This window comes from Apodemus sylvaticus, chromosome 13, assembly GCF_947179515.1.
Source record: "Apodemus sylvaticus chromosome 13, mApoSyl1.1, whole genome shotgun sequence".
Taxonomy (NCBI): Eukaryota; Metazoa; Chordata; class Mammalia; order Rodentia; family Muridae; genus Apodemus; species Apodemus sylvaticus.
In genome coordinates this window covers 19,351,837-19,496,015 of record NC_067484.1, presented here as the reverse complement: position 1 = coordinate 19,496,015, position 144,179 = coordinate 19,351,837, and the positions used below count along the sequence as shown (strand labels likewise).

At 48.0% G+C, this 144,179-nt stretch overlaps 2 protein-coding genes across 4 annotated transcripts in view; one reads left to right on the top strand and one right to left on the bottom strand.

The window, feature by feature from the left end:
* The window catches only part of Loxhd1 (lipoxygenase homology PLAT domains 1), a 168,216-nt gene extending 152,928 nt beyond the window's left edge, over positions 1 to 15,288 (top strand). For all 3 annotated transcript variants that reach the window (XM_052155668.1, XM_052155666.1, XM_052155665.1), the window contains 3 exons: positions 1,634 to 1,766; positions 2,801 to 2,959; positions 14,808 to 15,288. In XM_052155668.1, the coding sequence (XP_052011628.1) occupies positions 1,634 to 1,766; positions 2,801 to 2,959; positions 14,808 to 15,288 (773 nt within the window). The remainder of the gene's footprint in view (positions 1 to 1,633; positions 1,767 to 2,800; positions 2,960 to 14,807) is intronic.
* A 19,959-nt stretch (positions 15,289 to 35,247) lies between these two features.
* On the bottom strand, positions 35,248 to 140,132 carry Ark2c (arkadia (RNF111) C-terminal like ring finger ubiquitin ligase 2C). The gene is made up of 8 exons (XM_052155824.1): positions 140,024 to 140,132; positions 57,958 to 58,273; positions 48,722 to 48,832; positions 42,762 to 42,891; positions 40,505 to 40,609; positions 40,141 to 40,236; positions 35,958 to 36,064; positions 35,248 to 35,515 (listed from the first exon to the last, which is right to left on the bottom strand). The coding sequence occupies exons 1-8, from the start codon at positions 140,082 to 140,084 to the stop codon at positions 35,398 to 35,400; spliced, it is 1,044 nt and encodes a 347-aa protein (XP_052011784.1). The 5' UTR covers positions 140,085 to 140,132; the 3' UTR covers positions 35,248 to 35,397.
* Between the last annotated feature and the right edge of the window lie 4,047 nt (positions 140,133 to 144,179).

The window sequence follows — 144,179 nt, the reverse complement described above, 5'->3', positions numbered from 1 at the left end:
AACCAGAAGCACACTGTCCTCACCTGCTGTTCTCCCATGGCTGCCACATGCTTCTGTCGTTCTTGTCTGATATTCATAAGGACCAACACAGACATTTAATGTGCATGCCTGTGTGCTGACTCCATCCCTGAGCTCGATGACATATGCCTCCTCTGTGTCCTGCCCGCATCCTTCCCTCTGCCTGAGAACTGCCCTCTGTTGCTGCCAGCAGCTACTGCAAACTGGGTCCCTGGAAGAGAAGTTGGGGATAGATGGGGTGGGGAGTGGCGAGAAAGAAATGACATCAGGACAACATTGCTGTTCCAGATGTAATGTTTTATCGGGGGTTGGGGAGTTCACCATATATATGGCTTTTAAGGGCGAGTCCCTTCCCCAAAACTCCATGGGTGTTGGCTTCAATGTTTCACACTGGTCATGAGTAGCTTGCTTAATTTAGGAAACTGTAGGTCTGGCAGATCTACATGGTTCAATGGCTAAGAGCACACGCCGCTCTTGTAGAAGGCCAGCGTTCACATGGTGGATCACACCTGTCTGTGACTACAGGATCTACCACCTCTTCTAGCATCCTCAGACACTGCACATACATGGTACATATAGACATGTGTAAACATAAAACAAAAAATAAGTTAATTAAAAATATTATTTTTTTTTTTACTGAGGGCTCACCATGGCACTGTCCTTTGGCAGTTTGGGGTTTAGTAATGAACACACCCACCTCTGTGGAGCCTACACTCACTTGGGAAGGGGGAGGAGGTGCAATGGACAATAATGAGTAAATGGGATTACAGAGAATGTTTGAAGATGGTGAGAACAAGGGGAAATGGCCAAAGCAAGGCAGATGGGAAGTGTGGCAAGGGACCAGGTCACCTCTGTAATTAGGACACTGGCATAGCATCTGTAAGATACTATAGATATAAGCAAATGGAGGTGTGGAGGGAGAGGACATCTTCAGGTGGAGAGAGGGGACATGGCAGCACTCTAAGCAGGCGCTAGGATAGCAGGCTGGGGAGAGAAAGAGAGCAAGTGCTGGGAGCTGAGACAGGCAGGGCATAGCGCAGCCTGGCCCTTACGGATGGTCAGTGCTGGCCTAGATGTCTGGGGGTAGAAATGGAATGCTAGTCACCAGCCTGGTACTCCTGCTACTTGGCATCCCTTAGATGAAGGTTGCTGGAGAGGTGCCAGTGCAGTCACACTGGGGAGAGCGAGGCAGGGACTACTGTGAGGCTGATGATTGTGAAGTGGGCTGTGTGCCAGAGCAAGTTCAAGGCTCCCTGCGGCCCTCAGCCTGCTGGGTCTTTGCATTGTGCTGTCTGTAGCCAGGCCTGCCTCTCTTCCCTCGTCGTCGTCGTCTGGGCATGTGGTTTCAGTTTAGTGGCTCACACAGCTGTGAGAGCCAGACCCTAGCATCTTTTGAAAACTCACCCCTACCTCCTGCTTCCTTCCGTATGGCTGCTACATTCCTGTATCTGCCAGCCAGGAGGTTGCTGTCCCCGAGTCACCAGCTCCGCTTACAGTGCCTAGGTCTTAGCAAGGCTAACCTGCCTCCTAACTGTGGCCTAAGACCAGAGGGAGGGCTGGTGGGTGGCAGGTGTCTGCTTCCTGCTGCTGAACCACTCCCACCTCCTCCCTGCAGCCTACGAGATTGTCATAGAAACAGGCAACGGAGGCGAGACCAGAGAGAACGTCTGGCTCATCCTGGAAGGCAGGAAGAACAGATCCAAGGAATTCCTGGTGGAAAATTCTTCCAGACAGCGGGCCTTCCGGAAGTAAGAAGGGGACTCAATGGAATGGAGGTGGGGAGGGCAAGCCAGAGGTGTGTAAATGGGCCAGCTGAGTACCTACTGGGTGCCAGCTGAGTACCTACTGGGTACCAGAGGACCTGTGATTCCCTTGAAAGTATTATCCCACTTCCCAACCCACAACTTTCTACCTGTTTGTTCTGGGAGGCCTCTGGCTGTGTCCGCATTGTTTCTGTTCCTGCCAGGACTACAAGATCTCCACATTCCCTACTCAACCTCCTTTACCTTCGCCCATTCAAGTTGCCAAATGAAACAGTAGCTTAGGGACAAGCGAAATCTCTTTCCCACGTTCTCAAGGTTGCTGGCAGATTTAGTGTCTGGTGACACTCCCGGTTCTCGGATGGGGTATTCTCACTGTGAGAGTGCAGGAGCTCCCTGGAGCTTGTTTTATAAGATTCCATTCACAAAGGCTCTACCCTTGTTGCCTAACTACCATCCAAAGACCCAGCTCCAAACTCCACGCATGGGATTAGGTTTCAACACGCAGACTTGGTGGGATTCCCCCAACTCTGTTTGCCACAACCTTTTATTCCAATTCCTTCCATGAAGACAGAGTCTGAGTTTCATAGACTAGTGCTGACAGACCACCAGAGACGGCCTGTGCCCTGCCTTCCCATTGCAATGCCCTCATGGATTCAAATTCCATCCAAGTAGAAATCCCCAATACCTGACTTGTAAGATTTTCCAAAACTGGGTCTTTATTAGAAGGTTCTTCCTTCTCCTCCTCCCTCTGCATCTCCAAACCCAGCTCTTTAGCTTCTTCCCAATTCCAGCCTGCTTAGTGACAGGGAGTGCTGTTCACATGCTGGGAGCAGGTGACTGGCAGGGCTTTTCACTGCCATCATCTTATTTAAAACTAGCCTGAATCCCTCAAGGGAAGCTAGGCTGACACCAAATTCTGCCTTCCATATCACTCTGGAATACTGTAGGCTTTGACTAAATACGTACTGAATCAACAGACATGGGCAGTTCATTGATCACACCTTTGTTTCCTCCCATAGGGGGACCACAGACACGTTTGAGTTTGACAGCATCTTCTTGGGAGACATCGCCTCACTCTGTGTGGGCCACCTGGCCAGGGAGGACCGGTTCATCCCCAAGAGAGAGCTAGTCTGGCATGTCAAGACAATCACCATCACCGAGATGGAGTATGGCAATGTGTATGTATGTATAGAGCCCAGTCCTGGGTGCAGTGGGAACTTAAACCACATATGTGTAAGAAGACAACATGTGTCCTTTGAGGCCAAGGTTACCTCAGACATGAGTGTAAGGACAGGAAGAATCAGCTGTCATGTGCCAGAGCAGTGGTTCTCCACCTTAATGCTGTGACCCTTTTATAGATTCCTTATGTTGTGGTGACCTCCCCAACCATAAAATTATTTTTGTTTCCACTTCAAGACTAATTTCACTACTGTTATGAATTGTAGTGTAAATGCCTGTGTTTTCCAATGGTCTGAGGTGGCCCCTGTGAAAGGGCCATTCAATAGCCCCAAAAGGGTCACAGCCCGCAGGTCTAGAAGCACTGTGCTAGAGCTGTCTGAACTGCCTGTCTACAGCAGAGATGGGATTTGATTGGGTGACCTTGTGTGTGTGTGGGGGGGGGGGGCGGGTCTCCTACTTTTCAATTCAAGGAGATTTCCTTATGAGAACAGCAAGAAAGGTGCAAAGTGGCGATGTTGGAGCCTTTCCTTACCTGCCTGCCTCCTTCCTTCCTTCCTTCCTTCCTCCCTTCCTTCCTTCCTTCTCTTTCTCCCTCCTTCCTTCCCTCACTCCTTCCTTCTCTCTCTTCCTCCCTCTCTCCCTCCCTCCTTCCCTTCCTTCCTTCTTCCACTGAATAAAGAAGAACAATATCAACATATATCATTTGGGAGTTCATGGGTCCTTACTGACCAACACGTGAAGGAAGTATCCCACACCTGACACTAGGCTTTTTATTATAACCTTATGACATCTCAGAAATGTATTATCCCTCTGTATATGTATATGCATATGTGTTGTATATGTGTATGTATGTTGTGTATGTGTATGTATGATGTGTATGTGTATGTCATGTATGTATATGTGTATGTGTCTAGTATGCTCTTTATATGGGGGTAGAACCTAGGACCACGCGTGTCCTATATAAGCATTCTGTTACCAAGCTGCACCCCAGCTTTCTGGACACTCTTGGTCATCAGTACCCTCAAGATTCCAGTGGAAGAGCACAGAGAAGCTTTCATCTATTTAAAAAAAAGAAAGAAAGAAAAGAAAACATGTACTGTTTTATCAAAATAGTGTATCCAATAGAGAATCACTACAAAATTCAAATATAAGACCCAAAAGTGGATAAAAGACAGCAGAATTTCCCTAAGGTCTTACCCATCAGAGAGGCACCATGAACATTCTGAGACCGTCATTCTCCTCTACACTTTCCCGATCCCTTCTGGTCCCAGCGTTCGTCTGCAGAATGGTGATTATGCCATGCCTGGGTTTCCAGCCAGCTCATTTGTTTTTGGTTCACCATTTTCACCTTTAGTCTTATAGGCCCCTCCCCCACATCCAGCCACAGCCGTGACTCCACCGGCTTTGAGTCCCAGGTCCTGGGCTGTGACTCTAACTCTATTAGTAAACTTGTTCTTGTATCTGTGCCGAGGAATTCTTTTTTAGTCATTTAAAATGATGATCTAAATGTGCACCAGATGACTTGGAGAAACTCCCAGGAAGTATTATGAAGTGAGGAAACCAAGATGCAGGAAAACACATTCCGTACTATGGTGCTGCGCAGAAAAGAGAACACTGACATCCCCATATGTCTGTGTGTACGTGGGTCTGTCAGGAGGGTGGAGGGAGGAAGTCTGTCAGGCCGCACCCTCGCTGTTATGTGGGTTATCTGAGGTAAGGTGGGGAGCTGCAGTAGGAGCCAGAGAGAAGGCGTCACAGCCAAACAGAAAAGAAGACAGAGAGCACACTTGGAAAATCATGTATGTGAACATATAATTTGTGCATTTGTATCCAACTATGAATATTACCGAATCTATGCAAAAACACATTTTAAAATATTTTTAAGCTGAACAATGAATATACATCTCCTTTGAAGATATTCTGGTGTGTTTAAAAAAAAAAAAAAACCCAAGTACACCAAGGAATAAATCTGAGGAGAAGAGAGCACAAAACAAAACAAAAATTTCCTGTGAGGCACCTTCATGATTTCCCCTTCAAAATTTCTCTCTTCTTTTCTTCCTAATTAAAATTTCTTTATTGGCATCAGGAGCCAGAGAGTTGACTCAGCAGGTAAGAAGCGCTGGCCACCAGGCTGGCTAACCTTAGTTTGATGCCCGAGTCACACATGGTAGAGAGAGCTGGCTCTCACAGTTGTCCTTTGAGCCCCACATCTATGCTATGGCAACTGCTTGCCCAGTCAGTGCACACACACACACACACACACACACAGCGCGCGCGCGCGCGCGCGCGCGAAGTAAAGGAACAGGTGTAAAGACACCTTTAATTCTTTATTTGACTCTATTCACAGCTCGTATATTAGGCTTTGTAAAGTCTCTCAAGTATACTATGAAACTTTAACATCTCTGCTCTCTTCCCCTCTCCCAGGGTCCGTTGTTAGTTCTGCCTTTCCATCTTCCTCTGTTCTCACATCATATATGCACATAACTGATCTTATGAGCCTATTTTAAAAAACCGAGGAATAAAACATCACTGTGTGTGCAGACATTCTTTTATCCATTTCTGTGGACAGGTCCCTGGGCTGATTTCATGTACAGCGGTGATGTGAACAGGGAGGGCTGTGGTGCACTGACTTAGTCCGTGAGGGTTATATACCCAGAAAGAGCAATACCTGTTTTTAGTTTCTCCAGGAGCCCTCTACTGACTTCCGTGGTAGATGGACAGCTTCCATCCACCAGCAGTGTAGGGAGGTTTCTCTTGCCTGACATTCTCACAAGCTTGACTTGCTGTTTGTTGTCTTCCTAATAATCATTCTGATCAGAGTGACGTGGACTCTCAGTGTAAGCTTTGATTGCATTTCTCTGAAGGTTGAACATTTTTCTGTATTTCCAGGCCATTTTAACCTTGTCTTCGTTGTTGTTGTTTGTTTGTTCATTTTTGTTTTTTTTTTCTTCAAGACAGGGTTTCTCTGTGTAGCCCCGTCTGTCCTGGAACTCACTCTAGACCAGGTTGGCCTCGAACTCAGAAATCCGCCTGCCTCTGCCTCCCAATTGCTGGGATTAAAGGCCTGCGTCACCACTGCCCAGCTAACCTTGTCTTTTAAGACCTTCTGTATTGGCTAGGTTGTTTTGTTTGAAATTTAGCTTTTCTGAAGTTCCTTTTATAATCTGGATCCTAATCCTCTGTAGATGTGTAAGTAACAAGGAATTTCTCCTTTTCCGTGTTCTATCCCTTCTCTCTGCTGAGCCGTCCTTTCCTGTGCTTTTAATTGCTTTTAGACTTATTTGAATTTCCTCAGTTTCTGTTGTTATATCTCCCTTTCCATTTCTAATTTTGTTAATCTGGATATTGTCTCTGTGCCCTTTGGTTAGTCTGGCTAAGAGTTTATCTATCTTGTTGATTTTCTCAAAGAACCAGCTCCTGGTTTTGTTGATTCTTTGTATGGTTCTCTTTGTTTCTACTTGATTGATTTCAGCCCTGAGTTTGATGATTTCCTGCCTTCTACTCCCCCTGGGTGAATTAGCTTCTTTTTGTTCCAGGGCTTTCAGGTGTGTCTTTAAGCTACTAGTGTATACTCTCTCCATTTTCTTTTTGGAGGCACTCAGGGCTATGAGTTTTCCTCTTAGCACTGCTTTCATTGTGTCCCATAGATTTGGATATGTTGGGCCTTCATTTTCATTAAATTCTAAAAAGTCTTTGATTTCTTTCTGTATTTCTTCCTTAACCAAGGTGTCATTGAGTAGAGTATTGTTCAGTTTCCATGTGTATGTGGGCTTTCTGTTGTTTTGTTGCTATTGAAGACCACTTTTACTCTATAGTGATCTGATAGGAGGCATGGGATTATTTCGATCTTCTTATATTTGTTGAGGTCTGTCTTGTGACCAATTATATGATTGATTTTGGAGAAGGTACCATGAGGTGCTGAGAAAAAGGTATATTCTTTTGCTTTAGGATGAAATGTTCTCTCTTTATATATATATATATATATATATATATATATATATATATAAATGTTCTCTCTTTATATTTTTATATATATATATATATATATGTTGGTCCAAAGCTTCAATTAGTTTCATGTGTACCTGTTTAGTTTCTGTTTTCCTGATCAGTCCATTGAGGAGAGTGGAGTGTTGAAGTCACCCACAATTATTGTGTTAGATGTAATGTGTGCTTTGAGCTTTGGTAAAGTTTCTTTTATGAATGAGGTTGCCCTTGCATTTGGAGCATAGATGTTCAGGATTGAGAGTTCTTCTTGGTGTGTTTTTCCTTTGACCAGCAAGAAGTGTTCCTCAGTGTCTTTTGTGATGACTTTAGGTTGAAAGTCAATTTTATCTGATATTAGAATGGCTACTCCAGCTTGTTTCCTGAAACTATTTGCTTTGAAAATTGTCTTCCAGCCTTTTATTCTAAGGTAGTGTTTGTCTTTGACACTGAGGTGTGTTTCCTGTATGCAGCAAAATGTAGGGTCTTGTTTACATATCCAGTCTGTTAGTCTATGTCTTTTTATTGGGGGAATTGAGTCCATTGATGTTAAGAGATATTAGGGAATAGTGATTATTACTTCCTGTCATTTTTGATGTTATTTTTTATATTTGATTGGTTATCTTCTTTTGGGTTTGATGAAAGAAGGTTACTATCTTGCTTTTTCCAGGATGAAGTTTCCCTCCTTGTATTGGTGTTTTCCTCCTATTATCCTTTGTAGGGCTGGGTTTGTGGAAAGATATTGGGTAAACTTGGTTTTGTCATGGAATATCTTGGTTTCTCCATCTATGGTGATTGAGAGTTTTCCTGGGTATAGTAGTTTGGGCTGGCATTTGTGTTCTCTTAGAGTCTACATGAGATCTGCCCAGGATCTTCTAGCTTTCATAGTCTCTGGTGAGAAGTCTGGGTTGATTCTGATAGGTCTTCCTTTTTATGTTACTTGGCCTTTTTCTCTTACTGCCTTTAATATTCTTTCTTTGTTTAGTACATTCGGGGTTTTGATTTTATACACATAAATGTTTTGGCTGCATGTGTGTATGTGCATGCACAAATGTGTGTATAGTATCCACAGAAGTCAGTAGAAAGTATCAGACCACCTGGGGCTGGAACACCAGACAGGTGTGTGCCACCATGTGGGTGCCGGAATCGAACCCTGGGAATGGGCATGCTTTACCCTTCTGAGGCCATATGATCTCATTCGCTAATTCTTGGTACTTGTTCTGGAGTTTCTCCTTTTGAGAAATCCCCTGCCTTGGCTTGTCTCTTGAAAGCCTCCCCCTACTGTCCCTAAGTATCAGAGTTTTAGGTCCCATATTAAGGTTTCATCCATTTGAGATGATTACATATAGGATTAGATGAGAGAATCTAACGTCATTGTTCTACATATTAATAATATGCAGTTTCCCTAGCATAATCTTCTGGAAAAGCTGCCTGTTCTTCAATGTATATTATTTGGTATCTTGGTAAAAAAAATAAATAAAATTAGGTCTACAGATGTGGCTTTAAATCTGAGTCCTTTCCAGACAGTGGTGGCACACGCCTTTAATCCCAGCACTTGGGAGGCAAAGGCAGGTGGATTCCTGAGTTCAAGGCCAGCCTGGTCTACAGAATGAGTTTCAGGACAGCCAGGGCTACACAGAAAACCTGTCTAAAGAAAATCAAAGGAAAAAAATCTGAGTCCTTAAATCTTTCCCACTACTCTGTTTTTCTGTGCTACTTTTGTTACTATTACTCTGAACTATAGCTTGAAAGTGGTTCTAAGCATACCTCCTGCATCGTGTGTTTAGCTCCAGGTGGCTTTGTGCAAACCAGGGCCTTCTGTATGCTTCTATATTAGTTTTAAGATTTTACCCCCTATTTTTGTGAAGAATGTCATTGGGATTTGATGGAGACTCTATCTATTTTCACTACATTAATTCTGCTGCTCCTTGAGCATGGGAGGTCTTTCTGTCTTCCCCTGCCTTCAACTCCTTGTGAAGGTCTTCAGCTGATTCTCTCGTGCTCCTTTGCTGACAGTGTTGATCAAGTCTGAAAGGTCCACCAGGGGCTTCAGTGTTGTCAATGTGCACTGTCATATCTGCAGATCTGAGCAGTTTAATTTCTTGCTTTCATGTATGTCTGTGTTCCTTTTGTTCTTTATCCTGTCTTTGCGCTCTAGCATGAGACCTGATGGACTACACGGAGTAAGCACGGGGAAAGGGAACTGTCATGTCATTCCTGACTTTAGTGCGAATGCCTTGAATTTCCCCTATTTAATGCAATGTTAAATATACGTTTTGCCATAGATGATTCCTGTTATATTATTCTAGTCTTAGTTTCTTCTGGGATTGTATTATGAAGGAATTCTGGATTTTGTCAGAAAATCTTTTCTGCAATCATAGAGATGATGGTGTGACTTCTTGAATCTATAAGGTGATGTATTACATTTATTGATTTCTGATGTTGAACTACGCGTACCTCCCTAGAATCAAGCCCAGCCTGGCATGATGCTTTTTTTTTTATGTACAATTGAATACAGTTTACAAATAGTTTGCCTATGTGCATCAGGGAGATTGGTGTGTGTGTGTGTGTGTGTGTGTGTGTGTGTGTGTGTGTGTGTGTGTCCGTCCACCTTACAATCAGTTTGGTAGTATCCCTTTCCTTTCTGGCTTATGAACTACAGGGAGGAGCATCCATCTTCGTTATTCTTGATGTGTCTGTTGGGATCTACTGCTGAGTCCATCTGGGTCTGGGTTTGTGAACCTTCACATTTGTGCTTCAATCTCAGCATCTGGGATACATCTATTTAAGTTGTTTATATGATCCAGGTCTAATATTTGTAAGTTAATGTGTCTAGAAATGTGTCTGTTCTGTGTTTTCATTCTCTCTGCCTCTCTCTGTCTATCTCTGTCTCTCTCTGTCTGTGTATGTCTCTGTCTGTCTCTGTGTCTCTCTGTCTCTCCCTCTCTCTCTCCCTCTCTCTCTCCCTCCTCCTCCTCCTTCTTCTTCTTCTTCTCTCTCTCTCTCTCTCTCTCTCTCTCTCTCTCTCTCTCTCTCTGTGCCCCCCCATCTTGTAGTTTGAAGGACAACTGTTGGCCCTCCCTTTCCACCATGTGAGTTCCAGATACCGAGCTTGGGTTGTCAGGTTTGTGAGCACCCTTACCACCCAGCTATCCTACAACAGATTTTTCAAAGTCTGCCTTCATGATCTGAATTTCATTGGTATTGTGGTAATGTCTCCCTCTTGATTTCTAAGTTTATTAATTTGGGTCTTCTCTTTCCATTGTTTACTTTGACTACAGGTTTATTGATCTTATTTATCTTTTTGAAAAACCCGCTCCTTATTTCATTGCTTTTTTTGTGTGTTATTCTTTTGATCTTCATTCATTTCTCCCGTAATCTTATTACTTCTTTCCATTGACTGACTTGGGCTTGCTCTGGTTTCTCTCAGGCCTTAAGGTGCATCCTTGAGCTTTGCATTTGAGACCTCTCTAACGTTTGAATGTAAGCATTCATAGATATGGATATCCCACTACTGATTTCATCGCGCTCCGCAGATTCTAGTTCACATTCTGCAGGTTCTAGCTCATGATTCGTAGGTTCTAATAAGTTGTATTTTTATTTTTCATTAATTCTAGAATTTTTAAATGACCCTCGTGATCCCCTCCCTGGCTCATTTATCACTCAGTGGTGCATTGTTCAGTCCCCATGAGTGTTGCTTGATCGTTTCTCCGGGTGTTGACTTTATCAATTGCAATAACATAAGGCATGATGGAGAAGAGTGGGGGAGGGGCACGTGGTATGGTTTGGAGAGAGCAAAGGAGAGCAGGAGATGTTGTGATTAAATTATAATCTCAAAATTAAAAAAAAAAGATACGATATAAGAAACCACTTGAATTTTCTTGTATTGTTAAAGATCTTCTTTAGTGTCCTCAAATGTCATCTATTCTAGGGAAGGAAGCTACATGGGTTTCTGAGAAATGTGTATATCCTGCAATGCTTGGGTAGAGTAGTCTGAGGCCGTCTGTTAAGTCTGTTTGATCTGCGGCCGCACGTGGCTGTGATGTTCCTTTGGAGTGCTTTGTAAATTTGATTCTGTTTGTCACATGACCTGTTTATCAGTGAGAATAGGGAACTATTATTGTGTAAGGGTAAAATCTGTGCCTTGACATCTATTGGTGTTTGTTTTATAAGATTACGACCTGTCAATTCTCAGTGCATATAGTTTACAGTTACAACATCCTCTTAGTGGACTATTCCCTCCATCTATATGACGTGACCCTCTTCATCTCTTCCAATTAACTTCATTTTTGATGCCTGTTTTGTCAGATATTGGTATCACTACGCCTGCTTGCTGTCTAGCTCCATTTGTATAGAGTATCGCTTTCTATTCCCTCAAATTCCATCTTTAAAGCTGTGCTCATTTTTCCGACAGTGAAATGGGTTTCTTATGGGAGATAAATAGATGCGTCCCATTTTTAAATCCAATCTACTAGTCCATGCCTTTTAATTAGAAGATCAGGTTAATAGCATTCACAGTTATGGCTGAGAGCTTCGGGCTGCCTGTCATCTTGTTATTTTGTAGCAGTTGGTGCTTCCCTTCCTTATTTGATTATATGCTTACCATTCAAGTGCAGTTTAACCTTTCCTGTGACCTTGTGGTTATTTCTTTCACACAGTAGATAGACTCCTTCAAATATCCTCTGCAGTTCTGGTTTAATGGTCATAAATTTTTTATTCTATCATGTAAAGTTCTTCTTTCTCTTTAAACTATAAAGGGTGATTTTCCCAAGTAGAGTAATAGAGTTCCTTTCTTTCAGAGCTTGACTATATTGTCCCATGCCCTCCTGAGTCTTAGCGTTTCTGTTGAGACGTCTGCTATTACGCTGATGGCGTTGCCGGCTTGTGTGACTTGACCCTTCATCCTTGCCACTTCCAATGTCATCTCTGTAGTCTTACTGTTTGATATAGGATTTGACGTGTGGAATTTCTTTTCTGGTCCTGTGTCTCTGGGATTCTCCATGTCTCTTGTGTCTAGTCAGAAAAAAGTGTCACCATTTTTTCTAAGCCTGAGAAGCTTTCTGCTATGCTCTTATTGAACATCATTTCTATGCCTTTAGTTTGAACTTCTCCATCTTTTATGCTTATGCATTGTGTGGCATCTCACAGGCTTCTAGCTGGAGGTTTCCACTTGTCCACTCTGTCTTCCAGCCCTGGTATTCTGTCTTCCACCTGGTTCATTCTATCTGGGAGGTTCTCCATGGGGCTTTCTCCTTAACGAGCTTTTCATTCCCATTCTTTTTTTTTTTAATCTTTTATAGTATTTCCCTCCAGTGATGATACTGTGTTACCTTCTTTATTTTATTCAGTAGTTTGCTTTGTGTTCTCTCTGTGATTATTCTGAGATTTCTTCACGTCCTCTGTGATTTGGTGCAGTGTTCCTATAGTCATTTTAAATTATTATCCAGGATTACATCTCATTAGCACTGTAGTCCTTTATGGTGCAATTAGTGATTTTCAGGGATTGCTTTGTTTGATTATTTTTTTAAATATTTCTTGTGTTTCTGCATTGGGTTTTGTGCATTAGGTTGTACGTTGGGTACTTTTACTTTTAATCATGTATATTTATTCAGTCTCAGTATTGCGAACATTCTGGTAGTGGTAAGTTGTGGAAAGATCAATATGTCGTTTATCCTCAGTGACCTGGGTGTGCGGCTGAAGCCCTTGTCTGTGTGCTCTCCAGCTTTGCCCCAAGAGTGGACTCCTCTTTTCATCAATCTCTATAAGCAGTACACAGACTTATAAACCACAATTGTAATTAAATGAAAGTGACCAACCTTCAGTGCAAATAATTTGAGGGAAATAAGAAGCAGATGGGTTGTCATGTCCTAAGATATTGTTACTTCAGGGAGGGAGGGAGGTATAGAAGCAGAGTGATACCAGAAATTAGCATCAGAGCAACAGAGACAGCACATGAACCAAGGTAAACAGAGCAGAAGACAAAGGGAGAAGATACGGCAGCTTCAAGTGAACGTACACTACAAAGAGAAGGCGGTAAGGAGTGCTGCCGGGACTGGGGGATGGCTGTCAGTAAGTGCTTGCCATGCAAGCCCAAGGCCCTGAGCTCGGTTCCCAGGAAAAGCCTGACATGGTACCACATGCTTGCAAGCCCAGTGCGGGGAATGCAGACAGCCAGGTCTCTGTGGTTTGAAGACCAGCCAACCTGGTAAGACCCTAACTCAGAAAAGAGATACTACTCAAGTAGGTAGCACCTGAAAAAATGCATCTAAGGTTGGCCTATGGCCTCTACATGTGTGTGTCAATGTGTGCATGAACACACACACACACACACATATGGGGAAACTGAGGCAAGGAGACCTCTAATCCCACAACAACCGGTGCCATCAATCCCTTACAGGACCTGGGACTGACTCTGCTATGTTAAATGTTCATGGAGGAAGAGCATTGGCACTCGTCATTTCAGGCATGGGTCACAGACACAGGACCTGCCTCTGTGTGTGTTCTGGTGTGCCTAGGGCATAAGAGCCACAGGGCTCTCACTTAGACAGATGCTTGGCATAGATGCCAGGCCTGTCATGTCTGTATTCTCGAAGCCGTAGGATGCCAGCATAAATCCTTCCCTTGAGAAACTCTTCTGTAGGCACAGCGGCTGCAGGCCCTGCCGTGGGCAGGCTGTTATAGGGTACAGGACAGAAAGAACTCTTTCTCCGTGTCCAGCGGGGACTCTGGCCCAAATCACATCTCCCCTGTGCAGAGCCCGTGTGATCTTGAGTCATGGTTTCTTCCTCTATCTGATCTAGAGGTTTTCTGCCAACCCTGTTTCTGTCTAGTCCTGTGACACCTGCTGTGGGTTCTCAGGGTACAAATGGGGAACTTTTTGCTCTAGACCTGGGCAGGTGACCTGGGAGGGATCCTCTGAAGCTGGCTCCATTCATTCCCTGCTTCTGTGGAGTGCCTCTTAAGATGGCTGCTCTCCGCCCCTCCCCCTGGCATACTCACCTCTAGGCACCCTTTTCCAGCACTGCATTCCTGAAGTCATTAGCATCAGGACTGCTTATTTCAAAATCTGCTAAATTATTAGTGTTGTGGGAATTCATTCTGGGGAGGCGAGCGAAGAGCTATTCACCCCAGATAGGAAACCAACAGCAGAAGAAATAATTCCACCCTCGTCTAGACTAGTGAGCCAGTGAGTTTAATTGGGTTTACTTAGTGGAGCATAGGAAACTTATAAGTCGCTGAATAACTGGAGAAAATGTTTCTCCTCCAGGAACACATAGCCTAACTATTCTCAGAGAGGGGTGGGCCTTCCAAACCATTAACTGCCTATAAATTCTCAAGGAGGAATAGGACCTTATCAGCATTGCGCCCAACACCCACCCACCCCCAGCCCCCCACCCCCCCACCCCCAGCCCCTTCCCAACTAAGGTTAATTGCCTATAAATTCTCAGAAGGGGTGGGACCTCACACATCCCTCTGCCCCTCCAGGATGGAATGAAAATAGGTTCCATCTTGTGCTGGTCTCCTGTGGGTAGGAAATTAGCAGTTTGGATTGGGAAGAAAACATAGCAATTGTTTATGCCTAACCTAGGAAGCTAGAAACTGGAAGAGGATGGCGATTTGAACCAGAGCAGAGCACATGGGTATATGCTGGGGTGGAGGAACAGACACCGTTCTAGGTGCATTTGAAGTAGGACCAACAGGTTTAAGTTACGGATTTCAAGTGGAGTATGAAGAATTAGAAAGGAATTAGAAGGAACAAGGAGTGACTGGAAGAACTGGGCATCTGGCCTCGGTATCTTGGGCAAAATGAGACCCTCTGCTGGTATCTCCAACTCAGACTCCTGTCTGCTCTTTACCCTCTGTCAGGTACTTCTTTAACTGTGACTGCCTCATCCCCCTCAAGAGGAAGAGGAAGTACTTCAAGGTATTTGAGGTTACGAAAACGACAGAGAGCTTCGCCAGTAAGATCCAGAGCCTGGTGCCAGTCAAGTACGAGGTCATTGTGACGACAGGCTACGAACCAGGGGCGGGCACTGATGCCAACGTCTTTGTGACCATCTTTGGCGCTAATGGGGACACGGGCAAACGTGAACTGAAACAGAAGATGCGCAATCTCTTCGAGAGGGGCAGTACAGACCGCTTCTTTCTGGAGACCTTAGAGCTGGGAGAGCTGCGCAAGGTTCGGCTGGAGCACGACAGCAGTGGCTACTTCTCAGGCTGGCTGGTGGAAAAGGTAGAGGTCACCAACACTAGTACTGGAGTGGCCACCATCTTCTCCTGCGGCAGGTGGCTAGACAAGTCTCGGGGTGATGGACTCACCTGGCGAGAGCTCTTCCCGTCTGTCTGAGATGCCCTGGCCACACCTTAGACCCTCCATCTTGCATTCAACATCCATCTCCCCAGGTCTCCGGGGGTGGGGACGAGGGCAGCGGACATGGAGTCGCATATCCTTCTGAGGCTGCTCCTGGCAAGTGACTGTGGAATCCTGGTCTCTACCTTCTCCATCTCTCGGATATACAAGAATCATATTCATCACATGTCATAATCCATGACTACACGAATTGTTTTTTAATTTTCATTCCTTGTAATAACAGTGGTTGGAACTTGCTGCAGGGTATAGATGGAAAATTGGGGCTTCACTCAGGGGAGGACAAGTGGAGAAGGAGAGGTTATCAAGATAGTATATTTTAAGCAAAAACTAATTAACACTTTTCTGAGAAAAGCTGGGCTAATTAAATTATTACGAACCACACCCCTCAGAGAACTCATCCGAGCACCTATGTGCTAAGACATGTATGGTTTTTTTCCCAGTTCCAACAAATCCAGTGTCAAATGCAGAAAAACACCAGGAGGAAGTGTTGGGGGACCTCGACCCTGTGAAAAGTAGATAAGTCTTTCCACTGCATTACAGAGACCAAGAGTGGAAGCTCTCAGATCCTGACACTTTGGTCCCCCTACCCCCATCTGTCTGTCTGTTTCTCTGCCTGTCCTGCTGCTCTCTTCTCTCAGCCCCTCCTCCCCCATCACAACGTGGAGAGCATCCTCCTCAGTTCAGAGTCCACACCGCACCCCTCTCTGCCACATCCCTCTGACAAGTGCTTAGTCAGTGAAGGTGTCACTGTGGAATGTGGCATCTACTGTCTCTGGGCCAGGAGGGGCCTCATGCTTCCATTCTGGATTGATGTATTTCATAAATGTTGGTTTGCTGCTCTTGGGATAGGGCAAGCCCGGCTCCGCCATGTACCACACACAGCCAAGTTTCTTGCCGTCTTCAACCTGCCTTGCTTGCTTTGCCTTCCTTAGACGACCTGTCAGGATCTAATGAAACCATTACCAAACTCTCTCAGTTAAAGAATTGATACTTCTGTTGATTTGGGCATACTTTCATCCACAAGGCCCCTCCTACCCACCCCACCCACCCATTCCCCAGGTTCCTGAGACGTGGACTGCCTCTAGCTTGGAAAAGTCGGTTACAGCTCCAGTGTGCTGTGCTCCAGCCATGCCTCACTCACAACCTGTCATCCTGCCTGTGCCTTTCCTAGGCCTGTCTTTATGCTAGAAGTTTCTTTGCTACCCATCTACCCCTGGAAGTACATATTACGTATCAGCTGAGAGTTTCTGTGAGCTTTCCTATGGACTGTATGAAAGAAAAGATTGCTCAGGAGAGTCCTATGTTAAATGCTTTGTCTCTGGGAACTCTTGTGTATTGCTGGGGTTGAGAAAGGTGAACACCAGAAGCCCTGCTTCAGTCTAGAATTATTCATTTACTGAGCATCTACAGAGATATCTTAGTGACGTTTCTTAGTTGTGTTTCTGTCACTGTGCTAAGGCACTGTGACAAAGGCAACCTATAGAAGAAAGAATTCACTAGGCTTATAGTTTCAGCGGGCAAGTTCTTGACCATCATGGCGGGGAGCACGGCAGCAGGCAGGGAAGTGTGGCATGGGAAGGGCTTGCATGGTGAGATAACTACCATAAAATAGACAAATGGCTATTTGGGTATGGTGTGGGTTTTTGAAGCCTCAAAGGACACACACACACACACACACACACACACACACTGCCACTCCTCTATCAAGGCCACATCTCCTAATCCTTCCCAAACAGTTCCATTAACTGGGAACCAAGCACTGAACTATAAGAGCCTATGGAGGCCATGGTTGTCTAAACTACCATGCCAAGCAATTCTGGGTAAAGACTAATGAACATTAAAACCTCTTCCCTTCTGGTTTTTAAGGTCTATTAATTAAAAAATATAAATAAACTATTATATGCCAGATAAAAATTGTAGTTAAGAAAAATAAGGGGAAAGATGTAATTGAGGTGTATAGGGCCACATTAACTTAAATGGTGGGAAAATGACATGGAGTAAACCAGTCCCTGAAGTCCTGTCTGCATCAGAGGGAAAGGCCCTCTAAGCAAAGGAAACAGCAAGGATGAATTTTGACTTTGGGAAAATGTTAGGGTGGCCACATGGCGGAGGCCGCGTAAGATTGATCTGTGTTTAACAAGGTCGGTAGTGAAAAGTCCCCAGAGATTTCTTGAGCATCTGCAGCCCTCTGCCGTGTGCTTTAGCAGCAATAGGATGCTCGCGGAACTTAGGAGGAGAAGGAGCATCGTCTAACTTACATATGGGCAGCATTGTCCACAGTAAGGAAGTCTGAAGCAAGGCCATGTCCGTCAATCGAGCAAGAGAGGGGAAGGACTTTAAGAAGAAAGCAGCAGTAGAGTAGGTCAGGACAGTCAGATGGTGCAGAGCCACATGCTTCTCTCAGCAACTGGACGTGAAGTGTGAGAGCCAGAGAGAAGCTGACGAAAGCTACAGAACGAAACAAACGTTTTACCTGTGCGTCTGAAAGAATGGAGTCAATGGTGGTTTGTTTGTTGGCAGTAAAGTCACTCTGTAACCCTGGGAGGTCTGAAACTCACCAAGTAGCCCAGAATGGCTTTGAACTTGAGGTGGCCCTCTTGCCTCAACCCCTCCAGCTCTGGAATCACAGGCGTGAGCCACTGCATCCGTCTGAATCACCACGTCTTGACAGACAGACAACTAGGAGAAGCCAGGGCTCGAGGCTTGCGGATCTGCTTCATAAGTGATCAGAAAATGGGAGTTTCCATCTCTTAGGCGTCAGGGTAGAGAAGCAGGCAGTTGACACTATGAGCTACACTTAAGGCCGAAAACATCTTTAATGACACACTCAGATAAAGGACCTCTTCCTACACCTTCCACTTCCTCTGGACATCCCTGGAGAGCCCTGGAATATGATGTCCAGGCTTGAATATGGGCTATGAGTCGGGGTCAAATCTTCTGTTGTGGTTCTACAACCCTAAGCAAGTCATGGGCGTTCGCTCTGCCTCCACTTCCTTAGCAATTAGAAACAAACCAAGCACTTTAAGTAACCAGCTTAGGGGTTTACATGAGGGCTTAGGAAGCACAACCACCCCACCCTCCAGAAGCCTGTGACTGTATGCTCTGTCACTGCTTGGTCCACTGTTGCCTCTATAGGAACAAGAATGCGAGCTAAGCCTTTCTAGCCTCAGAAGGAGGCTGCAGCCTGGAAGCCACCCCACCACGGTGGAGGGAGAGGCTGCCTGGTAACTACCAGGATGACTTCAGCCTCAGGAGCAATCAGGTAACGCCAGGGTTGAATCATGGAGATGAGCATAGATTTTAGCATCTCCCATGCCCCTGCTTCTCTGATATTCCTTGTTAGCTTCCTGCCCTGTAAACACACTTTTCCCTTTGCCTCTTCCGTCTCTCCCTAAATCTCTGGGCAGGATCCTGCCCGTGCATGGCTTCATCGGCAGAAGCCATGTCCAGGAAGCTGACTCTTTGTGGCAACTGATGATGCCGAAATGTATCCTGGTTCCACCCTACCCACCATCCTTCTGGAAAATTATAGGAAAAGAGTTCCGTTGACGTCTTAACATCTGGAATGCCTTTGTTTATACTTGCATATCCATGCTATAAGCCCTGATGAAGAGACATTCCAGCCCAGCATAATTTCTGGATTTTGCTCATGAACTAGGTTTTTCTCTGGGCCTCTCACCAATTAGCAGCCAAGAGTTAAGTGCTTTGATGGTCTACCCTGACTCTTTCAGAATTGCCCCATCCTCTGTCCCCAAAGCGGTATCTTCAGTCCACTAAAGGACACCAGTACTGTGTGGCCTTGTAGGCTACATAGGTTCTCATCCTTCCCTCTGATCAGTTGTCCCTATACTCATTCAAGAGATAGGACAAGGTCCTGAGGAGTAGGAGAGTTGACGTCAGAGTCTGAGAGTATAGACTGGGGACGTGAATGCTCAGTGAAGGTGAGCAGCTGGGTGTGGCCGTCACTCAGTTACTCCCACCAGAGTGAGGGGTGAGGGCAGAGTCAGAGGAAGGTTAACCTCTTAAGTTTGGGGCCTTCCAGGCCAGCCAGATCTACACAGTCAGATCCTGTCTAAATAACACAAACTCAAAAAGCGGAGATGTGGGGCTCTGGTTTCTGCCATCCCTGAGGTCACTGTCCCTGGTCCATGGTGATCCACCAAGTTCTTCAGAAAGCAAACGAATCCTTATCAGAAGTGTGGGGTGCAGGAAACATCAGGAAGGCCCAGAAGAGAGTGCTATGGGGAAATCCAGAAGTCTAACTGCTTGTTGGACTGAATCAGCCCGCCTGCCTGTAGGTCCTCTGACCTCACCTCCCTGGGGAAACTTCTAGCGCCCTCATCCCGACGATGCTTCTTCACACTGGCTCCTTGATCCCTCCAATTGTTAGTTTCATCTCAGTCTTCCCCCTTGACCTTGAGTGCATTAGACGCCCGCCGCCGTCTCCAGTGCCAGGAGATGAAGTGTTTCTTACTCCATGATCCTTCGACCAACGTTTTCAGAGCAAGTGAGTTTTAGTCTTCAAATTTAAATGGCTTATCTCCAACTTTACTTTCCACATTTTGGTTGTAGATGCAATGAATAAATGCAGATGAAGCACCGCCCTAATTAGAACATTTGAAATCCAAAATCGTCCAAACTCGGAAACTTTCTGAATGCTGATAGGATACCACAGGTGGAAAATTCCACAGCCAACTTCATGTGAACGCTCACTGTCAAAACACAGGTGCACCAAAACTATGGCATAAGGTTACCTTTGGGCTGTGTGTGTAAGGCGCATATGAGACGTGAATGAGTGTTTAAACTTGGGTCCTACCACTGAGGTATCTCATTCTGTATATGCAGATATAACAGAAAATCTGAGGTACTTCTGGCCTCCAGCATTTCACATGAGGGATGCTGATCCATACAAGTACACGCACACACACACACACACACACACAGCACGCACATACACATACTCATACACACACACATACACACAGCACGCACATATACGTACTCATACATACACACACACACACACATACACAGCATGCACATACACATACTCATACACACATACACACACACACACACACATGCACATATACATATACACGTGCACACACACACATACACACGCACATATACATATATATATATGTGCACACACACATACACATGCACATATACATATACACGTGCACACACACACATACACAGCACGCACATACTCATACACACACACACATACACAGCACGCACATACACATACTCATACACACATACACACACACACACACAGCACACACATACACATACTCATACACACATACACACACACACACGCACATATACATCATATACACGTGCACACACACATACACACACACACTTCCTATGTGTATATAGGATTTTACTTCATGCATTATTGTCATTAGCTAACTCTAGGTCAGGACCACTAAGTATGGTAATGTTTCCAGTAATTTCAGCACTCATGAGACCAAAGCAGGAGGATTACTAGTTTGAACTCACCCTTACATGTGGTAAGACCTGTGTCAGAAATAAAACAACAAAAATAAACCAAAACTCTCATCTTAAAGCCATGGATACAGAAACATAAATAAAAACACAGTTTTAATAAAAACAGAAAATAACAGTCTCGGTACTAATGAGAAACCAGAGATACATCTACCCACCCTCCAGGCAAACTGCCTGAAGCCAGAAGGTACCCAACCCTGCTGATAGAACCAGTAGACAAACAGCCTTTTCATATCACCCAGACTGTACTGGCTGGTTTTGTGTGTCAACTTGACACAGGCTGGAGTTATCACAGAGAAAGGAGCTTCAGTTAGGGAAGTGCCTCCATGAGATCCAGCTGTGGGGCATTTTCTCAATTAGTGATCAAGTGGGGAGGGCCCCTTGTGGGTGGTGCCATCCCTGGGCTGATGGTCTTGGGTTCTCTAAGAGAGCAGGCTGAGCAAGCCAGAGGAAGCAAGCCAGTAAGAAACATCCCTCCATGGCCTCTGCATCAGCTCCTGCTTCCTGACCTGCTTGAGTTCCAGTCCTGACTTCCTTTAGTGATGAACTGCAGCATGGAAGCGTAAGCTCAATAAACCCTTTCCTCCCCGACTTGCCTCTTGGTCATGATGCTTGTGCAGGAATAGAAACCCTGACTAAGGCACAGACCATCCTGTTGCCAGGAGAAAAGAGGACCAGAGAAGGTCTCTTCCCACAGGTCATGTGGGGCTCCTCTCCCATCTCCTCTGTTGCTGCGAGTTCTGTTCCAGGCCCAGTATGGTAGAGAGCTCTATCCACAGTGTAGAGAGCATAGATGCCTGGTGCCAACCCAGCCTTGGGTACCACAGTTCTGTTTTGGATTGCACATAATCAGAGCTGAGAAAGTAGTCTGGACTAGGCTGAGTTGACTTTCATCAGCATCTTGCATGAAAAGGGAGCTCTTTAGCCCACGGACTGAGAAAATCATCTGGAAGGCTTCTGTTGAACCTGCTTAAGAGCACAAGTGTTCTGGGGCCTCTGTGCAGCCGTTTCTATGTAAAAAAGATTTTGCTAATAGCAGAGGGCTTTTATATTTTCTTTAAAGTAGACCTCTAGGGATATTTTATTTGGAAATACTTTGTTAGGAGTTACTCGAAAGCAATGCAACTATAATTCTCTGCAAATAGTCTTGAAGGCAGACTTGTCCCTAAGTCGTTGAGGAAAGATGGAACTCAACCAGCCACCCTTGTAAAAGAAGAGCTTGCTACCTGTGTGAGCTCTCATTCTCCAGAGGCTTTGGGGAGGAAATGAGCAGATGGAAGGGGGAGAGTCCATCTTTTGTTTGCTTCACTATGAGCTCTAGACAGGAGCATGGCCAGAGAAGGGATGACACGCAGGCCTGTCTGCCAGTCACAGAGCGGGACCAGCAAAGACTTGCTGGCCGCAGGGAAGGATCCGGTGAGAATGGAACTTTTTCCCAGAAGGAACTGTTTCCCTTCCGGTTGGGCTCAGGGCTAGGACTGTTGGGTATAGAGTTCTGTGAGAGGGCAGGGCTACAGGTCTCCATCAAGACCAGGACTGCCAGATGGTGGTGGCGCATGCCTTCAGTCCCATCACTTGGGAGGCAGAGGCAGGCAGATTTCTGAGTTCCAGGCCAGCCAGGGCTACACAGAGAAACCCTGTCTCAAAACAAACAAACAAACAAACAAACAAACAAAAAGGCCAGGACTATGGTGAGGTTGGCAATACTCCAAATGAGAAATGTAGGGTGGGAAGCCCGTTGTCAGGTCCAGGCTTGCATTGACCCAGCTGAGGCTGGGCACCTCTAACTGTCCTGAACCCTTTGCATGTCTGACCTTGTCCCAGGGGTCCTGCTTCCTGCCTTGCTGGGGAAGGAGTTTATTGAGAAGCAAAGCAGGCAGCGTGAGATGTGAAGCCAGGTCTTCCCTGGGGGCTTCTCAAAAGTGTCCCTCAGTTCTTTCTCAGGACAGAGGACAGCAATAGGTGATAACCTATTATGACAGAGCCTACCTTTTCCTATGCTTTCATTCCTGAGGCCTTGTTGTCCTTTTCCACCTGTGGCCTCAGCATGGAGGACTCTAGGGACTCAATCAATAAACTTGTTGAGAGTCTAGGCACTCATAGGGAAGGGTAGTGGCCAGCCAATAAAATCCAAGATAAAAAATCTGCTCTTTCCTTGAGGTCCCCAAAGAGAAAGGAGAAGCGAGAGCCGTCACAGGAATTTAAAAAGCAGGGCTGTTCACCTGATACCACAGAAAGAGGACTTGATATCAACTGCTCATCAAGGGACCACACTGTTTGGAGACAGACACAGTGTACAGCAATAATCTCTGTTCCGTGTTCTTATCACATCTCCTGTCTGTGACAGGAAGTCGGCACTGTCAGGACATGAGCTACATGACAATACTCTTCCTTGCGGACACTAATGAAAATACCTGGACCCTGTGGAGAACCTTCTCAGGCTCCAAATATGGGATGCATGGCCTTTTTGTCTTGTGGTTGATTTCAGGAACATCATGAAAAAACACTGTGCTTGAGAAATCTAAGTTTTTTTAAACAATGAGATGCTTTCAGACTTTTCCTTGATCTTCACACTAAACCTCAGAGTACAGGGCATCCATGTCTCTAAGAGAAGTGAGTTTTTACCTTTGTGTCTCATACAATGTCAAAATCACACACACACACATGTCTAGTTAGGTTGTTTTGGGAGAATTTTAGAAATTCTCATAAGACTCTAACAAAGAAATTGCTTTGTATTCTTGGAAGATGATTTTGTAACAAAGCACTATTCCATTTCTGTGGTAGAACTGAAGTGACTGAGTTAGATGTACCTGGGTCTGACAGAGGACAACTCTCCAAGGAAACCTGCAGGGCAGTGCCTATCTGACCTTCATTCTGAGGCCATGGATCAGAATGCATCACCTGAGCAACGGGCAAAGAAGTGTGGTCAGGCCTACAGAAGAGACAAGACACACACACACACACACACACACACACACACACACACAAAACCTCAAGCATTGCTTCCATCTTCAAAACACTGTGCCAGAGTCAGGCAACAGAGCAGACAGCTGACAAAGGAGGATGGGGGAGGGGAGACAGGGGCAGACCTGAACCCTGAGGCTGCTTTTCAGAGAAAGGTTTCATCAAGTCTTTGAGACAACTCCAGGTACAAGAACTGTGCAGCTGTGGTTTCCAACACAAGGACAGAACTCATGCCCAGCTAGGATACTACTTCAGTACCTCCACTGAAGGCAAAGGCCCATCAGCTCTGTTGTCACCCAAATATCAAGCGCAAAGCAAAACATGAAGGTTTTGGATGCTGACAGGAAACAAAGCTGCCACCAGTGTGATAGCATGCCTGAGAGTGGAAATGAAAGCAGAGCTCTGTGGGCTGCAAAACCAGGAAGGGCTTCCTTCTCCAAGCATCTTTATTCTAAGCATCCCAGAAAGCATTCTGAGCCAAGTTCTGGCCAATCAAGTTTCCTTACGAGTACAGTTTCCCACTATTTTAAGAAAACCATAGAAGGGGACAGTAAAGAATAACACAGTCTACTCTTCTCTAGGAAACCGGCCCTGTTTGTCATGAAGGGTCTCCAAGACATCCCTGACACAGTCCTGGGACCCCAGTTCTTAAGGCTCTCCTCTTTCAATTGATATTTCTCCAGACACACCGGCAGCTGCCCAAATCCTACCATCCAACCCACTGATGGAACAGAAGTCCCTCCTGTTGAACGTGGGGGTGTGTGTGTACTGACTGGATTTGTGTGTCAACTTGACACAAGCTGGAGTTATCACAGAGAAAGGAGCCTCCCTTGAGGAAATGCCTCCATGAGATCTAGCTGTGGGGCATTTTCTCAATTAGTGATCAAGGGTGGGAGGGCCATTGTGGGTGGTGCCATCCCTGGGCTGGTAGTCCTGTGTTCTATAAGAAAGCAATCTGAGCAAGCCAGGGGAAGCAAGCCAGTAAGCAGCATCCCTCCATGGCCTCTGCATCAGCTCATGCGTGTAGGTTCCTACCCTGTGTGAGTTCCGGTCCTGACTTCCTTCGTTGATTAATAACAATGTGGCAGTGTAAGCTGAATAACCCTTTCCTCCCTAACATGCTTCTTGGTCATGATGTTTTGTGCAGAAATACAAACCCAGACTAAGAAAGGGGGCAAGAAAACAATTCAGGGTCCTTAAAGAATGAAAGATTCACCATTTCTCCAGTGGGGTATTTACCAGATAATACAAGACAGCTGGTTAGTTACATGTACAAACTTTATATGCATGGACCATCATGGACTAGAGATGCTAATGGTAGACCCTTAAGCAGTTTACCAAAGTACTTTTCTCTCAGTCTGTGTCCTTCTAAGACTGTAACATCCCGGTAGTTTCTGTGGAGATGGTACAGTATAAAACCTCACTCCCTGTGGATGTCTTCAGTCCTTCAAGGTATCAATTTCAGGGCTCCAGAGATGGACAGGGGCTTTCTTCTCAAGAAGCAGGACAGCTGTGAAGATTTATTTCTACTCACTGAAGACAAGAGAATAGAAGCCCTATGAAACCTTCACTACTAGGTTTGTAAGCGCCAAAGCAGAATGCTACAGCATTGTAACAATTGTAACCTGTAACAAATTGTAACAATTTGTGTGCTTCTAACTTATGTGTGCAATGAACATAGTAGATACATCAACTGTGTCATATGAGCTTCCTCACTGACCCTAAAAGGCAAAAATCGCCTGGAAACAACAACGAAATTTAGGGACACGTGTGCAATAATCTTTCCTCAGTTTCCTGTGTATCTTTCTATCAAACCTGGCCATTTTGACTCTGTTGGCCCATTCTAACTTGTCTCATTACAAAGCACTGAAATACTGTACAGGAGATGTTTTTAACACTGTATGTAGCATGTCTCTTAATAGATACAGTGGATTTCTGCATACAGATTGGAACAAAAAACTGAAGAAACACTTTTTAAATTACTACTTTGAATCCAGATCTTTGGGATAACATTATTCTTTTAAAGACTTGTTTTTTAGCACGTTTCTCCCCACCTCCTCATATTTTTAACCCAGGCCCTAAACTGCAATTGCCTGGACAGTTAACCCTGGTTTTATTAGTACACATCTTACAAAATCTCATCAAATTCCTCCAGCTTTGACTATTTTGTTTCAGGAAAATTAAAGACATTGGAGAAAAGGGCTAACTATTTTGTGGTGCTTAAAGCCAGGGCAGGAGCTGAAGGGTGTGACTCAGCCGGTAGAGGGATTATCTGACTTTCACAAAAGCCCTGGGCTTGATCCCAGCAATGCATAAGAAGTAATGGTGGTGCTCACCTATAATCTCAGCATTCAGGAGATGGAGGCAGGGGAACAGAAGTTCAAAGCCACCCTTAGGTACATGCAGAGTGTGAGGCCTGTCTGGACACATGAGACCCTGTCTCAGGCATAGATATTGGGACATTTAATGTAAGTTTTATGGCCAAAGGCACAGACTCTCACCCTCTGACCCAAGTCTTGGTGCTTAGTTCCTTTGACTCTGGTGTGACTGTCACACAGCGTCTGTGCACCCCCTCTTCCCAGATGCAAGGGGGTGCTGCAGGGGTGAGGGAGGAGGTGGGGAGGCCCTGGCCCTGGCCCTAGCATGCTGCCTCAGCAGTGGCTTCTGATGTTTATCTGCAGTTGGGACTGATGTTCGATGGCTGCTCTGCTGCTCCTGGGGTCCATGTGGCTCACTCGGGAGACTCCCACCTGTAGCTGATTCCAGGTCTTTTCTAGCATTCATGTGTTTGCAGAATATGGTAGGTGAATTATCAAGCCATTACAATGTCCGTGTTAAAATTGAGAAAACTATGCACTATGCCAGAGCCGGGCAGTTGTGGCGCATGCCTGTGATCCTAGCACTTCGGAGGCAGAGGCAGGCAGATTTCTGAGTTCGAGGCCAGCCTGGTCTACAAAGTGAGTTCCAGGACAGCCAGGGCTACACAGAGAAACCCTGTCTTGAAAAAGCCAAGAGAGAGAGAGAGAGAGAGAGAAGAGAGAGAGTGATGCCAGTTACTTCTAGTCATCTAGGACTTGATCTTTAAAAAGTGTATATGCAACTTTCACAGTGTCGAATATTTTTCTTTTCCAATGAAAACAAATTCAGTAATAAATAAATTAATAATAATACTAATAAAATAAGTAAACAGAAGCCAGTGACATCTTCCAAGTATTCTATTATCCTACAGTTACTAAAACACTGGCAAGGCTTTGGGTACTTCAAGAAGATAGATGCATCTGACTGACTGGAGGGCTTGCTCTCTGGGTTAACCTTGCACTGCAACTGTATTTGGATGCTAAAAAGTAGGGAACCTAACATGAAGTTTCCTTCAGTTACAAGTTAAAGCTTTAAGATTTTGAAGCACCAATATCTGTCTTATAACGAAGACAACATGCATGCGGCTCATGGATGTAACAATCCTTCTATGTGTATACTGAAGCCACTGGCACTTCAATGACTTGCAATGACATGCTGAAGAGGGTAACACAAAAGCAGTGGATTTAAGCTCAACACCCCATGGAAACCCAGAGTCCCAATAAAATGACTCTTGATTTAGGTCACATGGAAGCCAAGAGAGAAAAATGTAGCTGAAGGTGTTAACCCTGATTTTTAAACTACAATTCCATGACCAAATGGAAAAGTTTAATTTGTGATTGTCAAAGCTATGCTGTTCCAAAAAAAAAAAAAACCCAACATCAGTAATAGCAGACACAGTAGACTCAGACACACAACACATGCATGGGCACAAACATACATGTGCACACACATATGCACAGACACAAACTCTCATACACATATATGTACACATGCACACACACATGAATACACATGCACAGTGTGTGCTTATTTGTTTTCAACGTGCTAAAAAGTTTAAAAGTATAAAATAAAGGCCAACGAAGCAGATGGTATTAATTATTCCAATTTTAATCGATGAAAGTGAAGCATGCAGAGTTTAAGTAACTTTTAAGTCATGTAGCTATCAGGTAGCATGGAAGCCCACAGCAAGGGCAGAGCTTCTCACTGAATGAAATGTAAGGAAGAACTCCATCCATAGTGAGAAAACGGGAAAAAACGGTTGCTGTGGTGGTCAGGGCATAAGAACTGGCCTGCCAAGAACGCGCTATTCAGTGCCACGCATGTGTGGGTGGAGACGTGTTTGCTGGGTCGGAGACAAGAAAGAACCTTGCAAGAGAAGGCTTGGGGCTGCAAAGGGCCTCTGGGGTAGCAGAAACTGGAGGCAGGGTATGCTGCTGCAGGTGAGTCCTGAGGAACCCAGGAGGCCCAGGAGGGAGGACAGGCTCTGCTCCTCCAGAATCCGCCCATGTGCTTCCCGTGAGACCACTTTCCTCCTGGCAGTGCCTTGGCAAAGCAGGAGGAAAGGCCAGGAAGGCTGACTGGGTGTGGAGTGGGTGCCAAATCCAGGAGGGAAGCTGCTCCCATCCCCCACCCCTCCCCACAACCACACCCTGCTTCATCTGAAGTAGAAAGAGGAGCTAGGAGGAAGTGTGTCTGTAAAGACCTGAGCTAGAGAGCTGGACCTAGCTGCTGAGCCACTGAGAGACCACAGGGAGACAGTGTCTTGCCCGTGTTCTCGGCAGCCATGGCACCTGGTTGGTGGCAAGACGGAGACTAAGAAGCCTGGCTGGTGGGTTCCAAGAAAAGCAATGTGGAAGCTGATTAAATGGCTCATTAACATAATGTGACTTAGGGACTTTATAGCAGGGCGTCAATATGGGCTCGTGTAGTGCCCTAATGAACAATGTTAACACCAGAGGAGAGTGAAGGGAGGGGGCTTCACAGACATTCTAGACAATACCTGCATCTTTTTTCTATGAACCTAAAACCACTCTTTTAAGAATGTCTCTTTCTTTCTTTCTTTCTTTCTTTCTCTCTTTCTTTCTTTCTTTCTTTCTTTCTTTCTTTCTTTCTTTCTTTCTAAGTTGATTGTTCTGGTCTTTTGTAGCTTATGAAATAAAGTGATCTTTTTTTTCATTTATCTGAGACCACACATTTTGGAGAATATCCCCTGGACCATGAGTTTGGGCTCTTACCATAGGGTAGAAACCCAACCCAGGTGTGTAAATCAAGGCATATCTTACTGCAGAACAAGGAAACAGCATCCAATTCAAACACACAAGAGGCTATGTTCTAAAGTTGATCAAAACTGGGAATGTCTCTCTTGGAAATCAATAAAGTTTGGAAAACAAGCCAGTTTGATGGTGACAGGAATGAATCTATTGGGAGGCAGAAAGGGGGGCAGGGGTGGAGTGGGAGGGCCGTGTTAGGCAGCCTTCTTTTGCTGTGCCAAATGCGTGTAGTAAGCAACATTTAAGAAGGAGAGTTTATTTGGGCTCACAGTTCCTGGATGTTTTGGTCCACACTTGTCAACCTGTTGCTTTGGGCCCAGGCAGGGGAGCAGAAGACTATGACAGGAGAGTGACTGAGGAGGTCACCACACGGTGGCTTGCAAGCAGAGAGGAGGAGGCTACGTCCCAGTACACTACTGGGGGGCCAACCACAGTAACTAGCATTCTCCCACTAGGCCCCACCTCATTAAAGTTTCCTTCCCAGGAGCACCTAGCTGGGGACCAAGCAATCCACGAGTCTGGGCAAACACACTGGCCAGCTGAAGTTCTGAAGCTTCTTCCCCTGCCTTAGACAGGCACAGAAACAAACACTCTGCACTCCTAAGGTGTAGTTAGCAACGCGGTTCATTTTTATTAGTTATAAATAAAGTACAAAAAAATCCACCCAAAGTGAATCTAAGCATTTACACAATTCCTAATGTCTCCGCCCATTCATTGATACACTATTGCTTTAGTAGTCATAATAAATATTTTTCTAGCTTTCTGCTATAAAATAGTCTATGTAGCAAAATGTTGCACAGCACACAACAGAACAGAAAGGCAGGAGGATTACAAAAAAAGGACAATCAACACTGAGGATAATCCTTTCACTTACCAGGGAGCAACAAACAGCCCCTTGGAGAGCCTGGTGTGGCCCTCACCCCAGCTGAGGGGAATAAAGCTCATCCCACAGGGTGGGGAGGCTTGGGAGTGGGGCGTTACCAGCCAGAGCGTAGGGCCTGTCCTACTCTGGCCCGAAGCAACAGCGCAGCATACCCACACGGAGCTGTGCAGGGGGCAGTGTCTGCCAGGCCTGGCAGTGTGGTAATTGTGCTCCACCGGCATGGTGGGTGACTCCACAGGCCGTCTCCAAGAAAAGCAAGGCTCCAGGGTAGAGGCGGAAGAGAAGCTGGGCAGCAGCGAGCCAGACCCCCCATCGCGGGGGTGGAGCCGAGAGCCACACGTGGTCTAGCCACACAGGTAGGTGGTGTGGCTACCCCAGCTCTTTTCCTCTCCTCTATGCCAGAACTATGCTAACCCCTGGGGCCTCCTGTGGAGGGTGGAGCTACCCACCAGGCAAAGGCAGTGATGTCAAGAGCCAAGAAGGAGGAGGAGGGCTGAGTTAGGAGAAGAAGGACAGAGGAGGGTCAGCATGCCAGGGTTCTGGGCCTAATCCAGGGCCCACTTCCTCAAGGCCTCCTCACCATTGCACACACTGCTAGTGACACTAGAGTCAGAGTCCTCTAAGTCCACGGCGGGCCGGCCCTGCCTGCAGCCCCCGTGAAACATAGGCAAAGGGGAGGGGTGCTGGGGAGAAGGCAGGATACAATTCTGCTCCCCAAGTTCTTGCCAATGACTGGTATCCCAACCACAAAGGCTCCAGACAAGATTGGGGGGGGGGGGGGGATTCCTACACCATAGTCTGGGTCCTCTACCAGCTTGATCTCAGACTAGCCACCTAACCTTGAGAAAGTCCATGTTTCAAAACCAAGGACGTATCCGTCTAACACACCTTTGCACCTAGGATGTTGTATAAAGAGGACTCTGTGGGCTGCTGCTATGACCAGGTCTCTAAGGTCATTCTTGACTGGCTCCCTCTGTTCTCCACCACTCTCCTTGTCTTCCTTCTATCCTTTCCTCTTCATCTCTCCCAAGAGAGAGAGACCCACCTGTGTGGCCTCACCTGGCATCATCCAAGACCTCACCCTTCTAGCCTCCCTCTCTCAGAGCTGAAGACTGACTCGAGGGGGGGGGGTGCAGGGACTGACTTAGCCTTGACCACAGGGAGTCTACTGAAGAGCTGGTCTGAAGACCAAAGCCTTCTGGCCCCCTCTCAGTAAAACAGGCCGTCCGTCTTTCAGATGGCCACGCTCATTGTGTCTGAAGGACCCCAGTTCTGAAACCTTACGAGTGGGGGCCCGCATGCAGCTTAGTAACCTCCAGTGCACTGAAGATGCACAGGCTTGGGAATGTAGGGAGGGGAGGGAAGACAGAAGCAGACTGGAGGTGGGGAAAGAAGCCTAGGGGAGGGGACAAGAGGGCCAAGTGAAAGGATTACCCCAGTCTGCTGACGAGTGCAAATTATATTTATATATGTGCTAAATACACTCACTATATTGGAGCTTTTCACTAGGTCACAGCATACAGAATCAAAGGTTTGCATTTCGTATGGAATGTATCCAAAGAGGCCAGCACCACAGTAGGACAGCTTGCAATCACACACCCTGATAGTTTGGACAAAATAAAGTTCGCAGACTTTTATTTAAAATGGTTTTTGTTTGTTTGTTTCGCAGTTGTCATCGTACCAATGCATGCAAGGCATTCCACTCCCAGAAACGACGCCAAAATGAGGTAATAGGAGCAATAAAAACATTAGTATCCTTCCTAAATAAATAAATTATAATTAAAAATGCAAAACAACTATAAAAATAATTAAATAAGAACCCACGATATCTACAAGTTAGTCATAAATTATGATTGTTAAATATAAGGCATTTAAACTCACAAAACCCTGTAAACTAGCAACGTGCCATGTTTTTTTATTTTTTTGTTTTTTTTTTTCTTTTTTGTTTTTCTATCAGCTGAAATCGCTCTAGCATTTGCTCTACGCGCGCGCAGGAGATGAAACACAAGGGGGACCTGACAGACGTTGCTACAGCCCCACACGGGGAATGTTTGTCCCACAGGCAGGGGTGGGGCTTGGGGGATTTCTTCAGGAAAAAAAGTCTGGTGCTTTTTCTTCACCATTGAAAAAACTGTGCTTGTTCGATAGGCGTAAAGAGTTTAAGAATGCTTGCACGGAGGCTTGGAGGACTTTGCAGGAGAGAAGCTTGAGGCCTGTCACACAGGTGGTGGCGAGAGTGACCGGAGGAGCCTGGGGTCCTTGGCAGGTGGAGGAATGTGCAGCCCCAGCTGCCCTCTACCTGTGCCCAGCTGGATTCGTGGCGTTGCGTTGATTGGTGTCCTAGGCGGACCTGCTGCGCCATGGCTGCGGTTAGGAGGCCCAACTTGTCAAAGGCACTCATGCGTCTCAGTCAGAAAAGGGTCTGAGTCCCTTGAGTTGAGCAGGAGAACTTTGTGGCATACGTGTCTCTCCTGAAGATGGTGGATATGAGATGCTGAGGCCTGGCCCTGACTCATCTCCACGCCTTCCTGGCTTCCTGACCAGTCTGAGGACTGAGCAGAGGCACTGGCTTTTTTCTCCACCCAATCAGCTGCCCAGATTAGCTGGGCGGGCTCTAAGAGCTGCTTCAGGGCACAAGGACCCCAGGTAGGTGGGAAGGGGAGGGGGTGGAGGGTCAACCCCTTCCCTGCCCAGGTCCTAATGTTAGCCTGGGGCAAAGAGCCTAAACCAATGGGAACAAGAAGAAGCCATGCTGCCCTCTCGCTCCCCACCCCCTATCCATCCCCCTCCCCTGTGTGCAAATCACCTCAGAAGCAGGTGTATGTGCGCGCACAGGAGGCCTCTAGCAGCATGGCCGGCTGAAGGCAGTTCTACAGCCTGAACGATGTGTTGATGTTAGGAGGAATCAATGGATGTGTTTTGGGAGAAATTTAGGGAGCATCCAATCAACTTCCTTGTGTCACAGCTGAGGAAACAGGCCCAACAAGCCACTGGGGTGGGGACAGGGGTTCCAGCATCTCCCAGTTTGCCAGGACTAGAATCTGGGACACTGCTTCCAGTTCCCTCCTGGGTCCCCGCCAATCCCCTTTCCTACCATCCTTTCAGGAGAATCCTGGAAGGAAAGAACAGAGAGTGGCCTCAGAGAGCAGTGTCCCACCTGGACCACCCCCAACGACCTCTGACCCCCACAGCCATCTTCTGATGACATCTTAGTTTTGGCACAGCCATCAAGAGCAGCAGGAAAGTAGTCACAAGTTCTTGTGGCTTTTGGTGAGCAGCTCTCTAACGTCCTGACTTGCTTTCCCCAGCCTTTGTGAACACTGGAGGCAGTGTTCATGACAGGAACCAGAGCGGACTGAGGCCATGCTCAGCACCCCTGCCCGCCCGTCACCATAAGCACTGTTGTGCTGTTCCTCCACGCCTCAGAGTTCCACCAGGCCAAGACATCGCCTGAGTGGTCATCTTCCTCCACACTTGCCCCGCCCCCAGGCAGTCCAGAGAAAGTGTAAGAGACACCAGAAGACGGGGCCTGGGAGTAGCCTTCGCCTGTAGAGTGGACAGGCAGCCATTCCTTCAGGACGGTTGTGCTAGAAGGATCTCTCTCAAGTCCAATCGGCGACTGTCATTTTTTGGTCACATTTCATCCTCTGCTTATTTAACTTGATGGAATTTCTCCTTTTATCTGATCAACATCCCATTTCCTGCTCTTAGAATATGAGGGCACTGAGACTGGCTAGGGGTTGAGGTCAGGGTAGATTCTGAGAGCAGTGCAAATGAGGGGGGAGGAGTGGAGGGAGGAGGGGGGGAAGGAGGGAGGAGGAGGGGGGAGGAGGGGGGGAGGAGGGGGAAGAGGGAGGTGAAGGAGGAGGGAGAAGAGGAGAAGGGTTGAGGAGAGGCAGGGGCAAAGGACAGTTAAACGGCAGGAGACCTAGTATTTTCTGCACGCAATTAAGAGCTACACTCGGGTTAGAATTTGGCAGATTTTCCCCACCTCCAGAATTCCGTCCTCCCATTTCTCAGAGTGGTACGGAAAGCACACACTAATACTGTGTCACTTGGGACTTTCCGTCTCCTTTTCACTAAACCCCCAGAGGCTTCCATGAGGGAACAGAGAGCACAGATGCATGGTGTTAACTCTCAGATCTAGTGAAGTAGGAGGAGTGGGGGAGATGGGGGGAACGTGGTTCTTTCCCCCCACTGGAAGGAGGCGGAAACTGAGGCACAGAGGAAGAAAAGGAATTTTCCAGGATTATAGACGAAGCAGAGGATCAGGAGGCTAGGGGCACAGGCCTCCCACTCCAGCCAAGAAGTCTCGCAACAATGACTGTCTCTGAGGATCTAATCAAGCAGGATCCAGGAGGAAGCTCAAGTTACTCCCAAGGTTGTGGATTTGACCTGAGCCCTAAGTGCTAATGGAGAGCACTTTGGCGAAGGCCAAGCCTACACTGCCGATGCGATGCTGTTCCGTCTGTATCTTCTGGTTAACATTTTTGCATAGGGAGGCAGTGACTACATTGCCTCTTTGTGGCAAGATGAGAGCTCAGGATAGTTAGAAACCAGAGTGAGCAGGAGCTGCGGGCTCTCAGGAACGCGGGCAGGGTTAGGCTGCAGTTGGAGCCATTGTCCTCCCTGGTTCAGTGTAGAACCTAGGAAAGCTACTGGGGCTAAGCCACTGGGGAACCCACTGTGAGGTGGGGAACCCCTTCACTCTCTAGGGTTCCACCCTCCTCCCAGCGCCTGAAAGCCTGGTCTGCTCCTTTTAAGCCCCGCCCCCTTCTCAGATGCCCCTCCCACACTCCGTGCACTGTAAACATGAGAAAAACAAAGCCCAAGGGGGAAAAAAAAGCAACAAACAAGGACCTCCCTCCCACCGCCCAACCTGGGTGAAAATTATCAACTTTTTTCACCGTAAACAGGATTTGGCTTTTTTTTTTGTTTTTCACCTTTGATTTTTCTTTTTCTTTTTTCTTTTTCTTTTCGCTCATAAAGACAGGAAGATTGGGGCTGTCGTTGGTTGGTTGGTTGGTTGGTTGGTTGGTTGGTTGGTTCGGTCAGGCACCAAAACAAGAAACTCAATGAGAAATATTTGGTGCAAGTTCAGTAATAGCGACATGTCCACCACAGATGACGAGAGCACCACACACGACATTTTTCTTAAGCTAGCATGCTCTGGCTGCCATCCACAGAATTGCTAGAGACCCCTACATGGTTTCTACGTGGTCAAGAGGTATATACACAATCCCTCAAAGGACAGGATTGAGGGGCCGATCACCAGCTAGTACCCTCGCGATCACATCTAGTCCTCAGCAACTGGGCCCCCCCTTCCCGCCCCTGCTCTGGGCACGGCCAACTCCCTCCCCGCTGCACAGCAAGGCGATGAGGCAGTCACTATTCTGGCTGGGTGGGTCTTCCCACCCTACCCCTCCTCTCCCTCAGACACCACTACCAACTCCTCTTTCCACAAAATGTGCTTGCAGACTTCTTCTCTACGTCAAATGGCTCAGAAGGCAAAGTTTGGCTGCAAGGGCTATGGCCGTGGGGGGGACCTGGTGAAGGAAATGGGGCGTCCACTGGCTAGCTCCTCCCTCAGCTGTCGGCTCCCAGCTGTGTCTCAATGTCCACTCGGCAGATGGGGCATTTTTTGCTCATGGCGAGCCACTGGTCCACACACAGTTGGTGGAAGAGATGCATACAAGGTAGGCGTCTGGAAAAAAAAGCAAGAGTCAAGTGACCAGCAGCAGGAGACTCAGGCGACCAGCAGAAGCAGGGGATGAGGACCACTGGGGACTTGATAAAGAGAGCTTTTGGAACCCAGACCCTGGAGTGAGGCTGTAGCTGAGACAGGAAACCATGACTGGAAGTGAATCTCAAGGCTCTCTTCCATAAAGGCCTTGGCTTTGTCCTAGACCCACCCAAGCCACTCTCACACTTTGTCTCCCTGACTCCACACTCATGGTCACCACATCTAGAACATGCCATACCTAACTCTCCTAGTGCAAGCATGAGACACCATAGCACACTCGGCACCCTGAGGTACACATCAAGTGTGCGCCTCCTCTTTTGAGTATGCAGGACAGTGACTAGTTCCTAATACCTCTGAGAGAAATGGGGGTTGGGGTCAGGGAGTCAGGGAACTGGCCTCTCACCTCACATCTTCCCCATCCTCCAACATAGACAGACAGATCGTGCATTTCTCATCTGTGTCTGACTCTTCTCCCTCATCTTTCTTGCCCTTGCCGTCCTGGGGTCTTCGCTGTCAACAGAGAAAGGAAAAGGTTTTAGTCACGTGGTGCAGACTCCTGCTGGCAATTGGCTTTCGCCCACAGCCTCCTCCTGCTCGGGTAGTCTCTCTGTCCCTTAGGAGCCAGTCTCTTTAAATCCTTGCCCCTAACTCTTCACTCGTGCTCCAGGAGAGAGGAGGTTAAATCAGGTGAGGAAGAGGCCAGTGGACTGCTGGTGGTTGTCAAGGCTCCCAGTATTTGCAAAAGAGTCAGGGTCTTAGTCAGTCTGCCTTTGCAAAGCTATGGCCCGTGGATTTTTGCTTCCTGTCTCCCTCACATTGCCCATCTCCTCCCATCCTCCCACTCCCACCCCCATCCCCATTCAATATGCATGTCTGCCTCTAGGTCTAGGATACTTCATTCATTCATTCATTCATTCATTCCCCTTTCCACTAATGTCTGTTCATCTATGCTCTCATTATGAACACAAAATTTCTCCACCACTGTTAACCTTGTAATTTATACCACAATTTGTACCACTGTTTGACAACAGTTAGGCACTCTACAGAAAGTTTTCATGTGGTACATGTGGCCAAGTGTAAGGCATGTCACTGCTGCTTAATAAATACTCTGGAGAAGGAGACAGCCAATCACTGAATGAGATCCGTCCACTTCCCATGTCTCCATCCCCAGTGCTGCAGGCATCGGATAAGACTGAGAGGGACCACAGTGGGGAAAACCCATCTGTTCTGTCCTCCCTCCTGAGACAATCAAACTGCAAAGTCATTTTCCAAAGAGACACGTGGAATCACAAGATGAAGACCGGAGAAGGGGCCAGACCTCAGTGTCAGGATTACCTGCTCTGGTTGGGAGTTCCAAAGCTCCTACTCTGATTTAGTCTGGGCTTCCCTCCCTGGCCAGAGCACACAAGGAGACCTGTTGTGTCTGCTCGAGGCCGGTCTCCTGTGCCCTGTGTGCCAGCTGCAAATGACGCCCAGCTTCTGCAAAGTCCATCTATCCAGAAAACTAAGCTGTGTCCATTGACCTGTGTTTGCCATGCAGGAGTTTTTAGTATTAATAGAGTCACAATGATCTGCCTGCTGAAGGGTCTGCTGTGTTTGTGGGAGGACTGGCCCCACAAGAAAAGAAATGCCCAACCAAGCAGTGACCCCCCCCCCATACGCCCGGGTTCTATTGTTCGGCACTGACTTATGATTTCCTTCTTGTGTCTTAATTCCAGTTCAACAGCATCCTGTTTAGCTATTTCGAATCTTTATCTCTCTGTTCTCACATCATATTTTTTACTATCTATAATCACCTAGGTCTTTCTTTCTCTCCATTAGCTGCAGAACTTTCATTTTAAATTTTTGGTGGCAGTTATTTAATATTTGTTCTTCTTATTCCATCAATATCTCTTTTTAACTTTGATAATCTTGGGGTTTTTTCCCCTTCTCTTTGGCTTTTTTGACACTGTGTAGTGTTGGCTGTCCAGAACTCAGAGATTCACCTGCCTCTGCCTCCTGAGCACTGGGATTCAAGGCGTGTGCCACCACACCCAGCTTGATAACCTTGATTTCTAATTTTATACTTAGATTTCATTCCTCTTCCTGCTTCTTGTTCCTTTCGTATATTTCAGTTTTAATGTCTATTTTCTAGTCTTACCAATAGTAAACACACTTTTTGTTTTATATTACTTTAGTCTTCTTGAAATTTTTAAAACTGTTTTTACATTTGATTTGGGTCCTAAAGTTTATGAACGCTATCTTACCTTCCATTCTTCCTGTTCCTTCTCTTCAGTGCGCTTCCTCTGGTGCTCTCCTGCATCCCCTGATGCTCTCTTTTGTTTTCATCCTGTGTTTATCCATGACCTTTACCCCACTGACTCAGCCCCCTAAGCCCAGATATTTACATGGTCCACACTTGTTGGAATTGTATGGGATGGATTAGGAATTGTGGCCTCCTAACTACAAAATAATTATGAAAATTATCAAGTATGAATTATATTTTAAAACCCACTACATTCAACTTAAAGTTATCATCTATTTTTATCTCAATGGGTTCATAATTTTGCACCTAAATCATCTTTTAATTTGTATACTGTCTTAAAAAACATCTTTTAAATCTAGAACACCTTCTTTAATATTAAATGATTTCAGTTTAATGGTGAGTCTATGACTAGTCTTTAGCCCCACTAGATATTTGAGGAAGGGGTAGATATTCAAGTGTGTAGGAAGTGTAGGAACGCAGCTTCCATAATTTAAATAACTGGCAGCAAGGTTTCTCTGAGCAGCCCTGGAACTCACTCTGTTGACAAGACTCATCTCCAAGTCACAGACATCTGCCTGCCTCTGCTTCCTGAGTGCTGGGAGTCACGGCATGTGCCACTGCCACCCCGCTGGATCTGAAATGTTACAAATGCTTACAAAGTAGTAGTAATGCACAGTCCTGGCTTTAGAAAGCGACTGGCCCCTCAGGGTGTTGGACTTATTGACTGATTAATCCACAGATACACTCCTAATCTGATGGCATTATTAGGTGGAAGGAACCAGAATGTGGGACCTAGTTTAAGGAAGTAGATCACTGGGGATGTCCCCGGAAGGGTATGTTCCTTTCGTAGCATCTCTGGACTCTCTGCTTCCCAACTACCAGGACATAAATAGGACACAGGCCTAAGAAACAAAGAACAGAAACAAAGAACTATGGACAAACTTCTGAAACTTTGAATCTGTACTGGCTGGTTTTATGTATCAACTTGACACAAGCTGGAGTTATCACAGAGAGGAGCCTCCCTTAAGGAAATGCCTGCATGAGATCCAGCTGCAAGACATTTTCATAATTAGTGATCAAGGGGGAGGGCCCAGTTCGTTGTGGGTGGTGCCATCCCTGGGCTGGTAGTCTTGGGCTCTATAAGAAAGCAAGCTGAGCAAGCCAGGGGGAGCAAGCCAGGAAGCAGCATCCTCCACGGCCTCTGCATCAGCTCCCGCCTCCAAGTTCCTGCCTGTGTGAGTTCCGGTCCTGACTTCCTTTGGTGATGAACAGCAGTACGGAAGTGTGAGATAAATAAACCCTTTCCTCCCCAACTTGCTTCTTAGTCATGATGTTTTTGTACAGAAATACAAACCCTGGCTAAGACAGAACCCAAATGACTTTTCCTCATTAAACTTGTTTTTCTCTGGAATTTTGTCACAGCGAAGGGCAAGCTACCAAACAGGAGATCCCTCTGCATGTTTTTGGTAAATGCCCAATATCATCTGTTTTCACCACGATGCCACACAAGATCATTTTCTGCACTGAGAACTTCCTGGCACTCTACCTCTTCCTTCTCTCCACGATCGCCATCACTGGTCTTTTGTTTTTGTTTTTCTTTTTAACCTTTTCTGTAGTTTTCCAGAACATCATATAGTTCAAAGTATGCGGTCTACAGCCTTGGGCCTGTCTTCTCTCACTGTTTAGTGCATACTTAGCTTCCTCAACATTGTTTGCAGCTTATTTCTCTTTATTGTAAAATAACAATCAACTACGAGTGTTTACCTAGTCACCCTCTAGAGAACATTTTGGTGTCTTCCAAGTTTTCACTTGTTTTAACTGAATAATGTTTTAAAAGCTTGGATTTACAGGTAATGGCTCTCCAGACAGATTCTCCCTTAAAGATCAGTAGGTATAGCCCCTAGGTCTGTAACTTTCAAATGTCCCCAGAAGAGCCCCGTCCCACACAGTTCACAGGCCTTCTTTGTCCATTTGTCCTTATGTAATCGGGCTGTGAATTATTTTCTCAGGTGGACATTAGCCTTGTGTGCAGGAGTCCCTTTGCCCGCAGGACTGATACAGTGATGTATCTCTTCACCTATACATGCACAAACACATGCGAGAGCACTCCAGCCAGCGTCGGCACATTCAACTTTGGTTCCAGTCCTGTCAAGCATCCAACGTGGGCCAATGAGAAAAATCCTGAGGCGCATGCCCAGCTGTAGAGCATCTAACCAGAACAAAGACACCTGGGCTTTGGATTGTGTCCCCTCAGACAGCCAGGCTGGTTCAAGCAGACGACCGACCCCGACCGACAACTCCCTTCTCACCCCGACTGTAGAGTTTGTCGGTGTGGCCTCACCTTCTTATACTTGTGGGGGAAGGTGAACCTCTCAATGGTGTTCTGTACAGCTCCCCGGGTCACGTTTCCCAGCCTGTCCTCGAGCTGCAGCAGCTCCTGTAAAAAGGGAAACACAAACACGTGCGCTCAGTGCTTACAAACATAAATAAACACACGTGATGAGCAAACAGGGAGATATGTGCAGGAAGCCTGCGCACTCACTGCCAGCAGGGAGACTTGTCTAGTTGGAACCGCAGCCAGTTCTCTTTGTGCCCTTTTGCTCTCTTACTTTCAACGCGAGGGCTCCCCGCAATCCACATCTACCCACCAGCAAAGACGAGCAGACAGAGTGGTCACCTAGTCAGTGCCCCACAGGGCAACATACCTCATAGCTCTCCCGAACAGCAGAGGTGTGCCGGCTGGGATTTAATCCCTGGAGGGCGAGGAAATGAAGCTGGGGATAAGGGTAGTTTCGAATTTCATGGACAACCTGAGAGGGAGAGAACAGATTCGATAGAGTGATGGCAATGGGCAACTCCTCCTGCCACAACCCAGCACGCTCGCTTGCTCGCCCGTGACCTGCCGCAATCATCAGGGCAGTCCCTCCTGCTCTCTCTCCCGTTCTACCTTATTCATGCAGAGCCAAGCTTGTGCATATGTGTGTGTTGTGCATTCCAGAAGGGTTAGCCACTGACACGGCGACACTGACCCTGCTGAACACCAACTACACAGTGGCACTGTTCTGAGCACCTCCCCCGCCTCACCTGCAGGAATATCACAACCCCCATTTTACTGATGGGGTGCATACGGCCCAAGTAGATTAAATAATCAGCTCATGGCGTGCGAGCGAGTGACAGAGCCAAGACTCAGACCCTGGCAGCTGGGTGGCAGCAGCCTCCTCCACTGTCTCTGAGAGCAACAGGATGGCTCAGGGTCACCAGTGCCAAGGACAATAAATAAATAGGCAACTTCGTAAATAGTATTGTAAAGCAGTGTCTCTAAGTAAAAAAGAATTTTTACAAGCCCACAGTGAACAAAATATTATAGTCTTTAAAAGGCAGACTGTAGTGGTTTGAGTACGAACAACTCCCATAGACTGTTTGAATGCTTGACCCATACTGAGTGGCACCATTAGGAGGTGTGGCCTCATGGGAGTAGGTGTGGCTTTGTTGGAGGAAGGGTGTCCCTGGGAGCAGGCTTTGAGGTCTCTGTGCCCAAGCTACTGCTCACAGTCTTCTGCTGATCAAGATGTAGAACTCTCGGCTCCTTCTCCAGCAGCCCCATGTCTGCCTGCATTCTGCCACATTTCCCATGGTGACAATCATGGAGTAAGCCTCTGAACCTGTAAGCCAGTCCCAATAAAATGTTTGCCTTATAAGAGTTGCCGTGAGTGGTGTCTCATCACAAATAGAACTCTACCTAATACACATATACTAGTCCCAAACTTGCCCACCCCTGCCTCATTCAGCCCTCTGTAAGCCTGGCTAGGGGTCAGACAGGCTTCCATTGAGCCACACTCTGCATCACTGGGACCAGTCACTTAACCTCTCTGGGCTTCGGTTTGCCAAGGTGCAGATAAAACGCCTGATTGTCCAGGGTTGCTGGCAGAAGGAAGTATGATTAGTTATGGACGGTGCTCATAACCGTGCCTGCTTGTAGAAACCTTCCAGTAAGAGTTCCTTCCCCAAGGCATGGCCAAATGAGAACCACGGAGTCTCAGAGCTGACAGTCAAGACTCTTATGATACAGACAGAGAGATTAAGAAACTGTGTGGCTAAATGACAGAAACAAAGGCTGAGAAGGCAGAATTCTCGGGGTGGGGGTGGGGGGAGAAAGCAACATGGAGTTGTCTGGAAATAAGATTTTCCGTGGATCTTCTGCAGCTTTTGTTATGTGTCATTTGCAAACCCAAACCCAACCTGACCTTCTAGCACATTCAGGGTGCTATAGCCCCAGAGGGCTGTGACTGGGAAGGGGGTGGCCTGCACTGAGACCTTCGCACCAGCCCAGTAAGATACACATAGACTGGTGTCTCCATTCAATCTCACAAAAAAGTCTTACTCAGGAAGACAGGAGCGCACGCGCGTGCCGTGTGTATGTGTGTGTGTGTGTGTGTGTGTGTGTGTGTGTGTAAGGTCAACTTCCAGTATTGTTTAGGAGCTGCCCTCCTTGTTCTGTGAGACTGGGACTCTCAGCAGCCCCAGGGCTCACTGATAAGGCAAGGCTGGCTAGCCAGGGAGTCCCAGGGATCTGCATGCCTCCGCTTCTCCAGCTCTGGTCTTATACGCCACCACGCCTGGCTTTGTACGTGTGCTGGGATCCGACTCATGCCTGTACAGCAATGGTTTTCTGACTGAGCTGTCTTCCCGGCCCCAGGACAGAGGCTTTCTGCACTGAGCATTTCCCTGAAGACTGAAGCCTGCTATGCTGCCTCTCCTTCCTGACCTCCTTCAGCAGTGATGGCTTTTGGGCCAGGCACTCCGTTTCACTCCCCTCGGGCTGGGGCTGAGAGTGGGCAGCAGCTCCTGGGGGCCTAGGAGCCAGGACTCAGAGGGCTCTGGAGACTGGGAGAAGCACGGCCTCAGCTCACCACTGGCATGAGGTATGCAGGAAGTTCCTGTCCCCTCAGGACTGTCACTCACCATCTGTGTGGACGACGAGTTTCTGGGGAAGTGGTGCATCCGAGGAGTTGCTAGGTAATGCTGATAGTGCTGAGGGATGGGCCGCACCTGGAACTGGGCGGGACTCAGGCTGGCGTCCACACTGAGATCCCTGTGGGGACAGAGCTTCATGAGCTACTACAAGGTGGAGGAAGCACCACCCTGTAGGGTTGACAGGAGAAAATGGCACTAATAACTCTTTTAAGCAGCTGCTTGTCTGCAACGAGCCGTCTCCATGTTCTTCCTGAATCCACGAACCCACATCTAAGACTTGTCAGTCTGAGGCACCTGGAGTCGCCCAGACCAGACAGACACAGCACAAAGGCATCCGGGCAACGGCTTCCACTGAGGACAGACAGTGGACAAGCTTTCGTCATTCAGTAAAACCACAGCAGAAGGACTCCTCTGCTGCTCATTCTAGCTCTCCTAGCCCACCCAGGCACATTCCTAAAAGCTTGGGAAAGAAAACTCACTTCATTTAAACAGGACCATCACTAAAACATTGCCAAATGTGATGGAATCTATAAGCCCACTGGCCCAAAGTGATCCAAAAGCCTCAGCAAAGCAACACAAGGGAATCTATCTCCAAGTACATAATAATCAAAATTTTACAAATTGATAAAGATAGAAGTTTAAAATAAACCCAAGATTAAAGCAAGAGGGCCCTCAGATAGGTACACATCATCATGGATTCTCATTGAAATGAAGCAGTCAAGAGAGAAGGAGCTAGCAGTAAGGAGGGGTGGACCTGCCAAGCACTAAGTCTGAACTCTGCAACAAAGGCTTTTCAAAATGAAGATGAAATAAAGTCTTTTCAGATGAGCAAAGGCTGAGCTGAGGCCAGCCATATGTGAAAAGACAAAGGCAGAGTGGCAAACGGAAGAAAAATGATGCCAGGTAAAAACTTAGATTCCGGCAAAGGAGCAGAGGGGAACTGGCGGCCAGTGAGACATGCAGATTATTACTGGTCAGTGGAGGAAAGGCACACAGAGAAACCAGAAGATTCTGTCAGAACCAGAAGCAGGAACACTACTAATGTGCATCAGCGTCATGGCAGAAGAGGCTCCCCAGCAGTGCTGGGTAATGCGCATGCCAGTAACTGTTACTACAAAAAGATATGGAAGCCCAGAAATACATTTAATTAAGTGTGGGCTGAGATGATGCTGAGTAAAATCATCCTCTGTGAGGGACGTCAGGGGACCAGCTCCTGACCCGGAAGACACATCAGGGGACCAGCTCCTGACCCGGAAAACTAGAGACAAGAAGGACAACCAAGCCAGCAGCTGAACTTCAGAACAGCCAAATAATTGATGACTTTTCCAGAGTGAAGTTTCTCAGCAAACATATGAAAACGGAATTATTAAATTACTTGCCATCATTTTACATCTTCCAAAGAAATAAAAGACCCAGACAGAGATCATCAATTGATGGCAACATAATAGAAGGACAGACAACTACACAGTGTACTTTCAGGTAGAAAGACACAGTGGTGTCTGCTAAGAAATTAGGGAGGAAGAGATATGGGGAGGGAGAAGGATAGAGGGGGGCAGAGAGGGACAAAGGGGGAAAGAGAGGGAGAGAGAACTGGGGACTTTTAGGGTTTCTTAAGACGGGGTCTTACTCTGTAGCCCAGGATGGAAGAGAACTCACAATCCTCCTGCCTCATCATCCTCCAAAATGTTAGGACTGTAGGTATGACCTGCCACAGTTCCACTTTTGAGAACTATGTCAAGTGACGTCATCAGGATGTAACAGCAAAATATAGATAAGGGGAACTCTACAGGAGGAGCAGACTAGTTTCTTAGTGAGATTATTTGTATACACATACAGAAAGACAGACAGAGAGAGACAGAGAGACAGACAGAAAGAGACACAGAGAGAGACAGAGATTAAAGCCATTTTTGCTTCCAGCCATGGTTTTAGGTAGCAGAGAGCCTTTGTCCTTTACTGTAAGCTACTGAGAATATATACAATATCTGCTCTCAGATGCTACATGAACCATACAGAGCTGCGAGCCAGGTGACCCTTCAACTCACTGCCTTGCCTGAGAAGGTGCAACTGAGCCAGAGATACACACTGGTCCTTTAGCAGAGGCAGGTGTACCTCTGAACTCGCTGGCTTACTTCAGGAGTCTCACTGCAGGGGAGCTGAGGTCTCTGACATTCCTGGTGCAGTGTTCTGAAGAGCAGAAAGCAGCATCAGATGAGAACTCTGCACACCCCCTTGAGTGTTTGCTGAATAGCAAGTTCTGTGTGTGTAGAGCAGTGGTTCTCAATTTGTGGGTCCAGACCCTTTTGGGGGTCAAATGACCCTTTCACAGGGGTCACCTGAGACCATTGGAAAACACACACATTTACATTACAGCTCATAACAGTAGCAGAATTACAATTATGAAGCAGCAACAAAATAATTTTATGGGGGTTACCACAGCATGAGGTTCCCACATTAGGAAGGCGGAGAACTGCTGGTGTATCATGACATCGCACAGGGTGAGCAAAAAGCACCTGTGGAAATAGTGAGTGGTTCCCAAAAGTCAGACTGAGAAACATTTGAATTCTGTGTTTGAGAATGAGACTTCTAGTTGACCACTGAGGGCATTCAGAAGACTCCAGAATGATCTTTTAAAGCTGGCCTGTAAGCTCTATTAAGGCAGATCTAGAGTACTTGCTGATTTGGGGATGCTTGAGATCTACTGCAAGGAGACTTAACAAACTTGCAAAGCCTCAAGTGCATCCGCGAGTGCTGTGTGCCAGAACAAGGGTTTTGTCGTATGAATTTACTAAACAGCATAACCCCTAGAAACAGTCTATAAGCATCATTCCTTCTCCCCACAGATACGTGTAGTCTTCGCCCCCATCAAGGAAACTTCTCTTTACACACATCGACAGAAAACCACAATCATTCAAATGAAATGTAGTGTTGGGGAGGCCAGTCCCCGTGGATGCATCTACAAAGCCAGAGCCTGGATAATTCTGTATCAGACTTGCTCCCGAAGACAGTTTCCTGAGGAAGCCATCACATCCCTTTCTCCCACTGTCCCGTGACAGCCAAGTTTGGGGGTTCACAGACTAAGTGAGAGATGTGTTTTAGAGATTTCCTGTGCCCCTCCTGCACACACATGACCCGTCTCCTTTGTGTACGAACATCAAGCTCAAGTTCATTTCCGATGACCTGGTCTTGTTGCTATGCAGTGTCTCGTGTTCTTCCCAGCAACCTGTCTCTCAAAGTGCCAGCGTCTTTCTTGGGTGATTCTAGACTCTGAAGCCCTTGGGACTTGATCGAAACAGGGCTGCCTCCGAGAAAGAACAGCAGGAGGCCCCCACAATCCATGACACTTTATCTGGAGGGCCCATGTGCCTGCAAAACTGTCCTTAGGGGGAGTTGGGCACAGTTCATCCTGGGAGTCAGAGTTGGCACTGAACTGAATCGTAGACCATGACAACAAGGTCTGTGGCTCAATTCAGGGCCAGGTTTTAGGCGTGGGCAGGGAAGGGGCTATCTGAGACTTACTTATCTCCCAAGCCTGATGCTCCTGTTCACCCTTAGGCCAGGACTCCTGCTTGGAGAACTGATTAGGGAAGGTATGATATCCCAAAGTAAGATCAGGATAGCTTTAAACTTAGGGTTGAGCCAGGCCTGAAGCCAAAGCCTTACAATGACCCAGAACAGAATCCAATGGCTTCTGATGGTATAAAGAAAAGAACGGGATGGGTGGTAGCTATTGCAGACAGACCCTTCCCTCCCAGGAGCTCCTGCAGAGGGTAAGAGGAGCCTCTCCTACAGCTATTGCCTAATTACCAGGCCATCTCCTTCAGGTAAGCATGCTCCATAGAGGAAGAAGGGGATCCAGTTAGCATGAGTAGACAGACAGACAGATAATAGATAGACAGATAGATAGATAGATAGATAATTGATAGATATGATAGATATGATTGATTGATAGATGATAGATACATAGATATATAGATATATACATAGATATATAGAAACATTGATAGATACATAGATAGATACATAGATATAGATGATAGGCATGATTAATAGATGATAGATACATAGATACATAGATAGATACATAGATACATAGATATAGATACATAGATAGATACATAGATACATAGATATATAGATACATAGATACATAGATATATAGATACATAGATACATAGATATATAGATACATAGATACATAGATAGATATAGATGATAGGCATGATTAATAGATGATAGATAGATGATAGGTAGGGAGGTAGATAGATGATAGATATGATATGATTGATTGATTGATTGATTGATAGATGATAGATAGATACATAGATGCATAGATAGATAGATATCCATAGATTGACAGATAGATACATAGATAGATAGATAGATAGATAGATAGATAGATAGATGATAGGTAGGTAGGTAGATAGATGATAGATAGATAGATAGATAGATAGATAGATAGATAGATAGATAGACAGACAGGCAGATAGACAGGCAGATAGAAATATAAATAAACAAACAAACAAACCACCCAAACCCTTCTTGCCCCTGGGCCCACTCTTGCTGAAGCAGAGCTCTTTACAAGAGAGAAGAACCTATTGCCCAGTGGGGCGAGACAAGCAGAATGACCCCTGGGAGGGTACGAACAGGACTGCAAAATGTGGGCCAACCTCCCAGACCCTCATTCCTCATGTTCCTCAGGGCAGCAGAGAATGGGACCCCTGGGGATGCAGAAAGTTTGGAACAAGAGAGCAGGCCAGGCCTGGATGAAAAGGAAAGCCACAGACAGGGCTGATGCACCACATGGCTCCTGACCCCTCTGTCAGCCCTCTATCCCATATATGTTGTGGGACCCTGTATTTGTGTTCCCATCACCCAGCTGTATACAAGGGCTCTGAGTGATCGGTGTGTGCCGAATTAAATCAAATTGATTTCACTTGACTGCTGAGGGACAGGATTTAATCCAGACTGCAATTAAATCTTCCTAATTTGAATCTGCTAATTAGGAAAAAGCCGGGCCAAATTTGGCAGTAGTGTGATTTATCTTTGAAGAGATTGTTCAGTTGAACAGAGAGCACCCGAGAATGCTCAGAAGACGGGAGACGGCAGAGAATGCTCACGACCACGCTCTCTCTGGCGTCCAGGAGCACAGAATGCAGTCAGCCAGCAAGAACCATGCTGTGTATGATTCTCAGCTCTCGTGGAAGGAGCCTCTAGTGCCACCCTGACCGAACCAGCTTTCCTGATCCAAGGTGTGGAAGATGATGCAGCTTTTAAAAAGTTGTCCCTCCTTTTCCCTGAGGAATATTCTCCCCCAACCCCAACTATCTGAAGTCCCTGGATGGGCTGCAGAGTCCTGAAAGTATAGGCCATGGAGAGGCTCCCTAGGGCACCTGCCTCTAAGGCACAGCATCCTCTACTTCCTCCTTTGCTTCTATCCACAGTCCTAAGCTTACCTCAGACCTCAGTCCAAGTCACGCTCTCTGTAATGCCTTTCTTACATGCTCTGTCATTTCTCTGTGGATCTTCCCTCCACCTTCTCCAGGAAGCCTTCCCTGACCACCCTAGCATCTCTGAATTCTTCTCCCAAGCTGTCCTCTAGAGTCCACTGGTTTATAGCACTACTGAACTTAGGAAACACTTCACATGCTGTCTCCCTTCCTTCTGGCAGGACCATAAACACTGAGCTCCAGTCTTGGCACAGAATAGTGCCCAGTTCCACTGAGCAAATTCCTGTATCCAGACCCTGTGGGGGGATGAAGTAGACGCCAAAGCTGAGTGCACGGAGGACGAACCTGCATCATTCCAAAGTAATGCAAACCAGAAACTACACGGATCTGGTAAGATCTGCCCCCTCTTTACCTCCCTCCTACCCTCCCCTCTCCCCCGTACCCTCCCCTTTTCCTCCCTCCCTTCCCCCCTCCCGTGCTCCCCAGCATCTGGAGACTCACCAGTCAGTGCCCTCAGCCAGATACCGGGGCTGAGGTGTCTGCAGTTGGTGGCCAAAGTCAAAGCTGGGGTGAAGGCGGTGGGGGTGGACAGACACTCGATCCTGACTCCGCCTGCACAGAAAGCAAGGACGGCCTGTGTGTCAAGAGCAGCCTGAGCCAGCTGCTCCCAGGAGCTTCCGAGTGATACCCAGTCCAGCTACCGCGGATGCCCCACTCTGCAATCCTTCATAAAATTTGGACTTCCCAAACACCAAGCAATGTCCCAGAAACTGCTTCCCTGAATTTGTTCATCCACCACCGCCAGGCTCCTCTCTCCATCACACTCTTCTTAGTTTTCAAGGCCCAGGTCAGAGTTAGCCTCCTCCAGGAAGGCCTCCCTGAACACACTACGTCATGGCAGCCTTTTTCCTTGGCTTCTCATCAGCCTGTCCCAGCCACCCCACCTGACCTCTGGTCAGGGATCCATCTATCACTGAGTCCAGCATTGCTGAGTTCTCCCAAGTACGCTTAGGAGTCCCTGAAGCTCTTTTCAGGTGCTTGAAAGGAAAAAACTATTTCCCTTTTCACCCTTTACTGTCATGAAGGCAAAGAGTAGAACTTTCCAGAAACTTTGTGACATAGGACTCTTCAAGATCTAGTACAGAAGCAGACATGAGGACATAGAGAAGGTCCGTTAAGCTATGTGCCACAGAGACTTGCAAATATATTTTGAGTGGTTCTCACTAAATTGGTACAGAATCCTTTTTCATATGACTATTTTATAGCCCTGAGAACCCACAGGCCACTGCAGCCAGGGAAACAGAGAAGCTAACTGAAGAGCTTCACCTGTCCATCCTCTCTCCATCCTCAATCCCCCAGTCTCACCCCCAGCTCTGTAGCAGTCCATCTGCTGTGGTCTCATTCCCAGGGGAATTAACCAGATCCTGGTAGAACACCCTGCTTTCCTCCCTCCTGTAGACCCCCTGAGCACCGCTCCATCCATTCCTAAGGGTCAGCTCACTATACCTAGAAACACATTTTACCCGGAACCCCCCAGTGACCATTACTATCAAGATCCAAGAAGACTCTCCTACCTGGCAACACACTCACCTAAGAACTAGAGAGGAAACAGAAACCAAGGAACAAAACACCCATTCACCAAAGACAAGACCAGGTATCAGCCCTAGAATTACAATCTTCCCAGACCCAACATAAAAACCCAATCAGTAACAACAGGACAGTGTCTCTCCACTGGAGCTCACAAGCCTGCCATAAAAGACCCTAAGAAATGTAGCACAGCCAGAGAACAAGGAAAAGACCTTTAAAATCGCCTGTATGAATATGGCAGAACTCCTCGAAGAGGAGATGAATGAATCCTTTAAGGAAATCTATGAAAACACAAACAAACAGTAGAAGGAAAGAAAAAACCATTCAAGACCTAGAAGTAGAAATAGAATCAATAAAGAAAACCCAAACTGAGGGGAATCTGAAAGTGAAAAACTTAGAAAATTAAACAGGAACCTCAGAGGCAAGTCTCAGCAACAGAATATTAAGAGACAAAGACAGAAACTCAGGCATTGAAGACACAATAGAAGAAATGGGTACCTCAGTCACAGAAAATGCTAAATAAAAAAAAAAATCCTGGCACAAAACAACCAGAAAATCTAGGACACTATGAAAAGATCAAATCTAAGAATAACAGATTTGTTGTCATTGATATCCAGATTTAATCTGTGGTGGTCAGATAAGATGTAGGGTATTATTTGAATTTTCTTGTATCTGCTGAAACTTGCTTTGTGTCCAATACGTGGTATGTCTTAGAGACAGTTCCATGAGGTGCAGAGAAGAAGGTATATTCTTTTGTGTTTGGGTGAAATGTTTTGTAAAAATTTGCTAGGTCCATTGGTTTATAATGGGTGTTGGTTCCAGCGTTTCTGCTTACTTTTTGTCTGTTTGACCTGTTTATTGGTATTAAAAATACCAATATTTTGGGGGAATAGAATGAGAAGAAATAATAGGAAAAAGAAACCCAGGTCAAAGGCACAGAAAATAATTTCAACAAAATCGTAGAAGAAAATGTCCCTAACCTAACTAAGGAGGGGCCTATCAAGGGACAAGAAGCTTACAGAATACCAAATAGACTGGACCAGATAAGAAATGTTCTTTGACACATGACAATCAAAACACTAAACATAAAGCACAAAGAAAGAACATTTAAAACTACAAAGGGAAAAAAGACCAAGTAACATATAAATGCAGACCTATTAGAATTACACCTGACTTCTCCATGGGGACTTTAAAATCTAAAAGGGCCTCTTTGGATGTCCTACAGGCTCTAAGAGACCACAGATGCCAGCCCAGATTTTTATACCCAGCAAAACTTTCATTCACCATAAATGGAGAAAATAAGACATTACTGATAAAACTAAATTTAAGCAATATCTGTCTACAAATCCAGCTCTATAGAAGGAGCTAGAAAAAAAAAAGAAGAAGAAGAAGGAGCTAGAAGGTAAACTCCAACCTAAAGAAGTTAACTACATTCAAGAAAACACAAGGAATGAATAACACCAGACCAAAAAAATCAAAGAGAGAAAATACACACACACACACACACACACACACACACACACTGCCCCCATGTATATACCACCACCACAACAAAATAGCAGGAATCATTAAGTGTTATTGATATATTTCACCATCAATGGTTTCAGTTCCAAGTAAAAACACAGACTGACAGAATAGGTGTAAACAGGATCCATCCTTCTGCTGCATCCAAGAAACACACTTAAACATCAAGAATAGACCTCACCTCGAAATGAGAAGCAAGCTAGTATACCTATTTTAATGTCTGACAAAATAGACTTCAAACCAAAACTAACCAGGAGAGATAGAAAAGGATACTACATACTTATGAAAGAAAAGCTTCACCAAAAGGACATTCCAATTCTTAACATCTGTACTCCAAACAAAGGGGCATCCAAGTTCATAACAGAAACACTATTACAGCCTAAGTCACATACTGACCCTCATGTACCAATATTGGGAGATTTTTAATACCAATAAACAGGTCAAACAGACAAAAAGTAAGCAGAAACGCTGGAACCAACAGACATTATAAACCAATGGACCTAGCAAACTATTACAAAACATTTCACCCAAACACAAAAGATATGCCTTCTCTGCACCTCATGGAACTGTCTCTAAGACATACAACATATTGGACACAAAGCAAGTTTCAGCAGATACAAGAAAATTCAAATAACACCCTAAATCTTATCTGACCACCACAGATTAAATCTGGATATCAACAACAAAAACAACAGAAAACTCAAAAGCTCATAAAAACTGAACAACTCACTCTTGAAAGGAAAAATGGGTCAAGACAGACATTAAAAAAATTAAGCTGAGCAGGGCAGGTGGTGGTGCACGCCTGTAATCCCAGCACTCTGGGAGGCAGAGGCAGGCGGATTTCTGAGTTGGAGGCCAACCTGGTCTACAGAGTGAGTTCCAGGACAGCCAGGGCTATACAGAGAAACCCTGTCTTAAAAAAACCAAATCCAAAAAACAACAACAACAACAAAAAAAAAAAAAAAGAAAGAAAGAAAGAAAAGAAAGAAAGAAAGAAAGAAAGAAAGAAAGAAAGAAAGAAAGAAAGAAAGAAAGAAAGAAAGAAAGAAAGAAAGAAAGAAAGAAAGAAAGAAAGAAAGGAAAAAAGAAAAAAATTAAGTGGACATAAGGACACAGTCCTTTAATCCCAACACTCAGGACATAGAGGCAGGTGGATCTCTGTGAGTTCAAGGCCAGCCTGGTCTACAAAGGGAATTCCACAACAGCCAAAGACAAAAGACCCTATCTCAAAAAAAGAAGGAGAAAGAGGAGGAGAAGGAAAAAAGGGAGAAAAAAATTAATGACTTACTAGAACCAGATGGAAATGAATATGCACCATACACAAATTTATGGGACATGATGGATTCAGGAGGTCCTGAGAGGCAAGTAAGGTCACAGAACTGTGTGCCTGCATCAAAGAGAAATCCCACCAATAATTTAACAGCTCACCAGAAAGCTCTAGAACAAAAAGAGGAAATCATACCCAAAACAAGTAGATGGCAAGAAATAATCAAAACTGGGGCTGAAATCAATAAAGTAGAAACAAACAAACAAACAAAAAACAGAACCTAAAGAATCAATGAAACAAAGAGTTGTTTCCTTATGAAGATCATTAAGATTGACAAACCCTTATCCAAACTAACTAAAAGGTAGAAAGAATATCCAAATTTACAAAATTAGAAAGGAAAGAAAGAAAGAAAGAAAGAGAGAGAGAGAGAGAGAGAGAGAGAGAGAGAGAGAGAGAGAGAGAGAAGAGAGGGAGGGAGGGAGAAATGGAAGGAAGGAAGAAGGAAGGAAAGGAAGGGAGGAAGGAAGGAGGAAGGAGGGAGGGAGGAAGGAAGGAAGGAAGGAAGGACATAGCAATAAACACTGAGTAAATCCAGAGAATCATAGAGATATACTTTTAAAAACCTGTACTCCACCAAATTTGAAAATCTAAAAGAAGTGGATAATTTTCTGACTAGATACCAGTTATCAAGGTTAAGTCAAGACCAAATAAGCAATTTAAACCTATAACCCCAAATGAAATAGAATAAATAGTTAAAACTCTACCAACCCAAGACAGATCAGGGCCAGATGGTTTTAACACCAGACTTCTACCAGACTTTCAAAGAAGAGTTACTACCAATACTCCTCAAATTACTGCATAAAATAGAAGCAGAAGGAACACTGCCAAATTTGTTTTACAAGACCACAATTATCCTGATACCAAACCGCATAAACACCCAACAAAGAAAGAGCATTATAGACCAATTTCTCTTATGAACATAAATGCAAAATTTTTTCAATAAAATACTTGCAAATTGAATCCAAGAATCCAGCAAAAAGATCATCCACCATAATCAAGTAGGCTTCATCCCAGAGATGCAGGGATGGTTCAACATACAAAAATAAATGTAATCCACCATATAGACAAACTGACAAGAAAAACAAAAACAAAAACACATGATCATCTCATTAGATAAACAAAGGGCCTTTGAAAAATCCAGTATGCTTCATGATAAAAGAGAGGTTAGAGATACAAAGGGCATACTTCAACATAATAAAGGCAGTGTACAGCAGTCCACAGCCAACATCAACATAATTAGAGAAAAAAAACTCAAATCAGTTCCATTAAAATTGGACACAAGACAAGATTGTCCATTCTCTCCATACCTATTCAATATAGTACTTAAAATCTTGGCTTGAACAATGAGACAACTGAAGGAGATCAAGGGGATACAAACAGGAAAAAAAGAAGTTCAAGTGTCTTTATTTTCAGATGATATGATACAAGTGACCCTAAAACTCTATCGGGAAGCCCCTACGGTTGATAAACACTTTTGGCAAAGTAGCTAGATATAAAATCAGTTCAAAGAAATCAGTAACCTTCCTCTACACAAATGTCAGACTGAGAAAGAAATCAAGGAAACAACACCTTCTACAGTAGCCTCAAATAATAGAAAGTATCTCGTGGTAACTCTAACCAAGCTTGTGTGATTAAGCAAACCAACAAAATCTCTTTAGAACATTGAAGAAAGAAACTGAAGATGATATCAGAAGATAGAATGATCTCCCATGCTCATGGATCAGTAGGACTAACATAGTAAAAATGACCCTCCTACCAAAAGCAATCTATAGATCCAAAATTCCAACACAATTCTTCACAGATCTTGAAAGAACAATTTTTAGCTTCATATGTAAATACAAAAACCCAGAACAGCAGAAACAATCCTGGATAATAAAGAACTTCAGGAGGTATAACTATCTCCGATTTCAAGTTGTACTACAGAGCTATGGTAATTTAAAACAGTATAATACTGGTACAAAAATAGGCACATTGATCAAAGGAATCAAATTGAAGACCCAGTCATAAATCCATACACCTAGGGACACCTGATTTTGTTTTGCTTTGTTTTGTTTTGTTTTGTTTTGTTTTATAAAGAAGCCAGAAATTCACACTAGAACGAAAGACAGCACTGTCAACAAATGGTGCTGGTCAAACTGGATGGCTGCATGTAGAATGCACACAGATCCATATTTATCACCCTGCCCAAACCTCAACTGCAAGTGGATTAAGGACCTCATCCTAAAACCAGATACACTGAACCTGACAGAAGAGACAATAGAGAACAGACTTGAACTTGTTGACACAAGAAAAGACTTCCTGAACACAACACCAATGGCTCAGGCACTAAGATCAACCATTAATAAGAGGAACCTCAGGAAACTGAAAAGCTTCTATGCAGCAAAGGATACCATCATTTGGACAAAACAGCAGCCTACAGAATGGAAAAAGTGTTTTGATCTTTTTAACTGTACATTCAATTGAAGGCTAATATCCAAAATAGGTAAACAGTTCAACAAACTAGGTATCAAGAAAACAAACGACCCAATTAAAAATGGGTCTAAGTAGAAGATTTTCAAAAAAGGAAACCCAATGACTGAGAAACACTTAAAAAAAAATGTCCAACATCTTTAGACATCAGGGAAATGCAAATCAAAACTACTTAGAGATTTCATCTGACACCTGTCAGAAAAGCTAAGATCAACAAGACAAGAGACAACTCATGCCAGCAAGGATGTGGAGTAAGGGGAATACTCTTCCATTGCCAGTGGGAAGGCAAATTTGTACAGCCACTGTGGAAATCAGTGTGGTGGTTCCTCAGGAAGCTGGGAATGGATCTACCTCAAGACCCATCTATATGATGTGGGCATGTTTTCAAAGGATGCTCCATCCTTCCACAAAGATACTTTTTTAATCATGTTCATAGCCAGAACTTGAAAACAATATAGATGTCCCTCAACAGAAGAATGAATAAAGAAAAAGTGGTTTGTTTACACAATGGAGTATTACTCAGCAGTTAAAAATAATGAAACCATGGAATTTGCAGATAAATGAGTAGAAGTAGAAAAATCATCCTAGGGTAGGTATCTCAGACCCAGAAAGACAGACATGGTATATATCTGCTTATACATGGGTATTAGCTATTAAGACAATGATAACTACGCTACAATCCATAGAGACATAGAGAGTAGGTATGGTGTAAGGGTCTGGGGGAGGTGGGGGCAGATAGATCTCATTAGGAAGGATGAATAGTTACTTACAGATGGCGGGCAGGGGGCTGAACTGTAGGATCAAGTGAAGAGGGAGTAAGTAACAAGGAGGGAAAATAAACACCTAACCCGCGGGTCATTTGAGGAGTAGTATGGAAACTTAATACAGTAAAAGTGTCTTAAAATACATACATATATGAAAGAAATCTAAATGAAATTGCCAAATAATGGAGGAGACAGACACACCCCCCTCCCCCAGTTGGCCATCTCTTGTCACCAAATGAAGTTTTCAATACCAGGACTGAGTTACATATAATTGAGTTGTTGGCCAAAGTGAATCCCCCAAACAACCCAGGCTGTTCTAAGACCACAGGTTGCTCTCTATAAGCTGACAGCAAGGCCCATTGCTGAAGACAGCACCCACACAACTCACTGAACACGTATGAGTTCAGCTGGTGCCTGCGTCGAGCCTTCATCCTTACATTCTAGTGTCTTTGGTACAGGGAGATACTCTGCACACTACCAAAAGAGAAATGTCAGCGCCACCCCAGCCACAAACCCTCTGATTTACAGTGCTCTCCTGCCTGTCAGATCTGTTAGTGCAATGGCGGCGCAAAGCTTGTAAGAGAAACTAACCAATCTCTGATTTAAGTTCCACTCTGCGAGATGGAGTGGAGCCGACAGCCAGCCCTGCTTGGGTGAGAACGAGGAACCTGAGACTAGATAGCCCTGGGATCCAGAGTAAACTAAAATACTACTGTTCTAAAAACAAAACAAAACAACTCAGCAATAAAATGACTCCTAATAACATTCTGCGGTATTTACAGATGGGTGCTTTGCTCGGTCAGCATCCGAGAAGTGTCCCCCCTCCCCCCCAATCCCCCCCCCCCCCCGCAGCAGATCAGGATTGATACAGAGGCATGCATGATGCCTTATGCAGGTGGGGCGGGACCAGACCTTAGAATGCGCAGCTCTGTGGAATGTGTCCATCAAACCCCTCCCCTCGAGCACAGGGGACCCCTTGGAAGAGGGAAGTGTAAGAGGCGGGGGGCCTGGGGGATACCGGGAGAACAAGGTCCTCTAAGTCAACGGAGCAAAGTTCCCATGAACTCAGAGACACTGAGGCAGCACACAGACGCCTGTGCAGATCTGCACCAGGGCCTCTGTGCATATGTTATGACTCCCAATTTAATGCTTTTATGGGATTCCTGAGTGGGAACCAGTGGGAACTCTGACTCTTGTGCCTTCTCTTGGACTCTTCTCCTGCTGTTGGTTTGTTTTGTCTAATTCCAACTGTTTTTGTTGTTTTACCATATTTTATTATATCATATTAGTATCAACCCTTAGAAGCCTGTTACAGAAAGGGGGTGGATCCCCGATAGGAGGAGAGATGAGGAGGAACTGGGAGTAGAGGGAAGGGAGACCTTAATCAGGATATATTATGTGAGAGAAAATTCTGTTTTCACTAAAGTGAAAAGAATTGATAATTAAAAAGAACACTTAAAAAATTTACCATGCCGTATCTATCGTTATTTTTAATGAATAGATACTTCAAATTTTCTAACATGGTAGACTCATATTCTTTGTAGTCATTATTTTTTCAGTGTGAAAAAGTCCCTGAAACCCAGAAGGCTGAGAAACTCCCAGGGGTGCTTGTCCATTTTTTCTTTACAGTTGAGGCTCAGAGGAAGATAGTGACTTGCTATGCCAGAAGATTTGATTGCGGCTATTTTATCAAGTTACGTGGGCAGACAGCCACAGTCTCCAACTCTAGCCTCCAGAGCTGGAACCAGTCATTTCCTTTGGTATTCTGGTATGGTATGGGGAAAACCAGAACCAGGCCACCAAGAGAGCAGGAGGGGATTTGTGAGATCTCCCACTCCACAAAAGTCCACCGTAAGCATCACTGGCCACTGCTTACCCAACCCCTGACCCTGAATCTGGGTGATGTGAGGGGCCATGCTAGGGTCTGACCTGAAACCAATGCAGATACCAGAGGCAAAAGCCATCCCCTGAAGAACCCACTTTGTGACTAAGGCCAATCTTGGTTGAAAGAAGCCCCGCCCAGTCCTGCCCCATCCTGCCCCCTTCTCTGCCCGGCTCCTGCCGACCTGGGGTGCGAGACGAGCCTGCGGTGCTGAGCTTCCAGGAGCTGCTGCTGCAGCAGGTATTGCTGGTGCAGGGCCTGAGGTAGGAAGGAGGGACCTGTGACGTCCTGGAACTGCAGGGTGGGCAGCGGGGTCAGCGACTGGTGCAGCGTGCCACTGTGCTGGTGGGCCGGGGCCATGTGGGCGCTGAGGCCCGGCTGTGACTGCACGGGGTGGGCCAGCGGGAAGTCCGGGGCTAGCTGCTGCGGCTGTGGGGGGCCCAGGTGGAAGTGGCGGCAGGAGGTAGCGTGAGGATGCTGAGACCTTTGAAAGGGGGCACCTGTAAAGACAAAAGACAGAGATCTCGGTGAGGACCTGCAAAGGGCTCTGCTAACTGAGCAGGGTCCCCACCCCTGGACAACCTGGACCTTTGTAACACAGCTAGCTGATCTACAGCTTTACCCCCCATGTGCCACCGTCGTTAATGCTCCATAAAGGTTCTCTGTGTGTTAGCAGAGGAAGTGCTTGCTTTAATGTACAGAGAAGCAAAGACCCCCTAAAGCCAGCCTGGCCTTCTTGAATTAGACTCCTCCCATTCAATTTCTAAAGTGTTGGTGCTGGGTCGGAAGGAGGGACCTTAAAGAAAATTGTGCATAAAGTTTAGGGTGACCTAGACAAGCCCTGAACTTTATGGAGGAAGCTCTATTCCAGCATCAGCAGCTAGAAATTGTGTTACCGTTTTAAGCAGGAAAGGGTCACACAGAAATGACCTTTTAAAATATCAATCAGGCCCAGCGTTGCTAGCAAAGGCCTTTAATCCCAGCACTCCGGAGGCAGGTGGATCTCTGTGAGTTCAACACCAGCCTGGTCTGTATATCAAGTCCCAAGACAGCCATGGCTATATAGGGGGATCTCATCTCAAAAGAAGGTGGGGGGGGGTGTTAAAATAAAAATTGTTAATAAAAAAATAAAATACCAATCCATTTATTGTAAGATTAGAATTTAAAGCAAACAAATCCAGGTATAAGCTGAATGCCAGCCTTCTTTAACGAAGGCTCCAGTGTTTTGTGACTAGAATTGAGCAGGATTACAAAGCTTTGCAAGAGGCCCTGATGGACAGTCCGGCCTCAGAGGAGTCCTCCTGTGAGGTAGGCAGCCGGCTTGGAGCTGCAGAAAGAAACCCACGGACATGAGAATGAAGAGATAAGACAAGGCCTGGGGGACAGGAGTGAGACAAGTTTGGAGAGCAGATGGGGGAATGCGCAAAGCTGAGAAATCAGAAACCCAGCACCTACCAAAGGGTCAGTTAACAAACAGTGGATGGGTCACGCCAGGAGTGGGGGCGGGGTGGGGGGATGGAGGACAGGAGGGTCGGGAATGGGGGCAGCAGCTACTTGGGAAGGCAGAAGACAGTATGGGATCAAGAAAACAGAGAATGTGCTACACCCATCCTCCCAGAAAGGTCTCAGTGCATGCGGGAGGGGACGCCAGGCGCAGAAAGCAGGGGCATAGAGAAAGCAAGCAGGGTCAGGAGAAAGTTTGTGGCACGTCGAGACCTCTGCTTTCATGTGTCACTAGGTATGTGGCATTGCTCTGCATTCAGCACAGGTACACTGGACTGGAAACAGGAGTTGGGGGAGGGGGAATGCATCTTCAAAGAAAGCCATTGTTCCCACAGGTTCACGTGGTTCAGAACACCCCAATGAGGGGCTGGAGAGGTGGCTCAGCGGTTAAGAGCACCTACTACTGCTCTTCCAGAGGTTCTGAGTTCAATTCCCAACAACCACATGGTGGCTTACAACCATCTGTAATGTGATCCAAGGCCCTCTTCTGGTGCTATCTAAAGAAAGCTACAGTGTACTCACTCGTATACATAAAATAAATAAATCTTAAAAAAAAAAAAAAAAACAAAAACCAGAACACTCCAATGAAATGTATAGCTTCCTGGGGCTGGACAGATAGCTCAGTGGTTAAGAACACAGCTGCTCTTCCTGGCACCCACATGACAGCTTGCAACTGTCTGTAACTCCAGTTCCTGGGGATCTGACACCCTCCCACAGACATACATTCAGGCAAAACACCAATGCACATAAAATGAAAATAAATACATTTAAGAAAATATGTAGGTCCCACTGTATCCTAAAGCCCATATTTGGAAAGCTATATCTATATCTCTATATGTGCATAGAGCTTCTAAACCTATAATGACTTAATCAGGCAACCCAATGATGACCAGTTGTTTTTGTTTTTTTTCTTGAAGAAAGGTAAAAGGGAACAGGGAAAACATACTTTTATATGAGAAGGAAAAAAAAAACCCTGAGAAAGAAAACCAACAAAATAGGAGACCATACTCTAAAGAGCTGCAGTGTTCCCAAGCACACAGCTGCTCAGGACTCCAGACAGTTCTGGGAATCTGAAAGGTTGTCTGGAGGAGAGGAGACTGGGAAATGGTGTTTGAAGGCAGTTTACACATCGACAGAGACTTTGGGAAGAGTCTAAATACTGTAAGAAACAAAGCAGCCCTAAAGGGACGGGGACCATCACCAGGGAAATAAAAAGTAGTGTGAGTTAGTGTAACTATTACACAGAACTTGGCTCAACACTAAACAGTGTGTACCAACCATAACACAAATAATAAGCTGTATTAAGACAAAAAAATCGTCTGAAGAACATAAGCAAGGGCCAGGAATTTTAAAATCAACAAATAGCAATCCAATGGCTTCATCTAAAATCTGCATAATAATGTCCATGACTCAGGGAAACTGCCTAGTTCCAAACCCAAACATAGAATCCTAGCACGGTGGGGTGTCTGACTCTGGAGGGTCGTAGGGCAGAGAGTAGCAACTTCGTGGCTAAAGTCATCTCATACTGAGGTTTGTAAATGGCACACACCTCCTCGACTTTTGTAATGGACATATTTGGAAAGCAAAACGAAAATAAAAATAATGTCTGCCTGAGTCCAAGTCAGAGTCTATTTATGTGAAACTTCAATTCCCAGGAGGATTTGGGTAAGTCAGGTCCCTCTCAGCCTTGTGAAGAGTGTCACAGTTCCCAAAACTGGAGCCTGAGAAGGCAGAAGACACCAGTCTCCCCTTTCCAAGTCCCCATCCTGTCATCATACACAACAAAAGAAGAGGAGCAATTCAGCAAGACAGGGGTGGGAGAGGGGTGGGGAAGGGTGGGGAGGGGAGAGGGGACACAAAGGCATGAAAAGGAAAGAAAACCCTGCACAGGAGCAAAAGTCAGGTGGGACCACACGGGAAAGAAATGGAGATTGTGTGTGTGTGTGTGTGTGTGTTTTTAAAGGATATCGATGAGACTAAAGCCAACTCTGCCATAAAATTATGTGAGACCCACACAGGTAGTTTTAACTTTCCGCACCTATAGCAGGTAAAACTCACTTTAAATATATGTAAGAGCATGCCTAAAATGCTCTTTTAACGTGTATTCAGTATCAGAATGCTCTCATACAAGTGTCCATGGTCAGCCGTGGTTTTGCCCTTCTGACGCTTTCCACGTGGTGTATTTATTCTGGGGTACATGGCTCCCCTGGGGAGAGTGCAGCTAGCAGGAAGAGGTCAACACCATCCACAGAGCACAGCCTTCCGGCCTTTCCCACAAGGCCTTCCCTCAGATGGGATGAAGAGCCCTTCCCCTCCTACCTGTGAAACACAAATGCTGGCACTAAAGCTTCATACTTCCCGGTCTCCCTAAATCCTGAATGGTGTGGGTGCTTAGCAAATGTCTGGGCGTCTGCCTGGTTACAGGAGGAAATGGTGGGGGCAGGGCACAGGGGCTGGGGTCGACTAAACTTGAACTGGCTTAAAATTGACCGAGACAGAGAGGAGTAAGGAGCCCCGATGAGCCCTGGGTTTTACAAGGGCTGGACAGACACAGCGTCTTCTGCCTCTGCCCTGCTGGAGCCTCTCTGGCTGCCAGGAGCAGCCCTACTGTCCCCTCAGACCCTCCTGCTCCATGAGAGAGGTTCACTCTCCTGCACCTCTAGCTGTGAAAGGGAATGCAGATGCTCACAACCAGACTCAGCAGCAGAGGGCCATAGACCAAAGCAAGTTCTGCCTGCAGTCACCTCTGTTCCCTAGGAGTTCTGGGCCCTCACCGTCCACACTGAAGCACAGAAGCTGGGAACAGCAGAACTCAGCCCTGTGCCATGTCGTCTTTGTAAACAGCTGCCCTGTTCAGTCTCCAAAACCAACAGTGAAACTCGGGGGAATCTGGAGTCTTTGACAAGCCAAGAGCCAGTGATATCTGAACAACCGTGACATCTCCAAGCCTCCCCCCAACCCGCCCTTTAGTCATCTACCCGCATTTTTTCCCATTAGAGTCATTCTGTCCCATTAAAAAATAATTTCCAGATGTCCCTGATTATTCTATGCATTTATCATATTTCCCCAGGGTTAAAATGCCACCAACTGAAAGATTCATCACAAGCTATATAACATTTTCAGTGAGTGGGGAAATAAACAAAATAAATCCCACCATATTAAATAAACACATCAATTATAAGGCACAAATTACTATCAGAAAGCGGGAAATGTGTGTCTTAGGAGTCTGGAAATTGATGCTGACAATTACCACCTCTTGAGGCTTGGCCAGGAGCAGTGCTTGACAGTAGGGGACTGGGCACAAGAGATGCAGGTGCTTGGCAGAGGCTGGGCAGCCCAGGGTAGCCCTGCACAGCTGGGACCAGGGCAGCTCTGCACAGCTGGGACCAGGGCAGTCCACAGGTGTGTGGCTCACCTGCAGCCCACCTGCTGCACCTGGGACACAAGACAGGTGCTCCACAAATGCCTAGGAACTGGGTGCCTCGTGCCTCTCAGGCAAGGAGCCCAAAGGATCCCGGCAGGAGAAGGGGTAGATCTGAGGGCTGGAGCATGCACACCGTGGGGTCAGGGGGAAGAAAAGGGAGACTTAGAAAATACAGGGCAGAGGACTGTGGGAAGGGAAACTGAGATAACAGTAACCACATCTCAAGTCTAAATGCTTTACTGGTTTGCATAGGACACGCCCTTCAGAGTGAATGACAGATGGAGATTTCAAAGTCTCCTTTTAAAAGCCAGGAAAAGACAGGGCAGAGCCACAGAAGCCAGGACTCCAGGCCAGCAATGAAAGAGGCTGTGGCCTGAATGCCTGTACGTTCAAATCCCAACCCCCAGTGGGGTTGGATTAGGAAGTAGGACCTTTGGGAGGTGATTAGCTCTCATAAAGGAATTAATGTCTTTAGAACAGAGACACCCTCCCGCCCCCAGAGCTAGCTGGCCCCTTCACTGTGTAAAGACACAGCTGGAAGGCACCATCTATGAAAATACAAGTGCTTGCCAGACACTGTGTCTGCTAGCATCTTGAACTTCCAGAGTCCAGAACCGTGAGCAACAAATGTTTATTTTTTTATAAGTTACCCATTTTATGGCATTTTGTTTGAGGAGTCCAAGGAGTTCTGCATGAGGCCGCCCACGGAGGACAATTGTGTCAGTCCATCCTTACTGTCAACTTGATGCGCCTAAGAATCACCATGTAAATAACTCTCTAGACACAAATTGGCTTAATTGAGATGGAAAGACCCACCCTAACTGTGAGTGGTACCATTCTGTGGACTTTGGTCCTAGAATAAAGAAAAAGGAGAGGAGAAACTGGGCGAGCTATTTGTCTCTGTCTCCTGACTGTAAGCAATGTGACCAGCCACCTATTTCATATCACCATGGCTTCCCCTCTGCGTTCAATTGTGAGCCAAAATAACCCTTCCTTCATGAGCTGCATTTGCTTTGTTACAGTAACAAGATGATTTAACCAATACAAGGGTAACGCTGAGACAGGAACAGGAGGCCTAGAGGATACCTTGCTTCCACTGAAGCCTTCTCTGAACTGTGGACGAGGGTGGACTGGTCAGAACCGGGCCTACTGAGAGCAGAGGAGCTAAGTCACCAGAATGCTCAGAAGTCCCAGAAAACCAGCAGAAGTTCCTTAAGGCACGGACAGACAGACAGATAGGCAGACACATTCACACCCATGGACACCTTAGGAACCTAAGATTGTCACAGGCAATCCAGCCATCCTGGACTAGACTTCCCAGACTCCTCCCAAGAATGAGCGAAAGACCCTGGGGGAGGGGTGAGAAGGATGGGAACCAGACCCTGTGGGGCCCTAGGGAAGCTGGCAGCCTGTCCCCTCCTGCTCAGGCAGGTTCTCAGGGTGTCTGGTTTCCTGCTGTCCCTGCTCATTGACCCAGGTCACACCCCACCAGCACTGGGACAGAACAGGGAGCAGGCAGTGGAGTGGAAAGCCAAAGAGACCCCTCCCCAGAGGCACCATGCTCACATGGAAAGGGAACAGGGCCCAGCCTCACTCATAGAACTTTGTGAACTCTTTGTAAAGCTCACATAAGCAGCTCAGAGACCCAGCCCTCTACAGAGCTGATGTCTGTCCACAGAGGCCTCTTGGCAAGTCACTTCCAAGGGCAGCCAGAGCAATCTGGTGTCAGGACTCCATCTAAGAGGTCAGGGCACCTCTCCTCACAGCCACAGCAGATTTCTCTGGGCCTCATTTTGACTTGTGGCCTGGGTATGCTGCTCACAAGGAGCTCCCAAATGAATACCTCCGTAGCTGGTCTCTCATCTCCTTCACTGAAAGGAAGTGAGTATGTGATGGTTTGTATATGCTTGGGCCAGGGAGTGGCACTATTTGTGGCCTTGTTGGAGTAGGTGTGTCACTGTGGGCTTGGGCTTTAATACCCTCATCCTAGCTGCCTGAAAGCTAGTCTTCTCCTAGCAGCCTTCAGATGAAGATGTTCAGATTTTCCTGCACCATGCCTGCTTGGATGCTGCAGTGTTCCTGTGGGGTGGAGCTTAGACAAAACCCAGTGTTGGTTTCTGCGATGGTTTCTGCACTCGCTCGAACGTCCTGTCTGCTCCCTGCATTGCGGCTGCCGCTGCTCGCTGTGCCCACACGTGCGCACCACGGGCACCGCGCCGCGGGATGCAGTGGAACTGTGAACTGCAATGAGACACGCTAGACCAAATAGCTCCACGTGGGCTTTATTTAAGATAGGGAAGGGGTAGCAGGCGGGAAGGAAAGGGGGAAGAGAAAGGAAGAGAGCGAGGAAAGGAGCGCTGCTCAGTTATATACAGGATGTGTGTGTGGGTGTGTGTGTGTGACGTAATTACAGGTAAAGGTGGGCTATGGAATTCTGGGTAAACGGCAGCCGTTGCCTTAGCAACAGACCTATACATTGCTTGTATGGCGTCACAAGCTTTGCAGGCCTCGGGTACCTACAGTTCCCACATTGATGATAATGGACTAAAAGACTTCAGAGGAACCTGTAAGCCAGCCCCAAATCAATGTTGTCCTTAGAAGAGTTGTCTTGGTCATGGTGTCTGTTCATGCAGTAAAACCCTAAGACAGGGTATTTTCAGGGCAAACACCATTTGGCAAATGAACCTTCTTTTTAGAGGCTTAGACTCTATGAGGGACCAGGGAATAAGAGAAGGAGGGAAAGGTAGGCAGGAAAATAAGAAAGAATAAAAACCTTCATCATCGTAGAGACAGAAAGGTTAAGTTACCAGCTGGTAAGGAAATTGATTCCTTATGATATTGTCAAATAGTCCAACTAAATGAGGTCAAGATGGTAAGGCCTTCACTGTAAAGATAAGGAAGGGCCTGGAGTCCATGAAAGTGGGAGTGATGTGTCCTAGGGCTCTCAGGCACTTGACGCTAGACTTGAGATTCACATTCTGCTCTGCCAGGTACAGAATCCTGCCTCCCTCTACAGGATCTGCACACACCCATCCATGTCTACACATTGTTTTCCCAGAAATGGATCCTCCTATGGACCTGGCCACTGAACAGGAATGGCCCTGGTGGCCCTCCCCCTGACCCTTCGATTTGCTGTGCATCTCCCAAGATCCCCTAGAAATGCACCCATTCCTGCCTCAGGAAGTGACTGCGAGCTGGCAAATTATCGACCTCTGGCATCCATGCAGGAAGGTGCAGAGGGGTGGCACATAGAGAGTGCTCAGGCTGTGCTGGTCAACAGCTCCAGGCCCTCTCTCTGGCCTGAGATCAAGGACAAGTCCAAGACCATGACAAAGTGACAGCTTCTCTAGCAAGACAGGTAGTACTGCATCTTCAGAAATCCCCATGGAAAAGGCTTCAAGGCCTTGCCTTTAACAGAGTTTAACTGTTGGAAGGAAGGAAAGAAGGAAAGAAAGAAGGAAGGAAGGAAGGAAGGAAAGAAGGAAGGAAGGAAGGAAGGAAGGAAGGAAGGAAGGAAGGAAGGAAGGAAGGGCAGAAGTTTCTAAAGTGCTGGGAACCATTTAGACTCTTGGTATTTATGAGATGGTCCCTGATGATGGAGTTGTTGTGAGGCCCCTTAAATTACCTGGCATGAGGAACAGATGGAAATCAAGTTGTGGGCAGGGGAGTGGCCACAGTGGTCATCAAAGGGGCAAAGCTCTTCTGACAGAGAGGTTGAAGTCCACATCAGAAGGGCATCATCTTTCAGAAAGTACTTTGTTCCCCCACCCCCACCAGCTCCTGATCACTGAAGATCCCACAGAAGACAGTGGGAGCCAGCAGGGGGTGGCTTTCTGGGCTTTCCACAAGATAATACACTTCTCCTGCAACATCTATCCCCTGCTCCCTTTTGTGTGTGGTGGGTTAACCATAGGTGAAGTTGGGAATGGGTCAGCCCCAACCAAGATGGCCCTGGTGCTGGGGGAGGGAAAGGAACAGAGCAGCAGGGGACACAGTCTGAGGTCCTTGGGGATTAAAGGCCTGGCACATGAACCAGAGTACAAGGAGACGAAAGTTCCTCTTCAAAGCCCCCCACATTGATTCCAGGAGCCCCCTTTTCCTGGGACAATACAGCTTGGAATCCTATTTCCTGTCTTCTCAGTGCATCCTAGGAGACGCTCAGACTTGGACTCCTTGAGATGAGGGAATGTATCCTTTGGGATTCATTCAGAAGTAGATGTTTGGGGAAGTGCCACGGGAAAGAAGAGGAAGGGTACCCTGTGGAGAGTCGTGAATGGCAGCCTGGGAGTCTGGGGTACATTTCTAAGCAACTACTTGACTACAAACCGGGAAAATTGGAGATAGGAAAATGAAAGCGGGTCGTCTGCCCAGAACCCAGATGCCCAGCCGACCACACCTCCTGCTTTCTGTTCCTCTCCAGGTAGCTCTGTGTGGCTATTGTACTGTTCTGATCAGCCCTAAGGGGCCTGTTTCCAGGCTGAGCCTCTCGGGCAACCAGATGTCTGCTTTCCTGCCTCTCCATATTTTGGTTCCCCGTCCAATGGAGGCTTACACAGGAAGTGATATGCCCAAGGGGGTCCTTTATAGCCCAGAGCAGCTTTATGACGCTTCCCCAGGGCCAGTCTTTGATCTCTGATGAAAAGCTCAGCTTCACCCAAGGAGCTGGATTCCAGCTCTCAAAATACTGCAGGGAGGAGGACGGAGCGGATTTGTCCATGGTCTTAGTAATCAGGCAGCAAGCAGGCAGGGCTGGAGTCTTGACTCCATTGATCCCTGGGCATGGAGGGAGGGGGTCTGGAGAGGAGGGTGATCAGGGACAGGATGTAATCACAGAAAAGGAAGCACCTTTTCTCCATTTAAAGTCTTTAGGAGGTCTGCAAGCCCTGGTTCCCTCTATAGACAGAACAGCACAGTTTCTGGATAGCATCTGGAGTCCAACAAAGGTACAGCACGTCAGAACTAGGTCTGCCTCACTCACCCCCATCCCAGCTCCTGGCAACAGATACTAATGCACTAAACCCTCACTAAATGAAGAGAAGAGTGAGGACCTGTGGTGCACGGGTGCGTAGGAAGCAACCCTGGGTTGCAGACTTCGGGAGAGTTCAAGTTGGTGCCTTCCAGCCTTTGAGCCCTGTGTGGATTTCAGATGTCAAGGGAATGAGGATAACTCAAGTAGACACAGGCAGGGAGACTAGCCTTGAAGAGACACCGGAAGAAAGGCCAGATTCGCTGCACTGAGCAGAGTCATATGGCCAGTCCAACATGAGCCATCAGTCAGTGTGTGTCACCATCAACTAGCCCAGAGAAAGAAGTGACAGGAGGCTCCCTGCTGTCGCTTATGGCAGAGGTGAGAAGGTACCACAAATGCCATTAGTTGATGGTATGAGCCCCATGCACTGAGGGCCTGTTCCCATGGTGATGCTCAGAGATGGACCATGAGTATCTGGTCTCATCGATGGATGCATCCACTGATGGGTTCATAATTGGATAGATTATCCACAGGAGGTGGAGGAAGCTGTGGTAGGTGGGCCCTGACTGGAGGAAGTGAGTTGCTGGAGGAATGGGGTTGCCTTTGAAGGTATATCCTGTGTCCCGCCTCTCTCTCTGCTTCCTGGCTGACTTGAGAGGTCATGTACTTGTGCGTCTATGACTCAATAATAGTTTTAAGAAAAAAAAAATCAAATCTTCAAATCTCAACATCTTCCCAGATGTGATCACCTTACTAGGTGCCCAGAGCAGTGGAGCATGCTCTGAAGGCTCCTACCTCCAAGCCCCATGATGGGGGCTGCACAGCATGGGTTGGACACACAGAGGCCAAACTGACCCATGTGGTCAGGAGAAACGATGGCATCCTCCTGCCTTGGTGCCCACTGCTCCCAGAGAATTCTGACATCAGATGACTGTTCCCTCCCAGCCTGGACCTGACCGCTGAGCAGTGATGAAGAAGGGCAGATGTGAGCTTTGATTGTGACTTTTCTCAGGAGCAGACCATATTCTGGGATTTAAAACAGCAGCACAGTGAGACACTGCTGTTCTGGCCTCCCCATCCTCCATAAAGCAGCTGGGGGCAGGGTGGGGGCGCTGGGTATCTGCTTGTCTTTGGAGGGAGCCAGGCAGAATTCCTGGGATATTCCATCTAGCACTCCAGTGTGTGTGTGTGTGTGTGTGTGTGTGTGTGTGTGTGATGGAGACAGAGACAGAGACAAAAAGAGAGAGGATGTTTGTAGATAGAAAAGAGAAAAGAGAAAGGAAGGTGGGAAAGAGATAAGGTTATAAAGAACAGGAAGGGAAATAACAAAAGAAAGAGAAGGGAGGGAGGGAAGCAGGAGAGGGAAGAGGATACCTGGGAACCCCAGAGCTGAAGGTTTCTCGCAGCTAGCAGATCCTGGAGGCCACTCTTGCAGCCTGGCCCATGTCTGGCCCTCTCATGTGACTGTCAGCCCTTTGGCTGACTCTCGTGCGTCCTGTGACTAGCCCTGTCTTATTACATTTCTCCAAGCACACCTGGGCTCGCTGGACCTTGTTGCCTCTGCTAACCTCTTAGAATCCTACCTAGTTGTTTCAAGCCAGCATCCCTTCCACCGGGTCACCCAGCTGGACCAAGAAGTGCCTCAGGTCCAGCTCTCATGCAGGAAAGTCCTCGGGAGAATAGTGGAGCAGATGGCTTCCTATCTCTGGTTCCAGCTTTTCACCTTCAGAATGAGTCTGACATCCCAACTGTCTGGGGTGGCAGGGTGATACTGAGACGCATGTCCCACCAAGTAGAAATGTTTCCAGCCTCTGCCAGGCAAACCCAGGGATGACTGCAGACACTGGGCTGGGGAGCCTCTCTGGAATGGGAACTATCTCCCAGATTATGAGAGCGCCTATTCCTTTCTGCCAGCCCCCACTCGTCGAGTCCAGCAGAGGGCAGTCTGCCAACAGCAGCACCCCAAGCCGACAGCACCTTAGGGAGCCAAGGGGCGGCAAAAGCATTTCCCACTGGAGCCAAACCCCAAGGGTGGGGGGATTGTTGTTTTGGATTAAGCACTGATCCTCTCATCCATTTTCAGAGTGGAGATGTGTGAAAGAGGGTAATGCATTAAATCCCTACTGTGCAGGGTGGGGAATCAGGAAACCATGGCAACACCAGATGAGGTAGCAAGAGGAGGCGCAAAGTCTAGTTCTGCCCCAGTAGCCGGGGATGGAACAAAGTGCACAGTAGCTCTCTCTCTCTGGGTTGCTCTGTCATGCCACAAAATTAGCTGTCGCTCAGAACTTGACTCATTCATTCAGAATAATGAGGTTATATAAAGAATGGAAAGAGGCATGAGTGCGTGCCTACTATGTGCAAGTAATCTAGGTGCAAAGGGTCCAGAACAAGCAAAACAGTCAAACCCCCTCGTCCCTGTGGAAATAAATGTGATCTCCTTCTGCAGTGCTCAGGGGTTACCACATGAGAAAGGTGGCAAGTTCAGTTAATAACCATGCATATGCCAAACTCCAGAGTCTTAATATGAACTTACGGGGGGAAAAAAAAACAGAAAAAAAATTCTTCAAATTGATTACATATTAAAATTCTATAGTATATATATTGGGTTAAATAGTGCATATTATTAAAATTAACTTCACCTGTTTCTTTTTACCTTTTATTTTAAAAATGTAGTTGCTAGCTGGGCAGTGGTGGTGCACACCTTTAATCCCAGCACTTGGGAGGCAGAGGCAGGCAGATTTCTGAGTTCAAGGCCAGCCTGATCTACAGAGTGAGTTCCAGGACAATCAGGCTACACAGAGAAACCCTGTCTCAAAAAAAAAAAAAGGGGGGGGGGTTGCTAGAAAGTTTAAATTACAAAAGTATTTTCTTGAATTGTATCTTCATGGACTATAGTCCAGATACTAAGTAGCTACAGAAGAAGCTTAAGTATTGATGGCCACGATGGTAACTACACACAAACTGAAAGCAGCAACAGAAGAGATACTGAAAGTAGCGACAGAGGAGATAAGAGAAGTCTCATTGTAAAATAGGTTGGCCAGAAGAGCTTTCACTGGGAAGGTAACTTAAAACAAAATGAGCAGATGAGTAAGCAGGAAGATAAGCAACCCGAGGCAGAAGAACTGTGTGCACAAGCCCCGTGGTTAGAGTGAGCCTGGCATCTGGAGCCCTGCATCCCAGGAGACTTGTATGGTGGGAATGAGTGAAACAAATCTTTTGTTGTTGTTGTTGTTGGTTTGTTTTTTTGGATTTGGTTTTTTCGAGACAGGGTTTCTCACTCTGTATACCAGGCTGGCCTCGAACTCAGAAATCCGCCTGCCTCTGCCTCCCAGAGTGCTGGGATTACAGGCGTGTGCCAACATCACCCAGCTGGGTGAAACAAATCTTAGTGGCAGGTATCAGATCTTCAGGGCCCTCCTAGTTATTATACATATTGACACTCACTCTGACTGAGATAAGGAACCAAGAAATGATAGAATGTGACAGTCTCCAGTGGAAGGTCATGTGACACACACTGTCCTGGCTAACTTAAGCTAGTCTTTCCTAGTGGCTTACCAGCTGACTACAGATATATAGGTAGGCCCACATAGAACCAAAATGATTTCCTAGCTGAGACAACGACAAACAGTCATTGTTTCTAGGTCAAATTTAACTATTCTGATGATGTCATTTAGTGAGGTGGAGACTCTATTCTGAGTTCTGTCCTAGTTGATCTGAACATTAATCTAAATACTCAGCAAAAACTTCATCTTCTCCCCCTAAAACACCCAGCTAATTCTCAGGATAGAGCTAAATGCCAGATGGGTAGGTGAATGGATGTACAGGATGGATGTATGTATGGATGGATGGATGGATGGATGGGTGGGTGGATGGATGGATGGATGGATAGGTGAGTGGGTGGGTGGATGAATGATGGATGGAGGGATGGATGGATGGATGGATGGGTGGATGAACAGGATGGATGGATGCATGCATGGATGGATGGGTGGGTGGGTAGGTAGGTGAGTGGGTGGGTGGATGAATGATGAATGGATGGATGGATGGATGGATGGGTGAGTGGGTGAACAGGATGGATGGGTGGATGAACAGGATGGATGGATGGATGGATGGATGGATGACAGATGGATAGATGAATGGATAGATGGTGGGTGAGTAGATGGATAGATGAGTGGGTGGTAGGAGAGTTGGATGGATGGATGGATGGATGGATGGATGGGAAGATAGTGGGTGAGTTAATAAATCAATGGGAGGATGAGCAAATGGTAGCTGTATAAGAACAGATGCTGGGTAGTTTATTAATTGCATCTCTAATCATAAGCTAGGACCCTATACTGTACTGACAAGGTCAAATAAGCAAGTACATCTTGCCCCCTGCCCCCTGCTCTCTTGAATATGCTGCAGATAACCCTTGCTTTCCTAGAACTTTGAGGGTAGAACTTATGAGATAGCAACAGAATGTAAAGCCTGCGGGTCCATGTGTCTTCTTTGAAACATGAAGTACTGACTTTTAGTTCGTCTTGACAGCCCCTACCCAGCCTCTCTCAGACCGTGCTAGCAAACAAACAAATCAATTGTTTTGGATTTTTCTCCCTCTCCACCCCTGTGCCATGTTAATTAGCAGCAAAAATGCCAGCAGCAAAGTCAAACAGGCTGCGGACAAGCCCTAGTGTGTGCATGTGGTCCCTCAGGGAGAAGAGGTGCTGGGGCAAGGGCCGCCACTCTCCCTTAACCCCCAATTCTCTCTTTTTAAGCCCCTTTCAAAGTCAAAAGAGGCATGCTGCAGGAAACTGCTTGGTGGGTGTTTTTTGTTTTTTGTTTTGTTTTGATTTTTAGAGTGACTGACATACATGAGGTCTGATGTTACAGACGCTACCGTGAACACTTAACCACCAAGAGTGCAGCAGTAGCTGGACCAAGTTCACGTGTTTCAAACTGAAATATGTATGTAGAGTCTATGAGAAGAGACGCTGGGAGGCCGGAGAGGGGAACGTGGGTGTCTGAACATGGATATATGTCCTTTCCTTCTATAGTTCATATATGCAACTATGAGCATATATGATTTGGTTTTTAATTACCCTGAGTGGTTCTTCAAAACAATAATATGGGGCAAGAGAAACGGAAAAGTATGTGTCCCCAACCCCACCCCCGCCCTCCCTCACTCTTCCACCCTCTAGCCCAGGTGCCTAAGGTCCCAAGTTCTTGATTCTTTCCCTAGTCTGAAGCCCAACTCCCACCCCACCAATAGAGATAAACAAACTGAGGTTCAAGGGCTAGAGAGAGAGCTTTGCTTGCTGCTGGGCCTGAGGACCTGAATTTGGTTCTTGGGACCTACAGGATGGAAGAATGTGTTAACTCCCACAAACAGTCCTCTAACTTCTATCTGTCCAAATGTGCACACACACACACACACACACACAAAGGAAAAGCATGGTTTTTAAAATATATTAGCCAGGTGGTGGTAGCACACCCCTTTAATCCCAGCACTCAGAGGCAGAGGCAGGAGGATCTCTGAGTTCAAGGCCAGCTTGGTCTACCAAGTGAGTTCCAGGACAGCCAGGGATCCTCAGAGAAACCCTGTCTCAAACAAACAAGGAAACAAACGAGACAATAACAGCAACAACAGAAAGATACTATACTTAAGTTCAAAGAAGAAATGTCACTCTCTGACACCCCAGGTGACAGTGCTGGGCTGGTCAAGGATCTGGACTTGAGGATGCCCAAGACTGGAAGTGCCCCGCCTCTTTCAGAGCTGATGAGACAGGTAAAGGCCACCCAGCCATGGGAGTGTGAGTTCAGACCTGGATGTGTGGCACGTCATCACAGGGTCCACTCCCTGACAGCTGTGCCACCACAGCACTGCATATAAAGTGGGAACTCGGTGTCTTGAGTCAATCTGTGTCCCCTTGGGAAAAAAGGAATCTTGCCTGCAATGATTTAACCAAACAATTCTGCAAGTCAATTTTAAGAGCTGTCATTTAAGTGACAAACTTGAAATGACTAAGAAGAAGAATCCTGGTCACCTGCAGATCCTCAGAGATGGGCTATGGGTTTGGAGTCGTTTGTGTCCAAAGGCCTCGTGACTTCTGGCGGTCTTTGGGGTGAGAGAGGAGGATCTGGCAGTGACCTTGGCCAAAGGCTACCCCTTTAGGCCTCTTTGACCTGTGGTAACAATATGGTTTACAAGTGTGTCGTATAGAGCACGGAAGGTGATCACTCAGTGTCAGCTATGAGCCCCAACAGCACTCCTGGGAAGGCTCCCTCTGAGGTGTCATGGCTACATCTAAGAGTGAAGAGGGGTGAGACAGTAAGGTCCACCAGAAATTGCCCTCGTCTCTGCCCCAGGCCCTGAGAACATCTCACAGGCAGCCCCTGAGGTGAAGAGGGAAGAAAGGAAGACCCCGTGACAGAGTAGCCACCAGACAACACAGTGACCTTCAGAGCCCTCTCCACCTCTGTGGGCAGAGGCAGGACAGGGCCTAGCTCCCCACAGGAGTGACAGGCAGAAAGGTGGCCGTTCTCTGCTCTGATGTTTGAGCCTGACAGGCAGCTATGAGCTGCTACCAAGAGTTGTAGACAAAGTAGTAGTCAGAGACAAATCTGCTCAAAGGCTTCAGGGTGAGCCTCTAGGCTGCCGGTCAACTAAGAGACCAGGACAGCCAGGCAGCGAGCCTTCATCACCGACCCGCAAGACCCCCCTGCCCCAGAGTCCACCCTTCCACAAACCAAGTCCTGCGGTCGTGTGGTTCTTGAGCGGTTGTCCAATTTGGGATCTGATCTGAAGGGTAGGTGGGGGAGCTATCCCGCGGGAGAAGGGGATGTGCTTTGATTCCCTAGGCTGAGAGAGGAGCCTTTCTCTGTTCTCTCCTGCTGAGCTGCAGCTCTGCACTTGGGGAGAGAGGGCGGTTAAAAATAGCCCTGACTGACTTGAATGCTTCTGCACCCGGCAGGCTGCAAGTCCTGTCCTGTTACTCTGCCTCCAACAAGAGACTTTTAGCCTGGAGAGCGTAGACTATCGGTGGTGCTGCTCCAGCGTGCTGGGCCCCATTGCCCAGTGTTCCCCTGAGCTTCCAAGGGTTGAAGGGATTACAGAGGTAGAGTTTATGCACAAGGCTCAGGCACACACCATCCTCTCTGGGTACCAGAACCTGTTTTCCTTGCCTCTTTGGCTTGCATTGGGTGAGCAGCCCCAGATAGGCCCCTGACTGAGGCTTCACCGGGAGAGCCACATACCTCAGGAATACAAAGTTTATCAGGGTATGCCAGTGGCCCTCGTTTGGATAGGCTCCTGGTCATAGGTGGTGACCCAAAGCTAACACACATACCAAGCACCGCTCCCACAAGGCAGACCCTTAGCCACCGGGCCTCACCACTAGCTCTCGGCAGCAGCTTGCCACAGGTGTGTTGAAATTAATCCATCACCTGAAAAATACTTGGCACAAAAATCCAAATTGTGGCCTGAACCTCCTCTCTACCACATGGGTGAAAACCAAACTGACTCAGAAGCCTGTGTCCTGATGGCTGTGTGGCATTGTCTTACCAACAAAGGCCAAGTTCTGAGGCCCCTAGGAAGTCTGTCTTTCCTTGGTCGTCCACCACCACCACCATCATGATGGTTTATATATGCTCTGCTCAGGAAGTAGCACTATTAGAGTATGGGGCCCTGTTGGAGTAGGTGTGGCCCTGTTGGAGTGGGTGTGTCCTTGTTGGAGTGGTTGTGTCCTTGTTGAAATGGGTGTGTCACTGTGAGTGTGGGATTAAGACCTCTACCCTAGCTGGCTAGAAGCCAGTCTTCTAGGATCCTTCAGATAAAGATATAGGACTCTCAGCTCCTCCTGCACCATGCCTGCCTGGATGTTGCCATGCTCCTGCCTTGATGATAATGGACTGAACCTCTGAACCTGTAACATAGCTCCAGTTAAATGTTATCTTTATAAGACTTGCCATGGTCATGGTGTCTGTTCACAGCAGCCAAACCCTAACTAAGACAACCACTAGAGTGTGGTTATCTGTCAAGAGACTCACCCAACCCAAAGCTAATTGTTGGTAGCCCCAAGCAGACAGCGACAGGCAGAGCTGAAGAGCTTTCCGGAAGGCTCTCCCGCGCACTGTCTCACTGCTCTGATTAACTCCTACCAGCTCCAGATGCTTAGGGTTTGGACACTCAGAGCTGTCGTCAGACCGTGCCAGGGTCCAGCAGGCTCACTCACTTCCGTCTGACACTCGTCTCTTCCCACACTGAGCTTTGTCACAAGGAACCCGGTCTTAGGAAGCTCCCCAGAGTGGAAACAGGGTCTTGGTTATCTGCAACCCCAGCCTGGAAAATGTTTGAATAATAAATTTTTATACATTTATAAATAATTAAATGTGAGCGTATAGATGGCATCTCGTCAGAGTTGCACAGACATATATAAGGAATCAGGGATGGCTTGCTGGCCATGGGCATGGGCAGCAGCGGACAAGTCTGGTAAGTCTGCCGTGGACCAACCACATCGACTGCAACAGACACCTCACTCCTGTCCGGGTTTTGGTTTACTGCTCTGTGGTAATGGGCTTTCCTGATTTTGTCAGTTATTACCACTTGTTCTCCTGTCATCTAAACCCGTAGACTTTGGAAGTGTGTGATTTGGGCACTTTAGGCATGGCTTCAGTTGGTTGGTGGTGGCGCATACCTTTAATCCCAGCACCTGGGAGGCAGAGGCAGGTGGATTTCTGAGTTGAGGCCAGCCTGGTCTACAGAGTGAGTTCCAGGACAGCCAGGACTATACAGAGAAACCCTATCTCGGAGAAAAACAAAAACAAATACAAAAACAAGGTAAGGCATGGCTTCAAAACTCAGCTAAGAGCTGGGGCCTGCTAACAACTCCCTTGGAGTGACATCACCTTCACTAGTTGTGATACTCCTGCTGCTGCCCACTGAAAACCCAGGGAACCCCAATTCTCAATGCCTTGGAGCGGGAACACTAGGGTTCCAGGTGCAGTGGCTGGCACAGCACTTCTGTGCTGGAGCATCTGGAATGCTCGCCCCTCTGGTGCGTCCTCTCCATAACAGAAAAAGGAAGGGCTGAGCATGGACCAAGCCTGACTAAGCACTTAGGGCCAGGGCAGGGCCTGAGGGCCACGCCCCAAGAAGGGTGCCTGGTTCTCACCCTAGAAATAAGTCAGCTGCACCCACAGCCTGCAGGTAGTACTGAGTGTGAGCTTCACCAGGAACAGTTCGGCAACAGCCACAAGAAAGCACGACCCCAGTCAACTGACAGCTCTGCTTGGCACCCTGAAGACAATCACGCACACCATCATGGAGCCTAGCACGCATGTGCAGTGCAGCTGGTAAGTGTGACCAGAGGGTCCTTCAGCAGAGGGAGCACACTCAGAGACTACAATGCCACCATGAGACATAATGTCCGTGACCTCCAGGATGCCTCAAAGCAGAGGAGGAGAGATTCTGAAGGGGCCTTTTACTGGGAATGCACCATTTTCTTTTTCTTTCTTTTTTTTCTTTTTCTTTTTTTCTTTTCTTTTCTTTTTCTTTTTCTTTTCTTTTTCTTTTTTGTTGTTGTTGTTGTTGTTGTTGTTGTTTTGAGACAGGGTTTCTCTGTGTAGCCCTGGCTGTCCTGGAACTCACTCCGTAGACCAGGCTGGCCTTGAACTCAGAAATGCCTCTGCCTCCCAAGTGCTGGGATTAAAGGTGTGTGCCATCACTGCTGGCACCATTTTCTGAATAGAGAGTCTCAGACATAGATAAAACATGAGTGTCAGAAAGCTACCCTGTGCCACCCAACACCAGGACAGTCCTGGACCCCCAGATCTGGCTGTTCTCCACTTCAGTAATTCAGCCTAGTCAGCAGCAGGTGGGAGCCTACATCTTCAGTCTCTCCTCCCTTGCCAGGGAAACCTTGAGCTGGGTAATTATCCTCAAAGTATCCTCAGATCCCTTCGCATCCCTCCTTCTCAGAAGATCCTGTCAGCCAAACAAGGCTTTGTTACAAAATCCCGCATAATGGTGGGTGTCTAGATCAGTGTCTTGATCGGGCAAGGCACCTCCTAGCATGTCCCTTTTTATCCTGATCCTTAAAGTATAAAATGTATAACCTGCAGGCTATCTTCTGATCTTTCTTGTTTCTCCCCTGTACTAGGGAATCAAACCCCCGGTCTCACATATGCTCCAGGACTGCACCCAACAATGCCTGCCTACAGGGGGCTTCCCAACGGCTTTGCCCATGGCCTTGATGGACCAGACCGGAAATGTAAGCCACGGATTCCCAGCTTCAAGTGTGGAGTGCTTTGCAGTGATTGCAGTGCTTCCGGGCTGTCACCTGACACCATGTATCAAGCTGGTACCTGGCAGATCAGAAGGAGACCAGGCTAGTCCAAAGCTAGCTATGGCTCAGTGAAGATTATAGGGACAAGAGATGGCAAGCAGGGCCTGCTTCCAGAAAGATGCACTCACCTTCTCTGTGGCTGTCACTGTCCCTTATAGCAGAATGGGGTACTTCCTGTTCATCCTCCAAGCTGACCTGGCTGTCACAGCTCAGCTCCTCCCTTAGGAGGGCTTTCCTCTCAGCCCCACTGGGTCTTTGCCACCCTGGATATTTGAAGACACTGTCCATCCACCCCCAATGCTTGTCAATAGACAGGCAGGCCGGCCTCCAGGAGGCCTTGTGGCACTGATGATGATGTAATGCCTGAGCTTTTTAGATGGGTGGATCTTGTAGGATGCAAATTCCTTCCATGCAGCCGTTACTTGATATACCTCGAGATTTGGAGTCCTACGCCAGCTCCCAGCAACTGCTCCCTTGCTCTTAATTTAAAAATCCAGCTCTGAATAACAGCTGTGACTCATTTCTTCCCGAGCAAGCCACCGCTGTGCTGGAGCCTCGGGTCTGAAAATGCCCTGGGCATTAGAGGGGATTAGCCTCCAGCCACAAAAAAATAAAATAAAAAACAAAACAAAACAAAAACCCAAACAAAACGGGCTAAACTAAACAAGCCCTCATCTGCCCAGGGGGTGAAATCTAGCCGGAAGAACAGTAAGAACAGTAACAGGCTGAAGTGGACTCACCGGGTGGAGGGATTAGAAATGATACCTGTCAAATTTCTTGGTGTGATTTCGTACTGTGGAGAAGTAAAGCCGTGTAACTACAGTAATAACAACAAACTGTCTATCCCAGAGAGGTAAAACACGGACATGATCAAGCAAGAGTCCGTCCCAGGCAGGCCATCAGTAGCCATGCTTAAGGGATGTTAGAGAGCCACTAAAGGGGGAAAACAGCGCTCGTCAAAATGATTGACGGGAGGCTGGAGGCGGGACTTCCAGGCCAGAACTGGTTTCCCACATTGTGGGTTAAGGACTGCGGTGACACTGGAAAAGGCAGGCATGAGTTTGTGGCAATAACTCATCCCAGGACTTCAGAGAGGTCTCAAGTATGGCCAGTCAGGCTGAACGAAAGCCAAAGAGCTCTTTGTGGTAAGATATAACTTATAAAACTCATTTCCCACCAGGTGGTGGTCGAGGTGCAGGCGAAAATCAAGTGCACGAAGTTTTAGGAAACTCACAAGCAAGAGTTCTGTAGCCAAGGGAAACCTGCCAACGCAACAGGGCTGTGACAGGAAAGACAGTTACCCTCTCTTCACCTAGTCCATCCTTGTGCATTCCCATCAGGTCAGGCCCGGGGCTGCCCGGCACCTGCTTTCCCTAGCATCTGCCAGATGCCATCCTGCCCCAGACGCAGAGGCAGGCGTGGGGCACAGGTGGTTCCCACAGAGCGGTGCCTGGCTTGCTGCCGCTGGTAGTGTGCCATGCACCTCACAAGCTGAGCCCACATCTAACTCCAACTTGCCTCTGCCTCAAACAAAAATATCTGGGGTTCCAGTCCCCAATTTGTCACAGCCTGGCAGGCCTTCTCTGAACCTTGGTCCCCTCATCTGTACACATAGCAGAGTGAAGAACCCTTTTGTCTTAGTCAGAGTTTCTATTCCTACACAAACACCATGATCAAGAAGCAAGTTGGGGAGGAAAGAGTTTATTGAGCTTACACTACCACATTGCTGTTCATCACCAAAGGAAGTCAGGACAGGAACTCAAGCAGGTCAGAAGGCAGGAGCTGATGCAGAGACCATGGAGGGATGTTGCTTACTGGCTTGCTTCCCCTGGCTTGCTCAGCTTGCTTTCTTATAGAACCCAAGAATACCAGCCCAAGGATGGCACCACCCACAGGGGGCCCTCCCCCCTTGATCACTAATTGCGAAAATGCCTTACAGCTGGATCTCATAGAGGCACTTCCTCACCTGAAGCTCCTTTCTCTGTGATAACTCCAACTTGTGTCAAGTTGACACAAAACCAGCCAGTACACCTTTCCATTCTTATAGTTCTGAGATTAATTACACTCTCAAGCCATCTGGCCTGGTGGGTACCAGAGGCCTGAAATTGTAGACTAGAGTGCTCCAAGCACTCCAGATGCTCCTCTGCAGTTCCTGTCCCCAGCCAGGGTCCACAGGGTCAAAGGCAGTGAGGAGCTGGGCTATCACCCTACGGACCACTTGGCTGTTGCGATGTCGTAGCTTCCGGCATCAGTCCCCGGATAATGGCCTCTCTCTGAGGAGGCTGTGACGGGATGAATGTATGAAACAGGAGCTGATTAGGACCTGTAGCATTTGCAAGTGAGAAGGCATGTATGTGGTGGCATGCCTGTGTGTGAGCGTGTGTGTGGCTGTGGATGCGTGTGTACAGGGAGTATGGAGTATGTATAGGAGTCTAAACAGCCCAGGAATTCTGAGTATACACGTGTGTATGAGAGGAGTATTACATAGGAGAAGAAGGAAGCATTTGAGGCACGAGTGAGGATGTATGTGTTGAGGTTTTGTCCATTGTAACACTAAGCACTTAGAGAGGTCAGGACCTGGAGTCTGCGCAGACCCTGCCCCCAAGTTAGTTCTGATTGGTGAACAAAGATGCCGACAGCCAATAGCTGGGCAATAGCTGGGCAGAGGAGACATAGGTGGGGTTGAGGTTTGGGGTGGGGGTAGGGGCTGAGGGGGTGGGGATGGAGAGTGAGGGGGTGGGGGAAGGACCACAAGGAGGGAGGAGGGAGAAAAAGAAGCCATCATGGAAAAAAAAGAACCAAAAGAACGTGCAGGAGGAAGAAGGAGCGCTGCCGCGGCCTCCTAAGGACACGGTCCAGAGCGGCTTCCCAATGGGGTTAAGAGCAGCACAGTAAATAGTAAGCGATAACTTGCGGTTATGGAAGGTAGATTCTAACAGCATGGAGGGTAGGCCGCTGCGCAGCTATTGTGCTGCCTAAAGCGTATTTAAAAATCAAAAGGCTGCGTGTGTCTTTCACCCATGAGCATACATGGTCTAAGGCAAAGAAGCCCGGGACTGGGATTTTTAATATTTGTTACTACATGTATGTATAAAGGTGGTCGGTCCTGCAGAGAGGTTGTGCTGGCAAAGCTACATCGGAAGGTCTGTACCCTGCAAGACGGGTACCCCTGTCATCAGCATCCCCAAACTGCCACCCTCTCCAGACCTTTAGATGCTCTGTTCTGTCCCACACCTATACTAGCTGTTAGGATTCTGTCTAAGCTCCACCCCACAGTTACCTGGCAACAGCCAGGTAGGCCTGGCCCACTACAAAGGGGGCTGCTTGCCCCCTCCTCCCTCTCTTGTCTCTCTCTTGCTCCTCTTGCTCCTCTCTCTCCCTTCCCTCCTCCCCTCTCCACATGGTCACGGCCCGCCTCCATTTCTCTACTCTCTCCTTCTCTCTGCCTTTCTCTGCCTCTACTACCCTCTTAACTCCCTTCCCCATGCTCTGAATAAACTCTATTCTATACTATATTGTTGTGTGGCTAGTCCCTCAGGGGGAAGGGATGCCTCAGCGTGAGCCCACTGAGGCACCCCTCCCCCCACACTTCACCAAACCCCCATAGAACATATTCCTACACCTCTTTATCTTTTTATAATCACAACACTAGCCTTGATGCATCCAAAGCAGACTTCTTCCCCTCCGACTCCTGGTTCTCCCTGGGATGCAGAGCTCTGGATCCCGTCAACATTTTGCTTTTGCTGTCTCCTTTCTCTCTGGCCAATTCTTCACCTGCTTTTATGGATCCCTCCATCCCCCTGCCTCGGCTGCCCCGCTGTCACACTGGCGTGCTCAGCCAGTCCACCTTCCAACTGCCATGCCCTCCCTGGCTTCCAGCAGCTACACAGAGGGTCTCTCTGGCCCCAGCCCCACCCTGCAACTTCTGAAGAACCCTTAGAGCTAAAGAGTAACTTCCAGGCACTTGACAAAGCGGTTGAGCTTCCCTGTGTCCCAGAGAACACACAACAGATGTGTCCAGAAGTAACAAACTATCATTTGGGAATAAAGTCCTATCTAAAAATTAAAACCCCCGTGAAGAGCTTAATCTAACATAGATTAAGATGTCCCACACAACACTTGCTTGACGTTAAGCTCTACCCTGTGGGTGCCTTGGAAAGATAAGCGTCATCCAAGCTGGATGCGAGGTCAGTGTCTGTCGCGTGGCCAGGCAGCCTGGAGCAGCTCCCCTAAGTTCTCTGACCCTCTCACCCTCACTTTCTCCAGCCCTACAATGGGTCTAGCAATCAGTGCCATTGCATTCGGAGAGCAGGGTAGCACAGTGTGTCCTAATGGTATCTGGTGTCTCAGACCTGTCAGCTCCACCCTTGCCCTACACTTCCCACAATTCCCTAGTAATCAGAGAAAGTAACAGAGCCGTTCAGGACCAGGCTGCACCCACATCTTCCAGCCTGTGCAACGGTAACTCAGTGCTGTGAAAGAGCTTGCAAATGTGCCTGGGTCCGCCAGGCTCTTCCGAGGAATCAAGAATCCTGCAGGTGCCGCGGACTATAAACTGTATTTAAAATTTCTTGCATGATAAGTGACAAAATCCAGAACTTGCTATGGGAATATAAAACTCCTTGGCAGATGATGGAATTTGAAATGGTCTGTGATTGCTTAGAAAGAGGAGGAGGCGCAGGAAGGGGCCAGGACTCACCAGGGGTCAGCGGGGCTCCCCTAAAGTGTGTGACATTGTGATGGGTCACCTAGGTTGATAGATGAAGGACGCTCAATTGTAATGAGTCTGACTTTCACCAGACAGCTGGCACCTGGCATAAGGAAGCTTTCAGTATCATCATGGAAACGGATGGATCGGCAATCGAGGGGACTGGCCTGGCATGTTTATGGATAGAAAAGAGACATGTAGCTTGGGTAACAGCTACCACCCTTCAGTCAGCTGTCCTGTGAGTGTGGGTTCAGGCTCACAAACAGGAGTGAAGGGGAGAATGGAGGATGGAGAGTAGCATGGGCTGGATCATGTTTGCACCCAGTATTGACAGAAGACCTTTGGATCAAAAAGCCAGGTGGATCCAGCTTGACCTATCCAAGCCTGGTAGGTGACCCTTTGCTAGGTGACATGCTATGACTCCCTGATGTTCAAGTGGCCTGGAAGTGGGACCAACCCCACAGGGTGAGCAAAGACACAGGAAATCCCAAGCCTGTGGGGGACCCAGAGGCATGGGAGGCCAGCCTGAAGCAACCCCAGCACTGAGCTCAGCAGGAGCAGGGGAACGTGGCTTAGCTGAGCTAGCACGAGTGTGCCAACTGTTGATGAGACCTGGCACAACGTGTCGGGGATGGTGGGGCAGATGCCATCTCCCTGGGTCCTGGACATACAGCTCTGAGGTCTTCGTTCTCAGACAGGGCTTATGTGGAGTAACCTTGCCCTTTCCCCTAAATAGGACCAAGCAGTTCCCAGGGGACTAAGTGCACAGTACCCCTAGGCTCCAAGCCTGTGTCTATGACGCTGAGAACTGAGCCTGGCACAGAACTGTTCCTTGTTCCCTACAGGGAAAGTCTCCCCGAAATTTCAGCATATGGCTCAGTTTAGGAGGGGCTGTCTACCTGGGGGGGGGGGTATCTGTGCTTCAGAGCCATCCTCTAACGTTCCACGTGACCCAGAAGTAACAAGCCCAGAGGAGGGTAAGCTGTGAAAGCCTCAGAGGCCTGACCCTGAGGCCCTGCCAGGAATGCATTCAAATGAAAGGCCAAGAGGACAATGAAAGGTTGAGCATCAGTATTTGGCCACTGGGTACACGGTGATAGTGGCTGGGTGCTTGATGGTTGATAGGGGCTGGGTACTCAGTGATAGGGGCTGGGTACTCAGTGATTGATAGGGGCTGGGTACTCAGTGATAGTGGCTGGGTGCTTGATGATTGATAGGGGCTGATTGATAGGGACTGGGTGCTCAGTGATAGGGACTGGGTGCTCGATGATTGATAGGGGCTGTGTACTCAGTGATTGATAGGGGCTTGGGTACTTGGTGATGGGGCTGTGTACTCAGTGATTGATAGGGGCTGGGTACTTGGTGATAGGGGCTGGGTGCTCGATATTGATGGGGCTGGGTACTCAGTGATTGATCGGGGCTGGGTACTCAGTGATTGATAGGGGCTGGATACTCAGTGATTGATAGGAGCTGGGTACTCAGGGATTGATAGGGGCTGGGTACTCAGTGATTGATAGGAGCTGGGTACTCAGGGATTGATAGGGGCTGGGTACTCAGTGATTGATAGAGACTGGGTGCTCAGTGATAGGGACTGGGTGCTTGGTGATAGGGGCTGGGTACTGGGTGATAGGGGCTGGGTACTCGGTGATAGGGCTGCTGAAAGCTGATGTTCAGAAAAGAATCCTTCCCAGGTGGCGTGGCCCCAGGCAAGAGTATGTTCAAGTGTTCTGCGAAAGGCATCTACTGTGAGGAAAGTGAACTTTGACAAAAAAGGCTAAGAAAACACAGAATGCAGAGCGAGCGTGGGAAGGCCAGGCCAGGAGGACTCAGGTAGCCAAAGCTTTATGACCAGAGGTCACAAAGAGGGAAGCGTACTGTGAGCAGAGCCCAAGCTACAATCAAGGGTGTGACCTGAGCAGGTCTCTCTCCTTCTTGGTCTCCTCACTCACTAAACGAAATGTCTTCCACTGTAGTTTCATGATTCCCAGAGCTCCATTGGTCCTCTCGACAAAAAAAAGGAGCAACACAGGCCTGAGGGCTACTCAAGACAACGCGGACTCCTGCTCCAGCTGCTCCCCCTTCCTCTCCTCTCAGAGCCAACCTGTTCTTGCCCCAGAGCCCCCGAGATCTGTTCAAGAACATCTGTAGCCATAGCAACATGAGTACATCAGACCAAACAGGCCTCCCCAGGAAGTCACATGCCTTCACCCAACTCCAGAGCACACATTCCCAAGAGGTCCAGTCAAACTCTGCTGGGAGGTGTTTGGTGAAAGGAGCAGGATCCCTGTATCCATGGACCCTAGCATAGGACCTCCCATGCCCAGGGTAGACTATTCTTCTCAGCTGCCTGGGAGCACTAACTGGGAGCACTATGTAAGCACTGCCTATGAGCACTGCCTGTGAGCAGTGCCTATGAACACTGCCCGTGAGCACTACCTGTGTGCACCACCTGTGAGCACTGCCCATGAGCACTGCCTGGGAGTACTGCCTATGAGCACTACCTGTTAGCACTATGTGTGAGCACTATCTGTGAGCACTACCCTGGTGTCAAGTTTCTATTCTCTTACCCCAGTTCCATCCCTGCTGTGTGACCCTGAGCTAACTAACCCTCCTCCCACATTTGCCTATACTCAGCTAACAGTGAGCACAGCTGGGCCGTCCCACAGGATGCCAAGTGAGTTCTAAGGAGCATCCTAACAACTGAAGGCATTTTGTCAACCATGAAACTTGAAGCAGTTTTTCAGGACCTAAGACTCTGTTGGCCACACACTGCCGTGTCCCATGTGAACTCTCATCATCCAGATCTCTAGGACCACACCCAGGTCTGTTCTCTACCATGTGCTCTTGGGGGCTTTTTGGCATAGTAAAATTTCTAGTCACTGCCTTACCTGTGAGGCCTAGATGGTGGTTAGTGGCATGCCTCCTTTGAGTTGTAGATCAGGGGAGAAAGAGCAGAAGCCAGAGAGACGGTGGTCTCCATAAAATCCCCAGGAGCTATGCGGCAGGCTCTTGGTTCAGTAGCAGGTGACAGGTGGAAGCCATTTCCTACCAAGTCCTACCAACCTTGACACGGCAGCCCAGCTGGAACCCACTCACCCCACTCCTCTTCGGATGTCTTAGCCCGCAAGCTCGGGCCATACCACTGCGTGTTTTGAAGAACGCCATCCGGCACCATTGGCAACTGTCTCACCCGTGTCAGCCTCATGACTCCACCTGAGCACCTGGGGCTGGATCTGAGGTAATCCTTCTGGATTAGAAGGAGTAGGTCCTCTCAGTAGCTTTGGAGAGGCTTGGGAAACATGACAAGCACTTGACAGTCATCTCTGGCCTCCTAGTAATTGTTCCTCTTACCTCCCTGCTTGCTCCCTTCCTTTGTCACCTCACCATGGCAACACACATGTACACATTCCCATCTCACCATGATCACATATACACACAAACGTGATGCACACATACACACAATTTTTGATTTATTTATTTATTCAGACACACCAGAAGAGGGCATCTGATTTCATTACGGATGGTTGTGAGCCACCATGTGGTTGCTGGGATTTGAACTCAGGACCTTCGGAAGAGCAGTTAGTGTTCTTACCCGCTGAGCCATCTCTCCAGCCCCAACATACAATTAATATATGCATACACCCCCCCTTAACATCTATGACACTACGACCACACACACACACATACTTCACCACACATGTACAAACAACCTTTCCACAAACACATCCTCCCACCTCACAGCACATGCATGAAAGCTTTGCCCACATACTATGAACACACATGTGCACACATATCCTGCCATTGCATGTCATTGCACAGTCCTCTCTGTCCCTGCTGTTACCCGTAAGCTGCACACCTTCACCTGGCATGCGCCAACCAGGACTTGGTAACTCCCTCAACAAAACTTGATTTTGATGGTCTTCATGAAGTACCTGCTGCCTACTGAATTCTGCACTATCTATTCAAAGAGGAGCAGAGGATGGTGGTCAGGTCACAGTTGAGCTGTCAAGGCCATGACCAAGGATAATCATGTCCATTAGGAAGCTGCAATGTGACCCCAAATTTACCTGGTTTCCTCTCCAGGAAGGGCTGTGATGTGAGACCAGAATGGCATCTAGTTAAGACCTTTCCTTCATTCTCCACACTGGGTTAGGAAGAGGTGAAATCTCTGACCAGCACCAGGCCTGAGCACAGGGTTAGCCCAGGGGAAGCGAAACTCATTGACTCTTGGCACAGGCAGCTTCCGGTTTCTAAGAATCTGGGACTTTGAAAGGCCGTACTGACATAACCGCTGCCTTCACACAGATTGCATTGTGGTGATTCTCAAGCGAGTCTCAGATTTCTCTTCCCGAGAGCTCAGGCTTTCAATGGAAAGGGGAAGCCAAGCGGCAGGCTGCTTCAGACACACGCTGGATTTGGCTGAACTAAAACATCTGAAAATCCACCCAAGCCACATCATGCCAAGACCTTGCAAAGACTTTCCAGAGACTTGAGCCTCTGCCACGCCCTTCCTCTGGTGGCTCAAGCTGTCTCGGGCTGAGTAGAGTATGCTAGGCTGGCATTTCTAAAGCTGTTCAAATCCCTTCCCTACGGCCCCATAACAAACATGATTATACTTGGACATGATCTTGACAGCCAGACTCAGGACTGAGGTGACGCCAGTGGAGAGCAGGGACTAACAAGGAGCACTGAAATCACGTTCTGTCAAGAGGAATTGATGTGAATGAACTGGATCAAGCTTAAATTTAGCTACTATTACCAGAGACTCTACTGTGAGTCAGCCACACGCTAGATCTTAGTATGTACGTGGTGGGGATGAATGTTGGGGGACAAGGTCACAGCCTCACTGAGCTTGCACCCTGAGAGGTGACAGGAATCTGTACTGTATCCAGGTGGCCAGAACCTCTGCACAGATGCCCACACTTGCTAGCATTTCCTTCCCCTCTCACTGATGGACTCTGAGCTTCCAACGGCTAAACCGGAAGGCAGGATGAGTACTCTGTCAGTGCAACATGGCTTCTGACACAACCCACCCCTGCCCCACTGGCTGTAATGCGACTCTTCAGCTTCCTGATCAAGAGGGGAGGGCTCTTCCTATCATGAGACGTGACTAGCTTGGTGACGTACTGGCCAGTGGGAAAGGGCAGAAATTACTCGACTTCTGAGCCTAGGCCTCTGCACATCTCGCACCTTCCTCTCACAGCTTCCTGCCCCTGCATGGTGAGCAAGGCTGAGCTTGCCTTCCAGACAACAAAGTCACATGGACGAAAGCCAGGCTGGCCAGACCTTCCCACCTGAGTCCATAGACACCAGAGAGAGAGACAGGCCAAGATCAGCAAGCCACGCCTGCACGCATGGACTCCACAGACCAAGGCTGAGCAATAATACAAACTGTTCTCAGCCAAAGATTATCAGATAGCATCATCATGGCAATAGTTACCAATATGCACCCCAAGCCAGACAACCTGCTGCAGAAAAACAACATCACCCTGGAAAGGCCCAGAGGAAGAGAATTCAGAACTAGGGACTCTCGTTTTGGACACTAAATAAGCCACATCTCCCAATGCAAACCTGAGTGAGTTCCAGGTGCACATACCGAGCTCCTCTCCTCCATGAAGGTAGTGTGTGTAGAAAGGGCTAAGAATCCTGGCCAAAATCAAAAGCCTTGGGTAGAGGGCAGGAGGTCTAGCTTTGTGTGGTAACATTCATGATGTGAGCCAGAGGAGAACAAGTTAAAATTGGCGATGTTTGGAAAGGCGTGAGTTTGGTTCAACAATGTGCCCAAAGCCACTCTGCTGAACAGGGAGGCGGGACCTAATCTCTGTGGCCTGTTTGGGAGGAAGACAGACCAGGCCTCTGGGTTCTCATACAGATGCTCACAAGAGCAAAAGCATTGCCTGGGGAGAGGACATGCTGATGAAATAGTTACTTAGATTCATATGAAGGTTATGTGAATATATTTAACGCTAGAAGGAAATCTCTTTACTATGTCAGAACCAATGGACTGGCCTAGGCTTCAACTTGTGATCATATTTACCTTTATCAGCAATGACTGAAGAAGATAAGGGGGCAGATGTTTCCACTGTTGTTGACTATGCCAATTTAATTAGTGCTCTACATCAAAAGTCACTGCCTTTTACTACTGAAAGGCATATTAGAATGGCTATGTATGCTACCAAATGAAGACTAGTCAACACTTCTCACATACACACATTATAAAACACAGATCAGCATCAGGCAGACCCAGGTCTGAGTCCCCGGTCTATTGTTTATTAACTGCAGAGAAGCGGCTAATGTGCTCAGCCCTGGCAGACTCGTCTGTTTAGCGGGGATAACATTGAGCGCAGGCCTCAGAGCCTGGCCATGAGGATTACATGTAACTCATGTGGCCAACAGCATCCACACTGTGCGCTCGGCTAGGATGGGGTGGCATAGTCCACTAGGGGAGACTTAGTCCCCAGAGAACATCTGGGAATATCTAAGGACACTTACAGCTTTTAAAACCAGGGCAGGTGGACCATTGGTGTATAGTGAGGAGAAACCAGAGATGTTGCTAAAAACACCAAGATGAACAGCACAAACCGTCCAAAGAATTGCCCAGCCCCAGTGTCCAGCTATGGTGGTTTGAATAGACTTGGCCCCATAGTCTCATATGTTTGAATGCTTGGCCCATAGGAAAGGGCACTTTTAGGAGGTGTGGCCTTGGAGTGGACGTGGCCTTGTTGGAGGAAATGTGTTACTGTTGGAGCAGACTTTGTGGTCTCCTATGTTCAGGCTCTGCCCAGTGTGGCATACAGTCTCCTGCTGCTGCCTTACGATCAGGATGTAGAGCTCTTACCCCCTTCTGCAGCACCGTTTGTCTGCTTGCCACCACGTTCACTGCCGTCATGATAATGGACTGAACCTCTGAAACTATAAGCCAGCCCCAATGAAACGTTGTCCTTTATAAAAGATGCCTTGGTTACAGTGCCTCTTCACCGCAATAAAACTAAGACATCGGGGTATAAGACATTTTTATACAGGGTATAAAGAAATACAGGGTATAAAGAAATCCAGTCCTTGGAGCAAGCAAAAAGGAATGGAGACAGCTGGATAGCTCCCTGGAAATGTGGGGCTTGGGAGTCCTGCTTCCTTCCTGGGCGGCTCAAGGAGGACTAACTGGGAATGTGCCCAGGCCAGCAAGTCCGGGCTGACGTTAGGCGGGATGATTGAGCTCTGACAGGGAGGGACACATTTGAGTTTCTAACACGCAGGGTCTTGTGTCTCCAAAAGCTGAGTGAGGCTTTGCACAGAACTCAGAGCACACTGGGCGCAAAGTCCATGCCTAGGATGCCCTTGCTGCTGAATGCCCAATGTTCAGAGAGTCCCCCGGCACCCTCCACCAGGACATGGTTTTAAAAGAATGCTCCTGCCCTTGGCAGTTGCAGAAACACTGTGGGGACCATTACTGAGATCCACAGATGCTCTTGTGCAGTGATGGGACCTGTAAGGGATCTGAATTTCACGATTGTTGGGACTGGGGATGGGGTGCGGATGGGGTGCTAGATTGGTACAAGCATGCTTCCAGCCAGTTAAAACTGCTCTGTCTGATCAGTCTGGGCAGAACATTCTGTGTCACTCGCCAAGAGGTGAGAGGGAAGTGAAGCTGGCATCAGGCCCGCCCACGGAGCGTCAAGGATGGAGAGTCATGGTCCACCACAGGGAATGTCTCCAAGGACCACCCAGGCGTCAGCCTACGTTTGAGGGAGGGAGAGAGACAAGGCAGGACTGAACCAGCATGGGTGACTTTCCAGGACAGCTGGCAGAAGAGATGGAGGATGATGGTCCTGCTTAGGCAGGAGACAGACATGACTAGCCAGGGCTACAGACTCCAGAGGAGGGCTGTGTCTGCTCATGTCCCAGAAACATCATGCTGCCACAATCACATGAGAGAATATACCACCACTTCAGGACCCGTTTGTACCCTGTTTAAGGTCTCCCCTGTACAGGGGACGGGGCTGTTTGTCTCACCATCTCTAGTCACTTGTAGCCAAGGGAAAAGAATATTCTGGAGGCAGGAAGTTAATGGCAGCCTAGTATCCAACAAGACACGTGCTCCCTAGGGGCAGTGGGAGGTTAGTGGGGGAGGTGGATCACCTAATTCAGATCCTATCCGCTTCCTATGCTGTTGAAGACAACCCAGTGAGGGCCTCCATTAGAGCCTCCTGCGTCCCTGCCAGACAGTAGGCATCTTATCTTGTTAGGCATACATGATGGTCAGTGTAAACTGTCAACTTGACAGGGTCTAGAATCAATCTGGGAGATGGGCCTCAGGGCATTCCTAGGAGGGTTAAGCTTGGTTGAACTGATTAAGACCCACCTTAATTGTGGGGAGGACCATTTTTTTCTTAGTGGGAGATCCTGGACTACATAAAAATTGAGAAAGGGAGCTAGGAGCGCTGCATACTCATAGCCCTCCGCTGATTGCTGCAGGTGTTTCAGCTTCCGGTTACCTTGACTTTCCCACCCTGATAGAGTATGCTTTGAGCTGTGAGCTGAGACACTTTCTCCCTTAAGATGCTTTGGTCAGAATATTTTATCACAGAAATGGGAAAAGAAAGCAAGACAGTTGACAGGATCTAGAAGGGCTACAGAGCCACGGGGCTGCTGAGCAGCTGGGACGGGATTTGCATTCGGCCTTTCAGATTCCAGTCTGGCTTAGGAGGACCATAATGCTGCTCATGACTGCTAGTCCCTCCTCCTCTTACTGGCCATTTCCCACTGAGCCCTGCAGAGCAGCCAGAACACCGGGATACCATCCCAGGCAGATGGGTGAAACCTGAAGAACCCATCAAGGTCAAGAGGCATTTTAGAGTAGATGACACACAGCGTGAGGACAAGCTGGGGTCTTGCTAGATGGAGAGTAGGTATCATGTCCCAAACCGGAAATGAGGCTGTGAAAGAAAGAGAAGGGAGCCCCCAACGACATTTTTAAATCCCCAAGGGAAAAAAAGGATGCTATATGATCTTCCAATGTCTCCTTCTTCCACAAACTTCTATATGGCAACCTGCTTCTTAAAGAGAACCCCTAGTGGGTCAGATGGGGTCTGGTCCACTAACCGTCTCACCTGAGATCTTGGGGTGTCCATGGGCCCAGCAGAAGGGCAGGGAATACTCCCTACCCACACACAATGGGTAGTGGTCAGGAAATGTTAGTTCGACAGGCTCCCTTGCAGAAATCAGCATTCATAACTCAATGCCTTTTCGGAATGTCACTTTTATTTTATTTATTTCTAGTTTTCATTTAACCCAGGATGGACTCAAACTCAGAGTCATCCGCTTGCCCCAAGGGATGGGACTACAGGCATAAGCCACCATACCTGGGTGCCCTATTCAGCTGCTAAGTATTGACTCATAATGTACATTGACCTTACCTATGACAGATATGCTCATATAAGACACCCAGGAGAGCTGACATCACATCCCACACTTCAAAGGACTCTTTCTGCCACTAAGTGGTTGGGGGTTGAGCAGCTCTCTGTCCCCTCTGGGTCTCTACACCAAGGTAGAGCAAAGGTTCCAGGTTCCTGCACAGTGCCTTGTGCACAGGAGTAGTCAAGTGAAGAATGTCTCCATAATGTCCAGGCCCCTGCCACTGCATCTGCACAATGGTGTACCATCTTCCTGGTCATGAAAGCAGTGGTGCCCATCCCTTCCAAGGCCCAGGCTAAGAAAACTATCACACCCAGTCTGAGGTGAGGCCAGCCTTGACCTCAAGCCATGGTCTTCCCTGGTAAACTGACCCACCTTTCTATACATGCTCTCCCTGAAGCAACCTCTGCTGGGCCCGTGTCTACTGCTCAGCAAGACAGAGCTTCAAACCACAGGGAGACTTGGAGGGCTACCAGAGAGGCTATCATGGGATTCTCATATTCTCACACACAATAAAATATTATGTGACTCTGTCTTCTTCCACCAAATATGGCCAGCAAGGGACTGAGGGTCTTGTTGGAAGTTTATGGGATGGACAGGCAACAGAAGCCCCAAGCTGAATTCTATCAAATGCTCCACTGAGCATCCGGAAGTGGAAGAGTCGTCATGGTCTAGAGTAATGTAAGCACTTTTGGGGAAGATGGAGGCTCACCAGGAAGGCCAGGGAAGGCGACAGGAGGAGAGAGAGAAGGGGGGTGAGAACAAGCCTGAGGGCAGGAATAGAAGCTGTGTGTAGAATAGGGGGGGCTGCATGAATGAGGAAGTCAGCCTGGAAAGGGGAGATACTCACATGTTACAGCACAGGAAAGTGGCTGGTGACTATTAATCAGTCGGGTCAAACTTCTCTAACATCCACCAACCAAGGTAAGCCCCTCACACTGAGGAAAGGTCAGAGAACCCTCTGCTCAAGCTGGCCCTGCCTCAAAGGCTTACCCACAAAGGGGCCACCAGAGCTCAGGACTTCTAAGCATTCACAGCACGAGAGAGTGAGTCTCCTACATAGGAGAGCCCACACTGGGTGTGGAGCAACACCCTGACACCATCAGCCCCCTTAGAAAGAGAGCATTGTTGAGCCCAGCACCGTCCTCAGCCCTTAAGCCTGGTCTGGTTCTCAGGTCGGCTTCCAAGAGCTCATCACATTGAAAGAGCCTTGTATCAATTGCTCCTCGGACCTCTGTGGGGCACGGCCCCGAATTTTAGGTGAAGGGAAGTAAATACAAAGATGAAGGGTACCCAGTACAGAGACGGTAGAGAACCAGATCCAGGCCAGTCTAGAATTCAGAGCCACCACCATCACCCCACATTCCTTCATGTCTCCTCAGTCTCTGTTTACACACCAGAAGTGCTCATCAATGGGAGTTGATAGGCTTACTGTCCTAGCAGAGAGACAGAGACCAAGAGAGAGAGAGACAGAGACAGACAGACAGACACACAGACATAAACAGACCAAGAGAAAGAGAGAGGGAGAGGGAGAGAAGGGGGAGAGGGAGAGGGAAAAGGAGAGAAAGAGAGAGAGAGACAGAGACAGAGAGACAGAGAGACACAGAGAGAGACAGAGAGAGAGAGACAGAGAGAGAGAGAGAGAGAGAGAGAGAGAGAGAGAGAGAGAGAGAGAGGGAGGAACTACCCTGTATTCATCATTCAAAAAGGGTCAAGGCTCCCTTCTACAGGAAATTGGGACTCTGACTGATGTAAACATGAGTTCCACTGAAAGCAATGCATGCATGCACTTCTGAGAGATGTTGGCACCAGCACTATACCACCAGAGGGCACAGGGGGTTGCCTATCCCATCACTGTCCTTGGCTGTGAGGCCAGTGATGGCTGCTAGTCATTGACATTCCCTGAAAGACTGATATCATCCATCACGCCCTCTCTGTGTACCAGGGCCACCCTTGTAGAATCGTAGGGTCTGGAGGTGGATGGATGGGTAGGTGGATGGATGGGTAGATGGATGGATGGATGGATGGATGGATGGATGGATGGATGGATGGTAGGGAAGGCTTGGGGCACTGCTTCAGCCAGGAAAGATGGTCTACGTATTTAGACAGTGCTGTGAAAGGGAATCCAGCAGCATTCTGGGTTACAATTTGAGCCAGATTCAGCCCAAATCCTTCCCAGATTCAACCAGTGTAACCCAATCCACCAAAAAGCATCAGAAGAGTTGGTGCAGGCAGGGATGAGGGACATGGGAGAGGGGCAGAAAAATCAGTGGTCACCGGTTGGAAATAGTCATGTCATTTCTTAGAGATGACTGCTCTGGTTTGAATAAAATCTAAGGAAAATGCAAGAAAGGCCCTGCATAGGCCTTCACTGGCACAGCCAGGAAGCCCATGTTTGTAGGGGTGGACAGGGCAGGTGTAATGGCCTCCCACTACAGTCATCCTTGACAACAGCACACTTTGGATCGTGAGTGGGAGACTCCTTGTGAGCCTTTGGCTGGGAGTCTCCTTCTGAGCTCTACACGATGTTTCTTTGCCTACCAAACATGAGTGTTGAATTGACTAACTGGCATTTATTGTTTTCTATAACATATTGGTTATCTGTCCAGGAGGAACACATCTAAAGCATGGAGTTTAGCCCCTGTAGCAGGAGCACACTCATTTAGTGTTGAAAGCCTCCCTAAAAGCTCTCACTTGCTTATCCCTGGCTCCTTGGGCTGGGAATCAACATGGCAGACTTACTTGTTCCTATGGAGTCTTCATTACCTAACATTGAGTGTTGACACAGGAAATAGGCATGAGTCCTTTGTGTCAGTCCTGGGGTCACTAAGCCTGTGACTCCCCTTCCATATGGTTGTTGCCCATTTGTTGTGGACTTTGAGACAAGAGGCAACCCTGGATCCAAAGGAACTCTCCACAAACTGAAAGTCAGTAAATACAAAAATAATCCAATAAACCATTCCAGAGCTAGGAACACAGGCTTCACTTACAAGGGGGTCAGCATTCCTTGCCCTTTCCTTTTTATTCTGTGATTTAAAAGGTCTGATCTGACATGTTTGCTTTTTGTGACGCTGGCGATTGAACCCAGCTAAGCACATGTTCTACCACTGAGTGACCTCCCAGACTTTGGGTCTGGGTTTGTGGCCTGTTCGTGGGTGTTTCCACGCCAAACTCACCTCCCACACACAGTTACATCTCTCCAGTTCTTTCACGTCTATTCCTTACTCTAGGAAGGGCACTTTTCTTTGACTTATCCTAAAAGCACCTTCTCAAAGAATCTATTTTTCTGACTTGGATTTGGTAAGCCTAACCTGCAAGAGCCACCATAAAAATCCATCACACGCCAGATCCTGACTGAAGGCAACTTTATTTAGTGCCAATGCCACGTATTTCCTGAGTCTGTGAGCACAGGCAAAGCTGACTCGGGAGTGTATCTATTACCTTGTACCTGTCTTCTTGCTTGGCCAGAGGGTTCCAGCAGCAGATTCTATGCCTCTGAAGGGCCCAGGACCAAAGCCACAGGGACACAGTGAGTTTAAGAAATTTAATAGGTTCTTCCTGCCAGCTTTCCAAGTCCTTAATGCACCATCACATGAGCAGCAAGCCTCTAAACCAAACGGCTATTTTGAACAGAATGTCTTAAACTTATCCAGCCAGGGAACTTATCCTGTGAACCCCACCTTACTGAGTGGCTGCCTCCCTTCCCTTCTCAGCTCTAATTTGGAGGAGTCATGTGACTCTCCGCAAACCATCTCTCCTCTTGGGTTTCTACTCTTCCCATGTCAGATAACAGGGTAGAGGTCCAGATCAGAAATTGTCAAGAGGTTTAACTGCACCTCCTACACCACCTTGAATTTGGGGCGATCGCAGCCTATGATGTCCTGTCTATGCCCTGTCCCCAGAGCTCATTTCCATCTGGCTGCTGGATTCTCCCAAATTCTTCCACTGTCCTGAGGAAACGTTGCTCTTTATTTCAGTATGGTACCCAGCGAAGCTTGGGAATCAAGCTTGTATGGGAGCAATTCTCAAAGCTCAAGTCTGAATGTGACTCACTGGATGAACCAAGTGGATGGAGCCCAGTATCTTTTTTCACCTTTGCCTCAGTGGGAAATAGACATTTGAAGGCTACAGGACTTAAAGAAATTTGTCTCCTGAGACAGCCAGACCTGTCAGCATCCATTACCATGAAGCTTCCGGAAATCTGTTTCCCCTGACCTGTCTCCTCATCCAGGTCATCTCCCTCCAGCCACTGTGAGGATCAGACTAGACAAGATATGTTTGCAAAGGATCTGATGTGGTGCGATTCCCAAGCCACCTGGGTCCTTCATGTCATCTGTAGCGTACAGTCACTCTTCTACCCAAATCCAACCCACAGTGCTGAAGGGTTTTGAAATTGGAAGCTGGAGGGCTCCTGCCTCCATCCAGTTAGCTGTGGACAGAAGAAAGAATGTGGTGGTATGAAGGTGGCATAGAGTTTCAGGTTCAGGATCCCATAGCATACCTACATGGAGATAGCATGTTCCCCATAAGAACTCTCCTGAATACACAGCTCCTATAGGTGGGGAATGGCCCATTGTATTCACTACCATTGTCTACAATGGTAGACACAAAACATGTAATAATTATGTGTTGGGGGAATGGATAAGTATATGGATAAATGATGGACAGATGGATAAATGGATGGATGGATGGATGATGGATGGATGGATGGATGGATGGATGGATGACAGACAGACGGACAGATGGACATATGGATGGATGAGAGGTTAAGACATAATGCAAGGTCAGACATGGTGTCACATGCCTTTAATCCCAGCACATGGAAGCAGAGGGGCTATCTGTGGGTTCAAGACCAGCCAGGTCTATATAGCAAGTTCCAGGCTGGCCAGGGCTACACAGTCAAACCCTGTCTAAAAAAAACAAAAGGAACAAAAAACACCTAAGGTGGTCTAGAAGGAAAATTAGATTTAAGTTCTGTCCCCAGTGCTTATTGCTCTGAAGAGAAAATTGTCATCAATCTCTCTCACCCTGTTTCTTATGAAAATAATGACCACTAAAACTGCCCCCAGCTCCATCATAGATAGACAGCATCTCAAGTAGAATGGGCATGTATACAATAGTACTTGGTAAAATATCAGACTATGTAGGTCAGAGGCAAGGTGATGGAACTGTTCTGGTAAGAGCAGCCGGGGTATCAGAGTTTATAGTGTGTGGACAGAGAAGGCTCTGTCCAACACAGAACCAGAAGGAAGAGCTGCAGAAGGCTGGGTCCCCAGCCACATTCCTGTCACTCTCAAGAACATCCTGTCTAAATGGACATTTGCTGTGGAAGCCTCATGGGGCCTCACGGGGCTGTGAGTCGACCCCAGTACCCCATTTTAACAAACTAACTAAGGAAGAGACTCAGATGCCCTGGAAGCAACATTTTCCTATAGACAAAGGACTCATGAAACTAGTGCCCTGGGAATGGCAGCTGCCACCCTGAGGCGGTGAAGCCCTACCATCTCATTTTCTGGAAATAATATTGCAGTCTTCTTGGCATGGATTAATAAAAGCAACCCCTCCCGCCTTAGACACCTCACCAGGCTCCACTGAAACACTTATCACTTACAGAGGGAAAACATCGCTTTTCCAGGAAGAAGGCAAACACTGATTTATTAATTAATTACCTCCAGGGGGGTCCTGCCGAGCTGCAGGTGGAGAGCAAGAGGGGGGCTGGGAAGGCACAGAGAAGCAGTGGGAGGGGGCGGGGCGCTTGGCTCGCACTCCAGGGGTGAGAACTGACACTTCCAGATCAGGCCTGTGGCCTGTGGTGAGATTTTTCTCTATATGCTTTTAAAGAGCAAGCCTTGTTCCTGCTGCTCCCCATCAGCAGGAAGGAGCAGAAGTGGGGAGCCCTGGAGGTGTTGGGAGACTGCTTGTGTCTACAAAAGTCAGCAGAGTCACCATGGAAAGTTCCAGGCTTAAAACTGATGTGCTCGGTTAGACGTCATCTTCCTCTTCAGTGCCCCTGTGTGCACATATAACCACACCCACCCACACATATACATACATATAAACATACACATATACAGACAGGCAGACGTGCATATACATACAGACACATACACATACACACATGCATGCACACACATACATGCAGAATCTTCCTGGTGCCCAGAGCCCTCCAGGCAAGACAAGGAACGCATTGTCAGTATTTACAGCCACTTGTGATGATGAGCCTCTGCATCTGCTCCCCACGGGGACAGCCAAAGTGACTCACATTACTGTGCTCTTGGATCTGAGCCTAGAAAGCAACCTTACAATTCGGAGTAAGACTGGCCTTCCTCTGGCCCCTGACATCATGTAACCTCTTCCAGACAGCATCTTCCCCAGTCCTCAAGATAATATTGGCAGCAGCGGAGTGAACAGGACCCTTGAGGACACACACCAGTGTTGGTTGGGCCATCTTCCAATCGATATTAGAGAGGTTTGCCAACTGAAAATTTGAGGGGTCCCTGGAGACCACTTCAGAAACCTCTAGAGGAGGGGGGAAAGCCACCATTTATAGATGTTCTGCCTGCTCAGTGCACCAAGGTATCCAGCAAGGAGCCAATAGGAATGAAGTCTTGATTCATGGCCACCTCTATGAAAGAAAAGGGCTTTTGTTGTTGTTGTTGTTGTTGTTTTGTTTTGTTTTGTTTTGTTTTTGCAAGACAGGGTTTCTCTGTATAGCCCTGGCTGTCCTGGAACTCACTCTGTAGACCAGGCTGGCCTCAAACTTAGAAATCCACTTGCCTCTGCCTCCCAGAGTGCTGGGATTACAGATGTGTGTCACCACCACCCGGCAGGGCATTTCCTAATTTGTGCAAAGGTGTAGGGATGGACCAGAAACCACCAATGGAGAAGGGACGGATGAGAGCCTCTTCAATGTGCTCCTCTCCTGCTGCCTCAGAGTATCTAAGTAAGTGGGTTTGCTCACCGCAGGGGTCATGTTGTATCTGCACAGTTGAAACGGAAGTGGGTGGGTATGCATGGGAACCTTCCAAAGAAAAAGCAATGGCTTGGAAGAGCACAGAGAGCAGAAGCCAGTCAGTTCTGGGTGGGAATATTAGCAGGGAGAGTCTCTGTAACAAGAGGAATCACACAGACTCAGACACAAGCCCACACACAGCCAGCAGGTCTTCAGGAAGGCCGCGCATCTCTAAGCCACTCCCCCAGCCACCCACCTACCCACCCACCCCTTGCTGACTGAAAGCATCTTGACATGAAGATGGCCTTGTGTTCATCATGAGGTGACCTCGTTATTTTACTGACCAGAGTGGAACTCCAAAGAAGGAATTTGTAGAAAGGATCATGGATCCTTTCAAAGTCATGCTAGCAGTCTACCAGACCGCCCAAGGGCCAACCAACAACAGCGGTTCACTTACTTGCTACTGAGTTGAGCCTGGCTGTACAGTGAAGTGCCATCAGTGGAGAACGGATCTGGCTTCAGCCATTTGTGCCCAGTCACAGTGAAGAATAGATTCATCACCCTCTTGGGTATTAACCATTTCATACATAATTTCACAGTGGTCTTCTAACATTCTCTTCCCCAGTGCATAAGTATTTATATACATACTTTCAACCAAGAGAATTACTGAGCTGACTCCTTTATTTGCTAATTAATAAACTCTGACCCATTTGTAAGATAATTACAATTATATTTCTTTGCCTTCAGTTCTGGCTAGGCCTGACCTTCTGGCTTCAGTCCCTAAAACCCACAGCCTCTCCTGGCTGGCTGAAGTCTAAATCATCTCCTTTGCAGGCACCGTTCTTTGGCCCTGTACCCTGCATCCTTCAGGCCTGATCTTGGCCCAACTCTCCTAAAGGAAAGGAAGCACCAGGTGGGTTCTGGCTCTGACTATCACGGGTCTAGCTGACTGGTGTGCATGTGCGGTTCCAGGCACAGGGCTGGGTTATCCCAGGGTCACAGTCTCTTCCCCTGCTGTGTCTCTTTTTTTGTTTTGTTTTGTTTTGTTTTGTTTTGTTTTGTTTTGTTTTGTTTTGTTTTTTGGATTTGGTTTTTTGGAGACAGGGTTTCCTCTGTATAGCCCTGGCTGTCCTGGAACTCACTCTGTAGACCAGGCTGGCCTTGAACTCAGAAATCCGCCTGCTTTTGCCTCCCAGAGTGCTGGGATTACAGGCGTGCACCACCACTGCCCAGCTTGTGTCTCCTGTTAGCTAAGAAGGCAACCTCACCCACCCCTGCCCCAGCATGAAAACTCCGACACCTCAGTAACCTCCTGGGCCTATAACCTCCTGGGCCTGAGCCCTATGCTTTCTGGCTGCTGACCCGAACATAGCCTATTTACACAGGTCTCCCTTTCTCAGGAGGAGGGAGATGAGGGAGCTACAGACACCTGGGGGCCAAGCTGCCCAAGGGCCAGAACTTGCCATATTGAAACCCTGGTAGCCTGCCATTTAAAAGCTAAGTCCCCAAAGCCAGCCCCTCGGCAGGATGCCCAGACTGACAATCAGAGAAGATTCTATTCCAGTCACACAGGTGGCACTCATAGAGACGAGACCAAGGAGCATCTGCTCTTGAAGCCAAGCGGGAGGGGCTCTGCTAGTGCCTGGGCAGAACTGGGGCCATAGAGCGTCTCTGTACCTGCTCCAGGTGGCACCTGCAGGCCGTTGGAGAATTGTTCCTGCTGAAGGACCCTGAAGGGGGCCACACAGTGAGCACAGAGCGCCTGTGGGCTCCTGGTGGGCTGAGACAGACTGTGATCTTTTGGGATGGATGTGGCCTCTGTAATTGCAGAGACAGCGGGGGCAGGAGGGGGACAAGGTAAAGAAATAGAACATGGCCTTGGTCACTGCTCCCTGGATCTGAGATCGCTCTTGTAGCTTCGAGAAGACCCAAACTCCTCAGAGACCGTAGAAGGGTCAGAAAGTCAAGGGGGATTGGGGGGGAGGACCATGCGTGAGCCTCAAATCTCGTGTTCGCCTTTCCCTCTCACTCCTGGTGGGAAGAGAGAAATGCCACGTTAATTCTGTGTTCTTCACCCATTCCAGTGGGGCTGAGCAGCACTGTCCTTTTCGCAGGTGAGGTGAGACCCAGCAGAGGGCGCAGCCAAGGCTTTGCCACCATCCACTGCCTGTCTGAGGGTGGAAAGCATGAATTTCTGCCCGAGAAATTCTGTTCATCTGATTGGTTTTTCAGAGAGAATACAAGGCAACTTTTGCCCTCCAGTCCTTCCACCTCCACCGGGCAAGGTCTGGGGCTTCCAAGGCCAGGAGGAAAGGCCTGTGTGCGAAAGATGCTCCCTCCCATCTCTCTATTCTTGGCAGGTGCTATACAAACATCCAGCCCTGGACACATGGGCTGGATGCAAGGCTCCAGGATCTTAGATACTGGATGCTGGGGAAGTCAGAAGTCACCGTTTCCACTCACAGGGGACACTCCAGTGCCCAGCAATAGCATGATGCCTCCCTGAGAAAGTAAGTGGACAAGAATAGAACCCTAGACCCAGAGGAAGGACGCAGAGGCGAAGTGTTGCGGACAGTTCCCGATGCAGCTCACACACGATACATGTGTCATCATCTGCCCTCGCCGTTGCTGTTATTGGCCTCAGAGGAGATGGGCAGGAGTTTGGTTATTATATTCTCTTCTTAAGGAAACCTTAAGCAAGCTTCGCTGGGCCTCCTTCAGAACGAGGGATGCCCCTGCACACCGCCCATGTCGAGGGAAGACAAAGACTGTCAGTCAGTCTGGGCACTGTGCCCTCAAGCCCAGCCAGGGTGGGACAAACTGGCTGCAACAGAAGAGAAAGGTACGGCTACTGTGTACAGAGAACCTTCCAACCTCCGTCTCCTACTTTACATCAGAGGAAACTGAGGCAAGGAAAAGGCTACACAAGGAAAGCATAAGCTCGAGGTGTCTCCCTCTGTACTGGCTAGTTTCGTGTGTCAACTTGATACAGGCTGGAATTATCACAGAGAAAGGAGCTTCAGGCATTTTCTCAATTAGTGATCAAGTGGGGAGGGCCCCTTGTGGGTGGTGCCATCTCTGGGCTGGTGGTCTTGGGTTCTATAAGAAAGCAAGCTGAGCAAACCAGGGGAAGCAAGCCAGAAAGGAACATCTCTCCATGGCCTCTGCATCAGCTCCTGCTTCCTGACCTGCTTGAGTTCCAGTCCTGACTTCCTTTAGTGATGAACTGCAACATGGAAGATGAATAAACCCTTTCCTCCCCAACTTGCTTCTTGGTCATGATGTTTGTGCAGGAATAGAAACCCTGACTAAGACACCCTCTTTGTACTCTTAGTAAGCAGTCTCTAAAAACCCCAGAGAAGGAGGGTGACTTGTGCAACAGTTCAGCTCATTGAGGCTGGTGGTCTTGAAGGACTCGAAGGCAGAGAAGGCCCTACTGGTGGCTTACCTTCTAGGTCAGCGCAGTTCTACCTGAGATGGGGGAAGTACTAGAGGTCTCAGGACCAGCCCTGTGGGCCAAGACAGAAGCATGCAACATGGAGGGCTCCTGCAGAAGAGTTTAGTGACAGGAACATCCACAGGGTGGCCTCCACATGCCTCCCAAAGAGACCCTGAACAGACCCTTGGCTTCAGACTCTTCAAAGGCTAAGAATCCACAAGTCCCTGAAGATTAGGAGAGCTCACTAGCTCCTCGAGGGAGCAGCAAACCACCTCTGCTGAAGAGAGAGGGTCCCAGTCAGAGCCAAGGACAGGGCTGCTGGCCAAACCACAGTGGGACTTTGGAAGCTCGCTTCGCCTTTCCCGGATTGTCTCCTCCATCTGCTAAAGTGTAAGGAAGAACAGTAGATGTGGAGATGTGGGACTTCCTACAGACTGAAAGAATATGGTGTCAAGCTCAGAATGTCATCTTACAGAACTGACCTGTTGTTTGAAATTTCAAGCTGAGTGTAAGAAGGTCTGGGGCCACCAAACAATATCTAAGAGGGCTGTCCTTGACAGAGTCACTAGCTAGGACAATGGTGTCCCAGCAGTTCTCTTATGATGGGCAAGAAATCAAATAGCCTCACATGTGCTGGGGACCAGATCCAGCTGGCCTTCTGATGTCTCCCCATCTCTCTGCCTGAGTCCCAGACACTGTCATCACCTTGACCTACAGTTTGTTCCTCTGAACCACACAGGTTGGGTAGGCTAGGTGGTCCAACAGGAAAGACATTAAGTCTGGCCACAAGGTCCCCGAGTCCTTCTAGCTGGGATGGGAAATTACAGGAAGCAGGGCAAAGCCTTCTCTTCCTACAGTGTTGAGAGGGAGGAAGGGTGGAGAGCAGTGGTTTTCAACCTTCCTAATGCCGTGACCCCTTAGTACAGTTTTTCATAATGTCCTGACCCCCAACCATAAAATTATTCTCGTTGCTACTTCATAACTATAATTTTGCTGCTGCTGTGAATCATACTATAAATATCTGTGTTTTCCAAGGGTCTTTGGCGACTCCCATGAAATTGCCATTCAACCTCCAAAGAGGTCGTGGCCCACAGGCTGAGACCCGCTGGACTAGACACTGTTTTCCAGTCTTAGAAGTCTTAGTTAGCCCTCCACTGACCTGCTCTGTAAAAGTAGCTTTTATTGACCCAATGTCATTGTCCTCTCCAAGGCTCACTGTCTCCATCTGCTAACCTAGTCCTACAAGCTTCTAGTCTCAGGACAATCTAATTTTGGCCTAGAATGTTTTCAGCCTCTGAGACTCGATACAGAGTAAGCTTGCCCTTTCTTGTTCTTTCTGAACTCTGGTTGGCTGGTTCAACCCAGCTGTCTTAGCTCAGCCTGCTCTCCCAGCTGACTGATTCAGTCTGGCTTTTCTCTTGGCCTCTGGGTTGTTCTGCCTGGCCTCAAACTATCTCTAGCAATCTGTTCTAATCTTCTGACTCCTTCTCATTCTCTGGCTTGTTCTGTCTTCACCTGTGTCTAGCTTGTTTTCTTCAATCTGTCTCCGCACTACTCTCATGGTAAAACTGTCTCCTCCTCCCTCTCAACTCTACTGCACTGCTAGCCATGAACTCTGCTTCTCCTGAGCTGTAGTCTCCCTCCTGTACTGTCTGTCTCTCCCTGAAGTAGCTTCCCCTTTCCTCTCTCTTCTCCTGTAAGTTGGACATACCCTAGTCTGTCAAAATCTTTCTCTAATTCATCACTTTGTCTGCCACTCAGTTAGACATCACTTTCATACACAGTGCTTCCTTCTAGAAACTTTACCTTCATTGTCTGAGATTAAAGGTGCATGCTAAGAGTTTGTATTCGAGCCAGAGATATTAAAGGTGTGTGCTAAGGGCTGAGCCACACCCTAACTAGAAGTAGAATCAAATATCCTATAACACCTCCCTCCACCCAGCCGCCCAGTAATATACCTCACTTTTCTCATCTTTATTTTGCTTTGAACACCATGTCCACAAATTTGTTTCTGGATACAAACTGATGAATGGAGGGAGGGGAGTGTCAGGGGCATGACCGAAGTCTGTGAGGAGCTGGCAGAAGGGTTAGCTCAAATGTGAACCCAAGGCTATCTTTCATGGGAGTCATCTCAACCACAGCAACAACTCAGTTGTCAGCACAGCTACTTCACCCATAGCAACCCTCCTGCCACCAGATCCACCTCTGACGCTTAGTCAGGGCAAGCCCCGCCCACCAGGACCGGCAGCTGCACTACTGTCTAACTGTGTCTTCATTTATTGGCTTATACCACTTCCTCTGTCTGAAATGTTCTCAAACGTTGCTTAGTGCGTCCCATTTTATCCCACAAAGTTCCAAATGACAACTCTAGGAAAAGTCTACACCCCTGCCCTGGAGCAAAACTAGTCACTCCCTTCTCTGACCTCCCAGACCTTGTCTACAAATGTATCTTTTTGTCAGGCATCTCTGCGGTCACGTCTATGCAGGTCTGTTTCGGGCTTTGAACCCGTCCGCCCCCACTCTCACCTGGCCAACTCTACAGTCTATCACCTCTCTTTTTGCAAAGGTCTCTAGCTGGTCAAGACATACTGCAACTATGTTGCCACTGTCTTTTGTTCGTCCTACCTCAGCCGCCACCTCATAGAAATCACACATTTATAGTGTCCAGCACAATGCCTGAGGCATAATGTATTCCAAGAAGGGCCAAGCATTTTAATACTGTCTCCAATTTCTCCTCCTAGTTTATGAACCATTCTTTTCTGTCCCTTAAAGTCTACATATTGACAGTTCGAGGTTGGCTGGTTAGTGTGTTCAGTTGTTTGTTTTAGTTTTTTGAAAGAGGAGCTTGTCATGATTCCCTGCCTACATATCCACAGTGCTGGAGTGGGGGACTCTGGGCACCAGTGTGCCCAGCTTTGACATTGTAAGCTTAAGTATGACATATCTTCTACCTTCTTAAGCTCTGGCATGTTCTCCACTAGGAAAAAAAATCCATAGTCAGGCCATGTGTTGCCTTGGGGTTCAGACAAACAGAATCAGGCAGGCAGAATCTTCCTGCATCGCAGAGCAGTGATGGCTGCCTGCTCCCCCACCCCACCCACCCCGTAGCCTGGAGGCTCCCAAGGGGTGGGGCCGGTTTCGACTCTCACATGCTCTGCCTCTATGTGACCTCTAAGTGACCCTTATCTGGTGGTTGCTGAATGAACTTGAACTGAACAGGACTGAGGCCTCTAAAGACATTCTTATCCAAGTCGTAAAGGCATGACCTATCATCATCCCACAGATGGCTGGTCGAACAGGCCAGTGGATGCGTGGGCTCTATGGTCCCTGCGGGGTCCTCAAAAAACAAACAAACAAACAAACAAAAACAAGAAAACTGGAAACACATCCTGTTATGCCAGCAGCTAGTTTAGAGAGAACTGAATTGACAGGTAACCGCTTTGCCACTAGGCTGGTAAAAGTCAGGAACCAGCGGCACATGGGGAAGCCTGCTGGCCTCAGCCCCAGGTAGGAAATACTCTGGTAGCCAATGCTCTCTGTAGTTACCATTGGCCCTTGCCTTGTTCTAAACAGTGTGGGTTCACTAATCCCCAGACTATCCAGAGCGAAATGTTGTCATCCCATTTTGCAGATGAGCAAGTGGAAGCAAAGGAAGATGGAGTAAGTAGCCCAACATTACAGACTGTTGTCAAGGGCAAGGATTAGGCCTGTTCTGCTGTGCCCTGAGCACAGGACTAGAGCTGCCATCAACACGCAGCTGTTTGGGGTAAGCAGTCTATGGCTCAATAGATCTTCAGCCTTGTGTGCTACTCCTATCCTGTAATAGTCTTCCTATCTTGCCCTTCATGGGGTCTGAAATTCCATATGCAATCTGGATCTTCCCAGGAAACATCTGGATCCAAGAGTTGTCGGGTGAACACGGAACACCCAGCAGTGCAGTTGAAGCCGGTTGTGAAGCTCATGGCCACCAGACAGGCATTTCTGATGAGAGATGGTGGGAACCAGGGAGAGTGGCGTCAGGCAGCCTTGAAGGAACTGTAGGCTCCAAGGACAAGCAAGGCTTGAGGGAGCTCGGAGACTCTGAGGTACTGTGGGAGGGGTGGCAGAGCCAGATAAAGCCAGCCCTGACAAGATGCATATGAAAAAACCCCAACTCCTCAAAGCAATGAACCCTGAATCTCTCAGAACCTCTGTATGAGTTAAAATGGTCTGAGATCTGGCTGGGGCCTGAGACTGGGCAGGGACAAAGAGGGGAAATGCATGCTGGGAGAGCCAGAGGGGGGCGTGGCAATTGAGGATTCTACTCAGTGCCCACAGTTGGGCTTCATACCCTGAGGTCAACCAAATAGCCTGTCTCCCTTTCTCCAGGATGTGTGGATTATTAAATGCAGAAACCCAAGAGTCCCCGGCAGGAGTCTCCAGAGATGCCAAGGCTGTGGTATGGGGTTCTCACACACCACAGTTCAACAAAGATCCTCTGCTTTCATATGCCCTATTTTGGAACCTCCAAGCAAAAGAAAAGACCTCAAGCCATCCCAGGGGCATAAGGGGGGTGGAGGGGAGGGAAACACCTGCTGTGACACAGATGCACCTTGAAGGCATTATGTTGAAAGAAATAAGGCAGACACACATTAGACCCTTACACGGGTCTGCGTCTATGAGGGACCTGGAGTAGGTGAACTCATAGACAAAATGTGAAATAAAGTTTGCTGAGGGGGGATGGGCGATGAAAGCATAATAATAGGTAGTGCTCGGTTCTGGGGATGGATGGCAGGGAACGGATAACCCCCGTGAATGTATTTAATGCCGCTAATTGTGGCATTTAACATGACTCTAAAAGCCAAATATACATTCTAGATATTTTACCACAATAAAAGTATAATCATTTTAATGAACTAAAAGTCATCTGGCCAGTGCCCAAGTCTCTTAGTGACCCCTGCAAACTTTCTGTGGCTGGGACTCTTATTTGTGAGAAGGGCTGTCCTTGGTGGGGAGGGGAACACAGGAGACAGAGTAACAAGAATGGCCCTGGCCCAGCTTGCGCTCATACCCTGGGAAGAAAAGAACACCAGGAGTAATTAGAAACACGAGGGGCCTGAACTTACCATGGGAACTGCAGCACAGGGTGCCACAGTCCCTTTGTGGGAGCCTCATCCATCTGCTTCTGGGAAAGCAGGCAGCTGCCAGGAGGGCTCCGGGGGCACAGGCAGGGACTGGGAGCCCAGCAGGCCCCAGCTCTGCTCCCTCGGGTATGTAGTTACTCTGAGCTCGGCAAGCCTGCCTGTGGTGCAGATAATAGCTCCTGTTCCCTTGGAGATCACCCCGGAAGAGCCATGTAAAACCATACCTGCCCACCCTGGTGCGGTGCTAGCCTCGGATCCCAGGGGCATATCTGGGTGCTCAGCCCTCATACAGCTTTATGTCATGAGGGCTTGAGCGCACTGTGCTTTCTCTCTTGCCACGTCACTTTCAATGGGGTATCCATGGCCAGAGGCACCATAGGAAAGGACACTCACTCCCTGGTATACCAACTCTGCCAGCCCCTCTGTCCCTGGACATGAGGGCACTGGGACTCAGAAAGGCTAGAGAGAGCTCACTACACTCTGACCTCACTAGCCCGGGTCCCCAAGAGCCTCGCCTTCATGTGCCCGGAGAGCTGGCCACCTTTTGTGGGACTCTGGGCATGAGGTGTATAAATGGAACCTTGGCAAGCACTGCAGCCACACAAGGGCACAAGCCAAGAGCCGCACTGCCGAGCTCAAGGGCCTGAGGTTCTGGGAGGCCTTGAGGAGAACACAGACTTCCAGAGGTCTCATAACCAGGGCAAGAATCTCTTCTGCTCGTGTTAGTGTGTGTGGTGGGAAGGATGACAGAGTCCTGTGTCCTTTTGTCACTACTGATGTTTGCCCACTCCTTGCACATCCTAACACTCACATATATAAACACACATACATACAGCTCTCTCTGTGTCTGGGTCTGTCTGTCTGTCTGTCTGTCTGTCTGTCTCTCTCTCTCTCTCTCTATCTCTGTGTGTGTGTGTGTGTGTGTGTGTGTGTGTGTGTGTCTATCTGTCTCTTTATCTCACACATATACAAATGCATGCACACACACACTGTCAAGATTCTGAGCAGAGGGTCCCCTCCATTACTGCAGCTAGCTGTACTGGTGCCATTAGGAGGCCGTGGGAAGAGAAGGAGGAAGTGAGGGGTGAAGTGGTGACACTTCTCTTGCCTGTGTCCTGGTGCAGTCTTTATGCACCAGCATTGCAGCGTAAGGTCACAATAAGGGAAACAGGTTTGTGTCTTTACAGATGTCCAAGGCTGAATGGTATGCACAAAACAGCCTGGCTGGGGGCAAAGGTACCATTTCCACAGCTAAACAGGTGGCACTACTCCCTCTTAAGCCCAAATCCCAATAGGAAAGGCTGACTAGCCATGTCTGAGACCCATGAGGGGTTAGCATCCACGCCCCCACTTGTTACCATGGTAATGAGGACTTGGTTCTTGGTAATGGTAGCATGGTAGACTTGGTTCTACTAATACCGGACCTCTTTTCTGGGAATCTGGGAGAGAACCTAATAAGGTGTTCCCACATGGTGGTGACAAATGACAAGGGTGTCTTTCATGCCACATAGTACTGTTTTCAGGCTCCACTGTGTACGCTGTCCCTTTGGGCCCCCGCGTGGAGCTCTAGAGGTGTGGTGGCAGGTTCATCCAGCTGAGGAATGATGGAAGCCAGGCAGGAAGGAACAGAATGAATGCTTAAGGATGCAGTGAATGGGTTGCGGCTTTATACAGCTTAGCAGCCAGACGCTGGGTGGCTTCCATTGGTGCCCTCTGAGGAGACCCATGTGAAGGCCCAGGTGCCTCAGAGCAGGCACTGTTGAGGCATGTCACATCATGGCCACTGAAGCCACCCCAGCCACCAGCACTGCCTCAGGCAGGCAGCTTCTACTCAGCTTCTGAGTAGACAGCAGTCCCTTGGCCTGCCTTAAGAGCACAACACTTTCTTTAAGATGCTGTCCAATATGGCCGATCTAGGGCTCCGTACACAGTGTGCAAAAATGAGCCATGGTCAAATCCAGGTTTTTTGTGAGTCAGTTTAGAGCACACAGCTGTTGAACAAGTAGTTGAGTCAACAATGAACAAAGGGTGACCCATCCGCCTCTGGAATACATGTTCTGACCATCCGCCTCTGGAATACATGTTCCAACCCATCCGCCTCTGGAATACATGTTCTGACCATCCGCCTCTGGAATACATGTTCTGACCATCCGCCTCTGGAATACATGTTCTGACCATCCGCCTCTGGAATACATGTTCTGACCATCCGCCTCTGGAATACATGTTCTGACCATCCGCCTCTGGAATACATGTTCTGACCATCCGCCTCTGGAATACTTGTTCTGACCATCCGCCTCTGGAATACATGTTCTGACCATCCGCCTCTGGAATACATGTTCCAACCCATCCGCCTCTGGAATACATGTTCTGACCATCCGCCTCTGGAATACATGTTCTGACCATCCGCCTCTGGAATACATGTTCCAACCCATCCGCCTCTGGAATACATGTTCTGACCATCCGCCTCTGGAATACATGTTCCGACCCATCCACCTCTGAAATACATGTTCCGACCATCCGCCTCTGGAATACATGTTCCAACCCATCCGCCTCTGGAATACATGTTCTGACCATCCGCCTCTGGAATACATGTTCTGACCATCCGCCTCTGGAATACATGTTCTGACCCACCCGCCTCTGGAATACATGTTCTGACCACCCGCCTCTGGAATACATGTTCTGACCATCCGCCTCTGGAATACATGTTCCAACCCATCCGCCTCTGGAATACATGTTCTGACCATCCGCCTCTGGAATACATGTTCTGACCATCCGCCTCTGGAATACATGTTCTGACCATCCGCCTCTGAAATACATGTTCCAACCCATCCGCCTCTGGAATACATGTTCCAACCCATCCGCCTCTGGAATACATGTTCTGACCATCCGCCTCTGAAATACATGTTCCAACCCATCCACCTCTGAAATACATGTTCTGCAACCTTGCTAAAATGACCCCATACCAATCTGCCCCTCCCTGACTGTGACTCTGGCTCAGTGCTGGCTTTCTCATCTGTGCCCCTGGGAACAAACCCCACATAATGCCAGGGCACAGTTTTTGGGGACCCCAACCCAAGCTTTCGGCTCTCAGTTCCCACACGAGCAAACTAATGCTGCCTGGTCAATACCAGATACCAGATGGGGCCACATGCCCACGTCATCAGCCAAACCTACTGTGTCTTTTTATATGCACATCTAATTCCCTCAAATTTCTCCCTTACCCAGAAGGCATTGCAAAGTTTTATGTGTGTTATTGAGGATCCAGCCAGGGCTTGTGACATCACTCAGATTGTTTCATGGTCAAACCCCCACATAGACCACCCCACCCCAGCTGTGTTACCCTTCCCCTCACAGAACTCTGTGCCCAGTCCCTCCTCTGCAGCTGTCTCTCCCGTTGCCTAGGAACTGGCTAGGTCCCCTCCTGCCTTTGCTGGTCTCCCCTCCTCCCAAACGCCTCCCCTTCCCTGTCCCAAATTCCTACTAGTCCCCAGAGCCCGCCGTGACAATGCTCCATGAATATACCACAGTTCTCTAGGCTGACCGGCAATGTGCTTTGGCAGGGCCAGGGTCTGGAGAGGGTTTCTCCCACATCTGGAACGTCTAAGGTCTGAAACAGAGCAAGAGCTAGGGAGATTGTGGCTGGGGGCCAGTGTGAGCAGGACTGTTTTCTCTATGCCAAAGGTCAGGAGAAGCACTAAGGGAGTGGCCTTTTCCTGTCTCCCCTCACCTCCACCACCACCCCGGGCTCACAAGACAAAGGCTATGTGGAAAACCAGCCCAGGCCATGGCCTCTGAACACTGATCTCCCTCACACAAATTCTGCCTCCACTCCTTCCTTATTAGCCATTTTATCTTGGACAAGATAATGAGCCGTCCCTCAGTCTTCTCTGTACCGTTATGTCTCCCTACCTTCTCCATGGAGAACATTATAAAGACAGATGTGAAGCACACTGAGCGAGTCACGGCTGGTCATTATAGTCTGTCATGTTTTATTATTATTTATTATTTCTATTTTTTCAAAAGAGAAGGATGGACTCAGGCCGACAACACTGGAAAGAGATGTTTTTTTCGAAAGCAGGGATGACAAGGCTTTTCCCAGTTCCTTCCCCTTGAGGAAGGTCTTGCAATAGCAAGAAGCATCTCTATCCCCAAAGACACTGTCAAGCCATCCATCTCCCAATCCAGAATGTGAGTGTGCACTTGCCTGTGCGCGTGGACCACCAACAGCTGCTCCTGGGAGGTTTACTCTGCCTGTTTGCAGCAGATAAGGCCTGAGAGCAACAGAAAGGGAGCAGACGCAGGATCCCCAGCGTCCTGAGGAGATGAGGGGGGCATTCTGACTTTGCCCATTGGAAGCTGAAGTACTTGGGGAAAAGCTGAACCAGAGCCCAGTGAGGCCGGCTAGAAAACATCCCCCATCATCAAAATGCAGAGCGGTCACCAGGCCAACGGTCTGACTGGATTGTGCACTGGTTACTAGGGGAGGAGAATCCTGCTCTGCACACCTAAAGCATCACCTCAGCAGCCACCTTTGAGGCACCTGCCACCTCCCTTGACACTCACAACACGTGTTCAAACATTCCCAGAGGCCTCACAGCCTCACCCCATTTCACACACAACTCTCTCCTGCTGCTGTCCTTTAATTGGGCCTGCTATGAGCTCAGGTACATATGTACACACACATAGGAGCACACACATGTATACACGTATATACCAGGCTTCCACAAGCCCCTCTTCTCAGCCTAGCCTCCTACTTCCCCACTGAGTCTAATATAAGCAACCCCTAAGACAACCTAGCCCGCAGGGATGTCATCTGGTGTGACTCTCTAATGGCTCACAGTTTATCAGTGCTGGCTCTACATATAGGTTTTAAAACATCTATTCTGGCTTTCCACAGAACACTCACACAGTGAATGAAAAGTTTGGACTCTTTAGTCCCAGAAGACTTGGGTTTGGATCGCTGCATTTTGTTCCCATGCTGCTGTCCCAGCCATTACACGGACCTCACAGTCAGCTGTGGTACACACACCACTACCTGAATTCCTGAAACAGAACAAGGCTCATCCCCAGAGCTGTCCTTAGAAAGCAGGATGATACTGCCTTAGAATACAGTTCATGTGGCTTCTCCTGTACCGCCAATGGGAACATGGTCGAAACCCAGGACAGGTTTTGGTGAAGGTGATATGTGTACCCCTGGCTCATAAGGAATCGAAGGGAATCTCATAGGCATATTCATTCTTTAGTGTCTCACAACCAGTCCCTGACCTGAGAAGTTTGGGTTCCTATTCAGTGACCATAGGTATTTAGGGTGGGGGAAGGAAAGAAATAAGGCAGTGATATGGGGTGTGGTGGTTTCAATGAGAATGGTCCCTGTAGAGTCGTATGTTTGAATATTTGGTCCCTAGTTGGTAGAACTGCTTGGGGAGGATTAGGAGGCATGGTCTTGTTAGAGAAACTGTGTCAATGTGGATGGACTTTGATGTTTCAAAAGACTCATAACATTTCTAGTTTCTCTCTCAGCCTTATGGTTGTGGACCAAGATGTGAGCGCTCAGGCTGTTCCGTTGCTCTGCCATCATGGACTCTAACCCTCTGAAACCATGAGCAAAATTAAACACTTTCTTTTATAAGTTGTGTTGGCCATGATGTTTTATCAGAGCAATAGAAAAGTAACTAAGATATGGACAAAGAGTTCAATATTTTATCAAACACATTTTGATTTCTATTTAGGTCTCTGGAACCCAAGTCCATCTTACCCAAAAGATAAATATAGGTAGCATCTCTCTCTCTAAGAGTAAACCCACTTAGTGAATTCTAATAGACTTGGCACTGAGAGGATTTCTCTCATCAAATACACAAGCTCTTGAGAGTCAAAGAAGCAAACAAGGTGTAGAGCAGTGGTTCACCACCATCAGTATGCATTAGAATGTCCACATAGGTGCTCAAAGATTCTAATTTAGAGGCTCTGAGGACAGGCCCAGAAATCCACCTGTTTAACAAGTTCCACAAGCAGGAATGTTTCCTAGGAGGTGACATCTAGGGACAGAGTAGTCTCAGAGAATGGTTCTCAAACTTCTGGGTATCAAAATCATGTAGAGGGTGATTAAAGGTATAGACATCCCAGTAGGAATGAAGTGAAAGTATCTTTTCCCAAGAAGCCCCAGGAAGGGGTGACATTTGAGCTGGGTATAAACCAAAAGGAAAGAAAAGGGGGAAACGTTGAAAAGGAGCTATAGAAAAGAGAACATCAAGTTCATAGAAAGACAAAATTTTGCAAAAGTAACTGGCCTTGTGAGAGACTGGAAATGAAGAGGATGGCGATACCTAAGAAAAGAATATACACACCTGTCCCTATCCAAGACTATCTGAAGTCAATAATTTCTTGCTGAATAGAATAGAATGCTTGAGAACTAGCCTCTAACCTCATATCCAGGGGATGAGAATGGGTCTTCAATACAGTACAAAGCCACAAATTGCAGTAACCTAGACCAGTTTGGTTAAGTATGTTGCCAAGTGTGCTGCAAATACGGCTTTCTCCATATCAGAAGTTTTATGCAGTGTGAGCTTAAGGCCTATAAAAGGCCTTTAAAATGAAGAATCTGACCAGGAGTATACCAGGCAATGGGTCTAATGAAGCTATCTATCATTAAGTAACTGTCAGTCAAGGCTTTAACACCAATGAGCAGAACTAGGGCTTATTTCTTCTTTTCTAAGCAGAAGCCTACTGCCTTTCAAGCCTCTACTATGGATAAACCTTCTCCATTACCCATGCATGCAGTCCTGTAACTGGATCTCAGAGTCTTCTGAAAAAGACTCCAAATTGATGAGTCTTAAGGCAGACAGAATCATCGAGGGTCATCTGGTCTACCAAATACCTGAGAAGCCGATCTGGGAATCAGTAATAGAAGAAGCAGGATTGAGTTAGTTGAATGAGAAGCTAACCATCCTAAAAGGCCCTTGGCAAACTTGCCAAAGTCTGTAACTGTAAAAAAGACATACATGTCGCCAGCAGACAGGCAGCCTGGCAGGAGCCTTTCATCCACACAGCCTGTGTCTTCCTGTTGTTTGCTTTAGAAGATTCAGAATGTTTTGATTGGTCACTTATTTCCTGTTTCTTGGAAGTTAAGTATATGATGAATTTCCCTCTTGGTGTGAATCCCAGAAGTACAACTAGAGGACTGGGCTCTAAGCCAGAGTTAGGAAACCTCTTATTTCCAGCAGGACATGAAGGACCTTTTTCCAGCCTTGGATCTTCCTGCTAGGTGATGGCTATGTTTTCAGCTGCTTCCTCCACCCCAGTGCTGGATTCAGAGTAGGCACCCTGGCCATGTGTACTGAGTACATGGTGACTGAGTGTGTGAACAGATGAATAGGAGAATGGAGTGAACAAGCTATGGGGCACTCTGAACATAGGAGTGGGGTTGACCTTGATCCGAAGTACTTTTAATGCAGAATGAATGGAGTTCAACTTGGTGTGAAATACCCTGAACACTGAGTGAGAGGGGTTAAACCGTGTGGGGATACTGAGCTTCCCTGACACAAGCTGCCCAAGGTTCACGGGCCAAGGCTTACATACTCTATGTCTACAAATGGCAGCATTCAGGGGCTTTTCTTTGTTCAAGAAGGGCCTGGCTGAGCCACTATGTATTTGAGAGTCAAGGGTTCCTAGTAAAACTAAACCCTGGGCCACAAGCATAACATCTAGACTGGAACCCCAGGGTTTGGGGTTCAAAGCTCCTGTGACCTGCCAGGCCTCCACAGTACCCTGCATCCCACTCCTTTATGTTAGACCTCTTGAGAGAGGGGTTTCTTAGGAGCATCCAGCTAGCATGTAAACCCTGCCTGTTAAAACATTATGGGGAAAACCGGCCTTCCCAAGAATTCATCCCAAGGACCTGCTGAGCCTAGGCTATGGCATCTGGAGAGAAGCTTACTGCTTGCCCCCCAATCTGTTTCCCTATCTTGGACTTGCCCCCAAGCAAACCCAGGGCGTCCCTGTGGCACTCCGCTCATGAACAGAGCTGGGAGGTTTGCCTTTAGCAAACCAACCATAGTCAAATTTGAGCTCCATTTTGCTTGAAATCTGGAAATGCCTTTGAAATCCTTCAGGGACACAAATGTGCTATTATCTTCGATGCTGCTCTATTTCTAATTTCTTTAAGTGGGGAAACGGGGCATGAAGTAGATAATAGGATCATGGAAATTGGAACTAAAAGGGATCTTCAAGAGCGCATCGCCCAACCCCCTCCCCTGCCACTGCAGAACTCTAAGGATCAGGAAGGGACAGGGAGTGTCACCCAGGAGCACATGAACAGCAGCAGAGAGGGTGACTGGTCTCCAGGGTCTCTAGCTTGTACCTGAAGGAGATGAGCTGGGCTCTATAAAGAAGGCCTTTTCTACAGCTTGTGGGCCTGCTTCATCTCCCTCTACTGATCATGCGTGTTTAATGGCAATACTGAGAATAGCGTGGAGAGGGATGGAAAGGGCCGAAGTGGAGCAGGCATGGCAATGTTTGCAAAGGTCCCTAAGACACTGTGGAGACAACTAGCCCAGGGGAGGAAGAAGCATTGCCTGTCCACAGTGCCTGTCCTTAGAACCTTGTGCTGTGTGCCTATAACCCCCAGTCAAGTCTTAATATGCACATACAGAACACATACGCGTGTCTACACATACAAGAAGTTCTATGACATTTTAAACATAAGAACCTTAAAATATTTCTTGTCCTTTTTTAAAAAAGCAAGCATACAGGGACTAGATTGAAATTTCATTCCCCAGAGCACAACTAAGTGATATTTTAACATCTGGAGCTGGAGGGTGTGTCCAGTTCAGAGCATCCAGCTGTGCCAAGGGCACCTAGAAGCCGACAGCTGATCCAAGTTGACCAGAAGCAATGGGATGTGGGACATAGAAAAGCCCTCACAGTTCACATCAGGAAAAAGACACTTACACTCCAGCCAGTGACAAGAACGTGGGTAAATTTGGCCCTCTTCCCAACAGTGTTCCATCTATCTCGCTGCTCACTGAAAGGGCAAGTGCAGGCTTAATCTTACCTCCAGATACAAGAAACTACAGAAGCCCCCTCAGGAAGTGACAACAAAGACCATGCTGTGTAACTAAGGCTGTATTCCCCAAAAGCTCTGCAATTCAGGGTGTCCCCAGGAATGATCCAAGGCTGGACATGTAGGGACTTCATTTACACAGTGATCCCCATGGCTCCTCCTCGTCCTCCACAAAGATCCCTGTGGGCTCAAGGGAGTCAGAAAACGCAAACCTGTGGGGATGATGGTGAGGCAGGCCTGGGCTAGAGGACCCTTTCGCAGCAGCTGAATCTCTTTTTTCTAGTGACACTGACAACTTCCCTAGTAAGATAAAAGCCTTTCCAGGGGGCTGTCTTGTCTGTGGCTCCTCCCACGACAAAAGAGGAGGAGTGAGCTGGAGCACTGAGATTGCTATGGAACTGACTTTGAGGAAAAGACACAATTTACTTGGGTTTTAAGAATGTGTTTCTAAGTGAGAGGTTCCAGATTCCAACTGCACTTTCCTTAGGAACCCTAAGTTCCCGGGACAGCCTCAGACGTAAGAATACTGCTCTCTCTGAACTGTAGTTGAGCCCCCTGTAGAGACTGTCCTCTGTGTTCTTCCATGATGGGTATCCACAAACACATCAGTCCTGCTCATGTCCTAGCAACAGAGAACCTCCCAAAACCCTCAGTAAATAATTCAGCCGCATGGAGAAGAGGCTGCCCTTGAATGAGTCACATGAGTGGTACATCCTGGCTCGAGCCAAAAAGGAGTCAATGGACTCTTGATGCATCTCCAACTAGTCTGGACCTTGGGCAGTTTTTGTCACCTGAAGTACTTAACCACTGACAGTGGCTTTGGGTTTCCCCAACACATTTTCCCCCTCCTTCCATCATTATAGGCACGTAAATATCGAAAGATGCATTCCCAGCTTCCCTTGCAACTAACTGTGACTGAAACCTGCCTATTAGGATTGAAGGGGAAATGGTGCTTATACTTTCTAGGAAATGCCCCATTCCTGAAAATATTACTAAAGAATTTACAAATCTAACAACAGCGGCAGCCTTTGTGGCTGCGATGATCACGGGGAACTTTGGGAGTAGCTGTCACAAAGAGCGGAGCTGACCACAGAAGTAGAGGAACACTGGGTATCTGAGCATGTGGACTATCACACCAGTCCCAGCTTGCTCCTTACAAATGTTTTCCTACATAGATATGTAAAATAAACTAAATTTTCGACCAAATAGAATTATTAGGTGCTAATTCTTCTGGGTGGAATAGCTCTAGACTGTTATCGGTTCTCACTCTGTCCTGATGCCCAGCTACTCTCATTTCTAACCATGGGCAAAGAGACCAGGAGCTCCACCCAGGTAGTACAGCCTCTGCTGAGAAGCATTCTCCTCCTATTAATGTCACTTCATCCCCAGAGTCCTCTTAGGCGCCATGTTCCCAGGAAGATTGCCTAACATGCTCCTCCTTTCTGTCCCCCCAGAGCCACCCATACGTCCCCTTTGTAGAGTTCAATCACATTATAAACTCCTTACCTAAGACTCACCTTTTCCCAGCAGGCTGACCATAACCCACGTGAGCATGTAGTCTCCGAACCTAGGTATCACGCTGGAATCGTTGGGCCAACACTCAGATGGTAGCACAAAACTGCACTACACAATGCCAGTTTCTCATAGCTGTTGGCTCTTTCTCATGTAAGCCTTGATCTTCCTACCTCCATTTCACAGAGGCTAACAGAAACCCAGGAAGGGATAGGACTCACCCAGGATCAGTGCTGGGACTGGAGCCCGCAGTGGGCTAGATGCAGGATAGTGACTGGAACTGTGCAGGGGCAATAATACAAGTAGTGTGACTGAGGGAGTCTTTCAATTTGTGGTCCTTAAGCCAAAAGCAGGGTTCTGTGAGCATGCTCAGAGCAAGGGCCATCAGTGTCGTGATGAAAGCTGTCTCATTCACCCATGTTTCTCCACAGACACACGAAAAAGAGGAAATTGGAGAGAAGTGGGTTGATACAAGAACAAGAAAAGGAAGGGATAGTTCTGGGTACTTGGAGAATATCAAGGGCTAGAGGCTCTGGGCTTGGGTAAAACTTCTCAGCTCATCCAACAGTCCGGGTTAGAGTCACTTGTATTTCTCTTTAGACCTCATATTTAGAGTTCAGGCACTGGAAATGTCACAGAAGCAAATGCATGTGCATACATGCATGTATGCACATGCACACACACGCATGTACACACACACACACACACACACACACACACACACACGATGCATCCTGCAAATGGGTGGCCTGCAGGATGAGCTGCAGCTTCCTAAGTTCTGTGCCTTCGTTGTCCTTGCCTTACAGTTCTGAAGGCAGCTCTGAGGAGGTGAGGAGCCTGCTCCTGTGGTGTGTGAACTTGAGCAGCCTTAACTCTACTGGTCATTTGTTTGGGTTTGCTTTGCTCGCCATCCTCTCTGTCACTGAGCTATCCAAAACGATGGAGGTTCCCCTTCCTGGAGCCCCTGGAGCCCAGGCCCCCTCTGTTGAGTCTTCAGTGTCCTCAGACACTGCCTCACACCCATGTCTGCACAGTTTATCCTTGTTGTGGGTTGGGCTGTATTGCCCCAAAAAATGGTGCGTTGAAGTCCTACTCCAAAGCTTGTGAATGGGAACTTCTTTGGAAATTAAACCTTCACACATGGAATCAGCTAAGGTGATATCATAATAATGAGTGTATTATACAACCAGTAGAGGCACTGAGAAAATGCATGTGATCACACAGGGAGACACTGGAGTGGGAAAGCACACGCAATTGACATAGGTAGACACTGGGGCCTTGTGTGCACAAGAGACCCAAGGACTGTGAACATCAACAGATTGAGGGCCACTGAAGGAGTCTCTCTTGACTTAAAAAGCAGTAGGACCTGCTGGTTCTTTGAGCCCATGATCCTCCAGGGCTAGGAGAGAATCTCTGTTGTCTTAAGACAGTTTGTGGCACCTTGCTATAATTGCCACAACAAACAAGCAAACACACAAACAAACCAGAACAGTCTTTAAGTCTTTATCATGGATAATGGATGTCTTCCTTCCCAAGTGACACCCCACAAGCATCAGGAGAGTTATGCTCCCCACATGCCCCAGGCTTCAAGCCCAGTGCCCTTGAGTAAGAGCAAATGAAAGACTAGAGGTTTAACAGAGGATCCTGAGCCTTCTGAAGTTCTTGCACAATCATAAGGAATTCTGGGAAGGTCAGAAATTTTCGTCCTCACTGCCACCTCCTCCAGCATAGCCTCCAAAATTAGGTCGTCCTTACCACAACATAAGCATGTCTCTGTGGATCATGTGCTCACTGTCACTTCCATGAGACTAAGCTCAGCTAAACTTCGTGCCATGCCTCATGCCGGGCTGGGTATTTGTTAAAGGATGCTGGGAAAGGGGATGGGAGGGTAAGGGGATGAGAGGGGATGGGAGCTAGCAAAAGGCCACTCTGCAATGGGACCCTAGCACAGCAGCTGGGGCTTGTTCCCTAAGGCTCTCCTCTGCTTGGGAGGATACTTCTGCACCCTCTGGAGTCCCAGTTTTACCTCGCTGTGAGGCCTATCACCTGCGCTGTGATTAGAAGTGACCAAAGTCTAGACCCGAGGCAGGAAGTTATAGGAAAGAGGCCACATAGTAAGAAAACCCTAAGAACGTAGAGAAGGGCCTGAGGAAAAAGGAGCTCAAAGAGAGGATGTAGACGCCTAGAACACTCTTAGCCATCCATAGCTGGCGTCTTAGACTGACTCATAGAGGCTTCATGAGGTCCAACTGTGTGTGTGTATGTGTGTGTGTGTGTGTGTGTGTATGCATGTGCACATGTGCGTGTACACTCATGATTGGTGAGCACAGCAATCCTTCATATTGTCTCTTGAGGATTCAGTCCCACGATTCCCCTCAGATTCCCACTTCCAATGATGTTCAAATCCCTGTATCGAGTGGCATAGTATCTGCATATAATCCAGACACACCCTCACAAGTATTATGCATCCCCTTTATTGATTATTATATCAATAAATACAAATTTGCTGTGTAAGCAGTTGTTAAATTGTATTGTTTGGAGACTAGTGACAAGAAATAAAAGTCTGTTTGTATTCAGTAGGGAAACCACATATTTCCTGATTCTTTTCTGTCAACACAATGAACGTTTGAATTCTTGGACCTGGAATCACTTGCTATGGAAAGCTAATATACAGCCCTCCGGAAGTGTCCAGTCCAGTCCCATCATGTCACACTCTGATAGGACCCAAGGAACTCTACGGACACTGTTGATGCCATAGGGCTCCCTCATGCACTGCCTGAAACTTGAGGGCCCTGGTGAACACAGCATCAAGGTATAAGGCCAGACCTGCATATCAAAGAAGGCAAGTACCTCTCTCCACCTGCTCACCAGTGGCACATCCCCAGTGGCACATGTGACCTCTGACACACTACTGACCTGCCTGCTATCTTCTCCAGTAGAGAGCAAACTCCCATACATCAGGACTGTTCACTGCTGCATCCCCAGCACTAGAGCGTGCTAGGAATGGGGCGGAGGCTGCAATCCATATTTGCAGAACATGTGAGTGAATAAATGAATGAATGAATAAATGAATGAATGAATGAATGAATGAGTGAATGAATGAATGAATGAATGAATAGGCATTCATAAGGCAACCTCTTTTTCAGCTTCTGCATAGTTCCTGGCAGAGTAAGGCCTTAGTAAACACTACAGTAATAAGTAAAAGTGATAAGAGATGACGACTTGGTCTGTGGGTAGCAGTGGTTAGGCTCATCCCGGCCCAGGGCTAAGGGCCATTGAAATGCTGCCTAGGAAAATCAGACTTGAGCCTGGCCCGGTAGATGTCACTCAACTCACAGCAGAGCTTCCCTATGTCTTTATCATGGCCTCTGTTAAACCACCATCATCTACGGTGCTCGTGCACCCTATGTGGCAAAGCCAATCTGGATATCTAGGTAGAGGTGTCGTGCGGGCACAGTGAGTCACGGGAGACTTTGATCGTGCGTGCAGAGCTGAGTTTGCCAAAGGTCTGGAATACCTTAGCACCTGAGGGGTAGAAATGGAGGAAGTGGCCAAGGAGCTAAGGGACAGCAGGGACCCAAGGGACACTCCAAAATACTTGGAGATCATAGTTACCAAGGGAACAAGAAAAGGAGGAGACAGCATCCTTTTAGGTCTTCTGTACTGGGGAAACTGGCCTCCTGACTTAATCTGGGTTTGGGAAGGGGGCTTGGCAGCCAGTTTATGGGGAGAAGGAAGGCTGAAGGGAATACTTTCCCTGGAATATTAGTTCTGGGGAACATATGTCTTTTCCAAGTCTTCTCAACAGCAAGTGTCTTCTGAGATCTTCCTCAGGGGGTATACAGGAAAAAATAAAGGTGTGCACCCCTGAGCCAGCAAGAACCTCCAGGCCGTGACAGATGAGAAACAGGCTGGCCCTCAAAGGGACCCCAGAACTTTACCTCCTGACCGTCTGGCCTTGGTGTTCACCCTCCAAGTGCTTTGAGTCAAATTACATATGTCACAAACATGATGAATGAGAACAACTACAGTTAAGAAGTAAACTCCACCCAAAAAAAAGAAAGAAAGAAGTAAACCCACTTCTTAAAAACCACTAACTTGGCCATGGTTGTTTGAGGATTATATAGATCCGTGGTCCCCGAAGCTTTGTGTGTGGATGAACCCATGAGAAAAGATGCAAAATGGCGGGACCCACGGACCCTCAGCTTCACCATTTCTTTTCAGACTACTGGAAGGCTTTCAGGAGGCAATTAAAGCAAGGCACACCATCACCAGAAAGCACAGTTCAGTTTCTAAGGTGTAGAACATGAAAGTGTGTATTCTTTAGAATTGTATGCACATGGCAGCTAACGGGAGTAGAATGTTCTCTGAAAGCCCCAAAGAGGACCAGGTAAGAGACCCAGGAAGTAATCTAACTGATGTCAATCATGTCTCTCACAAGTGTTTTTCTCATAGGTCCTATAAAGATAGAAGAGCACACTACCGCCCTGTCAATAGCACCCTTGGTTTGAGCAATCACATGTGACTTGCTGGCCCCCCTGCTTGTTATACGCTATGTGTTTGGCTTTGAAGTGCCCCCCCCCCCCCGCCAGCCCACAGAGACCACGTGTTACAGGCCCTATTCCTAGATAGTTGCTAGGTGGTTCTTAGATGGTGAGAGTGTTAACTTCAGTGAGTTAATGCATTCATGAGTTTATTCCTAAATGGGCTATTGGAAGGTGGGACCTGGTTGGGAGAATGTCTGTGAGGGTTGTTCTGCAGAGACCCCTTCCTGATTCTCCCTCTGCCTCTGAGAGGAGCCATACCTCCCCCGCCAGGATGTCTCCCCTCATTGTAGTCCTGAAACAACACAGCCAGCCCAGCAGGAAATGAAACTGAGCCACTATAAATCTTCCCTCCTTTAGGCTGTTTCTCAGCTGTTTGTCTCAGTGAGAAAAGCTAACTCAGAGTGAGGGACCTAAACTTCCTTACCTGGAATGGTGAATTGTCCTGGAGAGTTTGCTGGTCACACCAGTTCCTCCACCATTCAGCATTGACCAGTGAGCTTTGGAGCTGGCCTCCCAATCCCTGACTCTGAAAATCTCACCACCACCACCACCACCACATCCTCCCCTCCAGAGGCTTCCCTCCTCCTCCATTGAAAGTACCTTTGGTGATGAACACTTCCCTCTGTGACAAGAACATGGGAGGAAACAGAATAGAATAAAACTATAGTTGTGGGCAGAAGGAAAGGGGGAATGTGGGAGTCAGGGTGCCTGAGATTCTTGCTCTTCTGGTTCACGACAGAACACAGAGACTGAGACATGAAGATCTGGGTCTCTGCTGACTGACCCTCACCAAGTCTTTTCCTTTACAGAGTGTAAGTGTGTCCCTTCCAGTCTACAAGCCCTGAGAACTATGTTCTAGTGGACTGGAAGACAGAGTGACCTGGGACCCAACCAGCATCCCAAGAGGAAACCCAGCTCCCTCCAGAGGCCCTGCTATTCCAGCCCCCAGCCCAGGTGTCTGAACTCTCACATGGACATCTGGTATCTACTTTTCTCTTCTAGAGAGCAACCTCATGCCCTCAAAAAAAAAAAAAAGTGACAACCTGGGCAGGTAAAGGGTGTGGACACAACCCTAAGAAGCGGGAGTACTGGTCGACTACCTGTAAGCAGTGGTGTCCTGGGCCTGTCATTCTTGTTCTCTGACTCTCAAAGCACTCCCCCTCTCTTCCATCTACACACACAGGGAGTGCAATTACAATGGCAGAGAGACCAGAGACAACCAACAGGCTCACAGTGAGTCCCTAAAACTAGCTGAAAACAAAGTGGATGGCATTTGAGTCTCTCAGCAGTTGACATGACAGGTCTCATGCCTTCACTCTTGCTGAAGAGCCTGATCCAGAGTCCAGACATTGTGCCAAGCACTTCCTATAGACTTTCAAGAAATGTCTGCAGCATTCCAGGGGAAATCTCACAATTCCATTCATTCCATTCCTCAGATGAGAAAACTTAGGCATTGGAGGTAGCTTGGATGACAGTTGTAGTAGTTTAGATGAGAATGGACAATAGACATGTAGATTGGAACTGTTCAGGAAGGATTAGGAGGTCTGTTCATGTTGGAGTGTGTTACTGTGGGGTGGGCTTGGAGGTCTCAAAAGCCCACACCATTCCCAGTTACCTCCCATCTCCCTGCTCTCGTGTTCTCTCTCTCTCTCTCCTCCCTCCCTCCTTCCCCTCCCCCCCACCGTGTCTTTCTGTGGATCAACTACTGCTTCAAGGCCATGCCTGTCTGTACCTATGCTCCCTTTCATCATCACGGACTCTAGCCCTCTAGAACCACGAGCCCCACGGTCTATTTATGCCAATCCTGGACTGCGCATGTCAAGTCCACCATCTTATATTTTGCTCAGCTCTCCAGTCACCTCTGTAGACCAAGCCTTACTGGAAGCAGACATGTAGGAGCCTGTATTCCTCTGAGAAAGATCTACAGCTCAAAGCGAGGGTCATGACCGGAGAAATGGAGAAATTTTCCATTTAATTTTAGCAAGCTTCCATGTGATTCTTACAGCATGTAGGTTCAGGAAAGTGAAATTTCCAAGACAGATGACCCCATCCCAAGGGTTTCTCTCCCAGCATAGACAGCTACATATCCCTGCTGTCCCACTCTATCTGAAGAGCAGTCTACCTGCCAGGACTTCTTGGCACATGAGTGCCGAGGCTTGCCTAACAGGAGCTCCCGGCCTCTGGTCTCAGCGGTGCCAGTGTCTGCCATGATTTATGGCCAAGACTCCCACACATACTCTGAGGCAGAGAGATCTGGAGGACTGTTCACAAATTAAACCCAGCCCTCCTCTTCTCCCAGGTAATGGGTCTATCTGATGATGGAAGAGCTTATAAACAGCTATCGTCAAATTAATCTTCGTGTTGGAGAAATCATAGCGATCATAAAGAAGACTGAGTGTATCTGGCTCGCCAGCTTGTTAGGATACTTCATAAAGCAAGGCAGCAGCATTAATATCATCTCATCTCTTCTACTCCACAGCTCTAGGGTGGTAGAGGTGAGTGGTTACCTCAGCAGGGCTCAGGACCAATGCCTGGGGCAATCTTCCCACCTCCACAGACTGCTGCCCACACCTGAGGTTCAGACCTTAGGACTGGGCCTGCTAGACTCTTCAACTCTTCCTGATGCTCCTCATATGGTCTCTATACTCAGTGTCCCCTCTCTGCCACTTTCTGCAGACACAGAGCACACCCTGTCCCAGCTCAAGATCCTCCTGGATACCTTCCCCGGCCCCTCATCATTACTCAGAGGCCCTGTGATGTGACAGAGAGCACATCAGTAAGCAGGGGCATCCTCCGTAGCACCCACCACTACCTCTCTGCCTGTGCCTCACAAGGATTCTTGGAAACAGCAGAGCCCTAAGGTCAGTGATAAGTAGGTGTGCCGACCCAAGTTCTGTGGTTGGCCTGGGGAGGTTAGCATGGGTAGCATAGTTAGGCCTGGAGGTGTACCTGGCTGACGGCCTCTGCCTCTCTGTTGGAGTTGTTATCTCAAAAGTCTGCTATGGTAGTGTGAGGGCATCTAGGGGTACAGTGGACAGGAGAGAGAAAGGAAGGCAGAAAACCCAGAGACAAGAACTGGATTCCTCTGAATAGCGTGTCTGTGTGTGCTCATACATGCAAGTAGGAGGTGGTAATTGTGCATTGTCTAAATGAACAAAACTAGTGCTCTTACAAGAGCCTATCTCTCTTGCTCCTGTGAATTCACAGCAAAGGGACAGTTGTGAGGAAGCAGATCCTCTCCACACACCATATCAGTTGACACCTGGATCCTGGCCTTTCGAGGTTCCAGAGCAGTAAGACCTAAGCTTCTGTTTTGTTATTGTGGCTGGAGTGGGCTCAGATAGTTGCAAAGATGGCATCCCTAAGAGGAGGAATGAGGTACAGGAGATCTTGAGACAGGAAGTCACCAATTAGGGGAGCTGCCTCCAGCCAGCCTTGAGCTAAATTCCCAGGCTAGCACTTCCTCTCTCACCTTCCAGGCATCACGTGTAATGGGTGTTTCTAGAAGCCATACAATCTCATCCACATATGTGTGCACGCACAGAACTCAAATGTGTGCAGTTGGACAGCTTTGGGAAATGCTAGTGACGAAAAACTAAGGTCTCTTTTATGGAAGCCCACTGCAGAGCTCTGAACGAGGTGACCCAGGAAGCACCTCTTCAAGACCGAGGTGTATGCAGTTCTGCGGGATTGTGGGCACATGTCACTTGCCCACAGAAAAGCCTTTTAGCAGCAAAGGGTCCTGGCATCGGGTGGAAAGGATTGCCACCCATATCCCTGTGCCAAGTTCAATCTCACCTGCAGCTTCTAGAGAAGCTCTCTCCCCACCCCCCACGCCCCACTCTCCCATCACTGAGTATGCTAACCCAGTTACCAAGAGCACTATCCATCACTGCTTTCTGGGAGACCGTGGAACCCTAGTGTGTTTATCATGGTCTTCTAGGACAGCACCCAGCTCACGATGAGTCTGGGCTCGGAGTAGACTGTGGATGTTAGATTCCCGAGCAACAGGCAATACTGTTCAGCTGATGGTTTAGGGTCCGTAGTAAGGCCTGGTGGTGGCCCTGGTCACCCCACCCTCAACAGGTCTCCTTCCCTGCCACCTTGCCTTACCGGCAGCAGGATTCCACCAGCCTGTCCTCAGTGCACACCCTTTAACCCTTGCTCAGCCAAGAAGCTCCTCCCCAGCACGTCTCCATGTTAAGAGAGGACCAAGCACATACTTTTGGCCCATTCATTTCCCACAGAGCTCAGTTTCTTCAGGGGAGGTAAGGAACTGTGCCTGTGCCTGGCCGAGAGTGGACATTACACGGATATCCGTTGCTGTTCTTGTGTGGGTGTCATCATTGTGTCCCCAAGACCTGGCTTAGGATCGTGGATCGAAGGCAGAGTCTCAGTGTACCTCTGCTAGGTGAGATGAACAAAGCCACTGTCCCTTAATCTGAGCCCCCTGACAACCCTGTTGGGAGGTCGGTCACTGCGATTGTCCCCATTTCATAGGTGAGAATGCCGAGGACCAAAAGTTCTCCTTCTTACCATAGTCAAGGCAGCAAGCATCAGGGAGCCTTGGCACAGGGCAACTCCTAGCAGGAGAAGCCACGCGTGATGGTGAGGGCAGCCTGAGGGACGCCACAGCGGTTGCAGCAGGTGAAGAGGTACTTACTTCATCATGGTAGGGATAGAACGGAAGCCCTGTCAGAGAGGCCGGAAGCATTGGCCCGGAAGGGTTGACCACTTCAGAGGGAGACCTCGAACATCCCATGGAGGACAGAGAAGTCCCCCACGGGGTGCTCAGGCAGGTTCAGACCAGCAGAGGGAGAGGAGAGGAGGCAGAGCTCGGGTGGACACGTCCAGGCCAGTGGAAAGGGCGGGAGATAGAAAGCGGATGTCATGGACGGATAGCAATGGAGCAAGAGGACCCAGAAAAAGGAAAACTCAGACAAAAGTGACAGCCACGGGACTCTGACATTTAGCTCTTGGGTTGAATTTGGGCCCATGTGGGCAGGACAGGTGCCAGAACTGACCCGACAGCTGCAGAATCCCCCACAGAGGGTCCCCAGGGTTTCACTGGCCTCTCCCCATCCAGGATGAGGGTCCACACTGCTACCCAGAGTGACCACTGACTTCGCCCTGGTTGCGAAGCCTAACCGTGTATTCTCTGTTCCTTTCAGGAGTGCCTAGAGGTGCTGCTGGGAAGGCTGTGGCCAGAAGATGTCTGTGGCTCAGCCACCCACACTCAAAATGGAGACTCAGGACTGCTTGCAGAATTAAGCTACATGCGACACGCCTAACCGTCTCCTGTCCGCCCTGTCTTCCCAGGATCCCTTTGCACTCCCCACGCCCTTGGGATTGTTTCTCACCTGAACAAGCAGACAGGTGCTTGCAGAAGGAGAGGGAGCATCTGGGTGGGGTTCAGAAAGTGACCACCTCTTGTTAAGTACTCGCAGGAGTCGGTGTGCCTCTAACTCCATATGCATCATTGGCTTCTACCACCTTCTTGTGGCACTGGTATCAGATCAACTCTGTACCATCTTTTCAGAAGAGACTGAGGTCCTTGTTCAAGTGGGCTAGCTGGGAGGGGGGTATATAGTGAGCCTGAGGGAAACATCTAGGCTCTCTTTGCTATCAGTGTGTGTGTGTGTGTGTGTGTGTGTGTGTGTGTCCTCCTCTCTTCTTCTCTCTCCCTCCCCCTACTCCCCACCACACACACTACCACCACCCCATCCCTTCCTGAAGGACCTGCAGCAAATACAGCCCCAGCCCTACCTGGGAGCCGGCTCCTGGTAACTGGGGGAATTAAGGGAGTCTTCAAGAAGGGTTTGTTAATAGCAACCAGTGGTGGCTGCACGACACTGTGGAGTATATTTAATACCGCTGTGATATCTATTTTACCACAATAAGAAGAGTCTTGAGGGTATCTTGGCGCCCCAGGGATAGCTCCAGCTGAGTGTCCCCTCAGGAGGCCTTTCTCACACCCAACCATGGATTTGTCTTCAAGCCCTGACCTCCCTTTGTCCAGTTACATTCATGTTGTCTTCAAGACACACCTTCTGCAAAGCCACCCTTAACTGAACGGAGTCCCAACTCGAACTACTAAATAGCTTGGGTCTCCAGCACTGCGAAGAAGGCCTTGGGCCAAGCAAGCATTCCCCGTCAGACCCTGAAGTGCTGAGTTTAGGAAGGACATGAAGCAACTAGACTGGTTTTATCACAAAGTTCTAGATTTTTGTTTAAGTTGGTGTGAAGTCAGATCCCTTGTTTAATTTATCTAAAAATTACTTTTTTCTATAAATTCAGAACTGGAAACTGCAGTTTGCCCCTCCTTAAGTCCAGGTCCTTTTATTTGTCTCCCCAGACTCAAGAGTTCTGGGATCTTCCAAGCACATATCTAGTTTCCCTGAAGTCTAGAGCATACTTGAGGACAGATACCCACTTGCTGGAGGGTGGGAGATGGGAGGGGGAGGGACCCCCCCAACCCTCCCAACCCTCCCAACCCTCCCAAGCATGGGTGCAGATCTGGGGTGCCTCGGACTGGCAGATGCCCCTGCTGTGGAGAACCTGCAGGCATAGCAACAGAGCTGGCCTCTGTCACTTCCCTTGTCGTCTCACCCTGTCCTTTCTTTCTCCCCCCTCTCTCTGGGAAGGCACAAGGACCCTTCAGAAGAAATGCCACCCCAGGCTACTAGCCAGGTCACCCCATCTCTCTGCTCTCACTTGCAAGGCGTGGCCAAGCTGAGAGCCTCTCCCACACTCCGGATGGTTTGTCTTCTCACCCAAGTCACAGCTTCACCCTGGCATCGTGTCTTACTGCCAGGCCTCTAGGGCTTTGTGGCAGGGCACACCCTGCTCTGGGGCAACTGAGCATTCCTCAGTCCCTAGTGCCGGGAGCCTCGGTCCTCACCTGCCTCCTTCCACTTCCTCCTCTGCCTATGACGTGAGGCTGTGACTTGCTTCTCTGGCACCCAAGATTGGAAGCTCTAGTGAACACTGACAAGGCCAGAACTGAAGCCTTATCTGGTACCTCTGTGAGCACCCTCTGCAGAAGCTGGGTACATTTGGCGTTATGGGGTGATGACGGTAGTACAGGAAGCTGTGAGAAGAGGTGCCTGGGCCTGAGTCTTCCCAGCTCTTACTTTTTCTGTGGAAAGGGATCTACAGCTCTGGCCAGCAGGCCTCGGCCTCAGGCCTTGGCGGTAAAGAGGTTGGTAGTGGGAAGGCCTGTGGTTTTTCTCTCCAGGGAATGAGCCCTGCTAAGTGGGCTGAGGCTTTGTGGAAGAGCCTCTTTGGGCTGAGGAACAGCAGCCAGGAGTGGAATGGTCACATTAATCCATAGGTTCCCACAGAGCCTGGAGCAGAAGTTTTTGCTCTGAGATGAGGTTGGGCCAGAAAGACAGCAGCCCAGAGAGAGCCCTGAGCTCTCGGGATGGGCGCAAAAGGGATTCTGGCAGCTGAGGAGAAAAGCTGGAGCAACTTAAGCTGTCTGGAGAGACGGGGAGCAAGGCACCGCACCCCCAGCCCTACATTAGAGAGAGAGAAGGGACGCAGCAGCTGGGGGGGGGGGAGGGTTCTTCCATCATCGAAGCAGGTGTTAGCTGAGCCCTGCTCGCTCCAGGCTGAGGCTCCTGGCTCTCCACCTCATCTCTGACACTTGTTCTCCTGGGCTGAGGAGGCCAGCCCTAAGAGCTAGGAAACACATCGGCATACCCAAGCCACCATGGGGTGAGGTCACCATGGTGACCTTTTTGGATGAGGGGGCTACCCAGCCTGAGGCAACGCACCTCACTCATGTTTCAAGGAACACGAGTTGCCTCTGCCCCACGCTGTTCCTTCTGCCTGCAGGACACCGTGTAACTTGCCCTGCGACAGAAGGGCACTCATCCATCATACACCAAGGCTGCCTCCCAGAGAAAAGGCAAAAAAAAAAAAAAAAAAAAAAAAAAAAAAAAAAAAAAAAAGGCAGAGGAAGAGGAAATCATGGGTTTTTTTTAGAACAGGAAGGGTAATTAGGCCAATTATCTCCTTGGCAGACAGGAAGTGAAGTCGGAGAGCCCTCAGCTTTGGCCAGCCTCATAGGGTGGTTAGCAAGAGAGTGGGACGGAAGCCAGGACTACTTCCACTGAGCTCCGTGAGGGCCTTATTATTACTCTTGCCTTTGGCTGACTTCTCTGCTCGGTTTGTGTGCATGACTTCACACAACAAGTTCCAGAAGGCACCAACCACAGACTCACCGTCCGACAGACACAGTACCAGAACCGATGGTAAGTCAGACACACTTGCTCATGACCGGTGTCTGGCAAGAGGAGCAGACCCCAGGCTGCTGCTGAGGTTGTGTCAGTGGCACTCCCCCTCTATCCCCTGTTGGACCCTCACTGAGCCTGTTGGTGGAAAGGCCTGGGGTAGGCCAAGCCAGGGAGGCCTGCAACCTGTGACACTTGTAGTGAACCAGATACCACCAGGGATGACTCAAGCAAAATGTTACATGGCCGCTGAAGGCTGTGACTGTGAGAACAGCTCAGCAAACTGTGAAACTGCTCGTGTGAAATTAAAATGGAGGCTGTAGCCGGGCCCAGTATAGAAGGCAGGAAGATCCAAGTTTGAGGCCAATTTAGACAGCTTAGGGAGACTCTCAAAAATTAAAGAGAAGGGAGGAAGAGGCTGGGATGCAGCATGTGCCTCGCACGCTTGCAGCCCTAATTCCTCCTCCAGTGCAAAGCAGAGCTGTTTATACATCAACTCTACACACAAGCACATACCCAATGCAAATACAGAAATATGGGAGGCATTCCACGCATGCGCTCAGCGGATCACGCCAGGGTGAATGCCCTGGGTTGACTCTCTAAACTTCCCAAATAAGGATTCCACCCTCTCTGTGGATGTAGTGCCCGTCACCCGTGAAGTCACCAAGGTGATCTAAGAAACACCACAACACGGACTCACAATGGGAGAGGCACCACCTCTGCCAAGGGGCAGCTATTCTATCTGCAGAAATCAGGGCAACCTCCCGGACAGACACCTGGAAGCTTCCTGGGAAGTAAGCATGTAAAGGCGAAGAGGTTACCATCCCTGCTGGAGACCCGGCTGGTCCTACATTCTAACCTCTAGTCCTACAGACATTCTAACCCTACGTTTCAGAGTTCCCTAATGGGAAGACAGGCCCAGTGCTGAGAACATAAACCCCCTCACAGCTTCACAGCCTGTATGGACACGGAGCCAGGCTTTCTGAGTTGTTCCCACCAGATACAAACACCAAGCAAGAATTGCTTTTCCTATGCTTAGCTCAGTGTCCGGGGTTCCTAGCAGTCTGCAAACTACAGAAGTCACAGGAAACCAAGACTGGGCAACCAGTCACCTTGAGTCAGCAGCCACTTGGGTTAACAGGCAAAGGCTTTTGCCACGTTGGACCTCAATTTCCTTCCAGGTCCTCAATGATGTCCCCCACAGGCTATGGTGATACCTGGAGGAAATGGCTTGATAATGGGCTGACCCTGAGATCATTCCTCCCTTGTCAAGACCCGCCCTTGCTCTCCTTGCCACACCAGTGCCTTTGAACTCCAACTGGATAGCCCAAGATTGGCTCTTTCTAGCTTCTTGTTCCCCAAGGGTGTAAGGGTGTAGGGGTATAGATAAGGGTGTAAGGGTATAGATAAGGGTGTAGGGGTATAGATAAGGGTATAGGGGTATAGATAAGGGTGTAGGGGTATAGATAAGGGTGTAGGGGTATAGATAAGGGTGTAGGGGTATAGATGACGCCCCTCTCTCCCCCTTCCCCCCCCTCTGTGTGTGTGTGTGTGTGTGTGTGTGTGTGTGTGTGTGTGTGTGTGTGTGTGTGTGTACAAACCCAGCTAGGACCCTGGTACTCAAATGCCTGGAGTCTCTTTTCCCCAGAAGTTGAAATTCCATAAAACTTGACCCTGTGATATCAAGACACAGTAGTCCAGCTGTCAGAGGGGTTAAAGTTTTGAGGCAGGCAGTTCCCAGGGATAGCCTATCAGCCAGAGATACATAGGAACAACACAGTACACCATACATGGAGAGCATCGTAGAGTGACTAGTACTACTGGTTTTCTTCTGGACTAAAAGTGCAGAAAAGCTGTACAGGTCCTGACTCCCGGACATCACCACAGTCCTCATCTCTCTGCCAAGTTCCATGTTTATCCACATACTGGGTTCATAGCTCACCAGAGATGGCTGTTCCCATCATCTCCTTTTGTCTTTGTGATCTTACACTGTCCAAGGCACGCCAAAGACATTCGTCTGGACTTGACATTCCACATCCTGGCCTTGGTCCTGGTCATTCCTTCTTCATGGCAAGGCCCATGATGCAAGTCTGTATCTCACTCCTTAGACCAGGAATCTGGCCCCAGCAGATCATGCTACCTCTGCTTAATGGAAAACCAGAGGCCAAAGAACAAAGTCCAGACTATCTCAAAGATCTCAGAAAGTGGCCTCAATATCCCGTCGTCCAGACTTGTCTACATATTCTATAGACCTTGTGCTACGTGACCCTGGAGTTATGATTTAGGGACACTTATTCAAACACAGGACCTTGAGCCTATGGCTGCCCCTGCCACTGCAGAAGCAACAACTCTCCCCAGGTCTCCCCCACCCACCCATGGGCACATACCATAGCATGCCCTGTCCCCCACACTACCTGGTGCTAAGTCTGTGTGCATGCTACCTCAGAGGCACACACAACAAACCTCCAGTGTCACCACCTCTGACCTTATGTGATCCTGACCCTTGGGTCAGTAAATGCCCACAGTAATGAACGGTAAGGAGCAGCGTTATAGCCTGTCCGAGACACTGCTGTGTGCCAGGTGCCTTTGATTAGTTTAAACACATCCTATGGGGTGGGTTTTATGATGGTCATTACCCAGGTGATGCTCAGAATGGCACCTCTGTCCCCTTCCAGGTCAAGACAGCCAGGACTCAAGTCCTAGACCACTCCAAATGAGATCACTCTGCTGCCCACCGAGGCCCTCTGCGCGGGTATCTCAGGCAGCCTCTGGTTTACTGAGCATTGCTCGCTGAGTCTCAGTCTCAGGAGCTCTCCCTTCTGCACCCCCTTAGCCCAGTGTTTGGTCCAAGCAGGTATTTAATAAATACTCATTAACTAAGACAAGTAAGCGAATGGAAGAATGAATGATTGAAACACGAAGAACAGGCATCGCAAGTAGTTCACCAATTATGCTGAACCTGAGCTTGCCAAGGAAAGGCCCTCTGTGGCTAAGCCATACCAGAAACACACACTCATTTGCTTCAATATGTTATGCTGGAATTTTTGTTTTTTGGTTTTTGGGGTTTTTTGTTTGTTTTGTTTTGTTTATTTTTTTTTGTTGTTGTTGTTTTGGTTTTTTTTGAGATAGGGTTTCTCTGTGTAGCCCTGGCTGTCCTGGAACTCACTCTGTAGCACAGGCTGGCCTTGAACTCAGAAATCCATCTGCCTCTGTCTCCCAAGTGCCGGGATTAAAGGTGTGCGCCACCACTGCCCAGCTTACGCTGGGAATTTTTAAAAGCTATTTACATCTATAGAGAAACTAAGGTGAAAGTGCCCTGTATATCAGGACAGCTGTGGTCCAGCAGAATTGAGAGACCTACTGTATTGGGTCGGAATCAAGAGCCAATTGTCCTCTGGCCAGCTCTAGAAAGACTCCACCTAGCACCAGATATAGGCCAAAGCTGTGGTTTCCCCTTCCGAGGAAGCTGTCAAGTTCCCAAGGAGAAACTTCAGGACACTTATTCACAGAAAGAAAGGACAAGGCGAAAGGGTGGATGGTGTGACAGCTCCCAGAGAGGCAGCAGTTGGCGTGGCCTTTCCCCTTCATCTAGAAAGCTTAATTGCTTTGGCTGTTTTGTGGGGAAATTTCTACTAAAGAAAACTGATTAATCAAGTGGGGCTTATCTGCTGCTAGAAATCCAGAAGGGAACAAGAGACGTGCTCCATCTCATCAGAGACCTGGCGTCAAAAGTCCCTACAGCAGATAGAAGGCTGAGAATGAAGACCAGTGTGCAGTGGCTTTATAGTTGTCGGATGATAAAGTTGGGGGAGAATTCTCCTGGACGTGTTCTGATGATCTGGGTTGTATACAGCAGAGACTCAATGTGTTGCTAAGGCGTGGTTCCGTTAAGTCAACTGCATTCTGTACAATTACTGGATATTAGAGAACTATCCTTGAAATGTATTGCTAGAGAATTCTGAAGTGCTGGACATCAAGTGAGAAAAGTAAAACCTTAGAGTCCGTTAATATTTATCTTTTGGAGGAAATGAGAGTTATCACCCAGTTTGTTTTGACTAGGTTAGATGAAAGGGTTATTTTGCTTCACCACACTTAGGTCTCAAACAAACCCAAAATTAAATATATTAAAGGAAAACCAGGAAACCTTCAAGGGCCTGGCTTTATAGACCTGCATATTTCCTTTTGAATACATCATAGCACAAGCCTCCGCCAGGAACATCCGTGTGTGCCCATGTGTCACAGTAAATCAGTTCAGCTTTCCCACCCCGGCTGGGGGCGAAAGAACAAAGGGCTGGAGCAGAGAGGGCAGCCCTCTGGGGTTGGGGGCGTCTCACGAGGCCACAAAGATAGCAAAGAAGCAGTGGTCAGACAACAGTGAAATGACCATCCTCCCTGAGGACACCATGGGAGACCCGCCCAAGAAGACAGCCTAGTGGAGCCAGGGAGAACTAAACACATCCGCCAGAGAAACAGCTTCAAATGATGACCCGTTGAAGGAACCATGAATTTCTTTAATCAACTGATTTCCTCTGGTGTCCAAAACGCCTCATTTAACAAGGCTTGTTCTGGGCTGAAATTGAATAGATGTAATTGACAAATGCTTGAATTTGAGTTCCACTGGGGGTAGAGGTGGGGAGGGAGATACTTCTCTGTTGGCTTTTCCAGAGCAATTACGGGTGGAGGTGGGGGATAGATGCTTGGAAGAGTTCTTGCAATTTGGACAGAGGTCCTGACTTCCCTCCTGACCTCCCCACCCCAACCCCAGCAAGCACACATTCTGAGACAATGGCCAGAACTGGTTTGCTTTCTCCCCAGAGAGGGCCTAGGGCCACAGATGAAGCAGCTGTGAAGCAAGCAGGCTGTAATCGGCTTTAGCTGGCTCGCAGCCCACAGACAGTACACACTCTTACTCCTACAGTCCCAGGTGGAGCTGCCAGCTCTGGGATGGGGAGGGGCCTTAGGGGCTTCTGTCCCAAGCCATCTTCCTTACCCAGGATCTAAATGATGAACTTACAGTGCAGGGCTCAAGAATCCCAACCTACATATAGAAAAGGATGTTTTAGCGCTTTGGATCACGGCTCCGGCTACATGTCACGTGTGTCACCCCAGGATGATTCATAAGGACAGTAAATCAATGAGACGGTGAACGAAAACTTAAAACACAACTCAAAATGGGTTTTTTCGGGTGAGTCAATGGTACAAGATTGCTAGTTAAGTACAGTATCCCTTCTCTCAACCTGAGTGTGATTTCTTTTTCCTTCCCAGTGCCTCTTAGCTTGGACACTAGTGGAAAGGGGAGGGGATTGGGTACACAGGTGGCCAAAGATAGAGGATCTCTGTGCCTTGGGCTGTTTGGGGGAGACAAGACAACTGACCTTACCCAGGGCCCCAGGCTTCTATTGTCTTAAGATATGAACTACATGAGATTAGAGTCACCATATCAATACCACAAAAAGGGAGAGAAGAAAAGGGAGGGGGGGAGAAGGAAAGGCAACGAAAAGGCATTCACTCGACTCTTACAATGGGAGGTGGGGGTGGGGTGGGCGGGTGAGGTTGGCGAGGTTGAGGACAGAAAAAGCAAGGAGCCTCTAAACAGCAGGATACAACAATAAATGGGAAAACAGCAAGAGAAAAAGCACACTAGGTTAATATAGGAAAACTAGTTCTTTATTGAGATTGTATATTAGTATTAGTGAATTCTGTGTGTAACAATGTCATCATGCACACGATACAAAAAAAGAAAAAGAAAAAGGAAAAAAAAAAGAAAAAAAATAAAGAAAAGAAAAGGCTGGGCCCACCATGCTTCGGAAGGGGGACAGAACAAAAGCAGGCGTACACTGAGCAGATGGCCTGGCTACACGGCCACAGTGCGGTTCAGCAGGGTGACATCTCTAACCGAGCGCTGTACATTGTCAACTGGGGGATGTAAAAAAATACAGATCATGCTTTAGTTTTAGTACAAGAAAAGGTGAAAAGATACACAACCAAGAGGGTATTCAATACATAAAAATTACCCACAAAATAAGAACAGGAAGTAATTCAGCACAGCAGAACACGCTACCCCTGTTTAATGGAAAACCATTTTGCTGAGGTTTTTCGGTTTTTTCTTTTTCTTTCTTTCTTTCTTTCTTTCTTTTCAGATTGCCAAACAGCATTCTGAGGCAGCTACTTGGGACTATTTTGGAAGGCGCCTTATTCTTTCATGATCGCTGCTGTTTTGTTTCCGTTTTCAAGCAGGTCTGGCTGGCCAGGCCGCAGAAGGGATCCCTGAGGGCCAGGGCAGATGTCCAAAGATGCTCTTGGCATTGTACAATTAAACAATTAGGTCCTATGGCCACAGTGGCGCCCCTCAAGCCAGGGACCTTGGTGCACCAATTTTTCAGAAGCTGAAATAGCAGCAACTGTCATTTCATTATGGATTTTCTTTTTAATATATATTTAATAAATTTTGCCTCCAACTAAATGGTATACCTGGGTGCTGCCAGGAGGCCAGCTGATGGTCACCCAGACAAGTGGGAAATGGGCTGCTACAGCCTCCAAGCCAAGGCAAAAGGAATCCACTTAACAGGGATTTACAGTGCAATGTACTCAGCTAAACAAGATGAAGATACACAAATGATAATTTTTCTGTATCTAGTCTGGAATGGCCTGCATCCTGCACTACTACAATGGAAACTAAAAGAACAGGCTTAAGCTAGCAGACTATATAATAGTTTTACAAGAAAATTGTGATTTAGGACCTTTTAGTTAAGCATTAGTATCCTCTATCGGAAGGTCATGAGTTTCTCAGCACATTGTGCTAAATTTCACCCACAGCCCAACTCACCCCTCAGACCCTAAAAATTCCTGTGGGTGTGTTTACCGTGAAAGTTTGCCATTGCAATTCTGCCTAGCAGAATGGGTTGGGGGGTTTTTTGGTTTTTCTTTTTCTTTTCCTTTTTTTTTTTTTTTTTTTTTTTTTTGGACTTTTGTTGGTGGAGGGGAGGAGGGTTGTTAAAAATAAAATTTAAAGGCAGCTGAACAATTTGAATTTTAAGACATGGAACCAGCCCGCTGCAATGGTATTTAGGGATTGGGATCGGTAGTATTAATGAGAATGATAATGATTTAATCAGGATAATTATACTTTCAGGCTCAACATCCTTCTTAATCATTTTTGAATTTCTGCCTAGTGTCATGTTCCACACCCGTTTTAAGAGGAAATGCCAAGTAATAAGACATAATTGTGTACTGAGGAGGGGGAGGCATTTCCTGATCTAGGTCGACCTCCCTCCCCTCTTACCCACCCCCCAAGCTGGCCTGAGATAGGGGATACTGCCGCTTAAGTAGCAATGCCTTCCTCAGATGGAGACAGGAAATGGTTAAGAGGGGTGTCACAATACAGCTAAATGCGGAGGCAGAAGGGTCACAGCGCACACAGCAGCGAGTTGACCATTCACTGAGCTACACGATGAAGAAAAAAAAAAGATTTGATAAATGCAGAATGTCATCACTCTATCTTCACACAAAAAAACTGCAGTTCAAACAGGCCTAAAGGGCCAACCTTGCCTTTAGGGTTCTAGGGAGAGGCACAGGGTTGGGAACAGTTTGGCTGAAGGAGGGAGGGCTGGGTTTTCCTGGACTGGTGTAGTCTGGCCCCTGGGGCTCACTAAAGCTCTGGCCTTGCGACCCCACCCCACCCCCACCCTGGCTATGACTGGGAGGACCAGCCTGGTAGGCCAAAGGGAAGACATCATTCTTGTAAGGGGTGGGAGGGAGTTAGCCAGTAAGAATTTAAGCAGCCGTGGAGTGGGAGAGAAGAAACATTTCCAAGAGAAATGTGAGTCCAGAGGCAGAATACAAAAAGAAAAAAAAAAAAAATGAATTGAAATGTATCTCAGATTTGCTTTGGGAAGTGGGAATTTTTGATTAAAAGAAAATGGAAGATGTGCGGTTGGGAGAAAAGGGGGGAACCAAGCTATTGTTGCAGGGGAATGTAAGGAAAAGGGGGTGTGGGGGTAGGGGGACCGTGCAAGCACACCCCATATACCACAGTTAAAAACAAAGACAGCGCAAGCCTGCTGCTTGGTCAACCCTTGCCCCAGGCAAAGGCCTGGCTTAGGGGCAGCTTTCCACCTCGTTCTCACGCACAGCTCAACACCCAAGGAACAGACAACCTGCTCCGGACCGGCCCAGGGGTTCAAGGAAGCGCACGTCTGATTTCCGAAGCGCATAAGCACGCGAGCACGCGCACGCGCGCGCGCGCGCACACACACACATGCGCACACACACACACACACACACACACGCACGCACACACGCACACACACGCGCACACAAGGGTTTTAAACCTTTAAATGCAACTGTCATACAAAGACAGTTTCGGAGAGGGAGGTGTGCAGGGCCACAGAATAAGGGCAATAAAACAAAAAGGATTAAATGAGAGAAAAGCAAGGGACAAGAACGTACAAGTGCCATGAGAGGGAAAGGTTTGGAGCATGGGATGGGGCTGATAACAGATCCCAGCTCACTGGCCATCAGCCTTAAGGCCTTGGGGAAAAAAAAAATACAAAAGACAGTATGTCTTTAAAAAAAAAAGGCAAATCACAGAAAATCAAACATATTCTCTCTCTCTCTCTCTCTCTCTCTCTCTCGCTCGCTCGCTCGCTCGAACACACACAAATACACACACACACACACACACACACCAGCATGCATCTTTCCCCTTCTTTCGGTCACACGGGGCTAGGTCGGGGAAGGGGCTGTGATTTGGAGGAACCACGTCCGCCGCAAATAATAATAATAAAAAATATGGGACTGGGGAGAAAGGGACCCAAATTCACCAAACACTAACTTCACTACAAAAGCTCCCGCGAGGGTGCCACCCCACACTCGGGGGTCTCCCCAGAAAGGGGTGGGGAGCAGCACCACTCGCTTCGCCCCGCGGCTGTGCCTGCGCCCCCGCCCGCCCGCCGCGCCCGCCCTCGCTCCCGCCCCCGCTCCCACCCGGTGCCTGCGGCGATCCGCGCTCGGAAAGAAGCAGACCCCGAAAGGAAAAAGCGATACCTCTGTTTCGCACAGAGCCAAACACTGGAAGCACGAGATAGCCGACGTGGACCAGGACCATCCTGGCTCCTCGCGCAGCGGCGGCGGCTGCGCGCGGGCCCTTTGTGGCGCGGCTCCGGGGCGCGGGCAGCGGGGCTGCGGGAGCCGCCGGGGCGGGAGGCGGAGCGCGGGGCGCGGGCGGCGGGGCGGCGGCTGGCGGGGAGACAGATGGCCCATGGAAAGGCTCCCTTCCCGGCCCCTCTCGACATTCAAAGGCGCTGGGGCCGCAGCTGCCGCCACACAAAGGCGCGCGCAGCCAATGGGAGCGGAGCGCAGCGCGGCGCGGCCTCGCCGGAACCGCGGGGGACAGCGGGGACCGCGGGCGCGCGGGGCGGGGGAGGAGGTGACGGCTGGAGGAGCGGGCGGCCAATCGCGGGGCCCGCTGCGGTGCGGGGGGGGGGGGTGAGGGGGGACGCGGGGCGCGTGGAACCTGGCGCGGTCCTCCGGCCGCAGCGCCCTGCACACACACACGCGGGCGGCGTGCACACGAAGCATGCACACGATGGGAGACGTGCTCCCGGACATGTGGAGGTGTGTTCGCCAGCGCAGACAGACAGGGAGTGCACACGACCCAAAGGTCTCCGGGCACCGCACACAGGTCACACGGGGGCGTGCGCACAGAGGCTGGCACACGTGCAAGCCTGACTGCAGGCGCAAGTGAAACTGGAAAGCCAGCAAGCAGCTGCAAATAGGACCCAGGCACTGCCGCACAGACTTGCACACAACAAGGAACAAATGCAGGACGTTTGCCCAAAGACACACAGAAGGGGACACACAATGCAGACGCAGGTAAGACCGCATACTACAACCTCTCTGCCTGACACATTGTGGTCTTACTCTTGCACAGCACAAAGCTCCCCAAAATTCGCTCAATTGAAAACCACACATTCCCTGAGCTGTGCACACTGTCAATGCAGCCGTGCACTGTCCAAAAACCCAAGTCCCCATCTCCACCGTTCACCTGCTCTGACACTGGCACGCCCAGCCATTTCACAGGCACGCCCACTTCCGCGTTCACAGGCAAATAGGTGACTTGAGGGTTTTTGCAGACTCGCACCCAAGTGGAAGCCCAGCTTCTGTTTCAGGAGTGACCCTTGGTCAGTCAACTAGATACTCAAGAGAAAGCAAAGCACCTCTGAAACTGTTCTCAGTAGACAGCCAAGACAACCTTTCAGGTACATGCAGCCTGCCTAGTATGAAGACCTCTTGAAAGAAGGCTTAAGGCAAGAGATCACTTGACCACCCACCTGCTGCCAAGCCAGGCTGTTTCCTACACCAGGCTTCTCTTCGGAAACTAGTGGCTCCTTTAATCCATTAATCTAGCTGGCAAAGTCATATATGAAGTAATCTAATAGCACTTGGCACATACATTTATGCCACTGTTTCTCAACCTGTGGGTCGCGACCCCTTTTATAAGGGTCATTTAAGATTGTCAGAAAGCACATACTGTTCATAACAGTAGCAAAACTACAGTTATGAAGTTCCAACGAATATAATTTTATGATTGAAAGTCACCACAACACGAGGAGCTGTATTCAAGGGTCAGAAATGTCAGGAAGGTTGCGAGCCTCTGATGTATGCTGTGCTTCAATCAAGGCCCTAGGAGGTGGTAGGAACCCAAAGCCCAGAATACATCAGTGGTCAACCCCACGTCAACCTCGTGCAAGCAGATTTGTACCTACGGGTGCTTGATCGAAAAGAGATGCTGTAAAAGGCGCAGAAGCTAGGGGAGCAGTTAAAGGAGTCAGGGAAAATGTCCTCCGACACTTTTAGATTGGCTGGCCCCATCGAACTCAGAGATGAAGGCAGCCAAGAGAAGGCTACCAAGAGCCCCAAGCTGGCCCTCAGATAACTATCTCGAGCTGGCTCGCAGCTCTTTCCCATTTTCATTATCTATTAAACATGCCATCCCCAAAACGTCCAAGAACAAAGTAGCCAACACCGACTACTAGAATATCTTCCTGTCCTCTTCCAGGCCCTGCCGGCCATGTGCACACATTATCAGCGTTGTCAGAATAATCTACACATTTTTTACATTTGACACGTGGCCTTTATAGTCCAGCTAGTCATAAGGATCATCAGAGAGGCTTCGTCTAGTAACTGATGGATACTGATACGGAGACCCACAGCCAAACATTAGGCGGAGGGAGAGGAGTCCCGAGGAAGATGGGGAGGATGGAGCCAGAGGCGTCAAGGACACCGTAAGAAAACCCACAGAATCTGGGCTCACAGGGGCTCACAGAGACTGAACCCACAATCAGGGAGCCTGTGTGGGTCTGACGTAGTTAGGGCCTCTGCATATATGTTACAGTTGTGTAGCTTGGTCTTCTTGTGGGACTCCTATGAGTGGAAGTGAGGCTGCCCTTGACTCTTCTGCCCGTCTTTGGGACCCTTTTCCTCATAGTATGTTGCCTGGTCCAGCCCTATTATGAAGAGAGGTACCTAGTCTTATTGTGACTTGATTTTCCATGTTTGGTTGATATCCTTGGGAGGGAGGCCTGTTATTTCCTGAAAGGAAAAGAGGAGAGGATGGGGAGGAGAGAGGGATAAGGGGAGGAGGAGGTGAAGAGGGAGAAAGAACTGCAGTTGAGGAATGGATGGGATGGGGAAGAGGGGAGGGGAGGGGAAGAAGGAGGAAAAACTGCAGTTGTGATGCACTATATGAGAAAAGAATATTTTTTCTTAAAAAGAGTATGACAATCAAGTTATATAAAATTTAAAAATAAAATAGTCCAGCCAGTGAGTGTACTGTGAAATTACTTAGTCAGAAGTGACTCTAGGCTACCAATTTGTTCCCCAGTTTTCCATTGTCACAGAACACAGCCCCCTGTGTTGGCCGCACTAGAAGCTTAGAGTAAACTTGTGGGCTGGCATTCCTTAGTTAAGAATGTAAGGTTTTATAGATCTTGCCCCGTACTGCTCTCTGAGAAACATTAAACCCATCTGTTAGTGCCACAACAGTATACATTATGTTCACTCCAATGTCGGGTTTCTAGCCTTAGGTAGTCATTCTTCTCTTAAACGTACATTCTAGTGCTGTAGAGATGGCTCAGTGGTTAAGAGCACCGACTGTTCTTTCGAAGGTCCTGAGTTCAGTTCCCAACACCCACATAGTGGCTCACAACCATCCATAACAAGATCTGACTCCCTCTAATGGAGTGTCTGAAGACAGCTACAGTGTAGTTACATATAATAAATAAATCTTTAAAAACAAATACGTACATTTACTACAGCAGCTCCCAAGGACTTATTATTACTCCATCTTGGCATGAGCGTGGTAGGGCGCAAACTCAGAGATCAGGTTGCCTGGCTTCCTGCCCTGGCTCTGGCACGGAATAGCTTGGGCAAATGTATCCAACTCTCTAGGTCTTGGTTTAACATCTGGAAAATGGCTGTAATGACAGCAGCGCTGCTCCTGGAATCAATAGTGCAGATGTGTGGGTGCAGGTGGAGCACACAGAGCAAGACCTGGCTGAGCTCACTGTTTAGCCTTTTCTCCAACCTGTCTGAGTCTCCTGGCCCATCACCTTTTCCCTCCAGTGCCTATTTATGATTGCCTATTTAATGCATTCCATGCAACTACAAAACAGAACCCCCAGCAGACAAACGCAACCAACACGGACAGGACAGCAATCATGAATCCATCTAATAAGTATATGCTTCGTATTCACACATCAAAGAAACCTGACAGACAGATGCCCCTGCTCCGTTATACCAACGCCCACCACAGGCACATGCCTTTTGGTTAAGAGAAACTATGTGGAGTAGAAGGGACAGTTTTATTTTTAATGAAACTTTGACCCACATCTAATGTTCCTCGGGCTCAGGCTCAACATGCCCATCTGTCTAATAGGTATAATATCCCCTGCCACATCTATAGTACCACGGATTTATCATGCAAGGGAAAATGAGATAATAAAATAATAATAATAATAATAATAATAATAATAAAATAATAATAAAATAATACAGAGAAATATAAATGTGTAGACGCAGTAATGGCACAAGAATGAGACATGGCTGCTATCTGGCCCACAGATACTACCTGGATGAGGAAGCAGGCTCAGAGACTGAGCAAGGCCACCACCACTCCTGGCTGAGTTGGAACTAGAACTCA

Bases quoted from the DNA above. Each gene is read 5' to 3' on its own strand.
- Ark2c (XM_052155824.1), bottom strand. From the start codon at position 140,084: ATGGTCCTGGTCCACGTCGGCTATCTCGTGCTTCCAGTGTTTGGCTCT. The intron at 48,833-57,957 runs GTCGGCAGGAGC...CTTTCTGTGCAG, and splicing joins AGGCTCGTCTCGCACCCCAG to GCGGAGTCAGGATCGAGTGT. The intron at 40,610-42,761 runs GTGAGTGACAGT...TCTCCCTCTCAG, and splicing joins ACTCGTCGTCCACACAGATG to GTTGTCCATGAAATTCGAAA.